Source organism: Lepisosteus platostomus, chromosome 15, assembly GCF_059453375.1.
Source record: "Lepisosteus platostomus isolate fLepPlt1 chromosome 15, fLepPlt1.hap1, whole genome shotgun sequence".
NCBI classification, from domain to species: Eukaryota; Metazoa; Chordata; class Actinopteri; order Semionotiformes; family Lepisosteidae; genus Lepisosteus; species Lepisosteus platostomus.
In genome coordinates this window covers 21,678,707-21,793,768 of record NC_142625.1, presented here as the reverse complement: position 1 = coordinate 21,793,768, position 115,062 = coordinate 21,678,707, and the positions used below count along the sequence as shown (strand labels likewise).

Below are 115,062 nucleotides of genomic sequence, written 5' to 3'. Positions count from 1 at the left end.
AACTAAAGTAAATAACAATTAAAAGTTCACGTATTCTGATGTAATTCATGTATTCGTGTAAATAGAAGGTAATGTATCTGAGTCCTTGCTAGCACATTTAGCATGTAATCTTTTATCACCATAGTATGCAGTCCTTTAATAAAACGTGAATAGTTTAAATAATGCATTAGGAAATTCCACATTTACAGCAAATAATCTCATTCACCTTTCAGCAACACACTACTAGATAAAACAACACCCAAGATACCTTCATGAACTTTATCTTCAGATAATCTAACATAAAATATACTGTATGATCATAAAAGAGATCACAACGAGGTCAGGTCATTCCCATCTTGCTTATTTGGTTGCTAGTAGCTAAGTGATTTCTATCTTTGACAACATGGCTTGACTGCTAGAGCATCATATCCCTTTGTGTTAAAAGTTCCTCCTGCCCTTAGTTGTAAATGAACTTCATTGCAATGCCTCTGAGGATTTGGCATATTTGAAAAAGATCTCCTCTACAACAAGTACAACAGTATGTACACGACCAAAACGATTCAGATCTTTAGGACTGGTAATTTGTCTAGTTGCTCTTTTCCAGAACAGAATAATCCTTTTTTGTAATAAAGACAACATTCTAAGTGAGGTCTTACTAATTATAATTATACTAGTGCAGCGGTATAATTTAATACGACATCCATTGATTTAAATTCTACACGTTTAACTATATAGCTAAATTAACATTCTTCTTATCTTTTTCATTGGCCCCCATTTTGTCTAGAAGGGCAAACATTAGCCAGTTCTCAATCCAAAGACAGGCACAATCCTCAACTGCCTGTTTCCTGCAATTTAAGGATTGATCTTAAAGCCATCAGTATTATTTAATGAATGTATTTAGCATAATTAAATAATAATTGAGTGTTGGATGAGAGCCCTCCCCGGTTCTTTTCCTCTGCTCTCAAACTGTCATTCCTTTTTCAGGTTACTCCATGTTTCCAGTTCTTCCTGTGACCCGTACTGGGATCAGTTATGTTGCTTTTTTACTTCACTGCTGTTCTATTCTTCTTCCAGTGTGCCTGGTTCATGACCATTTTTACCTCTTCACACTTTCAAAACTCCTGCAGATCTTTCTTTGTTCTACAATCCATTTGTTCTTCTGTTTCTTCTTGAGCATGCATCCTTCCAGACTTCATTATTTTATTTTTCTTTGTGGGATTTTTGCATTTAATTAAGTTTCATACACAACAGATACATTTTCCATTGCTCTAATCTTTTCCCTTATTCTTTATGTACTGTATAAATGCAACTCTATGGTTGACTGGAATTGTGTTCATTGTGTTTTACAATAACAGTTAATGCTGATAAATTAAAACGTAGTCTTTAGCTTCAATATAAAGAAACATGGTTTTAATGACCAGGACCACATAAGAATGAATTTGATTAAACTGAATGGGTGAATGTGATGAATCAATTCCTACAATTCTTGGCAGATATAGTTTGCCTTGTGTTGTTGTAAATCTTGTTGTTGTAAACCTTTCACAACAAAGGTTTGAAGGAGCTGGAGAATATGAATTAAAGGTTGTTAAATATTGAACGTGGTTTCCTTTCATACAAATTTAACTGTATTTATAACAACAAAAGTTTTTGCAATTAATCTTTGCACCTGAGTGTGTGTAAGATGTCTCAGATTTATGCACAGCAGTGGAAGTCAGTACTGGTTTGTATTAATCAATGACCTTTCTCTGGGGACATATGGGCAGATAAGTAGTATTTTGCTCACTGTCAAAGTGAATCTAGGTTTCAGATAAAGCTTTTAAGAATGTGCACTACTGAGTCCAACACAGTGGAAAGCATACAGTGAAGGTGAGAGCTAAGGCGGGAAGGTTGGCTGGAGAGGATATGGCACACAGGAATGAGGAGTTTTCTGAAGTTAATGTGAACGTGCGTGGTTTTCCTGTGCTTCTTGGGCTATCTATGAGAATATGAGCAGGACTATTTCAAGTAAAATAATCATATCTCTGTCAAAGGAAAATTATGGTAGGTGAAAATAAACAGAAGTAGAAGCATAGCTTCATTACATAACAAAAGAGCTTTGATCCGTAAATAAAACAAATATTGTATTAATAAGACAAGAGCAAAATGTTAAGTGAAACAACAATTCTTGCTACTATTAGAAGATACTAGTTGTGTTAATAGCCTACCATTTTTCCAGGATCACATTTCCTTGCCCACAATAAATGAAACTGCCTTCAGTGATTCTCCACATATCAGCAAATTCTTCACATATCAGCAAAGATAAGAAGGATTATATACAGTAACGCCTTGTTTATACTGAGAAGCAAAATTAATTGGTGGGCTTAAAAAATGTCATATTAGAAATTGTCACTGTTGGCAAACAGAAAGCTTACTTCCTGTGGGACAAGTGCAGGCAGTGGAGTGAGTCCCAAGGCAAAGTCAATATCCTTTAATTATTTATCTGAGTCGTAGAATTGCTTTGCACTAACTTTGCACTCAATAAAGACCAATGGCAGTGCACTTACCTACAGCTTATTTGTAATACACACCACATACAGAGTATAGTGTGTTCATGAATCCTTTCAACAAAAATGGACATTGATTGTTTCATTGTCTCATTAGATTCTTTACTTAATTCAGATGAAACATAAAAACACAGACTTTTTGCAGTATAAACTACAATGTAAACTATGCATTTTGTCATCTTCCTTGTGATTCACAACAGAAATAGGACCTCGATCACTTCTTATTTCTTTAATATAGAACGTGTTACACACACAGTGTCAGTGGTGAAAGAAGACCACAAGCATCACAAAAAGACCTTTATCTTCATTGCTGCCCCATATAGACTATTCTCGCTGGTTCCGAGCTAACCTTCTCATATATGTACTATAGCAGACTTGAAGTAATGTACAATACTGTATATCCCTTTACATATGGCAGCAGTATTGTTAGAATATTCCACAGAAATATAATATAATATCCCTCCAATATAAGATAGGGTGGGTGGGTGGAGACAGTAATTCCTGAGATTCTAGTTGGAACCAGATCAACAGGATACATCAGGACAGGAAGGGTTACTTACCTTGTCTTTAAACAAAAACTTAACATTTACATCAAATTGTGCATTAATTGCTTGCTAATTATCACTAACCAGCAGGAAAAAATAGGTTTGCATAAAAATAAAAAAATCTTATGCATTTTGTATTATTATTCTGTGGTTACCTAGGCCAGGGGTTCAAACAGAAGTGAGGGAAACATTAGGGAAAGTTTGGAAACCTTACAGGTGGAGTTCAAAGCAAAGATTGACAATTTTCGTAATGAGACTTTGAAGGGAAGGGACCAATCAGAATTAAATCAGTGGAAAATCAATGACAACAGCTTAGACTGGTTCTAAGATGAGGAAATTCATCCATTCAGGAAATAGAAGGATGGTTATAGTGTATTTTTCTTAAGGTCTTTTACAGTTCATTATGCCCCTCACTTCATTACATGTACAATTACCCTGCACCTTTAAAACACCTAAGAGCCTGGTGAGATGTGTTAAAATTACGCAATAAGTAGTAAATAAAATAAGAAAATTAATTAATTATCCAATAATAGTTATTGAATTAGATCAACTGTGTTTTCAGTAGTACTCTTTCAAAATCACTTACTGTATATGTGTCTATGAAAACAGGTTTCAATTGACTAGTACTGCAAGTTTGGAAGAAAAACCAGAAGACACCAGACCTTCCAGTTTAGACATTCATTCAAGTTGAGCTTAATGCTCAGTTAGGTTTAGCTAGCAGCATATATAAAATGTGAAAATATATGAATTGTTATGCTTTGTGAGTTTGAGGCACTGGAGCTACACATTCATTTGTTTCGAATCCGGCAGAGAGATAAGCTGAATGAAGACATAAAGACAAAATCAGGGAGGCAAAACAGCAAAGTAACTGAACTGGGTCGTTAATGTATGAAAGCAGTAAAATAACTCCGACCTTTGTTTATATTATTAAATGCCTTTCTTTCATCACTCTTAATTCACCACAACTTTCTGTAAGTTACCATCACATCACCAATACAAATACACGTCGTAGCATGTTGTTTTGCACATGTATTATCCAATGTGAATATGTTGTTTAGTATCTACAATACATCACCTAATACTTTGCAGGCAAAACATACTCTAAAGTGAAATACGAAAACACCCTATATTTAAACAGTCAACATTCGTCACAGTGTGGGTTAAAACGAAAAGACATCTTTCAAATATACTGTACTACAAATCCCAGAGAAAACCAGAGGGCCCCTATGAGCTCAGGTATGAACAATGCTCTCTGGGAATAGTAGTCCAAACGTATACATGTTTATCCTTTTTTTTTTACCCGTATCTTATTTCTCATCCCTTTCAATTAATGCATCCCTTATTTGTTGATACGATTTTAAGAGTATAAATAATAAACAACTGGAGGAAATATCTGTGTAACCACACGACAAGAAATTATTACTACAATTCCCGACAGGCACGCTGGAAATGCGGCTAAACAGGAAGTTGGAGTGGTGATGTGGTATATGCATAAGTGGGTATAAAATGGTTTCGGAGCCCGTTTTACAGTTAAAAAATGTATTTTAAATAAAAGCGTCAGCGATGCGTGTTGTAAAACAGTTGCGCCGTAAAGGGGCAACTTGCCTTTATTTGCTGCTGTCGGTATCTTGTCTGTCACACGGCTTAAACAGGCAAGATATATCTGTGCATGCTAGAGCTGAAGACGATACAAGGAATGGTGTTCGTAAAGCTGGTGATACGACAGGTGGTAATCAAAGAGGTGAAGAGAGGGATCCAGACAGAAATCAAAATGTGCAAGGAAAAGCGTCCCTGGAAGAGTCCATCAGGTAGCTTTATCTTCTCTTGTATTGCTGCTACCTTCATTTTCGTCTTGAGTTCAGTTTCACTTACTGTATACAGTATTTCAGATTGGTGTTGTGGGTAGACGTGGGGGGCTTATTGTCTTTAATTTACTGACTAGTCAATTAAACACTTAAACCCAATTATTGTCTTAAATATACGGCATTTAGCATTTTGTCTTAAGGTTGTTTGCAATTGATTTAAAACATTCACTTTCTTATTAATAAAGATACCTATGAAACACCTAAGACCCTGGTTAGAAGTATTACATTTATACAGTTAATTAAATAATTAAACCAGCTTTGTAAGTACTGTATATGCTCAGATGGACCAATAAACAGAAGACTTCAGGCTCTCCATGAACCGAGTGTGAGACACCTGTTGTGGACAGTGAATCAGTTTGGGCTGATACCCAGGCGCATACAGCTAATGACAGTTGAGCAGTTTTACAGTAATATGCAAAACAATTCTAAGTATTTGGTCATATATAATTTACTACAGCTCAATGAGGAAGTGTTCTCCACAATTTACATCTTAGTAGTTGTGTTTCAGGTTTACAGCTTCATACCCATGTTGAAGAACCTTGAAAGATGCCTCAACACAACTGATTGCAGTTGTTTTCCTTGGTTAATTGAAATGTTAACTGCTTCATTTGCAATAGTCATCTGAAAATCTGTTAAACTTTTGTTTTGTGCTTCTATCAATGGAATGAAACTTACAATATAGCCTATCAAACACAATTTTAAATCCGTAAGGATATGTTATATTTCATTGAAAATGTCATACAGTGAAAAGTCTGCATGAAAGAACTGTGTGAGAGCAAGTATATAATAAAGGATCTAGGTTCAGATTGGGGCAAAATACAGTCCCAGCATCTCATATTTAAAACTGACATTTGTGTAAAAATTCATCAAGATAATCACAACTGAAAGAGATAAAAAACGTCGCTATTATATTATTTTTAGGCATAATACCTCCATTACAAGTGAATAAGATCAGCATTACTTAGAACATATTTTGCAAATCCATCAAATCCAGCATCCAGCATGAATCATCATAACATTAACATGTCAATTAAGGATAGGTTAATTAGTCCCTAATCATCTAAGTGCAAACTCTGTCACAATTATAATTTATATGCAATAGGGAAAATTTACCTGAAGCATTAAATTTGTATAACAGACCCATATTCACTCAGATTTATCCAGTATATTCAGGTGCTCTTAAATCCATCTACAAACACATGCTGATTAAAATGGTTCTGTAATTCTTAAATTATACAATGCTATCAGACTTTGTGCTTACTTATGCTTATTGAGTCTTAGTAAATTATTTTAAAAATCTTGGTAATTGTATCTGTGTGATGCTTGGGTTGACAAATGGTCTATTTTTAAATAGAAAACAATGATGGGGTTTGATAATCAAATTCAAAATGATTGGAGTGTCTTAGTCAAGTTTCACTTCAGCGGGTTACAAACTTTAGTGGTTAACCTATGTCACAATTTCCTCCTTTGGTAAGGAAGAGTGTAAATAATGGAGTAAAAGGTGAAATCAAATAATTGAAAAGCAAAAAATTACACTATTCTATTGCTTCTTCTTTTAAGCATATAGTGTCATTATTACTATGCACCCACAAATTTGAACACTCTTATTATGTATTTTACATACTGTTTATAGATATTGAAATACAACATTCGTTGTGTGTAAGATTTACAAGTCAATTGGTTTAAAGTCATGTACAAACACGTTTCAAATGGTTTAAAAATTGTATTAATCCATGTTGCTCAAGGTTATAACCTACTAAGCACATTTATGTCAAACTGCTGTCCATTCAGACTGGAATCCACTCAGTCACATGGTCTTGCTGTGCACAACCACTTCAAAACTCTCACTTTTAAAGTGTGTGAAAGTCACAAATGTGAGTTTCTGAATGGCAATTGGCAGAAGTTTGTTTAGTGAGTCTTATACTAAAGACTAGTGAGAATTCAGTATTATCAATTGCACAGTACAGTACACTGTACATGAATGCAGGTTTGGAGCTAAATCCTGTAAATGGGTAAAAGAAACTTGAACACTTGGAATGAGTGACTGCTTCCCACAGTAGGTCCTTTACAGCATCATTGGCATTTTATCCCAGATGGGGGGGGGAAAATAAAAATAAGAAAGTTTAGAATTGTGTTCAAGATACGTTGTTATTTTTCCTCTGGTGTTTCCTTTGCAGGCTGAATGAAACAGAAAATGCTGGTAATGATTCAATTCATGCCACCACTGCTGTTGCCAAGACAACGACCCCAGTGCCTCCCACACCTCCAAAGCCCATCCTGCCAGTGCAGACAGGGGTCCAGGCCCAGGAGGAAGAGCAGTCCAGTGGGATGACCATTTTTTTCAGCCTGCTTGTGATTGGTGAGTCCCATAAGAGGGGTGGGGCAAGATCACATCAGTAAATCTGGACCACTAGAACATGGTCCACCAGATTAATACTGACTAGGAAAATAACCCCCAGAGTCTACACTGTAGAATTTAGGAATAGCATCACATAATTTAATGTAAGTACCCAATGAACAATTGTAATGCATACAGTATATGAAATTATATGTATGATATAGGCTGTATTTCTGTACTAGACTGTGGTTCTGTAGTTCATATTCCAGTCATTGATGTTCCAGCAGGCTATATTCATATACATTCTTTTGCTTGTCATGGGCTGGGCTCCTGTAACACCTCAATTTCCCTTCAGGATCAATAAAGCCTTATCTAGACTTGGGAGCCATTTCTGATAGCTGCAACACAATTTTCCTCAACTATTACAAACACAGGTAAAGGTAAACTATAGACGTTTGAAATGTTTCCCTCAGTCAAGTGTAAAATGTAACTCCCTGGAATCTGCAAGACTGTATTTACCCAGTACGTTTTAAAGTTCTGCTTGTGCACTCTTGACCAGTTAGTAAAATAAAAAAAAAGTAATGTACACAACTGGGAAAATAGCAGATAGTTCTAAAACTGTGCAAATTGAAAATCTAATTTCTATGTATGTTGTGTATTATAGAGGGCCCTATAATTGTGAATCTTATATAAAAGCATAATGATTTCTTTTAGAGTGTGTATTATTGTGTGTATTATTATTGAAAGTATTTTTGCATTCAACTGCAATATTTCTTGTAATATACATTAAGATGTATTGTCATATAATTTGAGCCTCAAAAATAAGCATTGTGAAGAGCCTGCATATATAAAAAGCGCACTTTGGAATCCTAAGCATGAACAGCAGGTACTGTATGTCTCTCAGGAGTCAGACTCAAGTGTTGTAATCTATTGTCATGTCTGGCGGTATAGGTGGGACTGCTTATAATTCATATGCCGAGCTTGGACTATTATAGTAGCCAATTATACACTTTCACATTTCAAACGGTTTTGACTCTACTCACTCCAGCTCAAAACATACAGAATCACTGAATTTGTTGTTTTATGTGCATGTTTATTCCTGCCTTTCACAGTTTCACTGTGCTTATACAGAATTGATTGTGTTAGCATGGCATAAAAATAAGTTACAAATTTGCCAAGTTCCTGGACTGATGGATGTTAAAATGTTAATAATTATGCTTACACTATTACCAGTGCTGAGTACTGACTAATCCATGTGTAAGTAATCTACTACAGTATTTTGCTTTAATATTAATGTGGAGATATGGTTTGTAATTTGGACAGGATCTCATTTTCCATGGACACCCTCTTGTTAGTTCACTTGCTTTCCATTCTCATTCACGTGTCCAGTTATTTAGTGCACACATGAGGTTTATTCCATGCTGTAAAGAGAAGACAAGAAACACAGTTCGTAAAGTATGAAGCAGTTTTACAATTAGGTGCAGGTAAGTTCTGTTAGTGATCTAAAACCCAAATGTTTGCTCACAGAATAAAATGCACATGGAGCGATTGATGTTTGTGTTGTTCTACCAATGTGTTTGACCATTTCTCTGCTCTTCAACTGAGTGAAATAATGAACTTTGATGACTGCACATGTCTTGACTATGGTACAGTATAGTAGGATTTTGAGAAGTAGGTGTTGTTCAGCGAGTTCTCTGTTTTACAGTTGTGGAATCTGTGGACTTGCTAACTTAAGTGGAAAAAGAAATGCTCTGTTGCCCAGTAGCAACTAAACTCTGTGTTTAGAACTGTTCTGCACTGATGCTAATTTTAACGTAATTTGAAGGGATAATAGTCCTAATTAATTGTAAAAGGTTTAACAGATGTGGCTTAGAAATAGACCTGTTTATGTGAGGAAAAATTACTTTATTTCTTTAATGTGAAAGCAGTGCAGTATATACTGTATAACATTTAATCGTCTTTTTCCTGGTTTGTATTTCTGTCTAAGATGGAGATAAAATAACCTGATTAATTATATGTCAGCTGTCTTCTAAAGAGAAGTGTATGGAGCAGTCATCCTGCCAAAAGCTCTCCCATAACCAACTGGAAAGTCATCAGGGAAGTTATAAACAAATACCAGAGTTACATCCAAGGAAGTGCATAACTGGCTAAAGTGAGTGCTTAGGACTCATCAGACAATGACTGAGCAAGACTGGAGTGCATGGAAGAATAACAAGGAGAACACCACTGGCCTCCAAAAGGAAAAACATGCCTGCTGCCTGCCTGAAGCTCACCAAAGAGCATATAGATGATCCACAGGGCTTCTTGAACAGTGTTCTCTGGACAGAACCCTTTGGCTTCAGTGAGAAATGTTATGTTTAGCAAAAACCAAGCACTGATTTTGAGCAGAAGACCCTCTGCCCAGCTGTCAAGTCTGCTTTGCAATGAATTCTGCATAGTAGCAAAAGATTCTAAAGGAGAATGTCAGCCCACTCATCCATGACCTGAAGCTGAACTGAAGGGGAGTCATGCAGCAAGAAGATATCCTTAAAAGAAGATCAGTTCTACATTGGAACAGCTGCAGAAGAAGAAATTCCCAGTTTTACAATGGCCCAGTCAGAGTCTGGACATAAAATGCATCGAAACGCTGGGGCAGGGCCTGAAGTGATCTGTCCGTGCAAGGCAGCCCTCAGGTGTCACCAGGCTAAAGACTTTTTTTGTAAGGAGGAAAAGCCAGACTTCCTCAATGGCAATGTGAGGGAGTTAATTGGTGGTTACAGGAAACAAATTGTTGAAATTCTTGCTGCACAAGAGAGAGTCACCAGTCACTGGACCTGAAAGTTCACATACTTTTTCACACCTGAATATTGATCTTGCATCATGTGAGGAAAATACATGTTGAAAGAGTATCAAGTTATGTGTCTTTTCGTGCATCAAGTTAACTTTATCTAGTGTTAGGCCTTAGATTGAGATCTCATAACATTTTTGGTTTTAAAATATGTGAAAAATCAATGGGGTTCACATATTTTTACTCAGGACTGTATGACTCATGGACACAAAAACATGGACCACAATTTTGAAGTTCTAAGGCTGAGCTAAACATATGCTAATATGTTTATTTTTATCAAGAGTTCAGGTGTTGATGAATGAGCATTTGGTATCCTTGTCTTAATGTTCCATTTCCTTTTGTCCTTTTAGGTATTTGCATCATATTGGTGCATCTTCTTATTAAGTATAAACTGCATTTCTTGCCAGAAAGTGTTGCAGTTGTTTCTCTTGGTAAGTGACAGAATTATTTTAATTGTACCTCTTTTGACAATGGTCTTCAGTGTAACTGATATTCAGATATTCATCCATGAATAACTCTTATGACATCTGATTGTGGTGTGTAGAGTACACCTCTTCAGGTACAGTAGGCGGTCAGTGAGGCTAACTCTGGCCCCTCTCCCATGTTAAACATCCTTCATTATGATATTGATTATGATTGTTTGCAAACAAGGGGGCACCTTATATCTCACGTAACATGATTACTTGATGATTGCTTTTTCGTAGCAAGATAACCTGAGGGTTTCATCCAGTTGTTTGTTAAAAAAAGTGATGCTTTGACTTCAACAACATAGCTCAGTAGACTCCCACCACCGTCTTTATGAAGTATTTCCTTCAGTTCTCCTTCCTAAATTGTGCTGACCTTGTTGTGAGAAATATGTGCTGACTACAATATACCAATTACTCTAAGGGGTCTCCAGCCCTGTTCCTGCAAAAGCGCAGTCCTGGCAGGCTGTATAGTTAAGCTTTGCTTCATTAATTTTTTAAAACTTGAACAATGTAATCGTGATCAATTAAGAAGGTAGTTCAATTAAGTTATGTGGAGATAAAACTTGGTACAAAAAATATGAATGTCATTCAGCCCTCAAGAACCAGCGTCCCCTTATTTGAACATGTTATTTACTTAATTTATCAAGTATTTTCAGTCTTTAGAAACAGGTGACTTAGGGAGACATTTAAGACATATACAAGATAGGAGCTGCCCAGGACCAAGACTGGAGATCTATTTTGTATGGAAAAAGGATGACAAGTAACACTGTAGTAATTTCCTTTTACTACTGGACAGCTCTTTCCTTTCTTTCCCCTTCAAAGTGTTTTTGTGTGTAATTTCAACTTTGGTCTGTTGATGACTCCAATGTGCATAGGCTTCCTTTGTATCTACAGATCGACTGAATGGAAGATCTATGCAGATAACTAAAGTTTTTGATTCTATTGAATTCAGTTTTTCTTCCTTCCTGCCCCTGCTCTGTGGCCTCTGGCTACCTACAGTACCCTGTCTTTCCACAGAAACTAATTAACTCTTTTCCCTGATGCTGAAAGCTGAAACTGTTGTTTTCTCCTTCCTGTCAGAAACAATTAGTCATTAAAATCCTGTTTAGGCTAAGATGCAATACAATCACTATAGATTTTATTATTGAAATAAGCAGTTATATGTATATTTTATTTGCAGTGCCATTGATGTTGAATCTGTATTTGTTTTTTAGGTGTGCAGATTACAGTGGTAGCTTAATTTGCTCTAGAGATTGCTTTTCATATTGAAAGCAACATCCTTTACTGGAAATGGAAAATTATTCTGTAGCAAGTACCTTCTACAGTGTATCTGAAAATATTTAACATCTCATCTTTGTGCCTCATCTGTGTATGTAGGCTATAAACCAGAATAGTCCCTGAAAATAATTTTAATAATGGTAATTTGTCTTATTACTGCGGACACTTTTGTAATCCCCTTTACTAATTTTTCATTTTGTTTCAGGTATCCTAATGGGTGCTTTCATAAAGATTATAGAATTCCAAGAGCTGGCAAATTGGAAGGTAGGTTTGTAGGTTAATTGTTTATAACAAAAAATGTATAAAGATTACTGGTTGCCACCCTGAAAAACTATTTGTTTGAAAGAAATTTACCTGTACAGGTCTGGCTTCAGTTTAGCTTGTATGCAAATTCAGAGTAAGTGGAGGATCTGTCTGCCATGACTTGTTTGCATTGGTGTGCAGTACTGCAAGGGGTGATGTTTCCTTTCAGTTTTGAAATTCAGTATCGGAGCAGGCAGTTAACACTGTGTGTTTGGGAGCAATCAGCACAGATAAACAGGAAAGTTCTCCAGTTATAAAGAGTACAGTGAACCACTGTACTTGCAGAAGGTGGTTCATTTTCATGGGTTGATTTGTGTGTCATTTAAATCATGCAGGAAGACATGTTTGAAAGCAAAAGGTGTTTGCTCTAGCAAAATGTTGTCAAAAAAGTCAAAACCATTTCATTGCAGACATCCAGAGTCATGATACTGTGAAACAGCTAGTTGACCTTGTTGGACAAGATTAAACTGGCAGCATGAGGACTGCTGTTGTTTAAATGAGGCCATGATTAGACTGCAAGGTTGGAGATATAACCTGGAGGTTACTGATTCGAGTCAAGACTTTGGGACTCGGCATCTTTAAGAGTGGCATTGTGTTGCATGAACGCTGGCAAGGTTTGGTGGAATGAAGTCAGCTGGGCAATTCTCTGTCAATGTGAACAACAGTTGTGTTGAGACTTTGATAACACAACTCTAGATTATATTATCATTAGCCGATCCATCATAAACCAACATTGGTACGGGGTTGGTAGAGGTTACATGGCTCAAGCTCTCCCTCTTGGGCTTCTAGTTTCCTAAACTGCGTTGCTGGTGCAGTTATTAGCAGTCAGTAATAATAATGTTGCCTTTATAAATCATTTTTTCTTTACTCTTAAATTAAATTTTTACTAAATTCTTAACGTAGAATAGAGCAAAATCTCTTGCAAAATGTTCCTTTGAAGAAGGCAGCTTTGTTAACTTCAACTTTGTGATAGTATTAATGAATTCTTAAATGCCATTCCTTATGGGGGAAAAAAGTTTGAAAGTTTTGTTAGTAGAAAATGAAATTGTAATGTTTATATACCCATCATTTCATAAGCATATTTACTGTGTATTTTCATCATTTCATTGCTTCATTCTGACAGCAAACAGTGTGCCTTCAGAGATTCATAACTGTCAAAAAGTGCTGTTGGCCTTCATCATATTGCAGAAAGCCTCATTTACCATCTGCCTCTTTTGCCTCCTTTTCCAATTATTTGAATACATCCACAGGCACTAATTAACATTCTCGAGCTTGCAGATCACTGATGCAGGGTCTCTCCTCATTATATTGAGAGAACAAACTATTGTTTGAAGCACTGAGCCCTGTGCTGAGTCACTGATTCCAGTAACTGCAAAAGCCCATTCACTAACAAGTTAGTTTTGTATATTTCCAGAGCAGGTCAGATTGAGTTTCTTTGAATAACACATTGAAATGACTTTCCCACCACCACAATTTCCTGAAGAAAACACAAATTGTGCAGAAAGCACCCAGTGCCACAATCAATACCATCTTGTATGCCGTATTTGTCTGTTTATGAGTGCTGAATACTGTCTGTTACATTCACAGTGGTTTATATATATATCTTTATATATACCTTTATATCTTTTAGCCAAAGAAAAGTGCAAATAAATAACATGTTCAGATTAGCAAGAGAGGGTTTGAAAGCAGCCAGCAGTAGTTGAAAGCACATAGTATATAACACACATTTATCAATTGAGCTTCACGAATTTATAATATGAGTTTATCTGTGCTTTGTGAGTAGGCTAAACCTGTTGATTTTGTTGAACAAAATCCTTTCCCTATGTGCAGAATATGAACTAGCTAAAAGTAATGCTGAATTTAATTTTTTTTTAGATTAACTAACTACTGCAATTTATTTGTGACTACTTTTGGCATCATTGGAGGTGATATTCAAAGTCAGCCTTGCTGTGTGCTACATTGACAAACCTAAAGACAGTGATGGTGAAAGTGACTTTTAAAGTGCAGTCCTTCACAGTTACAAGCTTGTGTAATTTTCAAGTTGAGTAAATTAAAAAAATATATAAAATATTCATAATACTTTTTAAAAGAAATTAGGATGGAAAATGAAGACCAATTTTCCCCAACATCTTATTCTTTGGGAAAAAAAATCCCTTCTTGCAACAAATTACTTTTTAAAAGTTACTTATCCCACCACTACATATATGTCCAAATAATAATTCTGGATGTTGTGCACACTTATTTCTTTTCCAGTACCTGCACAGTCACTGACCAATCAGCTAGGAACCTCCACCAAATACAATTTTAAACCTTTGTGATTAACAAGAACTAATTGAACAGAACAGGGCTGTATTCTTCAAGGTTTTGAAATAGCTGCAGCCCTGTTCTATTCCATTCTTCTTGCAGAACCACCATTGATTGAGATAGTAATGATGATAATGGTGTGTTGGTTTGAATTGGGTGTCTCGCATTCTCCACTAGTTTTAGACCTGATACAAAGGTTGTAATAGCCAGGATAGATGATGAACGTTTGTCTTGTGCTTCTCAAGACAACCATGCATTATCTGCCAAATAGAGGTTTTATGGATTTGACTTAAGATTCCTTATAATTTCAGTATTTCACTCTCACTGTGTAATTAGATTGTATCTTAAGGCGGCTCTGCAGTCATACCTCTCTTGCCAAATCCTTTGTGTCCTTGAATCCTTTTAATCTTATCTGATTCATTATGTCATTAAATCAATCTGCATTTCTGGTACTGCTCTTTGTGTATGCTTTTGTCGTGACATGTCCAGTAAGTCAGCCTCACGAATCTTTCAAGCAAAAAAGGATACAAAAGAAAGTAGATTAGTTTAAATATATCAGTGCCATTGTTTTCAAATTACACCAGTTCTCTATTGTCGGAAATATTTTAAATAACGCCAATGTGAAGTGCTATTAATAGATTCTTCAATATTTCCCAGAATTCAGCCTAAAATGAATGTCGTTAGATAATACATTTCATGGCACGGTAGCAGGGAATCCTTGCAGATTAGCTGTAAGACATTGTGCCCTGTGTATAGAATTCATCAGGTCTCTTAACTGGTAATTTATTCCTAGAAGTATGGACTATGGGAGTAGTAGAAGCAGGTTTGGGCTGGGTTTTTGGCTTCCTTGGCTCTTTGTGCTTCATAATTCTGCACATTGGGGGGGTTGGCTAAACAAGTAGTAAGGATGAGCCACCATTCCTCACTGGCAGAAGCTGATCTGATGTAGTGATGCATGTGAATAGCTTTCAGTAACAGGATATGTAGGTCAGGGAGGACAGCTATTGTCAGGTCACCTCCTATCTCTGCAGCTTGGGTGGAACTTGTGCGTGCTGATAAATCCTCTGATGTCACAGGCCATCATATATAATAACAGGGATTTGTAATGGGGCACTAGCTGGCAACTTGCATTACTACTGGAGCATCTATTAGCTAAAGGTGTAAATGTTTTGAGAAGCTGTTAGCACTGTTTTACAGTGTGCCACCAGTGATTAATTTGAAGGTGTGTCCACCTTCCCTGTGCTGTCTTCTTCCCTGACTCTTATAGTGCATGCAAAGTCTTAAGGATAAGGTTAGCAGAAGCCTAACCTAACCTTTTTTTTTCATTAATCAGTGTTTAGTTATTTTTTAAAAATGTTCTTTTAATTTAACTCCTACCTTGATTGATTCAAACCTGCCTTAAGTAAATGCCTCATTTTTGTTGTGACACTACTGCTCTTGAATAAAAGCTACATATAGAAACATTTTGTATAGAAAAAGATACATCTTGTAACATGCAAACATTCTGGTACTTTAAAAAAACTGATTAAACACTGTTAATGTCCCACCTGGAATTTTAGAATCTCAAATGTAATAGCCAGCCTTTGAATAAATGCCAAATTTACTTTAAAATGAATGCCATGATGTTGGTTCAAGGTAATGCACAACATTTTATCTTTTTTTTTAAATGTGTCTTTGCTACATAGGTTTTTCCTCTCAAGCACTACATGTATCTAGATTTTTTAAGAAGTCAATAATTTTTGTTACAAAGCAATATCTTTTAAATGAGCTCCTTAACAAGTGCTGATCAGTTGAATAGGTTCCGAGTTTAATTGAAGGCCCTAGTAAAAGTCTCACACATAATGACGTTTTTAATTCAGCTAAGGTAACTGTGGAGACCTGTGAGTTCTTAGTGACCTATGCCCAATACTGCAGATTTATGCTATAGGCTGTACATTTAAAGGAACTGAAAAGTAATGGAATTCTGTCTGTCTATTTGTAGGAAGAGGAGATGTTTCGACCAAACATGTTCTTTCTTCTGTTACTGCCACCGATTATATTTGAATCAGGATATTCACTCCATAAGGTAAAGAGGACAATTTGCATGAAGGATCTGAATATTTCACTTTTATCAGATGGTCCTTTGTGTGACATTTAGGTGATGCTTGCTGTGCCAGCTGGATGTTCCTTTGACAGACCTATTCTTGTACACTAAAAATAAAGCAACCCATGTTGAATTATTACTTATGGATTATTACATTATTCCTAATTCTTTTTGTTTCTTGTATTTTTTGGGACATATTTCCAAATCACATTTTGCGCTCACTTTCTTTCCAGGGGAACTTTTTTCAGAATATTGGCTCCATCACCCTTTTTGCTGTGATTGGCACAGCCATATCAGCCTTCATTGTGGGAGGAGGCATCTACTTCCTTGGACAGGTGCTGTCATTTAGAAATACTTTTATTTTAGTTTACTTTTCTGACGCGTCTCATAAATTCCTTGAACCTTGAACATGTTTGCTTTATTTTTACAGAGAACTGATATTTAGGTTTAGGCTTTCCAGTGAAGGCATTTTTAAAGAAAAATAAACTGGTTTTACCGGTTTCTCCATGTTACATTGTTTTAGCATTTATTGGTGGGCAACTATGCTATTTTTAACAGAACAGGCATCGATGCTACATCGAAAAGAAGTATTTTTTAATGCAAAAAAACTGCATTTGTTTTGTTCGAACTAGTAAGACTTAAGTGCTTTAACACCTGTATTATGTTTTGCATTAGTGATATCTACAGTCCCACACAGGAGAAGAGAAACCATTTCAAATAAAGTGTTGCAAATTCTATTTGAGTATATTGCCAGCTTCTTCACTTAGTTGTAACTCCAATCTCAGGAAAACTATTGTAATGCTAAATGCAAAAATGTTTCCCAATTCTTTTTCTTTCAAATTTACAGGCAGATGTTATTTACAAGATGACAATGACAGACAGGTAAGTGTGCTTTTTTGTGACCTTGTATACAAAAATAACTGTTACCATTACTTTCTTAAAGTTGCACTTTTGTTAATGCTTTGCTACCAAAGATTTACAGACCACAAAAATATTGACAGGCCTGCAGTTATATACTGTATCATTAAATAGCAGGACTTTTCCTTATGCAACAAACTTAATGCATTCGAAATTAATCTTTTGAATACTTTCCATTTAGTCGTGCAGTTTGTTTGTGATGTTTGTGAAATCTCTCTGCCTGTATTTCTTAATCTCTAGCTTCGCTTTTGGTTCTCTTATCTCTGCTGTGGATCCGGTGGCAACCATCGCCATCTTCAACGCTCTGAACGTGGACCCAGTGCTCAATATGCTGGTGTTTGGAGAGAGCATTCTAAATGATGCCGTTTCCATTGTACTGACCAAGTAAGCCTCTTTCCTGTGAACTAGAAAGACCTAACACTATCTTACATGTAATTTCTTGTAAACGGCTATATTTGCATTTGTTTTGTTTTCAAAGCTACAGTTTACTTAAAAAATCAGTATAGAAGTGTAATTATATTAAGTAAAGGTAACTACCAAAATAAAGGAAATGCCAACATATTTTTTTAATAGGGCGTTGGACTGTCACAAGCCCCCATAACAGCATCAGTGTGCTTGAGCATAGATTCTACAAGTCTCTGGAGCTCTGAGAGCCAAAACAGTGGGCAACGGGGCCTCTCCACCATTTGTTTATATGACACTAAGCATGATGGGATGATAATTGCTTAATTTGCTCAGGAACCACACCTGTCTGGAATACTTTGTATCCCTCATTTACTCATGTGTGTCCTTTATTTTGGCAGTTACCTGCACAATCTTAAAGTGATATTACTGTGTTCAGGTTTAACAAAGTTGTTTTCTTGAAATTTCCCAAGTTTTGTTGTACGAGTATATATAAAATCAAAATAGAAGAATTTGTTCATATTTAAAAAAAAAATTCATAGATGCATCTCATCTTTGTACCTATCATATATTTTCAACATTTGTTTCTGTTTGAAAGCAGATGATTCTTAATAATTAAATACTTTGTAAGAATACAGTTACCATTAACATTATTCATTTTCTTCACACCAAATTCCTGTGCAGTGCTTATCAATCTGCAGTAATTGCAGTCCATATTCAAGATTCACATATGTCTTTAAACTGCACGTGCTTGAATGGTCTAGTGCCTCAGCAGGTATGAAATTTACCTGGTGCAGGGCTTGCACACTTGTTCTTGCTTTTTGTTGTTGTTTTCCACAAAGAACTGTGGTCAGGGGCACGCACATCTCGGGTTTTACTTGGCTTCTGTTTTTTGATTCTGCAGATAGTGCTTTAAAATCCACAGTGTTTTTGTTTTTTAGATTTGCCGTTGAAATGGCAGTGCTCTGCCCATCTATTATCTGACTCATATAGGAAATGGCCATAGTTCTTTACCTGCTGGTTAGGAAGAATGTTTGCTAAGGGTCATTTTTTTATTATTTCTTAGGCACAGTATTGTACAGCTTGTATGCTTTATCCACTTTTACTGGCTTTTTCTTGGAATTGAAAAGAAGAAAATCTGTCAGCATGTCTCCTAAAAGGGCCTTTTCTTTTCTTGCTACTCTGGTCAGAAAATCTAACTGTGTATTTTGTGTGCATATGTGGGGAAGTTTGGGTTAAATGTGCCATATGACGATACCGAGGTATTTCTTGGTGGTTTGAGAATTTCCTGTATGCTCTACAATGTAAAGGAATAAGTTGAGGTTTTACTACTGACATTTAATGAATGTCTGAGGGGGTCCTGCGTCAGCACGCGTTGGCAGTAAAGGAACAAGTAAAGCTTATTTTCATAGTGAAAAATAGAAAGAAGAAACAACTTTTTGGCTTTTGAACTTTTTTCAGGTGTATGTATTCTTTTAACTCTTCAGTTGTTAAACTGAAGAGATTTAGCAGCAAACCAAAGTAAACCTTTTGGAACCAAAGCAAATGTGAAGAGCAGGAGAGCATGAGAGCAGTTTAAGGAATGTTACATACTGTAGCTTGAATGTATAAAAGAAATGGCAACAGGCACACCCTCATTTCTAATAAATAAGGTCAAATACAGCTAGATTCTTGCTGCTTAATTGCTGAAAAATATTTCCTTAGCAGTGCCGTTTTACTTCAGTAGATTTTGAAAATACTAGCTAAGCAAGTGGAAGTTTATAAATGGCATTTTATTCCTGCATTAATTGATGAAAAAGAACATACATTATTCAGCTGCTGCAGCTGCAGCTGTAAACAGATTTGAGCTGTCTGCTGGAACTCTGTGTCAGGATATGTGGTCTGAATGTTTTGCATAGTCCCATATCCTGATTTCTCTTTAATTTTGAAAATGTGAGTGAATCGCCATCACAAAGACAGACCCTTGCATACTGGACCAGCAGTGTTGAGGCATGCTCGACTGGCTCAGTAACTGTGCAGTACTACCAGGTTTGACACACAAGCAGCAGCATGCAAGTTGTGGTTAGGGTTCTGACACCAGAGATGAGGGAGATGGTTCAAATCGTGTATAGGACACTGCTGCACACCCTTGGTTTCTAGGTCATTACTGTAATAATGTATAGTACTACAACAATAAAAGTCTCTATATTCCACACAAGCTGATATTAATGACCTGTGCTGGTCTCTTTGACATCATCGGTCCAATTCAGAAATATGTGCATTAAATTACTAGTTCTAATTTTTTATTAGATTATATAATGCATAATTGTATATAATTATAATCGTATTGACCCTGTTAGTATCAGATTATACAATCGGTTGGGTGTTTAAGCAGTGCGTAAGGTACACAAAGTGAATCTATGCATTGCATTGCGCAAGGCTTGTGTCCACTTTAGGTATTTAATATTTAGGTAATTTAGGTAAAACTGTGTTTAGAATACTATTCTAGTAGAGTATATGCTAAAAGTTTGAAATTTCCTTGTGCAATGAATGTCTTGGAGAGAACAATATTGTTTCTCTTTTTGACATGCTGTAAGTATTGAGTGTGATGCAGTCCAATAGGAAAGCTGTACAACTGAACTACGGAAAGTTTGTGTTGTCCAATACATCAGTTAGGGTATTGCCATACAGTACTTAAATACATTGGTATATTGAAGCATTAGCGATTTCTTTTTATCACTGTAAAGGATTTATAGTAAAACCTGTCCCAGAAGTTTGCACCAAAGGAGCATATTGCAGCAAATGGTACCATGTGTATTTATACAAAAACATGGATTTTATGGACTGTTGTCTTGATTCTAAGGTACTTGGTAGTGCTCAGCTTCTACAGACCAAAGGCTGAATTAGCTCTGACTTGTAACTAATTTTTCTGCGAAGGCTTAGATGGTAAAGATGTTAGATGGTAAAGAAGAATAGACTCATGCACAGTAAAAAGAAAAAAAAGTAAAAGTACCCAAATACTCCCCGAAGGTTTATAAGTCCAAAATAAAAATGCAGAAAGTTTTATTCTTTTTGCAGTCATGCAATATGAATCTTGCCGCAGGGTGCCTTGATTTGAATACCAAAAAAAGTATAGACATCCTGTTAATATACAGTGACAAAAGGAGTTTGTATCTTGGGAGCAGAATAATTGACAGGAGCAAATTCAACTAAAGGGCAATCTGTCTCATCACGCTTTTGAACTTGGTTTTCCAGGAAGCCTCTCCATTTCCGTCTATTCCCAAGGTACCTCTGCATGTGTAAAAGCACAATTGCACTGCATGCAGATAAAATGTCACATATTTATTAAGAATGTAGATTTACCTGTTCTTAAAATAAAGAAATGAATATTAAACTTCATTTTTAGGTCTGATATTTTGCAGACGATGAATGCACTTCTGAAGTGGCAGTGACCTTTTACAGAGACTTGGAAGCTTAGTTCCTGTCTGCCGACACTTTTTATCCTCACAACGCTGGGCAGAGGATTATTGTCTTTTCTTGTGTAGCCAGAATTTTTCATCAGTTTTTCAGGCTTCCAAAACAACTGCAGCCAAATAAGTTTCAAGAGACCCCGCGTGAGGCAGGAAAGTGTCGCTGAAAGACGGTCAACATTAACAGTAATAACAACCAGCACAATAACAAAAGGCTTTCTTCAGGAGCTACTGTATGTTGTTTGGATTTCAATCATCCACTAGAAAGCATACCTGGCAATCTGGTATAATTTAAAACATTGTGAAGTGAGGCTTTGAAAGCCTTTGGAAAACACACTAGCAGGTTGGCGCTGTCGAGTGACAGAAAATTGTTCTGTTTGAAAAGACTTTTTAGCCTCCCCTTCATGCTCCGTGTCTCCTCCATGCGTTCTCCTCAAACCCTCTCGTTGCTGTGTTGCCTTTGCTTTATTCTCCCATCTCCCGACCCAGCACTGCCGAGGGCTTCGCTCGCTCGGAGAACGCCAACGTCACCGGCTGGCAGACCTTCCTGCAGGCCCTGGGCTACTTCCTCAAGATGTTCTTCGGCTCCGCAGCGCTCGGCACCCTCACCGGCCTCATCTCTGCTCTCGTACGCTTTTTTAAAAAATCTGCAATACTTAGTGCGTTCAGGTTTGGTCCGGTTTTCCACTAACACAGTCTTGCAATCCTAACAGAAAGGAACATAAGAGAAAACCAAGTAAAATCTTGGTCTGTCAATGTGCATCAGAAAGCTGGTTGTGCCCGTTTCATGCTTTGATCCTTCCTGTCTGTCGCCCTCTTAAATATTTCACAAAAAATATGTGATCTGTGTCAACTGATGTTTTTAGGAAAGAGAGATTTCCATGAATGTAGTCCTCTGGATGGGGTGGCGTGGTGGCACGGTGGCACAGTGCTTAGCATTGCTGCCTCGCGGCCCTGGGTTCAGTTCTGGAACTGGGGTGCTGTTTTTGTGGATTTTGTATGTTCTCCCCATGCTCATGTGGCATGTCTTCTGAAAGGAGGAAAGGCATTGTGGTTGGTTAACTGGCATCTGGGAAAATTGGTCCTGACGTGTGTGTGTGTGTGTGTGTGTGTGTGTGTGTGTGTGTGTGTGTGTGTGTGTGTGTGTGTGTGTGTGTGTGTGTGTGTGCCCTGTGGTGGATTGGTGTCCCCTCCATGGTGTATACCGCCTTGCGGCTTCAGACCCACCGCCACCCTGAATTGGATAAAGTGGTTAGAAAATGGATGGGTTCATTAATGTAGGCCTCTAGATTATATGAAGAATTTCATTTTTGGTGTGAAATAGCATTCTTGATAATGTATTGAGTTTCCATAGCACTGTCCATATTTAGGCCATTGAAAGGCAGTGTCATTAACATTAATTGTTTCATTGAGTATTAAATGAATGATCAACCAATTGCTGATTCCTTAATTACTTCTCTCTCCCAGTCATTGAAGCACTTTGATCTCAGGAAGACACCCTCTCTAGAATTTGGGATGATGATAATCTTTGCCTACCTCCCTTATGGACTTGCTGAGGGGATCAAGCTGTCTGGTGAGTCCAATGTATCTCTGAATCCCTTTGCTGCTGCTGTGCCATTTTTCTCACAGGTACTCTTATAAATACTGCTGTACAGTGTAAATATTGTACACCCTTCAGAATTGTTCTTTATTATTCATCCGTAATCCCTAGTCCACTTATTCCTGATTTGTTTACACCCTTATCCACACTGACTTTTAAAGCATTAAATTAAATAGCATAAGTAGTGCTTTGCTCTGCTAAGTGTTTAACAGCAGCTCCTGCTTCCTGGTGCAGCTGTCACAATCCCACATTCTTGGGTTTACTGCTGAAGAGAAGGTTTTAAAAGCCAACAGGTGTGGAAAGCAGAAAAAAGACATCGCTGTCAAAAGCCCATTAATTTACTCTCGTGCAAAGAATGTCTTTATTTACGTGTTTTCTACACGTAGTGGAGAGCAAAACACTAGTGTGAAAATATTTTTTTTTAAATGACTGAGCAAGAACATTTTTTTCCTTGTGGCTGAATTAGTGTGGCTTTCTGTACTGCAAGCTATGCTTTTGGGTACAGCTTCTCTGCAAACTGAGGCAAAGAAGCCTGCTATATCATTGAGGGGAAGTCTTTTTGGTGAATGATTGTTTCTCCCACTGTCTTGCTGTCTTGCCTCACTCCTTGCAGGGATTATGGCTATACTGTTCTCCGGGATTGTGATGTCTCACTACACTCACCACAACCTGTCTCCAGTGACCCAGATTCTCATGCAGCAGACTCTGCGCACTGTGGCTTTCATGTGTGGTACGTCCTACCCCAGCACAGTCACGTCTGTCTGCTGGCTCTCTTTGCTCTCACATGTCTTTCACACGCAATGTCTTTCTTCTGGCAATACAATTGGAACATTTATTTACAGAAGAAGAGGGTAATGCACTTACATGAAGGAAATGACTTCTGGTCTCAGTTGCACTGACCGTATAACCAAAAAAGGATGTTTTACAGAATTGCCCTCTGTTAAAATAGACTTGTAAAAGTGGAACTACCAAAATACTCAGATTTTTTGCTTTGCTTTCATTCCTTTACTATTTCCTTTAAACATTATTCCAAACTGCTTAGCAGCATAAAGACTTAAACAAAGTCTTTCCTATGGAGAAGCATAAACGGTAGCATAGGGAATCAACTAACAGTCTTTCTTAATTTTAACTTAATCAGTTTATTCTATGCAGTAATATTGGGTGTAAAATGTTTGTCATCTAAGTTAGATTGTATTGCTGTCAGTGGTCATTTTGTACAGTGAATTTGATTTTTAACTCTTCCATAGCACTTTATACAGACAAGTTTTTAATTGGATTTTTGAACTAGTAAAATACTGCAACTATTTGTGCAAGAATGTGTTACATTGAAAACTTTTGGTGTGACTCCAGTGATTTGTACCCCTGCAGAGACCTGTGTTTTTGCTTTTCTGGGAATGTCCGTATTCAGCTTCCCTCACAAGTTTGAAATCTCCTTTGTCATCTGGTGCATAGTAAGTAATGTTTTTGTGAGTCAAAGGCTTTCATACAGTATATATGCTTTAATGTGTAACTGTTTCATGTATAGTAGTGGTTGAGGTTTGATTCTGCATCACTTGATGAAAAATGTGATGGAACTGTGCAATTTTATGTTTTCAGTAGACTTTTATATTTAAAATATTTTTGAACAGATGAAAATCAGTAAATGTTTGTGTTCATAAAAATACCATAAGAACTTTCTATTAAATGCTCAAAGGAGAAAAAAAAATTGAAATCTGAGTAACCTGTAGAAAGGCTCTATAACATGGCTTTTTTAAAGGCGGTGACCTACAGCAGGAAAATCTGATTGATTTGTCATTTTTTAGGAAATGTCTTTGGTCTTAGAGGACAGTTAAATGGATGGAACTGGAGGTAGCTTATCAGGGTCCAGGTCCTGATTGTGATTTAGATTCCATTGCTCTTCTCTGACTGTATTTTCTGGGTAGGTGCTGGTGTTGGTGGGTCGAGCTGTCAATATCTTCCCCCTGTCCTTCCTTCTCAACTTCTTCAGGGATCATAAGATCACACCCAAAATGATGTTCATCATGTGGTTCAGTGGTAAGAGCTCACAAGACCTGCTCTTTGAGTGTTTGTAGCATGACGCAATCCAGCCTGTTGATAGCAGCATTACATGGACAGTATATAGAGTTTAACGGACTGTAACAAACTTTCAAACTGCAATACTTTTTATTAAACCTTAAAACCCTTTTATAAAATGCATCAGTAGTGGGGACATAATCTCTTCGTTAAAATCAAGGAGAAATGGGTAAAGATCTCAATGCAAATTTTGTGAAAGGGGGGGGACTTCCATTGCTGCTTAGCCAGACCCCAGTTCTCATGCCCTTGGCCTTGCAGGTCTGCGAGGGGCCATCCCTTATGCTCTGAGCCTCCATCTGGGTCTGGAACCAATTGAGAAACGGCAGCTCATTGGCACCACCACCATCATCATCGTGCTCTTCACCATCCTGCTGCTAGGGGGAGGAACAATGCCCCTCATTCGCCTGATCGACATCGAAGACAGCCAGAGTCACCGCAAGAACAAGAAAGATATCAATCTGAGCAAGACAGAAAAAATGGTAAAGAAAAAGACCCTATATCGTCTATCCCATTTCCACAAAAGTGGAAGTGCATTTAAATCTTTATCCAGAGTGTTGTGGGGATATGGAATAAGGTGAATAGCCATGTTATTCACACCGATACTCTCCTCTCATTTGTAACATTTCTTACGTCAACAAACTGAAGTTTCTAAATTCACTTTTATTGATGGGTGCTGTTTAAAGACGGCACCATTTTTTTGCGCCCAAAAGCTTTTGAAACACTGAGGTAATAGGTATGTAGAAAGTGCTGTTTGGTGAGATGAGCTTCATTTGTGGTATCTTGGAATGGTGATGGTTATCTCTCTTGACTCGAGGTTCAGTTCAAGTATGGCTTACATTCTGTGTCCATCTTAAAAGAACAGAGAAGCCACATACCCTTTATTATCTTGTGAGGCATTATTATGAGTAGATGAAGTTCCGAAACATCTTGTTCTCAGTTTTACTGGTGGAGAAAAGAAAGATCATCATCCCAGTTTCTGGGATTATATGGCTATTCCTTCAATGCAAACATTAGTCCGTTTTCTTTCTTAAAGATGCTCATTCCACTATGGATAGGAATGCAAACTTACAAAATGTATCAAACTTAAACTTAAAAAGATTTCACTTTAAAGTGTATTTTTTGTTTCAACTGTTAACTGATACAATTGAACAAAAGCTGCAGTGACCCATCCCTGTCAGGAAAGACTACAGTTTGAATGGTTTTAAACTTTTGTTTCGGCTTCATACTGTTGGCAAATACAAAGCCAGCAAAAACAGGCAGAGAGCTGATGTAGCAATGTACTGTAGGTTATCATAATTTTCTATATTGCGCACGCAGTTTATTTACTGAATCACTTCTCTTACTTTTGTATTACTTTTCTCTTACACATGTATGTATTGTAACTTAAAGACCAAAGACTAAAAGGAAAAAAAAGGAATCTAATCCCCAGCCTTATCGCTGAGAATTTGGGTAAATATTTACAATTGCATATTAAAACACCAGATATTTATTGCAGTTCAGCTCTATGTTTACATTGAAATGCTTCCAGCTTTTATGTATAAACGCATTCAGCTGAATGTGGTTCAACATTAAACATTTGTTGTTCACTTCCTTTTGATAAAATGCTTTAATTGTTCTTAAGCTATTCAAAATCACTGTGGAAGAATTATTTTGAGTTCTTGTAAGCATGACACAAACATATTATAGAGAAGTTTACTGCATTTATTACAAACTTTAGTTTCAAGATGTGCTGTTTGTTGTTTCATTGTAATATAGATTTGCAATGTACACAGAATGACTAAGATTGCTCTTAGTTTGGGTGGGTACTGAATAGAACTTTATGATGGAAGTGCTGAGCTTATGTAAAAATACTGTATTAGAAAAGTGCAAGAATTTAGAGAAACAAATACAAATGGAACTTGTGCTCAAGTGGAATTGCTCTCTTATTGGAGGTGTGTGTAATCATAAGAGCTCCACCTGGTGGCAGTAGCAGCGGGCTAAGACACAATTTCTTTCTCGCCCAAACAGTGGAACAGTGATGTACAGCAGAGCAATAGCAATACAAGCCAGTCTCTGTCAGTTCCCGGTATTGATGTACTATATGCGAATAGGTAGGGAGTGTCAAAAGCCACTCAATTTGTGGCTTATAGGCAGGTTTACATGTTATTTCAAATGAAATATTGAAAATATACTGTTTATTATTTTCTTACTTAACACAATTAACACAATAGGTAAAAATATAAACAATGATTACAAACATTCAGATCTTTTTGTTAAATTAAATAGCATTCATATGTTGTGAAAATAACATTATTGGTTTTTGGTGTTTCTTTAACAGATCAATGATAGGAAATGTATTTCTTGGCAGAGCAAGTTTGCTAAACGGGGGAGAGCTATTCACATTCCTTTATTTGTGGGGCACCAGTGTAAAAGCTGATGCTATTATATATACAGTTTATATCATACTTTTCTTGCTATGTGTTCAATTAAAAAAAAAATGTGTGAAAATGAATAAGAATATAATAAGATTGTAAAATGGCATTTTACCTGCATACATGTGCAGAAATTGAGACCATCATCTGAACCTTAAAATGCCATCTTGAGACCAAGGCAGTGTCTTGAGACTCCACTTTGGAGATGTGCTAATTAAATTGAATTGAATTGTGCATGCAGCCCAGAGTTTAAATAAGAAATTAACACTCTTTAAAACTCTTTATACTCATTTCACACACCATAAGTTTCATTGTATTCTGATGAAGAAACAGACATTTTTGGATAAAACGATTAGGAATAAAGTAAAATAGACCATTTGCTTTAGTGACCATAAAATAGGAAATGGTTTATAAGAAACTATCTTTCTAAATTTAAAATAAATTACCAAGAAGTAGAGCATAAACGATTTATTGACAGTAACAAAAGAACACTTTTTGTCACTTGATTGTTATTTATTATATTTTCCTGTGCTGCTTCTCAATGATGCAGTGTCTTCAAGTCACGAAACCAGCTTTACATGAATAATCAGAATTATACTGTACATTCTGAATTATACAGTATGAGCAGTTTCATACTGCATACATGAGACATGCATGTTTATTGTGCCAGGGTTCTTAAAGAGTTTGAAATTACTGTTAAAAGTTTTTAACCTATAACCTTTAAAACACACTTTAAAGTGTAATAAACACTGCAAAGTTCCTACCTACCTGTGTGCTATATGCATACTACAAGCACATACTGTATATTCATATATACACACCGAGACAATTCTGACTGTAAAAATTGAATAAAGCGTCTGATTGCGTCTAAGTGGAAAATTATTAATGTTATCTCTGTTGCTTTTCATATTGCTTGGGCAGATTTTTTTTCTAGTACATTTATGTATATATTTTTATTATGATTACTTCTTATGTACAGTTGATAGAGTGCACTACATTTAAAAATACAACATGTAAAACTAAATTTAAAGCAGAATGATCAACCAGATTTACCTTTTTTAGAAAAAAATATCAGTTGGGGGGGAAAAAAGAGATGAAAATGTTCTAAATAAATTGAATCATTTATGCATGAGAACATTTAGAACATTCAAGACAGGTACTGAGAACATCAGCATCAATTTACAAGTATTTGCAAGTAGAAGCACCTTTTGTTATCTTATATACATGTACTGTATGGAGGCAGCAATGGAGATGTTCCTAGAATATGTGGGAGTGTTTACCATATTTAGGTGTATTATGGATCATGATTTATTGTATCCGAGGACAGAATTTGGACCTAGATTAAACTATTCTGGATGAGTAAATATATGTGGCAAATAATGAATGGGTAAAAGATTGCAGACAATTAAAAAGGTCAGATTTACTGTATGTTGCATCTGATTACGCAATCTGAGGGTTGTGTTTTTGGTGTTTTTGTTTTTGACAATGTTGCAATGTGGCGATAGGATTAGACTTCTGGGTGAGATTTTGTAAGTACAGTAATTTAAAATGTTGCAAATTCAGGCCCCAGCCCTTCAGAGGTCTAAGAGATCTGTATTGTTGGCTGTGATGTTTTGGGTTAACTATGCTATATTGCCCTGCTTCCTAGGGATAGGCTTGGGGAAATGGCCATTAACTGCTATATCACAGCTCTTGATTTGAGTCTGAACTCTTTTGTGTGGAGTTTGCATGCTCTTCCTATGTTTGTATGTTTTTTTTTTAGGTGCACATGTTTCCTTCCAACATCACAAGACATGCTGACAACATTAATTGGTATCTCTAAATGATCAGTGTGTGCCCTGCAAGGGAAAGGCATTTTTTCCATGTTGTAACCCTGCCTTGTACCATATAATTCTGGTATATGCTCTGGGTTGCTTTCTGTTGCTATCAAGATGGATACCATTTGTGCTACGAGTGGAAAGCTCCATCCATGTGTGAGGCTGCAAAGAAACAAATAGAGGTTCATTCCACCTTGTGACCTTTTATGTTGTTTGTTTTGCATGTCTTTTTATTACTGAGGCTGGGCTGACCTTTTGGGACTGTCATGGAGCTGTATGGCTGTTTGTCAGCGAACATTGTTGAATCCTAACAAGTATTTTTGTGAGGCATATTTTCAGAGATGTCCCGGCTGTTTATGAGAAGGAGTGTAGCATTTTATTTGGTGGGTTTTCAAATTTTCTTAAACAAAAAATCAAAGGTTCAGCAATGTTTGCTCAGAGGTATACAAAGTTCCCGAAAGTTGAATCCCTGACTCCAAATGAAAGGCCAATCAAAATGAACAACACAAAAGGTATTGAACTGCCATATTAATCTCAGGAAGTCAGACAATATACCTAATCCAGAAATACACAGATGGTATTTCAGATGCCTATCTTTTTGTCTCATTGAGAGGCTGTGGTTGCAATTGGAAACTGGAAGAAATAAATCAGTCCAAAGTACAGTACATAGGACATATAGTAAAGCTCCAAGAAACCTCCTATTCATACTTACAGTATATTGACCTTTTTAGTATCTGCATTCTGTGAAGTAAATAGTCAGCTACTGTATGATGGAATGGCTTTTTGGGGAAAAAAAATCCCTGTTCACTGACTCACATTTGACATCACTAATTTCGGTTCAGATTTTAATAATGTCCTCACTGGTTAGTAACTAGGCCTCTGTGTGCTTTCTGCTTCCTGCTGCGGTACCATTTTGAACTCCGGTGTTATGTGGTTTCCAGGGTAACACAATTGAATCCGAGCACCTGTCAGAGCTGACAGAGGAGGAGTATGAGGCTCAGCTTGTCCAGAGGCAGGACCTGAAGGGTTTTATGTGGCTGGATGCCAGATACCTGAACCCTTTCTTCACTCGCAGACTCACACAGGAGGTGAATCTCTGTTCTACTGCTTCTTCCTGCTCCTCCTTCACGATTTCTGAATTCATTGCTTTTATATACTGTGTATATATGTCTGGTTTGAATTTTCATATTTTTAAAAAACATTTTTGGCAGATTAGGTCATTATCTGTCCTTTATAAAAACCTTTGACCTCCTACTTGTGTTTTATCCATCCATTTTCTTACTGCTTTATCCAGTACAGGATTGCAGAGGGCGCTAGAGTTTATCCTGGCAAGCCTGCTTTTTCATATCATTAATGTAGCTATGGCATCCTCATGTGTAGCTGAGGAATTCTCTCTCAAGTAAACTGATCATAAAAAACATCAGTGGGAAATGGGTGAGCATTTACTAAATACATATTATTGATTGTTTTGCAATTTGCAATGTAAGATAAGGTAACAAAATACTTCTAACAAGAATGTTTCTGTATTCTTCCACTTTATACATTGCTAATTAAACATTTGTATGAAGTGCTCTCTCATGAATACTGGAACACATGATAGATGGATATGCAGTACCAGTGCAACTGTGCACTTTCAAAGCATCACCTTCTTTGAGCTTGAATAAGAAATATCTGCATTGACACAGCCATGTTGAGTCGAAATTCTGATACATAGATTCCTTTTAGTTTCTTATGACTGAGGTGAAAATCTGTCCAGAATTGATTGCATGTTCCTGGAAACAGGCTAATATCTTCCTCTGTACATCCATCCATCCGTCTTCCCAGGACCTGCTTCATGGCCGGATCCAGATGAAGACACTAACTAACAAGTGGTATGAAGAGGTGAGACAGGGTCCATCAGGGTCTGAAGATGAGGACGACGAAACCGAACTGCTGTGAAGGGGCCTTGTCGGAGGCTGGGTCTTTTCCGCTGTGCTGAGCTACTGTGAAATCCATGTTCTATGCACTCTGCACAATTTACAAGTGCGAACCATTCTTTGCAAAACAGCCTAAAGACGTTTGCTCTTTCTGCAGAGTTTGTGCCCAAAGAACACAAGTGAAACAACATTTTACAGAGCACCAAAATGGTTAATATGGCAGATTGGAAGAGAATCCTTTTTAAAATGGATGCTTCTAAAAAGCAATATTTATGCACTTTCTGGGATCTAAATCCTTTTTTATTTATTTTCTTATTTTTGTTCAATCATTAGCAGTCCTTGACATTGATATGTCAGTGGAAATACTGGTGGAGGAGGTTAGAAGGTTTATTAGAAGGTTCTGTGTGCAAATGATTATTTATTGCTATTACTTATTGATTACTTGTAAGGAATAGAGAACAGGGTGTGTTTTCATTGGATAGTGCAGCTATTTGAATAATGAATGAATAATACAGAGTTACTGTAATTTGGAATTGTAGGAAGGAGCAAGGAGTTTGTTTGAAGTGTGCATGCACTCGCTGAGGATCTCTGCATCGCTGTATCTTCAGTGTGGTTGAGCTGCTGTTACCTGTTATTCTGGTCATAATAACCTGAGGTTATAATTAAAATGTTAGAATTTTTGTAGGATAGTTTGATTTTTCTTGACCACAGAAAGTGACTTTAATTTAGTACTGATAGTATGGAAGGTCAGGTTCTCTTCAAGCATCAGTAGTTTTTTAATAGGGGACAGGTCAGAAAGCCTGCAATTACATTTTGTCTTCACTAGATGGATCCGTTTTTCCACCTGTCCCCCTCAAACCCCCTGTCCTGACTGCAGGAAAACACTGATAAGATTAAATAAAAGGGCTCCTAAAAAACCTGGACTTAAACTATGAAAATTATATAAACTATGATTGAATTGCAGGCAGAGAAAAATATGTGTCAATTTCAATAGAGTAATGACGCTTAATCTTAGATTTTATTGCTTTCCAGATACGTGTTACTGATACTCTTGTATGATCTTATGGGGGGGAAAAAACTTTTATGAGCCTTGACCTATAAGCCTTGGATTTCTCTGTTTAAATAATATTTTTGGACTTGAGTGCTGAGCTCAAGATTATTAAGAATGCTTTCATTAAGTGCATTATTCTAGAAGGGTTAATTACTTGATTTTAGTTTCCACTGCAGGGACGTTATATTCTTACTTTAAGCAGATTTGTGGAGAGAACTACCAAATAGATTCATACATTTCCACCCATGTCCTGTGTTTTTATACAACCAGCCCAGAATTATTTCTGCTTTCTGTTGCTTACTGCTATACAAAAAAGGACTTACAGTAATTCACTTGTAGTACTGCATGAGCTCAGTATTTGATGTCCCTGTTTTTCATGTAAGAAGTTTCTGCAGGTATTTCAACACATTAGGCGCAGATTGGCTGGTGGAGTTTAAAAGCATGTTCTTGAAAGTGAATGCAGCTACAGTATCAAACCTTTCAGATCTCCCACTTCGGTATTTCCATCACACAGTCTTGTGGTAAGAAGGAAGGCAACACTGTGTAATGGAGCAGGGTCCAGTGGGACAACTTTATTTTGTTTCAGCAACAGTGGTGTCAGGCTTCCCCACTGGTAATGACTTAATTTCTTTTCAGGGTGCTTGAAGGATTGAAGGTTGTCACAACAGCCTTGTTGTCAATGCTATAAATGGCGCACTAACAACTTCCTTGAGATGAATTAACTTTTACATTTTGTAAATTGACACTCGAGCAATGGGGATCACACCTGAGTTCAGTGAAGCCCAATGTTGGGGAAAATGTGAAAAAATCAGCTGTGAAATTGTCCCAAGAATGAATGTAATGCTTGTTAAGTTGTGAACTTATTTCTTCTTTCTGGGGGGAGGGTGAGTGAAATTTTTTAAATTAGTAAGGCAATCAATTTTTAAATGTAAGATTTTTGTAACATATTTTATTTGTTAATAGTGGAGTTCCAAAACCTTTCTGAAGTGGACAATAAAATCTCAGCTGTCCTTCTAGCTGCACAGAGACAGTTTCATTTAGAATGTTTGCCAGTTGTTTTGATGAATATTACCTTTATACAGCTATGTACTAGAATTAAAATTAATATTGATATCCCATGTGTATAAAATAGAAATTCACACACTTGTATTCTGGTCTGCTGCTGAAAAAAATTAATTGGGTTTGATAATGTGACAAATTAGAGTGCTGTCCAACTGTGTTAACTTCGAGTCCACTTTCTTTTGCAGATTATGGTGGCTGGAAATTCCACTAATTTGTTAATTAATAATATTCAGACAGTTTAAGAAAATCGCATTGTTCTGACAATTTTAAAATGAATCCTGATTGTAACTTTTTTTTCATTCATAATTGATAGGTTCTTTTTTTTTGAATGAATGTAATACTACAAGTAAACACTGAATTATCAGACAAATAGCTGTGTTTTTTAGTAGGTTTCCTTTCCTTTCCTCATCAGCACAAAATGGGTTTTCTGAATTTGTTATTGTTTTGTTATCTGCTGTTTTTTTTAAAGCTTGTTAATCAGACAGGATCTCTGTGTAACATTTATCGCAAACATGAAGGTGGTTAAGGCCTGTTGTAAGGACCTATGGAATGGTGCAGGGAACAACACCTAGACATTTAGCTAGACCTAGACATGTTTTTAATTAAATGTATATAAAACAGTATGCTAAATATTAAAATAATATTAATAATAAATAAAGTAATAAAATAAATACACCTGCATAGTTTACACTGCAACATATAATGTATATAAATTATTGATGTCATAAATGCTTGCAGAGGAAGTAAAACCAATTAAACTAGAAGTGTTTTGAAATGAAACAATATGAATAAAAAATGCTGAAGGAAAACCTGAACAAAATGACTGTGTTGGTGAAAGTGTTTCATTAAAGAAAACTCATTACAGTATATAGTTTAGACTTGTACTGTCTGCACTGCAACTTACAATATGTGACCATAAGTCATTTTTTGAAAATTATACAGATTATTATTGGTCTTTTTTTGTTTGTTTTATGTACTTATTTGCTTTTAAATACAATACATTTTAAAGCCTCCGTGTACAGTATAATATATTTTTAACAATGAAAATCTACAATAAAATTATCTATTTTCTAATTACTATTTAGTTACTATTTATTTATATAATTACTAACACTTCTAAATATTGTATGTAATTCAAAAAAATCTGTTAGTCTAACTGTACAGTATGATTTGCACAGGAAAACACTAATGGGTTAATAAGTATTATATCATTAAAATAAGATTTTCAGCCACACACAGCTGCGGTACTTTCAGGGTTCACAGCACCACCTGGCAGTTTTACAGAGTAGTGCGGTCCTGCATCAGATTATTTGAAAAATGTATCCTAATTTATCCATACAACAGCATTGCAAATATAAAATGAAACTCCTCTGAGCACCACAAAAAAGCAATCAATCACTATGAACACTCTACAAACACTTAAACTAACACCTCTTCTTTATTGTGTTAACCCTTATTGCACAAATCCCACATACATTACATTTTAAAACATTAAAGGTTGTGCTTGATTTGGCAAAAAATACTCTGCTTTTTATGTACTTAAATGCAAAGTAATTAAAAGGGAAAAACTGGCAGGTTTGTGAACTAATATCTCCACTGTTTTATAATCAAAGTCTGATTTGTTTTTCATGAATTTAAGCACCAGCAGTTACTATATATGAGCTACAGTATATGAGGTGTGAGCCTGGTTAATAGCAGTACCTGGTAAGAAACTTACCCCAGTGTTCTGGCCTTTAATCATAGCCTCCTAATAATCCCCATCTATGAATTGGCTTGATCACTTTTTTTCTCCTCCCCACTGACAGCTGATGTGCAGTGAGTATACTTGGGCACTTTGCCTGCTGGCACATCATCCAGGTGGGTGCTACACATTGGTGGTGGTGGAGGGAATATCCATTACCTGTAGAGTATTTTGAGTGAATGTCCAGAAAATATAAGTGTAAGGAATCATTATTTTAAGTGCTTAGTAATCACTTACGATATTACTGGTCAGGATTATACTGTTATCTATATGTGTAATCATGAAAATCACTGTGGAAAATTTGAAAATGGTTGTATCTTTGCACATACGGCATCATTACGTGTTCTCTAATTTAAGCACAATTCATATTAAATTGTATATTCATCAGAAGACAACACAAAAGTACTGAAAATTCTTGAGTTCACAAGTGTTGGTCCAGATAATGTTTATGTCTCCGAAATTGCATTTAGGACTCTAAAATATCAAAGGCAAAGTATGTTGAATTTTTTTATGTGTCCAATTTGTAAAATCCAAATTTGGATGGTAATTTAATGGCTGGGAAGAAAAACATCACATATATATTATTTTTCTACCAGGGATATTTTGTGCAGTTTATCAGTAATGACTACTGATGTGTGGTTTTGGTTAAACACAGAGAGAGGAACACAGAAACACAGAGAGAGGGGATGTTATACATTTTATGACACGATCAAAGCATGTAATCTTAGTTTAAATCTTCAGATGTGGCTGAGATAATAAGAAGATAAGTGTAACATTGGTGTTTTTTTAACTTCTTAGCTGCCATAATTATTTTGTTCATACTGTACTGTATGTTCAATTGACTATAATAAAATGAAAGTAGTTGATTTCTGGTTTGTATACTTTATGGTTTCTCCTCCTTTTTGAAGTTTTTTTATTATGAAAAGCATATTCGCTGATATTATATTACAATGTTGTTTCATTAGTAGCTAGAGGCTGCGAATACTCTTGTACCAAGAGTAATGTCCCTGAGAGCTATGAATGATATTGTCTGTTCTATACATTTCTAAAATAAGTCTGAGGTATTTTATAGCTAAGGCTGCAAAGGCAGTTTTTTTACTGTTGACAGGTTTATTTTATAAGATGGAAGTTTAAAGGACTGCTGATGATAGAAGTTTTCCCCATGTTTATTTCAGTCCACATGAGAAAATAATTTAAACATTTTATTTTAGAAATCATCAGAATACAGTTATTTTAAAATTTTCAAATGTAAGAATTTAACAAAATTTAAGAATAAAACTAGCAACAGGGATATCTGCAAAATCAAACTTGCAATTAAAATATTAAAAGCCATTTTGTTACCCTTGCAGTTCTCCATTACCTTGAACTCACTAAATCCATTTTCATGATGAGTTAAACATGGACATTCTAGTTTGGCTCAAACCTGGTCCTTAAGCACAACTCTTCAGATCATTTTCTAGATCTCAAGAAGGGTTCAATTACACCAATGCACACCAATTTATTCCTCATGCAAAAGTTAGAATCTGTTTGGTCTGGAATATGATTTAAGGAGATGTACTGAACTATTACCCTCAAGGACAGAATTTGAGGAGTTCTTTGTTCCTAGAACTAGAACATAAGAACCAGATTTGCAAAACAGAATAAATCTGTTGTTTACTTCATTCATTGCCTTATTCAGGTAATCTGAGATGCTGAGCCAAAACCTTTGAGTTCATCCTGTCAATGATGAGCGAAAGAGTTAAAGTAGATGAAACTTTTTTTTTTTGCTGCAAATGAGAATGATGTGTTGCACCTCTGAGGGACTATTGCAAAGCACTATACTATAGTACTAAAGCTGATCAGGGTTGTCAGACTGTTGTAAGATCACCAATGTGAGAATAATACCTCTCTCAGCTTTGAAATCTAGCTAATTAGCAAGCTGTCCATAAGGTTGCTATGCCTCTGTGAGACATCCCTGTGATTTTATATGAATGTAACAACTGGTTGTTAGTGATATGCAGCTCAATAGATGAACAGAAGTCTTTTTAGTTCAATGTGATTTGTTTAAGTAAGGTTGAAGGCTGCCTCTTTATAGAAGTAATCCTGTTCATCCCATGCAGTCAGAGCATTAGAGCTGATGCATTATAGAGTAAGAAAAGAGAAGTCATCTGAGATGAGGTCATTTGGCCCACGGAAGATGTGTGGTTTCTAGTAACTCGACTCCAGCTGTCCTTTCTGTCTTCTTTAGGATTAAAAGAAGTCATAACTTTTGTAATTTTGCAAGTTTTAACTACTCTTGTATGAATATAGTAGATCATTCAATTTACTAATGTTTTCCATTCAATATCTCAACTGTTTGACTATAGGTCTTGTGAAGGCTGAGAAATAAGCAAAGCTGTGACTTTTTTAGTGAGGTCCAGTGACATCCAGACAGATCTTTTTCTCCACCACTTCGCAGATCCACCAAGGCAGGTTTAAAAGCTGTAATTTGTGTGGAACCTGTGAGATATATATTTTTAACCTTTCTTTGTCAGCTATTCACTTATTTTCAGTTACAAGTGTCAGGAGCAAGAATTTACATTGTTGTTCCAACCCAAGAGCAGACACCAGCTGTTCTAATTCCCCTCACTGGAATTCTCTGTGATGTGCTGTGACCAACATCTAGATGTATTTGTAGGTGAGATGCACTAAGCACTGAGAATCAAAAAAACTTGTTTGATGGTGATTCCCTCACATTGTTGAAGATGGTATTTTTTCATCAGGTAAGTGATATCAATTAGCTACCAGCAACTGAAGGGGCTAAATGGGTCAAATGCCCTCTATTAATTACTTTAACGCTTTTATGAAAGAATTATCTCTTAAATCCGTCATAATAAGTAACCTTTATTGTGTTATTAGAGATTAAATAAGAACAGGTTCCTTTTTAGATGCTTTGCTAATACACTCAGTCAAATGTATATCCATGTGTTCTGTAAATGTGGCCTGCCAGTTTTGCAGCTTTGCTACAAAACCATGTTAATAACAAATGAGCTTCCAAATAACTTAATGTTTCACTTATGCGTAACTTTATGATTTCAGTCAAGTACCAAGTTGTGTTTCTGTTCTGAATGCCAAAACAATAGCACTCTGTTTTTTTTTTTACATTTCCAGCCTAGATAAATCTGCTCTATATAATGTGGACACTTTGGAGGAAGAACATTTTACGGTAAATCAAGGTCAATGGTGAAGGACCTTCAGTGAGTGGTATTTATCGCACGAAATAGTGTAGGAAGCTATATTTCACAGGCTGGGTTCATTTCTAGTGAGAATGAAGCAGACTGATTTAGGAGATGAATCTGTCATACGAGTGTTTAAATGCTTCTGTTGGCAGAGCAAGTGAAATAAAGGAAGAAGCTTTTCAGTGAACACAAGCTATACTTGCCAACCTCATCATCAGCTAAGACAGCACCCTGTGACAGGGTCGCTGTGTCCAAGAGTGCACAGCTATTCATCAAAAGTGTCAGCCTGTCATCGGCATCTCAGACACGTGTGTCTCCACAAACGCAGAAGAGGGTTAAAGATTAGGTGAGGAAGGCAGTGATTCATGCTCACAGAGGAGTCAGAACCTGAGACTGTCAGACATAATGACAGGCAGTTTAGTTTAATGACCAGTGCTTGTTGTCTGAGGGTTAACTTTTCTCAATGCGTTAAAGCAATTATTTGGAGTGGAGGTACAGTAAGTGGGGTGAAAAAGTTAATAATCAGCAGTAATGTGCAGTAATGATTCTGTTGCAAATAGGGAAAATAAATTTGTATGACATCAAAACCAATCTCTCTTAAAAAATGTTTAAGGAAATCTCAGAATCAAAGTACTTTCAGCCTTTTTTTATTTCCTAAAATGCAATATAATAGCTTTTTTTAACATCTGTGGTTAATGAAGATACTGTATACCATTTTTCAGTGTACATGAAACGTACTTTCTCAGATGCAGAGAATGCAAAGTTGTTTATAAATAGGATTATCAAACCCAGTTACACAGTTTGTATCATCAAGACTTTTAATTGCACCTAACTGGAAAAAGACAAGTGCATACGGTTCTTTGAAATTAAACTATTACTGGTTAAATTAATATTGTTTTCTAGTCTAAAGAAAATACACGCTTCAATCCCATGGTCCATGATACATGTCTGTATCCTCCAGTACAAAAAAGAAAATAAGAATCTGACCATGATAACTGTCTGTCTTTAGTACTTCAGGTGTCTCCATACAGTACAGGATTCTGTCAATGTTATATTTGCATGGATGTTTTATATTTGTTTTTTTTTAATGGAATTTAAAGACCATTAAAGATAAAGCTCTCAATATTCCCTGTTTTCCAAAATTATAATACTCTGGAATGCTTCAAAAATTCACCATGACACTGCAAAACAAACAGTGCATGAAGACAAGGCAAGCTGTGATGTACTGAATGACTTGTTCTTCTCATGAAATTACTGTATATTCCCCCCTTTCAAAACTGGGGTAAAATGTGCATCCATCCTTCTTGTACATTGTCAGTTGCATGTACTGTATATCAGGTGGAAAAATCTGTTTTTGTCATATTATATGTAAAAAAGTATTTGTATAATACTGTATATATATTTAATATATAAGTCATTATGCATTCTGTATATAAAGTGTATCAAAAGAAACCTATCACTTATAATGCAACAAACTCAAAGTCATCAGAAAATGACTAAAATGTTTTTATAGAACAGTAGGTGCACTGACATTTCAACAAACACACATGATATTAATGCATTATGCTGATTAGCATTTGTGAACAACGGGGTTAGTATGAAAGTCTCATCTTAGTCATGTGTATGGCCACTGTAATATAAGTAATATAAGATGAACATCTGTGATGCATGTTTTGCACTACATTGCTTTTTCTCTTTTGTGCATTGGCCTGCTCACTGGCTTCTGAGCTCTTGTTGCCACATGTCATCCCATTTTATTCTACAGATGTTCAGTGGGGCTCAAGTCTGGCATTAAGGCTTCCACAGTATTACTGTCACAGTCTCATCTTGCAAGACATCCATAGTTACAAAATCTCCATGCTTCTTTTAAAAAACTTACATATCTCTTTAGAGAAATACATTTATTTTGGTGCTAAATATATACAAATATATCTCCTAAAATAAATCTTTTCTGGCCTGCTTAGACATCTAACCCCACTGGAAGATGACGTTAATCTCCTTTCACTTCTCTCATTCACTGCCCCATGGTGGTTGAGATAGAGGAGTGAGAGAATGCTGCAGTTTACTGAATCTGTTTATCTTTTTAGATAATCCAGGATAATCCCTGTTTTTGCACATAAATCACTGGATCCAATTTCCACTGTCTCTGTAGGTGTAAATCTCAAATACGATCTTAAGCAGTGGAAGAATCTTCTTTAAACATGCCTCTTAGAGGAATATGTGTCGAGTACTGTATGAAAAGAGTGATGGTGTGTTAGAATAAACCCTGCATTGACCTTGATTTCTTTACAATGCTGTACAGGTCACTGCAGGTGAAGAACATTGGCTTAAAAACAAGATAAATTCATAAAATATATACTGTACAGCTGTTTTTACAAAAAGAAGTGCTTTACATGTTTATAGTACAAGTTCATTTTTATAAGACCTGGCTGATCAAACATTCTGCTCTCTCACTGGGCTTGATTTCTGAGTAGAACTTACAGTCTGAATTGAAGGAGACTTTTTGAAGTCATGACTATTTAAACTATTTGGTCAAAGATTCATATGGAAAATACTTGTGTGTTTACTCTTTGAGGGCTTTTCAGATAGGCTAATATTTGTTTCACAAGAGATTTTTAGCCCAGCACTGCTTTGCAAGCTGTATTGTTTTACAGTATATTTTAAAGCATAGTAGTGTAGGCTGGCAAGGAGACACAAGCGCTGCTGCTTCACAATTCCATGGTCCTCAGTGTGATTCCTGCCCCAGGCACTCATCTGTGTGGAGTCTGTGTGTTCTCCCAGCTTTAATGAGTGTCTCCCAGGGTTCTTGCTGAGTGTTTCATTTCCTCACCATTTCAAAGATCTGACACTGGCTTGTTTTGATTGTTTATTCTGCATTCTCTCTTTTTCTATAGCTATACAACATATGGGTGACCTATCCTGTGACTATACAAGCATTTCTGTGCTCTCTTTCCTGCCTTCTGTTCTGACCTAGGATAAGTCACAGCTTGTTGCGATGGCCACCAGAATAAGTGGCTTTCTGGTGATGGATATACAGTATGATTATTTCACTATTTGAAATTCACCTTTGATATTTTAACATTGATTCCTACTCTACCCTAGTCCACTAAGCGTGGACATAAAAATTACCAATTTGTCTATTGTACAAATATACTATAAAAAGACAGTACTATAACGTATGTTTGCCTTCCCCATATTTATAGATGTTCATATAAAAAAGAAACCTTATATGTTTATACTGTGATGTAAAAGCTCACTTCTGAGTATCTGTAGGCTAATTTGATTTCCTTTAGGTATGAAAATGCTTAGCTGAAATCTTTGTAAATCTGTCTCCAAGTTAATTTGAGGCCATCTCTTGTGTTTTTACAGGATAAAACAATGTAATTACACATCTTGTTGTCACAAGGGAGTAAAGGAATTTAAGAGTCTGTTTCAGTAATGACACTGCAAATTACTACACTAAACGGACCGTTTACAGACTCTCTGACATGGTCTTGAGGACTTGAACAAGTCTAGCAATTTATTCTTTATATTTGTTGCTACAAACAAAATTAACAGTGGCAATTTTAAAGTTACTTGAATGTTTGAAAAAAATACTGCAACAAGTCTTAATGCTTACAGCTGTGATGTTTCTTTAAAAGAGCAATGTTAATTTGCTAAGCACTTGCATACTTTGGATGGTTAGGAGAAAAATAAGGTGTCTTATTAATATATTTTGTGCTCAGCAAAATTATAAACTTCAGATAAAACCAAGCATAATTATTGTTGAACACTTTGGCACTCTACAACAAGGCGGAATACAGTATAGTATTGAACTAGACTTTGTTCTGTTCGGCGGTTTACAAAAAATGACTTGGGTGTTGATTTGAATATTCTCTTTAAAAAAGTATTGCCAGGCATATTGGGGGCTATTGTTGTGAAAAAAAAGTGAATTATTCAGTTCATCTGTATTGTTTGCTATAGTTGCTGAACAGCATGAAAAGCATTTAGCCATGTGTAAAAGAAACTGAAAGTTACTAATATGATCTTTTCGATCTCTATTTTTCCATTTCGTAAAGCTGGATTAAGCTTGTCTGCTTAAAACTAAGCTGATATTCTTGTGTTTCGTGAGGTGTGCAGTGTGAATTTATTTTTATTGGAGATAAGAATGATAGTGTTTTCTGCGGGCAGAGAGATAGGAAAAGGGAAAACTGGAGGAAAAAGTCAAGAAAATGAAAATTGTGTGGATGTGATTGTGGATGTGGTGGAAAGTTTTCATTAACATAAAAAGGCATTTTACCCCATGAAATACAGTACTTGATTCGTGTGCTTTGCTTCCCTGGCTATATTCTGCTACACTTCCCTGAAGGTATTTTCTTTTTTTTTCAGTTAAGGATGTACAGCAATTCTCCAGCCCTCCAGAGAAAGAGGGAGACATTTAGCCCATATAATTTGTGTTTATGAGTAGCTAATGGATCTAAACTATCCTATGCATTGCATTATTAACATTCTTTTTATAGCACTGTAGATGTAAAGTGTTTAAAAAAATCTTAATTATGTAGAAGATTGTGGAAGTGGAGCAGAGGTTCATTTTTAAGGAAGGCAGGTAAAGAGGACATTGGCACAAGGTTATAGCAGGCTTTTAAGGAACAAAAAAACACTGAACTATTTTTACATTATTCACTCCTATTGAGCTGGGGCTAATTGTTTTTAAACTACTAGAAACAAACCTCTGGCACATCTGTGGAAATATGTGGTGGATATATCCATCTAGATGCACCAGGCATTCATCCATATCCCATCCCCATCCAGACTTGCCATTAAGGGACCTTAATGCCATCTGGAGCATCTGAATCTTCATCAGAACATCTGGAATACCTCGCTGAATATCTGTGCAGTTGCTGTACACATGTACCCAGATCCCTCTTTTTAAAAACTGCATTGAATTCATTGGCTTTAGAGAAAACTGTAACAAGTTTTAATTGCTTGCCCTTAATTGGATAATTAAATGAAGTTCTGTCTCCATGAAGCTGTCTGACACGAGAATGTAGCTAAGTGCTTCTTTCTCAATGCTTGGCTAAATAGTTAATCAGGTATTTTGTTGTAGCCTTCTGCCTTGTAGTGCTGACACCTTGGGTTCACTTCTGTACCCGAAGTACTACTTGTATGAAACTTGTACTGCATGTTCTCGCTGTGTTCATGTGGGTTTTCACTGGGTGCTTGGGTCTCTTCCCAAAGTCCACAGACATAATGTTAGATTAATTGGCTTCTGGGGAAATTGGCCCTGGTTTGAGTGAGTGCATGTCTGTGTGGCCTGCAACGGACTTGTATCCTGTCCAGAGTGAACAAGGCATTGTGCCCATTGCTTGCAGGGACACGATCTGGTTCCCCTGTGACTGTGAATTGTAAGAAGCAGTTCAAAAATGGATGGATGATCCTGGTTACTCAGTTGTTGTCTTATTTCTGTTTTATGGTCTTTGTATTCTGATGTTTTTGAAAAGCTTTCGTGCTTTCTTTAAGTGGTCAGTATCCATTTAATTTGATGTAATTGGATAAAACTGTGTTTTTCCTCACCGGACATGACACTGCAGCATATTCTGAGTCCAACAATGGTAACTCTGTCATAAGGTTCTCATTAAAGGAGTTTAATTTATCCACTATGAATGTACAGTACAACATGGTTTAACTTAAAGCATTATGCACACTATAAACATCTTGATTCAATTTATTTTTAGACAGTTTGTTCCCATCATTGAATATTTAATAAATGCCCTTTAAGAGCAATTATTATTGGGTCTACTTGAGCTGGAAATGATGCACAAATGTACTGTAGTTGGCACAGGTTTATGTACAGTACATCAGTGGGAATTTGCTTTTGTCATGACGCTAAAAATCAGACATTTTCTGCAAAATCTGTACCTAGCCAGAGCAGGTGTTTTGAAAGACTGTACAGTGGCAGATACTGTAGAATATGCACTATTATAAATGCCAGTACAAAGGAATATGTAAGAGGCATGAGTGGAAAACAGTGTGATTCCTACTCCCTCCCCTAGTCCTTATGTTTGGACATAAACATTACCAAGTACAGGTATGTGTTGATAATGTAATACAACAGTCTTTTCTGAATGAAACATTTCTGTCTGTTTCTTTTGTTTTCTTTGTGATTTTCTTGTGATATTTGTTGTATTTAGCTGTAAAGATTTGTTGATTTTTTTTATATGTTTTTCACCTCATGAACAATATTCTTGAGATTGTTCCATTATAGCAGTCTGAGCGGGATAACATGAAATTCTAGTTGATAGAACAGCTGTAAGGTTAGAACAACTTTGCTGTCAATTAGTAGCACCTTAGATATGGTCCCATGTGAAAAAGAGTGAAAAATACTATGCAGTTGCATACAATATACAGTAATTACTGCTTTTATGGGTTTAAAATAGAAACATATGAAGACATTTAGACTAGTGTATGGTTCTGATTTTATTTGACTTTCACCTAGAGGCAGTACATATCTTTAGAATTATTCAGTTATTACAAGAGAACATTTAATTTCACCTACAGTATGTGCCCAACATGATCATCTTAATGCATAAGAATTCACATTGGAGCATGGATATGTATCTGAACATATGATGAAACATCAGGATAGCTGTTGATTTTTTCATCTGAAATTTACAGATGGAACTAATTCTGCAAAGGGCATTAAAACACCATAAATGTCAATGATAAACCCTGGAATAAAGAAGCTGATAAAAGTGACAGTGATTTTGTATTTATCTATTAAGCCCTTATCAAGAATGTCACTGTTGTCTGTGTTAAGGGAGCCTAAAAAGTTAGGAAAACAGGGAAATACATGATATTTATATCTTATTCAACACTTTTCGACACAGTGGAATTTTTCTGCACTGTGGAAAAATTAAACTCCAGAAATAAAGCTCTTTATGGAGTTCTGCCCCTTGCCTGCTCAGACACGTGTCTACTCTAGGCACAGTTAGACTGCGCTATAAATAATGCTTTTTAATAAGGTCTTTCATCCTTTCTAATCCACAGCATTGCAGAACTTTGAAAAATACCATATTCTTATTTACTTCCTTTGAACAAGATACATTTAGTTTTATAGGAGCTGTCATGACAATTATCTACTGAATAGAAGTGGGGTGACTGGGGTGAATTTTTAAAATTAGGAGCAATCTTTAGTAATCTAAGAGATTATCTATAAATAAAACTTCTTACAAAGTTAAGGAGATGAATGATATCTATCCAACAGCCTGGAGTAAATTTATGGAAAATAATTCCTTGTTATCTGGTCCATGTTTGTATCAGTGTTTGCAATATTACAATAGTAATATCAAGAATAAAATGATTAAATAAAGGAAAGTACAGTATGTATGCATTGTTAACCATTCTCAAAGTCATTATTACTTGCTAGTCCAATACAGTGGATTCTAGGAGGAAAACGCAAATATAACCATATAATTTAAAACTAGTGGTGATGAAAATAAATGTGATTGCGACTCATACATACAAGTAACAGTAACTGACGTTATTAAACAGCTGTTGTTTGTCCATAAAGTATGCATGATAAATGAGATTTTGCATTTTTACTGATAGTATACATTTGAAAATTAGCAAAGAGCCCACGGGGGACTCATTTCCAATTCTTCACTTTACCAAAAGACTGAAACATCTGCTAATAAGTGAACTATAATGGGTGTAAACCAAAATGATGTTGCTTGTAGTAGCAATGTTGCTTGTAGTAGTGATGCACATTTTTATTAATATCATCCTTTTCACCATTGATTGACATCCTCTTTTTTCATGGTGACTTATGTGAGAACATTACAACAGTTACAAATGATAGATGAGGCCGTTAGCACCTCTATTAATTAGTAGCAAATTGATCCAAGACGCCAGGACACGGACTTCGACAAAATGGCAGCTTGTTGCATGCTCCCACAACCCTTTGGGTGTTAGGCTTCCTAAGACATATTAATACTGTTGCTCTGCTTTTTCTATCATGTAGAATGACCTGCATTGATATAGGATCCATTCTACAAATGTAAATGTAAAATACAAAACCAAAAAAGTAGGTTATAAGAGTGTCACAAATTATTTTATATATGTATAAATATTTTTAAATATATTTATACAAAACTACATTTATTACATTTAATTGACCTTTAGCCGATGAACTTGGGTCTTGAATTGTTTCTTACTGGATTATGTCATGTTAATTTAAACAAGATATCTAAAGCATTTGGCAGTCTTTCTTAACAGTGTTGTCAGTCAGTCTTTTGAAATGGTGCTTGTCAAAAACAGTATTCTGATGGATCTGTGTCTTGTACATTAATTAGAAAGCCAGTGCCTGGAAGATGTTTCATATTCATGTTGGAGATTATAAAAATGTATGATAAGGACAGTTAACTTTTTAAGCAGTTACAGTATTTGCTTAGTAATGTATGAATACATTGTCTTACCCTGTTCCATGAAGATGGAGATGATGTACAGTAAGTCCTGTTTTGGTGTGATCAATCTAGGTAAATTTACCTTCACCCAGAAGTGAAAAGAAAACATTTTATTTCTTCATATATAAGGAATAAGTGCTTCTCAAATATTATTAAAAGTACTTAATTTAAAAGTATTGCTTTGACTCTCCTAGATCATTAACTCTGATCAGCTGTTCACTCAAAGCAGTGGTTAAAATTAAAAGAGTAGTTATTAGTTTATTATGCAGCAACTTATAGAAATGCAAACAGTGTCACTGGCTGATAAAACCAGATAGGAATATAGTATTAACAGGAATAAGAATGAATACTTGCATTTGTATAGCTGTAGTTGTCCCAGATAGGAATATAGTATTAACAGAAATAAAAATTAATACTTACTTGCATTTATATAGCATTTATATAGCTGTAGTTGTCCCAGATGTTACCAAAGTACTTGACATATGGAAGGGGATCCACTTCAGCGCTCACTGAAGTGCAGTACCCAACAGAATGTCAATTGACACTACGGTCTAGGTCTGGCTGTTAATGGGCAACTGTGACTGGGATTCCACAGTAAACTTGACTTGGCTCGTTAGGAGCATGTAAATTAAAGTGATGGATGAGAGCTGTGCTTGTCCTCTCCCCCTGTGCAGCTCTTGTGCAGGTGCAGCAGAATTGCCGTGTGGTTAAGAGACAGATGGCCTGACAAGTGTCTCAGAGGACAGCCATACAGCCTTCACCTCTCCGGCAGGAGCTGCTGCAGTGAGCGGGGCAGGTGAGGGAATGGTGATTCTACAATTGGAGGGACATAAGAAAATAATAATTGATGCTTCTAGCTGTGTGCAAAACAACAACAAGAATGTATCGCTTGACAGAATACCTTGATGTACCTGCAATGATGCCTATACCGTATGGTTAGTTCCAAACCACTTCACGCACTCAGAAAAAGAGAATTATGTTGTATTATGCAGAAACTCAAGGGTCTTTAAGTTTTCAATTTAACTCTCTGCTCACCACTTTCCCTTTTCTCATGATAGATTGTCACTATGTTGGATGGGAATCGTAAATTAATGAAAACAAACAAAATGTGTAAATGAGGTCAAATCTGTGAGAATTAATGTCCTGTAGCTGTCATAAAAGATGCAGGTAAAAAGATGTTTTAACATTCTCATTCTGCTTTTAAGCCACAGGCCTGTTGGGAAAATACCACATACAGTATACTGTGTAATCGTAATGGCTAATTATTGAAAAACTGGATCCTTATCAGTATGTTTTTGTTTGTAAACTGAGTAGTCATACTCATATAACATATAAAGGGAGATGCATAAATAAGAAAGAATCATTGAAGTACTCATTACACCCTGTCTAGAAAAATAAGACATTATTTCACTCAACACATTTCTCATATTATAAAGAAATACCTAGTACAACTGTGGTAGTTTAGTACATTACCAGTTCTTTTAGGTTTATACTGTATATTTGGTGCATTTACAGACCACTATGATTAAAGAGTTAGCTTTTTGCTTTCGATGTACTGCATATTTTAAAAATACTCTAATAAATAGCAGATATTTTGTAAGGATGCAGCTTTCTAGACATTAATATATAATTCCTTTTTTAATACAGTAGGCATTTTACTTCTGATGATCAAGCCACAGTATCTAAAACTTAATCTTAACAGGGATCCCAATGTTGAGTGCTTGCCTTTAATGTTGCCCTTATTTAAAGGATATTTAAACCTTATTAATTGTAGCCACATTGAGAAGGTAATTCTCAAGCTTTTTAGGTAAGAAATTGTTTGCCATGTGCGTAAGCAGTTAATGGAGGCATTAATGTACCATCTTCTCAAAGAGCATAAAACTGACTTTGACTTAGGGCTTTCATTACTGTACATGTGAGATAGTATTCTGATTGCAAATGACTAACTTGGAAGTGATGAACTGGACAAGAGGCTGATCAGTTCTCTAAAGGTACAGAGGCTGACGGTGCTTCTTCATGTCTCTGAAAAAGAAAGGGGATTGTCTTATCGGGATCACTGTGGGACCTCACACTGTATGTGATCACCTTCACAAATTTGCTTATTCTCAATTCGGTCTGGCTGATTGGGTCTTGGATGGAAGAGAAGCACAGCAGGATGAAATCAAGCTGAAGGCTGTTAACCTCAACTTTTAAATTAGCAGTACGCCAGCTTAGGGTCATGAGCCGAATCTAACTAGTGAGTGAGCATCTCCTGCCCCCCTGCCACTGTTTCCACTACACAGCATCTGCATCTCAATGTGATCTTGATTTTATATTGTAATGAAAGCTCCAGGTTCTGTGTCAGCAGTGCGGGGAATGACAGGCTGGAAATGACTCACTGACAGTCTAAATTCATTAGTACTTTAATTATCACATAAGGGCGCGTTACTTACCGTGTCTTTTACACAAACATACTCATATTCTGTAATAAAAAGCATATGTAACTATGTACTATTGTGCATATATGTATATTGTAAATGCATATGTAAATGTGTAGGGGTGGACTTGGTTATATGTGCATTTGACAGTTCTCTGATCCAAACCTTCATGAATGTTAAGACCTTACTGTACAGTGATTAGCAGTGAGGTGTTTTTTTTTATAGCTCTCGGATTTTATTTTTTCTTGTGAATTTACTCAAACCATGGTCAGCCAGAGAAAATCTGATGTGAAAAGTGATACTGGCACAGTGAAGAAGCTGCATAAAATGATTGGGCTAGAAACAAAAATGGATATATTAAATAGATATGAAAAGGGTGATTCATTATCATTACATGTGAGCTCAGATGGAAGTTATCCATGGTGAATACCATTGTGAAAGACAAGGAGCATATAGTGGAATATTCTAAAAGATATGCCCCCATGAAATCACTAATTATAACTAAGCAGAGAAGACGTTATTGAGGAAATGGAAAAAAATTGTCACAGTACACAGTACATTTTCATGCATAAACAAAGTCTTTTAAAAACATCCACTGTATAAATTGCCCCCAGTCCTGTGATCTGTGGCTTGTGTAACATGGGGCGTTCTCTGAATGAGTCTGAAATGTCAGATTACACCTGTGACGTCTGTCAAAATATCCATCCGTCCTTGATATCGTGTATGCAGCTTGAAATAGAGTATGTGCACTGAAGAAAGCTGCATAAGAACTTAAGAAAGGTATAAAAACAAGAGGAGGGCATTTAGCTCAGTAAGCTTTCTTATCAGCTCAAGGTTATAGAGGAAGTGTTAAATGCCACATTTCCTCCTAGTCATCAGAGCACCAACACAGAAAATAGAAGGGATCCTTTCCCCGGTTGTCTGTGCAGTCTATTATTTGTGGCACATCTGAGGGCAGGGTGCAGTAACTGGCTCTTTGAATAGGTGGGGCTCAGAGAAACCGACACACTGCTGAACTCTGTACATAGAAAAATACAGTATTGTGCTCCTTTATTTACTCAATATTCAAAACAGAACACAAACCTTAATCTCCTCTTACTTCCTGAAGTCCCTCCCTTATAATAGTCAGGTAGATAATCTTCTTACTGGCAGCTAAACATATGTATCTCTCATGAAACCATTCTAAAAACATTTTTAATTAACAACTCTCAAATGTTTCTGAAAACATTTTCCAAAAATGTTTTCCCAAAACTCACGCAGCTGTACAAGTCCAATGTTACACAGTGAGTAGGATGTTTCCTTCTCTCCCTCCCTCTAGGGAAGGCACATAACAGAGGATGTCCTCTTTAAAGACATCTGATATTGATTGTCACTGGAAGACTGCTTCCTGGTTTTTAATCTCACCCGACCAATCATCTTCCTTCAGAAGTTTAAATGACAGAGGATGGCAGGTCATTCCTATTACTCTCTGGGGAGTTTGCTCCACTCCATGACCTGGAATCAAGACTGTCAAGCCTTCAGACTTCAAGACAAGACAATTTTTCTTTAGCAAAATTACTTTGTAACAGCTGCAATGTGGGATTTGCCCCAGATAGGACACCAGTCCATTGCAGGGCGCAAACAGATAAATAGAAACCCACACACACTCACGCCAGTGCCAGTGCCAATTTTCCCAGAAGCCTACTAATACTGTATGTCTTCGGCCTGTTGGAAGAAACCCAAGCACCTGACACAAATCCATGCAAACATACAAATTCCATGCAGATAGCACCCTAGGTCTGAAATTACACCCCATTCCAATCAATGTGTACAGTATGCATAGATAGACTACATACTGTAGATTTAGCTATACAGTATGTGGCATACTGTACAGTACTGTATGTGCTTACAGTGTCAGAGTAAGAGTGTCAAACTCCTGCTCTTTATTATACCAGATATACAGTAGTTTCTTCTTTTTTGAAAAATTGGTCAGGTACTGAGAAATGAGAACAAAAGCCCTGTCTTTCTTTGATTGTCACTGAAAATATCCAAGGCCAATGCAATCAGCATGGCAAGCCAATCTGGCCAAGCAGAGTGTGACAGCTCTGCAGGCTCCCAGTGCTGGGGTGCAGATTGGGCTCCCCTCACAGAGACTCAGGTGGAAGCACTGAAACATGTCTAGAATCACAATCCTCCCCTTCAGACAGCGCTGCTTAATTCACCACGACTCCTATCCATCCTCTTCATGTTCTGCTTCCCTTTCAGTCTCTCCAAGACTTTCAGTTTTTACCTTTGTTTTTCAGGTGCTATTCCCAGGGCATCCTTTCTGACCGGATCATCAGTTGTCCACACTGATCCCAATTGCTCTGTGGTCAGGCTGCTTTAAAAGGTGAGACATTTGTGTCCGGAAGAACCACATTAAACGTGGACCATCCCATTAGCTGTAGCACAGGTTCAGTCAGAAGATACACACCCCAGCAACACAATAGCAGTAAAGCAGGAAATGTTTTTTTTTCCTGAAAAAAATACCTAAGCTCTTTTATTTTAGTGGTTGACTGCCTGATAAGGAAGTCAGAACACCCAGGTAATGATGGGGAAAAAGGGAAGTTTTACACACATCAGGAAATAATTATATAAAGATGCTTATTTACAGTAAGTATACTCTGAAAAGCTGGTATCTCCTTTTCATTGTATTGCAGAGCATAGCAGTCTAATACATTGGCATGGATCACTCAAAAGAGTTCTTCTTTTGATCACTTCCATCTCTTACCAAAACATATCAGTGGCGGATATAGTAGCTGGGTTAAGTGTATTCATAAGATCATAGCAAGAAAGCTCTCTGTGGTTACTGCTTCACATTTAAATGTGATGGTAAACTGTATTTACATTTAAAGGTAAAAGGTACAGTAGCTAGCCTTTGTATTCCTTTGGCAGAGCATACTGCATTTTCAGGTGTGTCAGTGAACAGTTCATTTTAAAAGCTAGGTTCAAGAGTAGTGTGAGACACTGCAGAAACTTAAAACGGAGCCTAGCTTGTTAAAGCACATTACAGTATAATCTTTGAGACAAAACAGGACACTGCTTGATTATTGTCATGGGAAATATTTTTAACAAAACATTAACTACAGTGCTTCCAATTGGCTAAATATCACGGGTTGTAAAGCTTTCTTTTATGTCTTTTTCTTCTGTAACTGCCCCAGTAATTTATTAAACATTAAAACATGACAAATGCATATTATAACCAATAGCATGTGTTAATTCCCCTAGTGAAGTGCTACCTAGAGCCCCAGTCAAGGGCTCTAACCTTCACAAGGTCAGACTTCACAAATTTTCCTAATTGCTCACAGGTGAGCAACACTCTCCCTGGCTGTAAATGCTATGTTTAGCATCATAATTCACACAGACAAGTTGAGACAATACCTGGGACCATACAGAGAGGCGAGCCTTTGAGAGGGCGGGTGAGAGCTCATCCCGGTTTGGAGAGAAAGAAGCCCACAGCAAAAGCTGGAGACACACTCATACCCTCAGCTTCACACACGCAAAATGCTGGAAACTGCACCATTCCCTGAAAATGCTGATTCCCTGAAAAAGAGCTTAGAAGCAGAATATTAATCCTAGAGGGGGTTATTCAGAGCCGGCAAGGCTGTTTTAGTGTGGGTAGGTCCCCGAGCTGTTCTTCCCAGAGCTTGGGATCTGCCACGGTATATTTTAGGAAATTCCTTTTTAGGTCACCGGAAATCTGTTGGATAAAAGAGAAAGAAAGAAATGTATGCAAGTGAATGGTGCTTGCTTCATTGAAGATGTGCAGTTCTCCATTAGATCCACATAGGAGGTTTTTTAATCTATACAATACCCTTAAAAATTAATTTCTTGGGGGACTGTTAATTTGAGCCATTTAATGTGACTATACTTTCCATTCTCAAGATATGTGTGACAATGCTAGCTCTTAGCCTATCATGATGTCATGGCTTGTGACCTTCTTGGTGGTTTAAGTGGCCTGATGCTATGCTGTGACTAGAGGCTGGACCCCTCGGGGATGATACTGTAGATCATTTGTTGCTCCTCTTACGTTGAAGGGCGAACAGAACCCTTCCTTCTTCAGATCTTCCTCGTTTCTCTGTTACTCTTTCCCTCAGGATGTTCTCTCACACAGGCAGGACTCGTTTCCCTCTCAGTTCTTCTTTACTCACACTATTTTCTCTCAGTCTTCACACAGTGTTTTTCCTGATTCACATTGTGAGACACTTTTTCAAAATCTTCCACTGCCTATCTCAGCCAGTGCGCGTGTGTCTACGGCTGCTGTGACTGATTATGCATTATAATTTACGGTTATCATTTTATCTAAGCTATTAACACTCTCAGTGGGCAGGTGTGCTGCTCCCACTCTTAGCAATGGTCTTGCATGGAAAATGAAGCCCCCTGTCCGGTACCTGTGGTGTGTCCTGATGAACAGTATTTTCCCCATCTACCAGCATAGTCTGTTAGCTGGCCAGATCATGTCTTTAAGGAGAAAGCCTCACTCTAGCAGCTGGGATTAATTCTATGTAAAAATAATGCGGGATTCTCTGCTCGGCCCTTGCCAGGGTTCAATCGAGATCATTTACGGGCTCTGAGTTTACACAGACAGCGGCGAACTCCACTGTGCCAAAAGACGCACACTGCCACTGCCTCGGCAGAATTCCACGTTGTCTAGGTTTAACTTATGTGGCATTCTCACTGCAATGAGTCCTCTTCCACTCTTTCCCTCTAAATTCCTCCCTCTCGTCTGCAGCAACTTCAGTGGCTGATGGATATTAGCCTGTGAAATCCGGTTCGTGGCACCACTGAAAAGTGCGCAGTTTTGCTCTGCCCGTGCTAGGACTGGATCGTGGTTGCTCATGGGCTCAGAGCAGACGCAGAGCCACTTCCCAGAGAACGGCGCATTTTATGGAACCAAATGATGGATTCTCTGCCGTGACTGAATTCTAAGCTGTCAAGCTTTTAAAGTCAGCGATGTCACCTCCATAAATTGCTTACTGCATTCAGACCTGCCAAGTTGTGAAGGAATAAACTTCCAAATGTGCAAGGAGCCAATTTACTCTGATGAATTGAAATCCTTTGCAAACCTGTTTACCCATGCAGCCATTGTATCTCAGAGAACAATCTCAGAATACTATTAAATCTGAAACACAAAAGAGGACTTTCATATCTTTTTTTAATTTTCTTACGTTATTGAAACGTCACATTAAAATCCTTTTCTTGCTACAGTGCTGTGCCATCAGATTTGGAATTTTCAGATTGGTTTGGGATTTTGTCATTTCACTTCAGAGGAAGAGAACTTCATTGCTTGAACAGAATCATCATGAAAAGTGGGCAAAAACAATACATAAATACCTCTGGTTGTATTGCAGAGTGGACAAGACCAGAATTGCAATGAATAGCGAGTCAAGATGGTAAGGGTTTTCCCTATGGATGACACCTCACCTACAGAACTGAAAAGATATGGTCAAAGTCACAGTGTATCATAACACTTTTGTTTGTGCTTTGCCAGTATATAGTGACTTTAAAAGTACAGATTTTTTTGTATTAAACAAATACAACTGAATGATAAGGCACAGTGCTAATAATTCTCTTCCCTCCCTGTCTTGCTGAAAATTGAACATGACTGTTAAACCACAGTCAGGAAAGATGTGGACCTGTAGAAAACTGGAATGTGAATGGAATGCAAGGTAAGCAACCCTGTCCATTAAGCTTTTCTTTTTGTTGCAATTGTTTAAAAATATTTTTTTGAAAGCTGTACTACTGTAAAGCTGTAAGGGATGCAGGGTCATCAACGCAATGGAGAGCTGTTGAAAGATTCAAATACACATTTCATTTGACATGAAGCAGGTACTGTATTGTGCAGTGTGCTTCAAAATAAGTGAATTAATACTCGAGGGAGAATGTTACACTAAAGGAGGATGGTGGTGGTTCTATGTGATTTTGATGGCGAGAAAGGAACTGTGCAGTTTTGGCCTGAATATATTTTTGATATAATTCAGACAATCAGAATTGTTCTTAGTTCAGGATTCTGGGTATAATAAGTTCTAGAGATATTTTGATAAGTTTTGCAAACTATGATGTAGGTATGGATTACAGATGTTTTGTTTTTTTCCCATAACTGTAGGAATTTAAAAAATCTGTTTGACCTTTAGATCTGTCTCCTGTACTGGTCGTTTTTTAACCATTCTTAGTTTAAAAAATGTAATTTAAAAACCCTTTTAAAGATTGTTTTCAAACCCCTTGTTGTGTCTTGACTCTTATCATTGCATTTGGGAGCTTCCTTGACTGCACAGTTGTGGATCAAAACATTCAAATAGACTATGAACATAGGGACCAAATCTAAAAAGCCAAGCTGCTTATTTGTGATACGTTTGGAAGATCCACAGCTCCTTGACAGATTATATCGCACAACCCAGTTTTGTTAGCCATGCATCATGTGGTTACTGTATGCTCTGCTGTTTGCCTGACCTGTTTCTCAGTTTGGAAAAGGGCTTCTGGCTCTTAGCTTGTCTCCAGTAGTTTTGACAGGCTTGTCGCTTGTGCTGATGTCAGTTTGTAACTCTGACTGGCAACATTGCTTGCTCTGTAGCATTGTTCTGTGCATGTTCAACTATTTCTGCAATCTTCTACAGATCTCCACAACCTTAATGCATTTTGCTTGGCCTCGACACAGTTAATGAACTTTTTTGTTTTCACTAATTACCATGCACTTACTTGTGCTTTGTCTGTTTTACACCTTGAGTTTCCTTGCATTTCCAACAGCTACTGTATTTGTTTCATTAGTTGTTTTTGGTAAAAGCGTTCTTGTTTAACCAGAATGTAAAGCCCTTGGAACTAACAGGGCTCCAGAGATCTAGGACTGTTCCTGGTTTTATGTTTCAAGTACAAAAATAATAAAACATATAATAGGTTTTAACCCTTGTCCTGCAAGTTTTACAAGCAGTGACGTCCTCTCGGCAAAAGCAAACTCCTTTCTGACTGGGATTAAAAAATATGAAAATGTTATTAAATCTGGCATTTGTTAAGGCTTTCCTGGTAGTAGCTTCTTTCAGTTATTTCAGTTAGAATTGATGTTTGTTCAAAACAAGAAACAACAAAACACAGATCTAAGCCAACAGAAGGCCAATAGGGTGTGTACTGTATCTTTATTTACAGTATTATGGAAGATATTTACATCACATTGGTGTAGTAATAGTCATGTCTAGAATGGGTAACAGCACTGGGTTTACTTGTGCAATATATAGAATGTGGATATATATCCAGGATAGTAACAAGAATAATTAATGAGACATTACTTAGTGATTCATTCCTTAAATAGCTGAGTGTTGCCCAGCTGCTAGAGAAGATGTCGAAATAATTAAAGCATTTATTGTTTTATTTATTCAGCACTTTTCATTCAGTTTGTAATAATGCCAGATACTAGAGCACAGAAATGCATTAGTATTGTATTCATTAGTATATGCATGAGATGAAACTTGTTCTTGGAAAAGTGTGTGCTATATCAATGGAATACTGTACATGTTACCCAGAAAAGCAGGAGGTCACGAGCTGAATGTGTATGCTTAGCCCTTGCAAATTGGTGTCACTTGGAATAAGTTGTTTTTTTAAAAAACGAATCTTAATGAAAAAATATTTTTGTTGGATTTAAGTTCAACAAAAATCCATAATCTTATATATATGCATATATTTGAAGTAATGAGAAGAAACCAAACTGAACAGGACTACAATATAAGTAGAGTTTTGTCTAATCCCTTCTGACTGGAAGCCTTGTCTCGTCCTGCCTCTGGGCATCATAAACAAGAGATGATTGAAGTGTTACTGTATGTTTCCCTATTTTTAGAATTGCACTCTACAGTTTCTCATAGTCTTGTAAATTTCCATACTATGTTCTTTTCCTTGCGTTCACACCAAATGTTTTTTTAACAGGTTAAGTTGAAAGCAGGCAACACATATGACTGTTGCCTTACCTTTCACACATTTCAAATATTCTAGGCCATAGATTTCAGGTAAGTTGCTTTTTAATCAAATATACTACACTTTTGCTAAGAGAAAATAGGGAGAAAACAAGAGAAAAGCAGGTTTCCTGCAGTGGGACGTACAGTATGGGTTTTCCGAGTCTTTACTATGACTGTAATTCTACTGTATGTCTGTAATTCCCCTCTTTTAAGAAAGGCTTCCTCATTCTGCACAGTAAATACTCTCACGATTCCCTTTCTGTATGAGTATATATACTCATTAGGTATACATACTGTACCACAGTAAATGCATCATGGATGAAATGGGCTTCATGTTGTTCACCAGTCATAATTTTCACCTAGGCTGGGATAAGAATCAGATTGCTTTAACCCTAACCAGGACCAGGCTTTTAGATAACTTATGACCATCTGAGTGTTAATTTAAACTGAAATGGTGGTGTTCATCTTTCTGACCATCTAAAAAAGGTATTACTGAATAAATCTTCATCAAAAGAAACCTATCTAAAATAAGTATATCAATGTACAGAGAGATGATATGTGCAGTGTTGATTTTTCTACTTAAAAGTTAACATTTAAAGTAAATATAGGGCATTTACAGTACATAATTTGAAGTGCTTTTGCATAATGTATTCTTGGCAGTCTTTCTGGTGCTTGGAAACAGTAGACTATTCATTTTGATCAAATAAAATATCAGAGTTTTCAGAAAAAAACAAAAGCATTGCTGGCAGAATTTGGTGTTTGCAATGGTCATCACGAGTAGCATGTGAGTCACAGAAATGTATATGCTTCTTTCAACAAGAACAGCAAGCACAGAGCTTGAGGATATTTGTAACAATAGAGCAAAAGCAGATTTATATGAGGAAAATGAACACTGATTCACTCACCGGTGAGACTGTGGAATATACTGTTTCTCTAAAATTTGGAACTCTTCAACAAAGATTTTTCTACTAATCAAAGCAAAATAAGTTGAACAAAATACGCCCATATGAATGTTTTTCTTCAGAAACAATTTCTTTAAGCATTTTTGGGATTGCTCAGTGTACAATATCGAGAGATATTTTTAAAATTGCTTGGATACAAACTTGTGATTAGTAGAATACTGTATGAATCATCATTCATTGCATTTACTGCATTAACAGTATAAATAATCTTGATGGATCCTAAAGCACTTCACATATAGAAGGGGACCCATCTCCTCCACAACTGAAGCACAACACTTAGCATGATCAAAGGCTACCATTATGAGCCAGCAGTCCCACTGCACAGTTGATCATGTGTAGAAGTGAGCAGCCTGAACCAAGGCACAATTCTAGGAAGGCCAGATTGTACAAACCACAACAGGAATTTAGCCAAGACTCGTGGGTTAACACTGTACTCTTTAATAACCAAGTAGTCAGGACTCAAAGGACGGCACCTACTATATCACAATTCCAAATGAACCATCAGCTTTTAAGAGGATCCAACATTTCATGAAGACAAATTCATAAGTTTCCCTCTAGGCAACATGTATTAAACCATGAAGAAAACCAACAAAACACTATTATACAAAACAATAACAGTAGATGCATAACCAATCAGTTCTAAATGATTAACTCCAAAAAGCATTACTCTAATTTAACTAAATTATTAAATTTGGGTGTTTTTCTGAAGTATGACTAAAAGTTAAATCTCATTTATTACAATTATCTAAGCAATGTCAGATGAGTTTTGGGGCATACTGCAAATTAATTACTGCATAAGTTTGCATATAAATAAGAACAAATGTTGCACTGACATTATTGGGGCACATCTTGAAAATATAGAATGATCCACAGCTGTAAGACTGGTCATAAAGTTTAAGTTGTAAAAATAGTTTTACTATTCTTTATGAAGTAGCTTGTCCAATTGTTCTGGCTACAGGGCAAAAATAGCCATGAAATATTAAAGAATTAAAGGAAAAATGCCCTTGTTTTTAAAGCAGGATGCCAAGCCAACATGTACAGTAGTACACAAGGCATGCTAAAATGCATGCACGCTTTATGATTTTAGCATACGTTTCTTTGGTTAAAAAACAAAATTCAGTTAAACAATATTTCTGCATGTTACTAGCCATAATGTAACATACTGTTTATAAGCTGGCCTTGTCCCAGGATTGCATTACACACCTGTATAATGTTCTTTGTGAAACCTTGGGAGTGCTGGTCACCACAGCTGGGCTCTTTCTAGCTTATCCTCTATTGGATGAGTTCATGCTTTGCTAGTGCAAAGGTTTTCCTCACCACTAAAGATTTTCAAAAACTTCCAACTATGCATTACTCCTCCTGCTACGAACAGAAATTTGTTTGAAGTAAAGACCAAATCACTCAACCTTCAGTACAACTTTATCCCATTTTACATAATCTTTTGTTATTAAAGAACATGTGGGAATTGTGACTCTAAGATTTTAACCAACACACATACATGTTTGTTTACACTTGTGTGCTACATGATAGCCCGAGCGCACATACAGTACTTCTTGGAGTTCTAGTGCAGTAGTGTATGATTGCATCACCTAATTTTCTAAAATAAGATGTCAAACATCACAAAGTAGTATATTAATGTATTTTATTGGTACTAGTTCTCTCATTGACTTCAAGTGTTGAATTGATTTATGAATTAATGAAAAATAGGAAACCAGTAAAATTATGATGTTGCTTGCTGGAGAGCATTGCCCTTGAGAATTTTTGTCTCTTGTAATGGAATATGTCTGGAGATGTCTAGATTTACACCAGTAAAAGTTCCAGCCATTCTGAAATATGCTCCCAGAGTTTGAGAGGATAAGAGGGCATAATATAAAAGAGCACATTCTGAAACATGTTTGTTTGCAGTTACATCACAAAATATACTGGAATGTGTCCTCTTCACGTTTCATTTTAGAAAGCTGTCATTTCTGCAGCATGTCTCGTTTGAATCCTTCACTGCTGAGAGCACTTTCCGGTTTTCCTCATCTGTTCCACTTCAATAAGATGCAACCTGAAGTAATTCACATGTAACAATCTAAAGTTCAAAGGCATAATTACTGCATATCAACAGTAAAACGTGTTTAGAATGAATGACGACAGGCTTCTCCTTGACCCTCCTGAATGGAACATTCAAGATAAAATACAGAAATAAAGTAAACCTATTCTGATGCAGAACTCTTCTTTCGGTTTTGGGTTTTATAATGGCAGATGGAATTTTAATTGCATAAAAAATATTTATGATGTTTGGTTTCTTTTTATTTTTTTTATTGCTGTAATTTATGTAGAGTAAAAATTGCTTTTAATTCCAATGATTAAGTATCTCTTAAGACAGAATTTTTATTTTGTAACATTTTACAAATTGCAGATAATCACATTACACTCTTAATGCTACTTACCAAACAGGACATTAGTATTGCTTTTGTAATCTGATGGTATCTCAACCCAAGATAAAGCTTCCTTTTAAGAGTTCAACAACAGTGTTGAAATATAAAAAAAATGAAAGAGATCCTTCATGTAAAACAATGCGTTTTGGTTTTGTCTGAGAATGAGATTCTGTACTTTCCACATCAATTCAAATCAAAAAACTTTTTTGGGGTCAAAACAAATATTGTACTGAGGTTTTCCAAAGCTGTACCTTTCATGGTGTTTCTACAAAGAGGACTTTGTAGAATAATAGATAATGAGGTGTGCAAAGTTCCCTGTGTCGTAAGCAAAGTGCTCAGCTAGAACCCTTGTGACATACAGCACAGGCAGCCCTGCTGGCATGTTATTAATGTGTTTTTAATGTCCAACACCACCATGGAAACATGACAGCTGAAATGTTGTGTTTCGCTGAATAAATCTGCCTTTCACATTCAGTTCTCATTTAGAAAAGCTATTGAAAAACACTCCTGCTCTGAATAAGTGGACGTTTTTATGGTGAGAGGAAAAATGAGAGAATGTTTTGTTGTTAGAGTACTGTCTGAGAACTCATATGTGAAAAGATATAGTCCATACCAGAGGTACAGCTCATCCTGTTTTCTGTAGTAGAGACACTAGAGAGTCCATGACTTGCTTCCTGGATGAAATGCCAGTCCATCCTCCCGGAAATGCTGGTCCACACTTAAACAGCTGGGCCAACTCTGGCACCTGGGATAAAATACTTGATCAAGGCACAACCGCAATGTCAATAGCACTCGGATATGAGTGCAGACGCTAACCTAGTATGTTACTCGCCCCCTCCTCCAAAAGAACACATTCTTTGTGGCATAAATCTGTAAAATAGAGGAAGATCAAATTGCCTACTGTCTTCACTTTACTTTCATTAATTTCTGTTAATTACACCACTCAGTTTTTCACATGCAGTTACAGTATGTACAAATACTATGCTCCTGGTCATGATATAATAGAATAGAATAAATAATTCATAGAAGGATGCAGTAAATGTGGCCACAGAGCAACCCCACAGCAATTCATGTCTGATTTGTATTTGTCATAAGAATGTTGGGTTTAGCGTACTGATGCTTCTGCTAAGGCTTTGCTTGCACTGGCAGGAATGTGTTATGCTCTGCATTGCTGCCTCGCAGTGCAGGGACCTGGAGTGTTATCTGCATGGAGTTTGTATGTTCTCCCTGTGTTCACATGAGTTTCCTCCGGGTGATCCGGTTTCCTCCTTCAGTTCATAGCCTTACTTCTAAGTTAACCCCGGCTTCTGGTGTGAGTGTGTGCGTGTCGGTGTCTGTGTGTGACCTGCTAAGGACTGGCGTCCTGTCCAGGGTGTACCCTGCCTTGTGCTTGTTTGTACTTGCAGGGATGGGCTCCTGATCATCCCCAACCCTGACTAGAGGTGTTCCTTTTTTAAAAAAAAAAAGTCTGTTGGATACCTTCCATATAGTGTATGTGCTCTCCTACAGTATGTCTTCCATTGCTTTTAGAAAACTGCCCTCTAAACAGCTCTTTTCAGCACATCCTTGTGCCTTGGATTACAATGCAGACACAGAGTCAGGGTATTGTTTGGGTGTGCACTATTTTACCATTGCATTGTAACAGCTACTGTAACTAGCTCTTTTAAGGAATGATATCCGGAACGTGAAATGATAAGACACGGGCTTCCTTCACATTTACATGTAAATTGGATTTAACACATCTGTCTCTGGGGATGGTTTTCTGTTTTGTGAAATTCTGTGAGCATTCTCTTAAGCCGTTTTCCCTATCACGTAGCACTTTGTCTCTTCAGATGGGAATGACATGGTAACTGGTCTGTGATGTTCTGGAGATGTGCGCATCATCCAGCTGTTTTCCAGTTTGGTGTAGCAGCTGCACTTAATGACTTGAGTAATGACCATTCAGTTCAACACACACACCCTTGTCATAAGGGTGGAAGCATTAAAATGATAACAGAAAATTTTATTTTTCTTTTTTAGCATCCCTACATTCTTTACAGGCTTTGAGATTTAAAAAATGGTTAGGAAAGAAGGTTAGATGAATTATTTTATTTACTCTTAGTGTCCTGTGGTATAAATAGGAATATGATTAAATCAACTTAAAAAAAGGAGAAGCCAGTGTATTTGCTCTTTTGTGTTGGTTGCTTGGTTGTGCTTCAGTCTAGTGAATGTTTCTGTTTTCTGGGATATGTAACAGTGGAAACTGCTGTAACAAACACTTTGTTACAGCACTGAATGTTATCTTCTGCAGATGTACTGTACAGTCTGGAAGCACTGGACTCAAGATGGGACTGCAAACATGAGGTGTCAGCCCATCAGAGGTGTGATTTGGAGACACAGCTGTAGCCAGCATGACATTAGAAACTGAAACACCTGGAGAAAACCCACATAGACGCAGTGAGAGCATGAAAACCACACAGGACACTCACCAGACTGGAATCAAACCCAGGAACCTAAAGGTGTGAGCCAACATTGATAATAGACACTACACCATTCCACACATGTTGAAATACGCACACACTGTATTTGTTTAAGAGTAATAATTACATTGTACAGTACAATCATATTCTTATCATCTGCTTTGTTAATAAAACATTTTGCATATCAAAAAAAGCTCCTTTAAAAAGCTCCTTTCCAATTAGTGTTTTACTTCATCGGCATCCACTGAAGATAGATGTCATCCATTATACTGTAAGAGCATTGAAGCACCCTGGCTATACCAATCCCTTACATTGATACATTAATTCTAAATAGTATTCAAGACATGCAGCAATACTTAATTGTTATTCAGTCCACTTTATACTGTGTATCATTCATTCTCTGCTCTGTACGGTGACAGCATTCATGTTGCAATGTGTATTTCATGCATTGTCTCACACCCACTGCCTCCTGTCCTACAGACTTAGTAGAGAGGTACAGTAACTCAATAAATGTCAGCCTACAACGTGGTTACTGTATCTCCCCAGCAGAAAGATTCTGTGCTATTTTATTAAGTAGTTTTTTGTAAAAGGTTGCAATGCTTCAGAGAATGGTGACTGTATACGTGGTTTTGTGACAGATATTCTTTAATTTCTTCTTTTTTTGCATGTACTGTAACGCACCCACACCAAGGACACGCTGGTAATGTGGCAAACATTGAACAAAGGAACAAGTAGAGGTTAATTCCACTGAAAAGTTAAAAAACAGAGGCAATAAACATTCTGGCTGTGGAGACGTACACTAGAAAAAGACTTTGTGAAACAGTGCTTTTTCACTTTTTGGTGGAGACAACCTCTCCATATTCCTTTGCACCTCAGACCTGAGACACGCCTAAAATCAAACATTATGACATCATCCTCCACATCGCTCATAAATGGTAACATATATGTCAATAACACAATTTACCAACAGTACAATACCATAATACAAAGTAACATTCAACGACAGCACTCAATCACAACCCTTCCAGTAACATATGATTAAAAAACAGACAATTTGTTTGCTTGTAAATAGCCTAAAAACAAGAAGAAGCAGATCCCTACCTGCAAACAACTTTTTCATTGTTCACCAGCTGAATGGTTTTAGATGTGAAGGAAGTACTGTAAATGCTCTCTTTTTCCTACAGGGAATCTGGTACATCCTCCCAGAGAAGAATATATCACTCCTTTAGCTATATTTTGAGTCTAAGGATGCACCAATGCTGATCACTTTGTTCAACTTAATTTTGTTCTGCAAGGACAAACACCTCTCCAGCTCTGAATACAAAAGGTTAGAATGCTCTGAATAAAAATAATATAAAAAAAGTGTCGACATTGTACTTTCTAGATTAAAATGTCTTGAACATCCTTAAAACATATAACCTATAGTGTGGCTCATATTGGCAATTCAAGTCAATTTACAATCGATAATAGTGCCAAGGTACTCAATATTCACTTACTGTTTCTATATGAGTTCCATTAACACAGAGGAATAGAACTTTCTAAAATCAATCCAATCATTTCCTTAGTTTTCTTTGTGTTTAAAAACAGTGAATTATCCTGACACCGATTATAAAAAAGATCTATCTCCTGTCTGTAAATGTTATTTTTCGTAATTACCATCATTGAAAAGTCCAATCAAGGCAACATCATCTGCAAGCTTAACAATTAAACAGTTGTCATTAATATACAATGTGAAAAGCAATGGGGACAGCACACAGCCTTGGGGTACTGATTGTAAGATATTTCCCCGAGCTCACTTGCACGTATTGTTGTCAATCAGTAAAAAAAAACAATTATATCCACTGACTAAGTGTATGATGTACAGTACTCCCATATCCAAAAGCTTCCTTACCAGCCTGTTTGCCTGAATAGTGCTAAATGCTGATGAAAAGTCAGCAAAAAGAATGTGCACATACTGTATGCTGATGGACTTTCATATCAGTGTTAAAGCCATCATATTTATATCCCAGGACATCCAAGGTGCGCTTTGGAATAAAGTTTCCAAGCTGTTGCTGCTGTTTTTCACAGCAGGAAGTTTTTTTTTGTCAGTTGTAATTATGAGCCATGATATAAATGTTGGAAGGTCAAAAAACAAAATGAGCAATCCCGTGTTCTCTGATGAAGGTGGCTTAATCACCTGCTTGTCTCTGACTGTAAGGATGCAAGGATCGTACCTGTTCATTTTCTTGCTCACATTAAAATGTTGAAAGGTGAACTGACACTCATTGATCCAAATGCCATAGTGATGATACAGACCCATCCATTTTCAGAAAACTGCTGATTCCAATTTAGGATAACCTGGAGCCTATCCCAAAAGCACAGATATTATGACAGGACTACATCCTTAATGCTATTCCATTCCAGGAATGGGCTAACATACAGCACAGATTAGAGAACCAATTAACTCAGCCTGCATGTTTGGAAGGTGAAAAGAAAGTGGAACACCCAGTGAAAATCTGCACAAACACCAGAAGAACATTTTCCACACAGATGGCACTTCAGCCCAGAAATTAACCCACGATCCAAGAACCTTCATGCAACAGTGCTAACAGTTTCTTTATGATTTTAAGTAATATTTAATGGGCACATATGGTCTTAGCCTGCAAATGGGTTTCAATAAAGACAGGAAAACAACAGCACAAAAATGGCACTCCTTCACTGGATTTGTATGTGTGGAATCTGTGGTAGAAAATGTTTTTTTAAGGACCGGCATCTTTGAGAGAGAAATCAAAATCGGAATCTGTGGCGAGACCTGTTTTTCATCTGAAAATCTTTTTTCTTCATCTTGTCACGAGAAGGAAAGTTGAGGCAAGTAAAGTGAGCTGTGATACACATCAAATCACATTTATTATGTCCTCCAGTTGCATGGATATCAAAAGAAACCCTGTGTCAGCAAAAAACCCAACACAATAGAAAATCTACAGTATGTGAATATGCCCTAAAACTTTAGGAAGGGTATAACATGTAGATTAGATGAGGTTCAATTTCCTTTCTGTGAAAATTGTTCATCAGAAAACTGTAGACATTTTATGTCTTCCCTTTCAGCTGTGACTAATGCATCATCATTTTCTATAATTTTGAAATATGTGCAAAATGTTCACAACTGCTTCGTTCTACATTTTTGTATTGCATTTCCTCCAGTGAACCCAAAACACTCAAGTCTTTGAAAGATTTTCCCATAAATAGGAAGATGATTATTCGGACACATCAAGACTGTGCCTGTCTCTGACTGGTTGTCTCTTCAACACACAGAGGTTCAGATTCTATTATCTATCCCTGGATTTGCTACAATATCTCTATTTCACAATGTTTTACTGTGTAAAAGGGCAATGTACAGTAATAGGCTGATACAATATAACAGAAGACAGAGAGCTACAGTAGTCATAATAATCTCAGCTGTTTTTACTTTACAATATGCACAGTCAAGTCTGTAATTCAGTGTGTGAATTTGTACATCAAAGGAATTGTTTTGAACGTGTGATGTAGTGGATAAAGGCATCAGCAAGCTTATTATTTTTATTCAAAATAGCAATTCATATTGCAGTTTGCCAAAAGATACAAGCATTACCCCCATAGTGGTAGATGCAGATTTTCATTTTATGTTCAACACAGAAATATAAAAAAACATCACTATAATTACATTGGTGAGAGTGCTGTACTGTACTGTATATGTTAGCGTATTTCACTTTACTTCCCTCTACCCTCTGATACCCTGATGGACTAGCTACTAGGCTAACCAACACTGACACGACTCAGTCTCACTTTAAAAATTTAACCCAGAAATAAATACATCTCCGACTCTCCCACCTCCCAGCCAGCACCTTACTCTTCCTTTTGTCCTAACCGTTTCTCACTTTTATTGTTTCTTTGTATTTTCTACAAAGGATAATGGAACAATAAGAACACAAGAGCGACGAGATAAAGGAAACTCCTTGGTCTTTTGCTAAGGACATACCTGTCACCTCTGGAGCTGAGGCAGGATTGCCTGCTGGCTGAGGAGGTTAAAGGGTTAATGTACCTCAGGCTGGACCATGTCGTGCCATTCTTGTCAGATGATGCAGGAGCACACAGTGAGAGAGAACGTGCGAGAGACAGGCACAGAGAGCGAGCGAGAGAGGGAGGCAGAGGGAACAGAGCAGCAGATCTGCAGACTGACTAGTGCATCTTCGCCTTTGGATTGTGACTTTGCGTTCGGCTGATCTCTGGCTGTACTACCCCAGGAAGAGCCAGCAGCCGGCCACAGGGACCAATGGCAGTACAATGACAGCGTGACTCTTCTTTTCTGTTTCTCTTTCATGAGAAGATCATTCTTCTACCTTTGGTGACACCACATAAGTTCTGGACACTGCTTGTCATCCATGAGTTTATATGAGGACTGGCGTCTTTTCCCAGTAAGGTAGGAAAACTGCTGTTTTGATGGACACTCAAAAACCCGTTCTAAAATCTAGACATGCATATTGCTACACCTTTCTTCTCCTTTGTGAGAATGAGCTCTAAGAGAAAGCTGACACCTTGTACTTTTCTCAAATCCGTCTCCTCACCTTTCTTCAAGTTCACCGCTATTTTTAAGTCACACATCTGACTAATATTAAAAACTTCCCAAATGTATTTGCTCCAGCCCGTCACTTTAATAAACTGCTGGAATACTGACCTAAAGCCTCTTTGACTTTAGATTTTATTACAAGAAAGCTTTTTTCAATAGGCATTTTTAAGCAAATTTAACAGTAGCGTACAGTTGTGTGAAAAATGCATAGACACTAAATTATATAAAATGTTGAATATTATAATTGTCATGGAATATTGTTCTAAAACACCAGCTTTTAATTTTTGTATCACATGAGTTTCTTAAAATTATTTCAAAACATCAAATCAAATCTCTCAGAGTTTACTGTAAGCTAGGGTTGTATAAGAGATAGGTCGAACTATGTGTGGCATGTGATAGAGACCTTATACTCAAGTGTCAATTAGTTAGATTACAGAAATCCAAAAGAAACATAACCCTACTGTAACAAATTGCATACCGTAGTAATGTCATTGCATTGTGATACAGTATATGTGCTGTCTGCAGATAGCATTGCATTTGCCATAAAGTGTTACTTGCTTCATACTGCTCACTTTAAAACCAGCTGTCTTTTTCTTCCACTTTTCCTCTGTTTGACCAGGTGGTTGAAACATGCTTGCTGTAGGGTATCACAATTTTGTAAAGGTAAATATGAACACCTTCTAAACTTCGGCTCAGTAAAGTGGCAGCTTAAGGCATCATTAGTTTTCCTCTGTCTAAATTATATTTCCATGAGTGACAGTTTAAGGGTTATGCTCAGAATTTCATGCTCTTCCTTGTGTCGATAGCTATTTTTCCAACGGAGCATGGTAGTGTAAAGAATGTGTAAATATAATGCCAGCCTCGTTTAGGCTGATACAGTATAACAGAGGACAGAGAGCTAGTTGATTATGCTATACACCCATTACAGAGGACACCATATGCAGTATAGCTGTCACCTAATGTTGAAATATGAGATTGTATTTGGTGTGAAAAATCAGTCTACACTGTGGTATCTCCTTTCCTTTACAGTAACAGCAGGCAACAGTGTAGAATGATATTGGTGCTCTTTCCAGTCTTAAAATATTGAAATGCAAATAACATATTGTAGCTCTTGATGATGTACAGTAGGTGGAAAGGACATTGTGTTTTCAGTCCAATTTACACTGCAGGAGACAAGACCTTTGTGCAAGAGGAAGTGAGTGTTACATTTTCTAACGCATTAAAGGGAAATCAAGAAAAAAAATAGTTTCATGAAATATGAAAATCCAGTTATTGTTATTCCCATTGCATCTAATGGTTTTCTCCCTAAAAAGAACGGCTTTTCCTGAGCTAGGTGACAGCACTTCAGAGGCAGATGAACTTCCACAATTGTTACCCAGCCACATCATGCTGTAAAGTACTCTTGCTCTGTGTTGATCGTTATCCTTCACAGAAGTCTGATCTTTCTATCTAAGGATATGCAAATCTGAACACTGCTTCTGTGTGAAATGTCTGAATAGTTTTAAGTGTTATTGGTATAGTTTGTAAATCTGATCAAATACAAAATACTGTGTTAACAAATACTATGTCAGATCAATTTTCAATTTGAAATTGAATCAAACAATTAATAAAGAAAAAAAAACCCTGTCTCTGAACTTCAGATCAGATCAGATTAAGCAAAGATGCAGCATCCCATTTCTAAACAGCTTCAGACAGAAATACCTACAACAGGAATATACCAGTGATTCTTTTTTTGTTGTCATAGTTATTGTATTAGAATAAAAACAAAAATATTCATAGAGTTTTGTGTATTTACCATGCCTGAAGGCCTGCCATTGTTTGAAATAAGTGAATTTATCACAGTATAATAATACAAATTGAATTAAAAGAGCACATTCTATTATCCTTGGGAGCTTTTCCTTACTGGGTAAATCACACAAGGAAGGCAAACTTTGGCACAGAAGCTGAAAAGAAATTAAACTTAATTTGTAATATAACCTCCACTGGTGACACCTGCTAGGTAAGGTCTCTTAACAGCTTAGACTCGTCTTTGACCTGCTCGAACGGCTTGCATTGACACATGATCCTGTTTTTTGTTTTCATTTTTTACCAAAGCGCATTCTGACACCAGCTATGAAAAGCAATTTAGTTAAGTGCTTGCTAGTTAAACACTTCACATTTTATTGGGTCTGCAGCTTGTCCTGTGAATGAACTACTCTTTGTGCAGTCTTAAGCCTTGCTGTTCGTTTCCAGTAATGTATTTTTAAGAGTTGCAAACAAACGTAAAAACAACCGGTGCATTTCCTATGTACTACTTATTACAAGAATATTTTTCCCCACCATACTGTCACCAAGGAAAATGTCATCATCTCATCGCAGAGACTGAAAACCAGTCATGTGACCCATGTTAAGGTCTTTCTAAATTTGAGCAAAGCAGCTGCCATCTTCTTACGCCCAAGGCTGCTAGGGAGAAGAGGCCAAGATGCAAGACAGCTTGTTTAAACTCACATTCAAATGTAAAGCACTTCTTGTCTCATAACAATTTCCTAAACATGGAGCCAGTCTTTTAAAGTGACAGGATAGATTTGGGGTTTAAAGATAGAGTTGGGGTTTAAACATGAGCTTTTTAACTTCCAATTGATCTGCAATTAGAATTTAACATGATGTTTATAGTGTCAAATGTGAATATCCTGAATTAAAAGAACATAAGAAATGAGAGGATGATATCTGGTCCATTCTTGGACTTCAACAACATGGCTGGGTTTGTTTCATGTTCCAACGATGCTTAAGAGGTTTATCTGTTTGTTAAATTTAAATTTTTCAAATAAATAACTCTAATCTTCAAGGCTGGTAGTACAGTGGTGCAGTGGTTTACATTGCTGCTTCGCAGTGCTGGGGCCATGAGTTCAGTTCTGGATCTGGGGTGCTATCTGCGTAGAGTTTGTATGTTCCCCCCATTATCATGTGGTTTTCCACTGGGTGCTCTGGTCTCTTCCCTCAGTCCAAAGACATACTGGTAGGTTAATCAGCTTTTGGGAACATTGGCCCTTGTGTGAGTGTGTGCATGTTTATGTGTCTGTCCTGTGATGTACTGGCATCCTGTCCAGAATGTACCCTGCCTCGTGACCATTGCTTGCTGGTATAGACTCTGGTTCCTCTGCAACCTTTCTCTAAATGTAAGAAGCATTTAGAAAATGGATGAATGCTTCAAGTCTTTCATTAAAACATGCCACAAGCTAACCCAAATGAACAAGTGCTTCCTTAGTCGGATGGCTTGAGTCTTCCTGAATATGTTCTGCTTCTAGGGCAAAGCAGCTGCAAGCTTATAGCATAGGCAATAAAGTTAAATCACTCCTCCAGTCAATTCACTGTATGGCATTGTGGAGATAAAGTAAGGCAAATGACAAACAGATCTATGCTGGCCTGTGTCTCCTTTGCATATGCAAAAGTCTGAGTGAGGAACTAGCTCTTCATGAGAGGGTGTGTACAAATCCCAATCTTTCTGTAAAAAACCTGAAACAAAATGAAGGATTCTATAATAGCTAATTTAGCAGTTGCTCTGAATTTCTGAAACAGGGCTTGTTTGCACTGCTAAGCTAACACAAAGTCATGGCCTCATTTCCATAATTTTCATCAAAGGCACACAAGCAATTTTGTTTCCTGCAAGGATGACTTTATCTTTAGGACACACCGATACTTTGAATAACGATCCAATAATTGCTCACTTCTTGGTTCTTAAACTTATATTGATTAGCATTGCAAATGTCATTTATTGTAAATCTTGCTCCACATTTAACAGTGACCTGAGTACCAGCGAAGAAAAGTATGGGTGAACATTTAAAAATAGTTTAAAACCATGTATTACCTGCACCCATACAGCAATGTAATGACAAATTCAAAGACGATACGGGTTAAAGACTTTAAGGTTTCGCAAAAATTAAAAATTTAAAATACTATAATGCTCTAATGTAAGATGGTAAAGTGCTACCCAATTAATATTAATAACACAATGAAAATAATAATACTTTAATTAAAGTTTAAATTAATCCAAATGTCTCAAAAAGATGATAATGTTCAGTACTTCATATCCAAATGTTATGGAAATGTATGTTGAGCATTTTAAGAATAAAAGTGATTTAACCTAAATGTTTAAATTGTGTATTAAAATTATTAAAATGTGTTGGCTCGGCCATTAGAAATTTTAGAATTAATTAATCATAGTTTTAATAATAATTATAATAGTTTTTGTGATTCTAACAGGATACAACAGTAGCCTACCTTTCATCTTTATTTTTCCTAATACTAAAATATGTCTTACACTAAGCAAATTCAATGTGATGAAAGCAATTATGTTTTTTCTTTGCATTTAATTACCAAGTAATTGAATATCATATATCACAATGACCTCTATCTATCCTTGACATACTCTACATATTTATATGTTAATCTCCAGTCCCTTGCTTTCACAATCCAATATCTTGCAAACACATAACAACATACTGTATACAGTTCACCAATTGTTATTAAGATTGCTAAGATTTTTGTTTTTGTGATTGGCTGGCTAATGTGTACAGATTTTCACTTAAAAGGATGTTTAAGGTGGAAGGATATAGTTCATGACACATGGCACATGGTCTGTATTTCAGTGGAGTGCTTTGACAAGTGCTTTGCTTGTGTTTCATGCTCAGCCTTTCCCAAGCTTTATTATGGCCCTTTGCTTCAAGCTGCTTATCTAATATAATACTGCCTCCAGATGTTCGATACAGTAGCCTGTCATTTAACAGTTCATGATGATCCCAGTTATAGATGAAAATGAGATTTTAAAGTGCAGACGTTTGGCCGAAAAAGCTTAGAAAATCTATTCATGCATTTTCTGACCACTTTATTCAATACAGGGCTGCAGTGGAGCTGGAGCCTTTCCTGGCAAGCAATGAGTTGAAGGCAGGGTACGCTCTGGATGGGACGCCAGTCACCAGTGAATTGCAGGACACACACAGACATGCACTCACTCACACCTATGCAAAGTTTTCCCAGAAGCTTATTAACCTACAGTACCAGTACTGGTATGTCTTTGGACTGTGGGAAGAAACAGAATCACTGGAGAAAACCCATGCAAACAAACAGAGAACATGCAAACTCCACAACACCCCAGAAAACAAACCCAGGACCCCAGCACTGTGATACAGCAATCCTAAATGCTGTGCCATTGAGCTGCCCAGCAGATTATGACATACTAAAGAAAAATGAAGATCTACTCTTTAATTGAGAAAAGTCTGGTAATTCTAATTTGTATATAGGGGTAGGGCTCGACCCAACATATAAGATAATTTCCTACTTGCAATGTGCACAATGACTTGCATTCAGCACTTTGTATATTAGATTAATTGCCATATTTAACCCTCTTCGTTCTCTGTTTATGAAATGTAATTCCTAGTCTCTGGTATTAAAGAGCAACACCTTAAACTTACTTCAATTTTAATGTGGAACTCAACTTTCTAATACCCTATTCCATCAAGAATTTAAGAGGATATAAAGAAAACATGACAGGCTCTTTGTACAGACTCTATCTTGCTAGGGTGTCCATGTAATTAGGTCACTGCTATTACCCTGCTGCATTTCATTCTAAAACAGCAATCTGTTACTGCATTGTACAATGGAGGCAATTACACAAGCCAATCATACAGTACCAAAAATATCTAAGAAGGTTTATAATTAAATATAACAATATGCACAGACATTAAATGGCATGCTTTCCTAGCAATCATTATTCACCTAAAGTTGACTGTACATAATTGCTCCATAATAATTATTGACATGCCGATTTTCAAATGCTGCGATTGTATACATTAAAATGGATAAAAGGTGGCAAAACATTAGCTAGCTGATTGCTGTTGTGATGAATGTGATAATTCTACTGTAGTTTCCCCCTTTATATGCAGGAATACATTAGCTTTATAATACAACTTTTGGAATTTTGCAGTGAGAACATTTTTCCTGGTTTGATACACTGCACATCCATTTGATCTCTATTAAATCTGAATGGAACTGGATTGGATTCATAAACCAAAAACAATTAGAATGATTACTACAGGGATTCTAGTATTAATGCTTCTTCTACATGTTAAAATGACCATTGATCATATATGTTAAATTCTCTCTTTGGTGTTTATTAAATAATTTGCTGTTTCAATATAAATTAAGTCCCAAAAATATATATTTTTAAAGTATTTATAGTACATGAGGTATTTAGATTAGTATTTAACTTACACCAGTACTTTACCAATCAGCCAATTTCAATAAAATCAGCAATTGTACTGTAATGTTATGAAAATAAATATCTGTCAATCTTTTAAAAGTACGATGTGGCATTGCAGCTTCCCCTACATTCTGCATTAAACCTTTGCAGCTAAAAGTCTTTAATAAAGAAGGAGCCAAGATCCTGACTTGTTCAATTAAAGTACTGCCCCCTCCCCCCTCACACTTAAGTAATAAGTCAACTTAAGTGCTCCTTTTGGCATTCTCCTTTAAGAACAGGGAATGTATTACCTTTACATGATGACTCTAACAAAAATATAAAAAAGAGGATTAGTGAGAGAAAAGAAAAAAAAGAAAGGTCACTTCTATCATCCATCCATTATACGAAAGACATGTTTCTCGTAGGGCTCGAAGGAGTCATACTCCAACAGAAATCATCACTTGACTTTCATGTCAAGAGACAGGAATACTACACAATGGCTCATGGAACGTTATCAGACCAACACAATATTACAGGAATAGTATAGGTCTGAGCAGCTTTACTGAACCTGTTTAGCTGAGAACAGAGAAGATTGTGAGAGGACATGATATATTTATTGAAAAGACACAAGGGCGCTGACAAAGTCAACACAGCAGACTTTCTTATGTCCTTCCCATGGACTAATGGTGTATTACTACAGCTGCTCAGTATAATCAGAATATTCCAAGATATGCTGTGGTCAATTGTCACATTAACTTGATATGAAGCAAATGGCTATTGCAAAACAATCATTGAATTCATGAGGAATCATAGACATTTAATGTAAGTTTTAAACCTGTCCTACTAGTAATTACTCAGTGTAGTTCTATAGAGCTGGTATACCAGTGCTTTGCTTTCAGGACAGGTTTATTAACATAAAAATATTTTAGGACTTTTAATATGGATTGCATTATCATAGGATAAATACCTCAGAAAAGTTATCTGAGGAGCAGTACTGCAGGAGTAATAAACTCTTGTCATACATAGTAAACGTAAACAGTAAGTCCTCTGTTATAATGTCTCAAAATACCACAAATGAGGTAAATATGCTGTATCTTCTTCCATTAGTAACACAGGACATTTTCATAAGGGGGACAGAAGTGAGGTTACATATAAAATGCAGTTTCCAAGCAGAAATGTCAGTTTTCCTTATTATTTAGAAAGACTTCTGACAGCTTCGCACAATTTGTTTGGATGTGACACTTCATTGGTTACATATAGATGACATGAGCTGTGATGAACATAGGCAGTGACCCATAATAAGCTGCATCCTGAATATATTGCAGATAATTGATCATTTAATGAAAATTTTCTGAGATTTTCCTGCTCTATTTAAATTCATATTCAGTCCATTGAGACCAGCTATATAGGAAGATGCAACAGTAATTTGAAAATGGAAATGATCTACTGTATGTGTTATGGATGAAATGTACAGTAAAAAGGTCAAAGCAGATCAGATAGAAATGTGAAGATAAGGATTAAATGCCCCCCTCTTAAACCAGAATTTTGCAGAATTGCTGGCAGGAACAGCGTAGTAACAAACATTAAATTTGGAGCTACTAAAGATACCTTAGGAAGTGGAAACCTGTTTTTGTAGGCATGATATCTAATAATATCCACAAAGACTGCACGCTATACATTTTTTAGGACAGAAGAATAAATTTAGACTTTGTATGCATTTTGCGGTGTAGCAACATAATGAAATCATGTGAATTAAATAACTAAATATTTACTTTTTGTCCACACTAGTGTGTAGAGAATCCGAAGGTGGTCTTTCTGCTCTTAAAATGTGGCTAAAGTTACTGATGGGAACATGGGCTGGTGGACTGACAGAACAGGACCTGTCATTGAATTAACTTCCACCTTCATACAGCTGCCAACTAACTCTTAGCCATCACAAGTGAGAGCAAAGGAGCACAGTAGTGTGGGATTGCGTACAGCTGTATCAGAAGTCAAACAATGGTGACACCTGCTTCCATAATTGGACAGCTGGCATGGAAGTCTTTTTAAAGGACAGAATAATTAACGCATTGGCCAATTACACAAACAACGTCACCACAATCTGGTTTAAGAACATTTCACATATATGAACGTGACACCCCTGACAAAACAATTCACTGTGCACATCAAATTCCCCATCCTTTCTTTTCCCCATCCAAAACGAATGTTTGGACTGTATTTGCTTTGCTCTTCTGCCTAATGAACTTGTCTAGACTAACCCTCTCCTTTATAAAAATTCTTCCTTTGTTCTGAAGAAAAAGGGTAAAAGGTTACTGTGAGTATCAGATTTCATATACAGTACTATATACTACTGTGTAAATACCCACCCCTGACCAACCTTCTTTAATTGTCACCTTAATTAATGTCTTACCAAGCTCTTATGTGCAATATGAAGAGCAAAGCATTTCTCTATGGTGCTGTATGTGACAGTGAGGACAGTTCTTTGAACCCTGAGTCCACGATGATTTAAGTTTAATTTACTGTATATAAAATGAACAAAAAGAGCAGATGAGAAACCAAAACCAGAGAAAAAGTTGAATGAAAGAAACTATCATTTCAGCCAGTTAAATATGAAAAGGGCAGAACAAAGCTGTCTTTCTTGAAAATGATTATAATGTAGCTTCACAATGGTCACTACTGGAAGCATGGAATTTACAGAGAAAGCTTACACATGCACAAGACTATTTTCTTTCTTTTTTTCAGAATCCTCTCAGAATCCTAACACTTTATTTTAACACTTATTGTCACGGATATCACTATGAAAATTAGCTTTGTACTTTCAGGGAAACTGTCTGGGGCTTCAGAGATTTAGGTTAAATAATTCATTTCTCTGTGTACGTATAACATAAACCTTCACCATGCATATATTTAACTGAGAGATTATTTCCTGACAGGTAACCAATTTTGTCAGGGAACATTTCTGCCATTGCTGCCAGATCACTGAGACAGAGGGAAAAGAATGATGAAAAAGAAGTTTAAGTTTAAGGAAAGGTAGAAACATGGATATTGTCTGTATCCTAGCTTGCTGATGTAAGTGACTGTACCAATGACTGCAAAAATGTAGTTTCTTGTTCACTGCAAGTTAAAGTACCTTGAAAAAGATACTGTAGTAGCAATCAAACGCTTACCCTTGGAAATGTAGTTTCCATTAAAGCGTATAGACCTTCAAAAAGAAGGTGGGAAGGTGAGCCAGTACAAAACAATACTTGAAAGGAAGCACACCTAAAAAAGGCAAAATGAAAGTTAGCTTCAGTAATAATAGGTTTATACATGATTTATCCATTTGGATATATTTTGTCCTCGACCACAGGTTAAACAATAAATATCCAACTGATAGTAGGCACACCTTTGGTAATGGTTTCTGGAAAAGAGAAATGTTACCCTTTCTATGGGTAAAATGGGTAAAAACAACTCCAAGAGAAATATCGGACAGAGGAAGATCCATCTAACACTTGCTCCTTATATACAGTGACTTAAAAAAGTAAAGAGATTGTTTATGAAAAAAAAAAACACGGAAATGCATCACAATATGGCATTCTCAGAAACTCAGATACAAGAAACAGAATATCACATTGAGACTGATAGGTCTCATTTACTAATTAATAATAGTGATAGATGAACAAGTTTGGATTTTATAGTGGCTTATAGGAGGCAGTGATTGAAGAAAACTGTTCTGATCATATTAATTAGGACTCCACCTAATATGTTTGCCCTTAAGAAGGCCTACAGTATAACTGATGCTTTTTCTTTTCATCCCCAGATATTTTCTTTAAATATTTATGTCCACGTAGCAAGGATGTGAAAGTATTAATGACAGCCCGTGAATTGCTTTAAAGGATTACTGCTGTATGATATAGAGGGGATTGCATTAACTAGGTTTTCTGTACTTTGAAATTTCAACAAATAAACACAGCAGACAGGTTTTATATGATTAAAAGAGCTGTTTTTTAAAAATATCTTTAAATGCTACAGAGAACATACTGTACTGCGGTTCATTTAAATCTGATTCCTACTGGAAGTGCACTAAAAAGTCTGCTTAGATCCAGAACCATCCAACTGTATCCTAGTTTTCTGCCACTACAAGTGTAACAAAGACATTTATCTTTATGAAAGGTTGACAAGATGGTGTCACTGTGTCCTAACTACAGTAATTTCTACAATCATTTTGAAAGGTTTCAATGTTACGTGTGTCTGGTTAGTAATTAATTATATCAGTTTGACATCTTGATTCTGTGATGACTTGTTGGGAGGATGTCGTGCTGAAAGCTGGGGAAAAAAATAATTATACTGAAACACTTTTTTTGTGTGGAGTAGTTGTGAAGTATAAAGACAGATAAATTGATATCCCTTTACCTGACATATTGCTCTGCCAGGAACTGAAAATTGAAGTAATTAATTCACATAAAAAAGTACAGTTTTGTGGAGCCACAATAATAACCCAATTGGAAGTTGTTTGTTGTTTAAACTAAACTGTGTTTTTCATCAGCTAGTTCATTGAAAATTTAAAAAGTTGCAAAATAATATTTTTCAAATGAAAATATTTTAAAATTTACATTTCTTTCTGTCTGATGTTGCTGTCCAAGTTCCTGTGCACAATGATTTCTGTTTAATGATTCCCGGAGAAGAGCGAACACTACAACGTCCTGACATTTGCCTCCAGGGATCTGTTAAACCCTGTGTATTGCATAGAATTATTTATCAGTGGCTGCACACTATGAGATAAAACTTTCAAAATGATTGCAGAATCATGGCATGAAAAAGGATCCAAATTTTTCAGATTTCAGTCACAGGTTTTCAATTTCTTTAAACAAGGAAACAAATAATAATTTAAACAGCAGTTGCAACAGTGCTAAAAGTGTGGATTCAGTGTTACCAGCATGTTAGCAGGTATTAAGTCAATTCAATTCAAGCCTCATTATCTTCTAGGGGAAATTTGTTTAATGGTGCAGTTTAATACAAAAACAAACATTACCAACAGAGAAACCAGAACACTAGTATACATAGGAGATAAGAGAATTAGTTTACATGGTTTGAGAGAGATATTGTAGTGGAGATGAAAGATGGGAGTAGTGAAAATTCACAATGTATGGGGTGATACACACACTCCATATCACTGGCCTTCTTCACAACCTTTTCTTTGTAGAGGATATTTAAGTTGGTGTGATTTGCCCCAATTATTTTGCTAATTTTCAGTAATTTCCCCCAGCATATTACAATTAACAGAGCTGATGCTGCCAAGCCAACAAGTGAGACGGTATATTTTAATAAGAAAGACAACAAATAAGACACTTTTAATAAATGATTTACAGAACTGTTCAAAAAGTTCTACCTTGAAATAGCTGAGCTGCCTAAGAAAAAAGTGTCTCAATTGGCCTTTTTATAAATTGTGTCACAACATTTGTCCCATCTTATGTTTTTGTCTATGACCATTCTCCAGTCTCCAGGTGACTTTAGGTAACAATCCATCAACATATAGTACAGTACGAACGTATGAATAGTTCATTCATTTGGTGTATTACCACATTGAAAACTGTAGTGTCATTGTCAAATGATCAAGTCTCTTTGGTACTTTTTGTTTTATACAAATCCAATTAGGAATCACCAATTACTTCTTTTTCCTATGGGCTAGCAGCAACTACTCCTAAAGTGAGAGAAAGAGGAAGGGCAGACAATGCCCTCTAATTTGCTCACCTTGCTCAAGTTGTGCAGTGTTGTTGGAGGGAACCAGGCCATATGTGGCTAATGACTAGGTGAAAAAAAACTTATTGTAAAATTATATACAGAACAGAATATGTATTGAACAATAAAACAAAGGAATGTTAAAAACTGACTTTATAAGTGAAATTGTAGTTGGTTTATTTTTCATTTATATAACCGATACATTTGCCCAATGCCTTATGTTTTCAAAGTCTTCACCTAGAGTACAGGATGAGTGTTACAACCTGAATATTTCAAGTTCAAATCCAAGCTTCTGAAAAGCTGTCCTTGGGTTTCTGTGACCCTCATTGCAGCTTATGTGCAATTATATCACTGGAAACCTGCAGCCTTTACATAAGCTTTTCGTGAGCTGGTGTTATAAATTATGGTTATCCCAAATTGGTACCAAATCATATTTCATATGATTTATATGTAGTAAAACTGGTATGGGCAAAATGATAATTAAAAATAAGTGTTCTGAATTCATTAAGGAAAACATATAAGACATTATTGTTATGATGTACTGAAGCACAGAAATCAATATTAACATCCATCTAAACTCTTTTGGTAAGCCAGCAGTCACAATATGTTTTTGATTTGCAAGATCTACTGTGACATTTAGGGCTAGTGTTCTGAAAGAGCTTCACATTGAAGCCAGTTAATTTGTTGGCAGAGGCCCAACTCCTACTCTCTATTACCAGTACTTAGTGTGCAAGACCTCAGTATAACCCTATAAATAATGGGAGATTACAGAAAAAAATGCACAAAAGGGGTCTAATTAATAGAGTACTGAATATGAGAAACGGTATCTGACTACATTATCACAGTCGCTACATGACCAAAATGTGATCTACTTCTTTCCTTTAACATAAATTATTCTATGGACACAATCAAGATTCAAGAGTTTAAGGGTATCTCCACCACTAAACCTTATAAAACAGATCTTTTTGACTCTATACAGAAGATAAATGGCAACTTGAGAGCTGTCATTTGGAAGGACCAGTCAAAAGGTCACCTGCACAGTTAATAGCAGTCACATTGAAAGCAGTGGAATGGTTTGTGTTACATGACACTCTGCAAAACATTTGTAGGGAGGTACTGGGTACACTATGGATACACAGACATATTTTGGGGCAAAATAGATCAGCTGGAATGCTGATGTAACAAACTCTGTAATTGGAGCCACTTTGGAGGCAATTATAGAAGTGACTTCACCCCTGTTTGAAATCTAGACAGTGTCAAATATAGCCGCAGTGGAGGATCCAGTCCATTGCCATGGTGGAGTTGTCTGCGGTCTAGAAAGTGGCGCTATGTCTCTCAGAGCCAGTGAGCAACCAGAATCGAATCAAGGCTGGGGCGGGGAAGAATCAGCCTTTTAAAAAGAATGTTTACTTGGGATGATGTGGAATGAAGTGACACATACAGTACTGTATCTCTCCATGCTCTTGGAAAATGCTTCCGAAAAGATTTTTATATTTGAGCTTAATAGTGCTAACAGTATAGTCAGAAACTCAGATTGCCTATGACTTTACTGAGGTTAGTTTTGTATGTGTAAGCATTCTGTGATCTTGACCAAAGCTCCTGGAGATTGCAGAGGTGTAGAGATGAGGGCAAAAGTCTTGGAAAACTTTATAACTCTGCTGAGTATTAATGAGTAAAACATGATTATTCTCTTTGTTGGCATCAGTGGAGGCTAGTTGCTCGTTTTCTTGCAGATGTTAAACAGAGATCCTGACTACTTGGCCACTAAACATCCCAGGACACTGTGTGTGGGTATGGGTGTCCTAAAACTATGTCTTCGGCAGCGGCTACATTCTGCTCTTTTTCAAACCTGGCCTTCTGAAATGTCTTTCTTCATTCAATATGCATAACAAGCCGTCACTTTTCCTCTCATTCACCTGTCACTCAATGCTGGTTACCATGAAAACATGTGCCAACAGGAAATCTTCATCACCTGCCAGCAATTTACATCCACACCCCTAATAGGTGGTACAGAACATTTACTGTAAGGACGGCTCTGACACTGCTCTGGGCTCTGTCAATGAATTCCCTTTCAGAGCCTCTCTAGTCCTTGTTCCTCTTTTCTCGTGTTGCCTTGTCTGGATTCCTAACTTCTGCTCTGTTTTCTACTACCTACTTGGCTTTTCTATTCTTGGCAAGCAGATTCCCTGCTTGCTTTAACATCATTGTCTTCGGGATTTGCCCAGGCTAGGAACTGTGTTTTACCAAGTTTTCTGGATCTGACCCTTGCTTCAGCCCGACCAAGCGCCTTTGTTTGTGTCTCTTCCACTCATTCACCGGCTTAGCATTTAAATCATTTCCAATGACAGAGGCAGAAGGAAGCAAAAGAGACGTATAGTACTTGTGAAGAGAGGTCTAGTGCTGGAATAATAGAAGACAGTGAAAGAACGGGTCAACATGAGTACAGTACATGCTATATATTTATGACAAATGAATTACCATCATTTAACAGACGCAAGCTTTAGTATCACTGCTAAAACCATAGGCAGTAGTATTTATTGTCTTGTCAACTTTTACAAGAGACCCCTTTGTTTTATTCAGCACACAAGGAAAACCAATGACTTTACAGTACTTATTTTGAAGACTGTAAACATCAGCAGACTTGAGTTGGGTCCCCCGAAGTAAAGGGATTTGAATGTCCTTACAGTGTAATAAAATCGCAGCATTCAGTTCTTTTGATGGGTGAATTCAAGTCACACATTCCAGGGTATATTGTATTATTAGTTGGCATTCACAGAAAAACTTGAAAAACACAGCAATGAAGGATAACCCGCTCCTTAGGAGGAGATGAAATAGAAGTAAAAAATGTTAAGTCACTCCACAAGAATATATTGTAGACACATAACCACAATTTATAATCCCATTCTTCAGATGTGGGAAAGAACAAGAATAGACACTTTCATACAGTATAACATAAGGGATGACTGTGGAAGCATGTACTGTACAGTATCTATAAATGTTTTTTTAAATAAAAAACTTTCACACCCGAAGAAAGCTCCACAGCTGAAAAGTTATGTTTCCTTTCTTCTCTTTTCAGCATGGAATAAACCTTTACTTATTCCTTTGCAGCCTATGCATGCTGATGCAGCTCCCTACTTAATCTATAAAAGTTGCCATCTTGGTAGGGAGTCACTGGAAGTCCATCTAATTTAAACCTTCTTAAATTATTCAACATTGTCATTGTTTAATATATCAGTGCAGGCTGAATGAAATTCAAAAACGTGCTCTAATATCCCTTAGACTGGAAATGTCAGACTTTCAAAGTCTGCCCTTAGGAACTACCTGATGCTACAAAATACAATATGTAAAACCATTGCAGGAAATCTGCTTATTTCCCCTTTCCTGCCATACAGTTTTTATGAAAAATCAGATCAGAACAGCTGTGGTCATTAAAAATTAATATTTTAAAAGTAATACCTAATTCATATATCTTTCTTTTCTGCCTATTACTGTATAATGCTTAAATTGCCTTTGATGTGAAGTGTGTTAATTGGCATGCAATTTAGACTTGTGATTTCCGCGTTTAATAAGCATAATCTAATCCAGTGAAACAAGGACCCATAGAAAGAGGGTTAAAAAATGGTTTTCTTGAAGATTTCTGATGTTCTATTGCTAAATTATGTGTAGAACTTAAATGGCTGCACAGACAGTTACATTGTTTGCAAACAGTTGAAGTTATACAGTTATAACCTGATGAGTTAAATGTACTACAATGCTCATTTTATGCATCTGTACTTTTAAGTAGAACAAAAATCCCTGGTGCATGTGTCAGAGGAGCACATCAGCTATGATTTCATACTGCATTTAGACATAAAAGCAAATCAACACCCTACAGCCATAAGCTTGCCACCTCATGCATTCTGGATTTGATCCTAGGACATCTTTTTCTTAATTAATTAGTGTATCACAATGTTTAAAAGATTTAAATGAAGGTTAAATAGAAAAGAAGTACAAAAAATAAAAGTTACAGTAACCTTTCAGTTCAGCCACACTTTCAAACTTGAAAATTAAATACATTATGAATAAATATGAATATAGTGCATTTGCTTACTATTTGAGATAAAGATCACTCTGTAGAATACAGCAATACCAATTTATTATTTCAATGTTATTTCCAAAACAGAAATCCATGATTTCCAAGGTGGTGGAAACAATTTTATCCTCTTAATAAAATTCAGGCCTTTTCTTCAATGTTCCGTGCTTTCAGAAAAAAAGATGGCGTTGATGTCCTTACATGAGACTTGATTGCTATATCTCTGGAACTCCACTAATGGCAACAGCATACCTGGCTAATTGGTCAACCTCAAGAACATCAGTACATTACTAGGATTTACAGTACCACTCTGAGGAAAATCTTCCAAGAGCAGGGGAGATAGTCAAGACAATAGCCTTGTACTAAGATCTTTAATTACACAACTCAGTTATAACTATTTAATGATCTGGAAATAAATATTATTTTCAGTGCAAAACATATAGCCAGTAAAGCCTCATTGTTTGAATACCCCTTTAGTTTTGAAGCTGCCATTTTGAATTTAGTTCCTTGCTAGACCTTCTCTGTTTGTTTGCTTTGTTACAAGCTCACCGAGCTATATGAAATAATTTGGTAACCTGCTCCATTCATTTCCGTCTAATTGCTGCTTTACTGCCCTTGCTCCAATGTATTGCAAAAAGCGTCTGTATTTTTTCTGGTATACAGTACATCTGATTTCCCCAGCCTGAGGTTGAGGTTTCACATCTTTCTCTCTTCATCCCTTATCAGTGGTTAAATGCACCATGTGTGTTCTTGACAGGGCCCTGTTGCTGTGGCTGTCAGTTATACAGTATGTAGGTAGGCTACATTCTGGCAGAGCAGCAAAACAACAAGTAGTATGTGGGCAGAAACTGCCTGTGATTTGATCAATTTGACTATCTTCAGAATGAGCCTTTGTTGTTTATGTGCCAACAGAGTCATTTGTTGGTGTCAAAAATACCCCCAGGGACAAGGATTAGATGAATTAATTGAGATGCGAGTTTGTTGCCGTAAAGAGACACATTCACACAGGGACTCATTTTGATGGTGTATTTTAGTGCTCAAATACCAAGACCATGAATGAGAGTGTAGGTTTGAGAATGTGCTTGGAATAATTCCAGTATTTTTTGTCAGGGACTCTAATGAATGCAAATGCATTGCAAAAACATACTAATCCCTCTCATACTCAGCTGTAGTTATCTGCAGTATATATTTATTACCTTACTGGCAACATTTTAAAATCAGTTTTTTATCTATATTCAGCATATTTTCTGAAGAAATTTAGTTCCTAATTCAGTTTACTCTGATCCTACAGTGTGTGTATAATTTTCTTGATATTTTCTGCATTACAATATTCAATGTTACAACCCTGTCTATATCCAGTAGAGAAAAGGCTTTGAGCTTGCTCAGTTGGATGAACTGAATTGGTTTGAATCTGGATGTTAGGTTACTGCTCTTAGCACTTTGCCTCAGGAACAACAGGGGCTGATGCCCAAACTTCGCAGCATGTACTGTATTCTGAAATGGTGTAATGCTTAAATCTAAAGTGTTTTTTGTAGGTTATCTAGTACGTGAGGTAAGGGTCTGATACAATAAGGGTGACTCATTCCTGCCTTTGGCTCTATAAACTCAGGTCGTCATGATCTAAGTTCCTGTACAGTACATTATTAGTAACTGCACTGTTACAGTAATTGTAGAATGTGATGAAACATTGTCATTGTCAATGAATTACACATTAATGATTTAATTTTCATTACTTGTGTTCCCAGTTATCTGGATTGGGTTTTGATAGTGTTGCTCATTGTATGTGAAAAACTGCTTTCATAATTATTTCTGAATGGCTTTTTTTTCTGCTCCAGTTAGGGCAGATTTCTTTCCTTTACAAACTCAATGTGAATTTTAGATCTCTGTTCCTTTGTTTATTTGATTCTAAGTACAAGTTAAAAACATACAAAAGTCATGCTCACAATTGAATGTAGCTGTATAATTAATAAAATGAATTAGAGCATTGGCAGTCAGTATAAACACACTTCTTGATGGTGGAAGAGTCATTCATATAATTTGTATTGTGGAGTCTTGAAATGTTCCTATTCTTGTTAATTACTCACTTTAGAGGCATGATTGAAACCTCTGAAGTTTCAGACCAATGCAGTGTCTCTTGCTTGAGTGTCAGAGGCTATTAAGAAGGACGTGCCTTTGTCCTTCCAAAATCAGTACAAAGTCTAGGGAACTGTACTATAAACAATCGAAGAATGGTCTTGAAGTGCAATAATTGATGAGTCTTATGTTTTCGTGGTGAAGGTGAACTGCTACAGTGTAGTGTAATGGAAAGGGGACTCCCAGGAATGCATAAACAGATTAGAATAGGAAAGTGAGAGAGGTCATAAATTTGTGAAGGTACTTGGACCTGTCCTTTTTATCAGCTAGTTGGTAACCTAATTAATCCCCATCAACACTATGCTTAAGTGATCCATTAACACGCCTTTACCAGAATCTTTTAGCACTCTGTTCCTTCATACTCTTTTTATTCTTGCAGGCTAAAAATAAATCTTGTCATCTTTTCTTATGCGACTTATTTAGTACTCCAGGTATTATTCTTAATGTCAAGCTTCAGTGGTGAAATATCCTTTTATACTTTAAATATTCTAGATGCCATTGTATGAGTTCACTGTACACTGCTCAGCTTGAACAATTTTACTGTTGTTCCAAACATTCTGCTACTGTGCTGTATGTATCTTGTCACTCCACACTGCCTGGCTACATTTACTGATGAATCAGCTAGAATACCTACATCAGTCCTTTTTCATAGGTTAACCATTCTACCTATTAGACATTCCTTCTCACTTTCATGTAACTCTTTGCGGAATGATGTTAAATCTATTTTAGCAGTTTGTCTCCTCTCCTGTTCAAAATACGTTTTCATTAATTCGACTATTTAGTTGTAAGCTTTCACTCTCAATTTTCTGTCAGCCAAACTTTACCAGCTTATGAAGTTGGATCGTTTGCAAAGGAAGAGCAATGGTTCTAATGCTTCCAGCCAAATTGTGATTAAAGTTGTGCCTTATTAACAAATCAATTTATTTTCGCATCAAACGTATTCATAACACAGAATCATTTTTCTCAAAGGGATGACTGGCCTCTGTATTCTAAATAGCACATGCAGCATGTCCTCAGAAATGACTTTCAGGATTTGTCTTCTCTTTCGGAGTCTTGTCCTATTTCCTTCTTTCTTTCCTTCTGGTACACTGCTGCTTGGTTTCAATAAATCGGTTTCATCGAGATTTTAAAGGATGAACGAACATGACACTTATTCTTATGTGAAGTTTGCAGTGTCACTGTTCTGACTGAGGGCTTTTTATCTTTCTGTTTCCATTCCACAAGGCCCTGTTGAGACATTGTGGGGTTACCTTAGAAACAGGAATACGTACTAATGTGAAACCCAGCATAAACTGTAAGGCATGAAGGAAGAGATAGGAATTGCAGCATTAAATAAGAAGCAATTGGGAAACTGGATGGACAGATATTTCTATGCGTGGGACTTTCCAAAGCTCACCCATGTACAAGAGCTGGGATTCATAATCCCCATACTTTGAAATCGCCCTCTGTTGAATCATTTAATTTAAAAGCCTCTGCAATGGAGAAAAATCAAGGCATGTTGCAGGGAGGTCTCATTATAGAGGCCTAGAAGATCTACTGTATATATCCTACACCCAGTTTTCTGGTGCACAATGTCCGAAAAGATCAGGGAGCACAATGAGAGATACCCAGATACCATCTTGACACATTCTGCTTTTGCTTTTTTCTCTGTTCTATGAATACATCCCAGCCAGAACTATTGGTATTGTGATGGTAATGCAACCAAGCACATTGTGTTTCTCACAGATGACTTTTGATATCTTACTGACTTTCTGATATCTACAAACAAACAGAATTCTAGAAATTACCTGGTTATTTCAAATCTCCAAACAGGAGTTGACTTGTATGTGAAGAACAGTTGTAGCGTTTTTTTACCATAGTGTGCTGTATTTGCTCTTCAAGCACAAACGCTGTAGAAGACACTGCAGTCCCTAAGGAATGTAAAACAGTGCAGACAGAGATCATGAACCCACCCATGTTTCTGTTCAAGGGTCATTTTTCATCCCAGTGTCGAATGTTTTGGTCTTTTCTCCTTGTGATGTGTGTAGTGCATGGTCTTTCTGGCCCTCAGAAATGTCAAGTAATTCCTGCAACCCGCTTAATTTACACACCATTTAATCCAGCAAGCATTTCACTGTCTTCGCACTGTATTGGACTCCAAGCATTTCAGAACCTCAGGACTCAGCCCACTGTGGTATTATATTTGTTCAAGTGCTGTGTCATCAATCCCTCTGGCTTGTGTGCTTGGACTCTGTAAAATTATGATGATCTCCCTCTGGGTGTTGTAAGAAAAAAGGAAAAATGCAGAAAAAGAAAAGTGGCTTCTGGAACCGTACCAATAATAAAAATATGGATTTATCGCATTGGCCGACAAGGCTGCTCTTAAGGGAAATAAATATAATTCTGTCAAGTGGCTGGCTCCAAGGATGTTTTGTGCTCCTGTGTGGAGAGCTGACTTGGTGTAAATTTCATAGTTGAGGTCCACACACACAACAATAACAGAAATAAGGGGACAGCTCAGCCTTCCTGCAGTTACCCTTGAGAGGAAGTATCAAAGGTTTTTTCTTAGGCTGATTGTTTCTGCTTTCTTGGTCAGCATGATTGTCACATTTTAAAGTTTTGTTTCTGAAACTAGGCACACAGTAGGTCCTTTTTGAATGATTTTCTCTTTTTTTAACCCACTCTCATTGTTGACCCAAGATATCAAATAGAAATCACTGGCTACTAATTCCCTGCACTAGCACACATTTAATTTGGATTATTCTTGTTTTCAGCAATGACAATTAATTTGTTTTACCGGGGAGGAAATAAGCCATAAAGACCACAGACTGCTAGAAGTCACACAAACAAAAAGGAATACATCCTCCTTCTTAGGATTTTAATGAGTTTAAAACATCCAGTAAGATGACTGCCTTAACGTATTGTACTTCCTTAAGAAACCCAATTGCCACTATTGCAGTTTTTCACATGTGCTGCTTTTTTATTTGTGTCTCCTTCGGATTTTCTCTTGCAATATCCTTTCTATTCATCACAGATCAGTACATTTTATAGTTGCATATCTCGACAGTGCAGGCTCAGTCTGGGAATATGCTGTTCTTCAATTTTTCTTGAATTAAAGATTTGAGGACAAATGCCATTGGGGTGGGAGACTGCGTTCCACGTCTGTGATAATTTTAGGTGGTTTTTCTAGAGGGGTGTACTCAAAATTCTAGTTCATGTCTTGTTATTTATATTGCATTATTTTTTACATATAGCTTTCATCCTATACCATTTTGGACCAATACACAACAGAGATTGAATTCGCCCATCAGGAAACACATGAACCATTCTTAATTGACCTTCCACCACTTATACAAATACAGTGGAATGTTGTTTTCTTCAGATATGCAACACTATTTTTTATTGCATCCATCAAGGAAATGGAAAATGCTGAAAATAAATACCTGGGACAATAGAGGGATTTTTGTAAACTGGAACACAAATAGAATTGAAAAATTATAAACTCATTATTTGCTTAGAAGCCTGAGTCCATTTAACTGTATGATTTTGTTCTGACAATATTTCCAGTAATCCCACTCCGGTTGCTTGACTAAAAACTTTCAATCCAACAAATATAAGCATTTTGATCATCAGAATTTTGCTGCTGTGGTTTTGTTGAAGGCTGATCCTGGTTTAATGATGTCTGTTTCATTGTTTATCTTGGTCTGTTTAGAAAGGATATGAAATCATTGAAAGAGTAACTGAGTCATTGTGGTTCCAAAATGAAACAAAGAGCTTAAACATAAAGACACTGACTGCCTCCTCTTCCTACCTCTCCATTTCTTTCTTGTGTGTTTAGATGGGAAATGCCTCCGAAACAGCTTTGTTCATTTCCACTGTCTCCAAGGAGAATGATGTCCTCATGGGATTGCTTTATTCCGTATTTGGTAAGTTGTTACCTACTGTAGTTTGATTCAGGGAAAGCTCTAGTCTTCAACTTTTCCTAGATACAAATTGTCCAAATTTAGAAGTAGCACTTGGCAGATAGCAAAAATAAACCAATAAATAAGACTAAATAAATCTCTCTTGTGTTCCGTGGAGATTTTGCTGTTGGTGGAGACATTTGTTCCGAGGAACTTATAAATGATATAAATGTAGTTACAGTATATACATGTACTGTATTTCTTCTCAATTTTAATACTGAAAAACAAAGCACAAGCTCCCTTTGGCCATGGATGCTGTTGGCTGATCATGAACAAAGGATCATGGTCCTTCTTCTGATAATTAGTGCCATTTTGCATGAAACCTTAAATAATAAAAAATGTATGCATATAACAGGTTTGGATTGCCTTTCTCTGGTTTTAAATTCGGAGAACATCAGAATGTAACCAAGATACAGTTGTGGTGACCCATGGGTCCTGCATTTAAAAATTGCTTGTTTCTAATTGTTCGATTGTTCTGCTTCTCTCCTCAGGTGTTCTCTCTCTATTGGGAAACTGTATCTTGCTGTTTGTTGCCTATCGCAAAAAATCTTCCCTGAAGCCAGCTGAGTTCTTCATCATCAACCTATCCATAAGTGACCTAGGAATGACAGTGACACTCTTCCCTCTGGCAATACCATCCGCTTTTGCACACAAGTAGGGCCCCAAAGTACCTCTCATTTTACAGAGCATTTGCTGGAAAAAGAAATGTGGGTATTGGATGGAATGCCTTCATTAATTCATGTGAAACATACTTGAGTATTTTAGTGATAAGAATTTGTGCAAATTTATAATTCATATAATTCATTACAGGATTTCATTGTCTTTGTCTGCCCAGAAGAAAATATGTATACTTTCTTAAACGCTTTGCAAACCAGTTCTACAATCAGACTCCTTGCTGTTCTTTCTTAATTAAGCCTTGGAGATTAGAAGTCATTGACTAAAAAGCTATTATAGATTTGCATCTAATCACTTGAGCTGCAGGGAAGAATATTGCAGCCTGGTAAAGGCAAGAGACAATCTTGCAGGTCTTGCACCATCAATTGATCTTTCCTCCCTTCTATGCTTTACAACTGGGGGGAAAAGATTTAACCCATTACACGATCTAAATGGATTTGTGATGATTACTGCAGGGTGCTCACTGTAACTCACACTGTTCTCTTCTGTCTGTGCAGGTGGCTGTTTGACGAGATCACCTGCCTGTATTATGCTTTCTGTGGGGTTCTGTTTGGGCTATGCAGCCTCACCAACCTCACAGTTCTCTCCTCAGTCTGCTGTCTAAAAGTTTGCTACCCCACCTATGGTAGGTTTCTGAAAAAAAAATCAAAAACTGGTGAGATAGCATAAACCTTCTTTATTTCTACAGGTTATTAAAATATCCACCACATACTCTGAAAATGGAGGTATTTGTTCCATTTGTGAATGAAAAACATGGTTCACAATGATACTTCAGCACCTTGCCCACCATTATTAAATTGCAGACTGTAATATAGTAAATGGTACCATCTCTGTGACAGACTGGCTTCCATTGAGGCACAGTCCTGCTTTCCACCAGATTGTCACGGCCTGTGACAAATGAGCAATGAACTCATTTCTGAATATGGATACATGGAAACTACCATATGTATGTTCAACTAGAATGAAGAAATACTTAGGTGAAAGATATAGTTAGAATGAACCAAAATATCTTTGGTTTAGACCAAAGGTAAGACCTTTTGGCTTTAAAAGAGCACAGGCAAGGCTTCTGTTTGTTTTGAAAAAGATTGGATACCTGCAAAAATGATAGTTGGGGTAAATCTGAAAAGCCCTATTTTATACAGTACCTTAATAAATCAAAGAAAGATTTTTGGATTCACATTATGTTTTCAGATCTGTATTGATTTAGTAAAAGCGTATACCTTTTTACATTAAATGTCCTTATGATGCTGTTTTAGTAACTGAACAGGATGAAGCACTGAAGTCTTGAAAGGGACACATAACTATGGTATTGTGAACAAGCTCACCTTCATCCTCCAGGTTTTATTCACTACTCACCCCCAGAAGCACAATAGAAAAGTGTTAAAAGATTTTATTTGCTAGATTAGGGCTAAAATGAACTTAAATTCTTCTATTATTTCAGAGATATTTAAGGATATAAAATAAATATTCCAAGAACAAAATGCTTTAATGAGCTTGAACATTTATGTGAAGGTGAGCAACAAATTAGACTAGATCCTGTATCAGGCACCCTCTGATTTAAACACAATAAAAAAATACATATTAAACTTAAATCATAATGCCCTTTCATAATTTTCGAAGTCATTAAAAGACAGATATTTATTTTTAAACTACAACTATAACCAATTATCATACAGCACAAGTGATTGATTAATCATCTTGCCAAAGCCCCAGAACATAACCTAATGGATTAATTACAGTACTAGTAGATTTACTATATTAAAATTCAAAGAGAAGCTATTGGAAATATTATGGAAAGATTTTATTGGTATTTACTATGTAATCATACGTGACATTACATATAATTTTTTCTAGTTCATATCGAATGTTCATAAATTCAGCTTGTATTCGTAACTCCATGTATGACTATGATTTCCCTTGTGAAAAAACACATTTACTGTCAGTGAAACCAATATTCTATTGACTAGTTTAAAGAACTATTTTGAACCAACGTGTCTGAAGCACATAAAATGCATTCAGACTTTAAATGTATGCTTTTGCTGCTCAAATGAGCACACAAACTATTAACTTGCCATGTTTATAATTCACAATATTATGAGCTTGTACTTCAGAAGCAACCCACACCTTGAGCCCATGATAATGAAAAATCTGTAAATATTTTAGATGTTTTAATAAAAATCGAATGTGTGCTTCCATGCTGTAATTGCTTGTGTTAATTTGATTCACACATTTATAAATTAATGAAACTGAGATAATTAACATTATCTTTTCAAGGCAGTGTACATATTTTTTAAGATAACACTTTACTTTAGATCAGCTTTCTTTATCTACAATTAATTAAGCATATAGAGTCATAATTACAGTAATTTACTTAAATTGTACATTTAATGCAATTCTCCCTCAAGAAATATCAGATTGAAACAGATGAAACCTACAAAAGACCATGAAGTGTAGTCTAGTCCTTAGTCTAGTATCTTTGAATAGAACGCATCTTAACCGGAAGAAACTAAGGACAAAACATTGTATTATGCCATTTTAAAGTAAGCATTTGTTGGTCTAATTGGCTCAGCCAGTACAGGCTAACGTTTGCAGTCCTGATTTCAGACCTCACTTGACTAGTTCAGGTCTGGGCTATGCTACTGGTCATTAGCAAAAGGGATTCACAGAGCAATGGAGCATAATTTGATATGTGATTGGGGTTACAGGGGTTTGAGGTAATTTAACAGAGCAGCAGGATCTATAGTCGATATATGGGGTTAAGACAGCAGAAGACAGCATAGAGATACTCCAGAGACCAAGAGAAAGGATTAAGTCAGGGTTTACATTCTTCACAAGAGTATTAGAGAAATCAGCTTTATCTGTCAGCAAGCGGATTTCTCCCTTTAAAAGAGGATAGCTCACAAGCAAGGCCGTCTAATCCAAAAGCTGGGCTAGATCAGTAAAGTCTCATGGTGAGAGCGCCTTTACACCTATGGGTTTTGAAGTGAAACTCAAAGTTCCGTTCAAGCTATGAAAAGTAGCTCTGTATACCAACTGTTGCTGTGTCAGGGGGCAGACATACCTCTGGTTGGATAACTATCCCTGGCCAAACAGGATCAGCTGGACAAATTAGGTCAGCAGAAAAATGGGCAGTAGAATGGCCAACAAATTGAGGACCAAATCAGGGTGGAGAGGCTCAAAACATAAGGGCTTGTCCATTCTCGGACAATAAACGTATTTTCCCCTGCGAGAACATGGGTATTTGTCTCTCGGACCACGCTCAACCTGTTTAAACTATCTACTACAGGTGGCCAGCTGTGTAATAGCATCCCTAATAACTCATGAGATCTATATCTGTTCCTCTGCAAACAAGAGAATTTGTCTTAAATGCATTGTAACTTTATTTTGAGACAATGTGAACCTTTTCTCTCAATTTTTCTTGCCTATGCCATTTCATAAACCCGAAAAGGAAGATTAAATCCAGCAGAATAATAAAGAACAAGATCATTGGAAGTCTCCACAGGAACAACATCTCTCCTCTGATCAATGCGTACTGCCCAACGGGCACTGGACTGGCAGTACAGCAGATACAGTAGTTATCTATACAGTACTGTAGGTCAAGTGTGTGTTGTAGTGGAACATCCACATTTTTTCATTACCCTCTGTTGATGAAAGGGCTGTAGAGCTTTTTTTCAAGTTGTTCTACAATTAGTGATTCCGAGTTAGAAAGGGGATAAAAAGAAAAATTCTGATTCCATATTTGAAATTTGTTTGGAAAACAGTTATAGTTTTTCAAGATAATAATTCTCTATTTAACCTCTCTTTTACATTTTTCTGTCACAAATACAAAACACAGTGTAGAGAGTGAGAGCTCATAAGTGCTAAGCAGCTGAGAAGGAATTTGTGACGTAAAAGACAGAATTAGGTGTCCCGTTTTCCTTCACCTAAGAATTAATTCATGGTGAGTATACATATGAAAAATGGGGTAGATTGCCTTTTCTGCAGCTTTTCAAGCACAATAGCTTTAACTGCCTGCTCTAATATGTTACAAGCACAAAGTGATGACTGATGTTTCTTCTGTCTTTAAAGAAAAGGCTTTCTTGTTCACAAGATGTCTATCTTTCCATTATTCAACACCTTCATTGGCAACCTTTCACCTCAATTAATTTAAAAAAATGGAAATTACTAGTCTCTGATTAAAGTCTCCCTACCCAGTCACACTACCCAGTGGGCTTTCCTTTGGTCTTTTGATATTGATATAGAGAAATTCAATCCAGAATCTGAATCTTTTGAATCCTTTTTAACAAAAACAATAACAAAGCATTGTAATGAGTAACAGTGTCCATCAGCCACCAACCAGCCTAACACAACGTTCAAGGACGCAATGACTAGACTGAAAAATATGAGGTTCAGATTTCAATACAGAACTGACAATAGGTTTGGCATTTAAATGAACTAATTCAGCCAATAGTACCCCGCAGGCACATCAAAATCAAATACTAATTCCATCAGGAAGCATTTAGAAGAACCAAAATGTACTATTTATGAAGATAATTTTACTGTTTGTCTACAAATATTTATTTCCATATGTTAGCTATTTCCCTATCACAAGGACATTTTAAAAACAATCCAGGCTTCACAGAATGCAAAACAGAGATTACGTATTAGTGTATTTATTCATTATTGACAGCATTTTTATCAACTGATGCAGGATGTATGTGGCAGATGTTGAAATGTGTGTTTATCTGCCAAGAGTGAACCCAGGCTGTGTCACTAAGAGAGAGTTCCTTCCACTTTGTGGTATAAACCATTATTTTCTTTGAAGCACCAGGTTAACAATCACTAGTAGAAACACAGCTGGCTGGGCTGTGACAATGGGTGTCTGGCAGACAACAGAATCCCTTTGATACAGGTTTTGCTTTTTGGAATCAGTCCACCTTGTAAGTGTTTATCAGTAACACCTAATCTGCACATGTGAGCACTGCTCTGAAGTGTAGCAGGCTGTCACTCTATGGCCCAAGTCACAGGGCAGACCGAACAAACACTATTAAAATGTACTTCCTATCTCTTACCAGCCATCACTCCACAACAGGAGCTCCATCCTTTCTAGTTGTATTTTCAACTCAGAGCTGAGATAGCGTTCATGGAAACTTCAGACTGATTAAGCAAATTGGGATAGGCAATGAATCAGGCAGCAATCAAATCATTTTGTGTAACAAAAACAGACTATTTTACAGTGCAGCCCTGGATGGATATACAGTACTGTACTAAGTTATGAATTTTGAGCAAGAGCAGACAATATAAAACAGGATGATATATTATGGAAGGACATACAGAGCTGAGTTTAAAATCATTAATATTTAAAAAAACTCTAAAGCAGCCATTTCAAGTAACCAATTAATTGGGTTCACATTTTAATAGATTTAAAGGTTCATTTTTCATTTCTTCTAATGCTTTTCATCCAACCTGATAATGATTATTTCTCTAATAAAACCTAACTATTTTAATGAGGGTGACACACAACAGCTTAAAAAGTGGTTTTATGCATTTGCTGGCAGTAGCATATTAAATCATATTAGCTTGATTACAGCCCAACTGAGTACCACATAAAAATGTAAGGGATCCTTAAGGATGCCTTATACTGTAAATGTGAGCATAAAACTAAAAAGAAATGTACTTGTATGCTTTTGTACATTGCTGTCAAGGAATTACCTCTTTCTTTTAAATGACCGTGAAGCTTCCTCTTAATTTTGCCCTCCATTCTCTATCCGGTAGGTAGCAAGTTTTCGTCATCCCACGCCTGTCTCTTGGTGGTGGGGTCATGGATTTATGCCTTGATCTTTGCCATAGCACCGCTTGCCAAATGGGGAAATTATGGCCCAGAACCCTACGGCACAGCCTGCTGCATCGACTGGAAAGCGCCCAACCGAGAACTGTCCGCCATGACATACATCATTTTCCTCTTCGTTTTCTGCTATGTGGTGCCCTGCACCATCATTTTCACCTCCTACACCTTCATCCTGCTCACCGTACGGGGCTCCCGGCAGGCTGTGCAGCAGCATGTGTCCCCACAGAACAAGACCAGCACTGCACACAACCTCATCATTAAGGTGAGTATGAGTGGTGTAGTGAGGTGGGTGAGGGAAGTTAAACCCTTTGGGTACATATGAAAATACAATTTAAATCATGTTGCTAATGGTAATGATCAATGCTTAAAATCAGAGATCTACTTGAGAAGTCATTAACCTGGATCTTTTTTGTTCTCTCTGGTCAGCTCTCCATCGCTGTGTGTATTGGTTTCCTGACAGCCTGGAGCCCATACGCTGTGGTGGCAATGTGGGCTGCCTTTGGCGATGCCCATGTGGTGCCGCCCATGGCCTTTGCCCTCTCTGCGATCTTTGCCAAGTCCTCCACCATCTACAACCCTGTGGTCTATCTGCTGTTCAAACCGAACTTCCGCAAATTTCTGTGTCGGGACGCAGCCCAGTGTCGTCGGCGTCTGTGTACCTGCACATGCAGCTGTGAGGAGAGGCCAGTCCAGAAGGAGGCACAACGTAACAAGGATGTTAGCAATTCTACCCGACTCTCAAACGGGCTGCTAGAGAGCCACCTGGCTTGCCGGCAGTGCCCTGATACAGGAATCCCCACAGGGCAGCTGGTGCTGCACAGGACTGCCCGAGTAATGGCAGGCTCTAGTCACAGTGAGGTCCCCATCAGCCAACTGACCTATAACCTCCAGAAAGAGATCCTCTAATATGTTCTTGTAATGAGGCTGGGATGTCTTTGTTAATCTGAGGAGCCAGGCCATCACCGAACCAGAGACAAACATATGGACATGGGTCCTTGATACTGCCAAAAAATACCCAGAGCATGGGTGCCACATACCTTTGATCAGACCGTTATCCCAGCGAGAAAATGTCATACATGGACTTCATGTTTTGTCTCATACTGTATGAAACCATTTGTCTTGGTAAAAGGAGCAAACAAAAGTGCAATTAATATGTCAGGAACTAGAAGAGGTTTAATTATGTTATGATATTTATGACATGTTGAACTGTAATGGTGAAAAGATAGGATCAATTAATTAAAAAAACTTTTATTGCAATGAACAACTAAATTAAATTAAATTAATGAATTAAACTAAATATATTAGGTATCTTCTTTCTTCAATTGTGAGGCTGTATATTTCAGAAGGAACATGAATCATTAGAGCTGAGTGTCAAAGGATTGATTACAAAACATACTGTAGCTGTTTAACATGCAACTATGATTACCGGTTCTGGTAATCCAAATTTCCAAACAAAATCATCCTTGCTTGAAGGCAGAGCACGAGAAATACCCAGAATTTTGTCTATAAACAAATAAAACAGGAAATCCAGGCAGAGAAGACACTGCATTCAAGACAAAAACAAATCTGTTTTTTAATCAAAATGAGTGGAACCATAAATTAATTTAGGAAACCTATGTTAAGGTTGGGACATTTTAAGCAATGTTATTGTGTTCAAGTGTATTAATAAATGCACTCAATAAAGTCTTGGCTTTAGCTCAATCTATTTTAGAAATGTAACATTTCTTTCAACGGAAATAATTAAGTCTTTCCATCTGCTGTATGAATACCAAGTCTATTGGCATAAGCACGCAAATAGCCCTTTATTTTATTGGGAATAAATATAATTGACCCTTAGAAACAGATTCAATTGAAGCAATTGATCGATGTGCTGAAGTCCGTTCAGGATTAAGTAGCTTGATTAATTTGTTCCTATTATGATTGTATTGTAGACTTCAAGGACATACTGTACTGTATGTAATTAAGGTAAGTATGAATGAGCAGGGCTTCCAGTGACTGGGAAAGTAGGTCCAGTAATCAGACAAATACAGGGTTTTGTCCTAGACCTAAGTCACTGTACCAAGATTAATTTTTCCTTCTGTTATCCCCTAAAAGGCAAGGCAATGCACTTAAATTTGTGTAAATCAGTGTGTCTGCTAAGCAATTATTATCAATTGCACTACTGCAGAATATATTTTCTTAGCACTTTAAATGCTAAGAGTAGAAAGTATTAGTACTATTTTTAGTTATATTTACCTCATCTTCTTCCTAGGTTTCCTTCAAATGTTGGGGATGAGAATAATTTCTCTTGCACAGTGTGCACCCACATATTTGCTAACATTATTAAAAATCTCTGAATTAATTTCATTTCATACATTTTTCTCATTAAGTCAAATACCTATTTTGTTACATACCTACTGTATATACCATATATGTAAGTAAAATAACTCAGGAGTAATTTAAAGAGATACAGATTACAGAGATGCAAGCATTTACAGTAATTCTGCTTCATTTCAATGCATGCAATATACAGTACACTAAGAAAAGAGGTTTTTAACAAGTCACACGTGACCATGACATACTGAATGCTGTCCATTTATAACATCCTACATGTCTCATTTGCTGTGTCAAAAGTAATGTTGAATTAAATGAACTGTTACCTAACAATGTGTACAAATCTAAAACGTGTTCCTAGATACTGTTAAATAATGTTTTCTTTAAGGTGTATAACTCAAAGTTTGTACAAGATGTACAGGTAAGACTAATGTTCTAGCACTTAAAACACAATGTATAGAGATATTGTAGTTATCACAGTTGTCATTACAACTAAAATGATTAAAATTAAAAATTATTTAGTTATCAATTTTAAGGTATAGTTAGAGATACTTAGCTGGCAAACTACTGTACATTAATGACTATTCAGTAATAAAGACCTAATACATGCTTTTTAATGTACATCTATAATGAATAGTTAGCTTTTTTTCTTCCAGGACCTTCAGGTTGTATGTTGTAATCCCAAACTTGTGTTTGACTGTTTTTCACAATTCGGGGAAAACATTTTGATTTTGTTATGTTCTCTTCCTTTATCGTGCATTGCCTTCTTTTTGGGATGATTTCCTTGTGTGGTTATAAAAGATATTATGAATTTGTGAAACCGATAAACTCTTTTGAAACTGTTTTTATTTGGTTTTTATTGGTTTCTTTCTCATAACAGATCACAATGGTATACAAGTGTTATGTGCTTTAAAAAAAAGCTTTTCTGGCAGCCACTTAAAACATGAGTAGTATCTTTTTCATTTAAAACCACTATTTTAGCAAACAGCCAGAAACAGTGCAACAGAATTGAAACAAATAATAGACCAATAAGTTTTATTTAATTTCTGTTCAATGTAAGGTAATGAAAAAGGCAATCAAAGGATTTTTCATCCTTTTAGAAAAGGTAAGTTTGGTGTAACTACCCTCTTGGAGTTCTCTGAACAAGAAACAGCAGTAATGGTTACAAACCAAGCAAATTGTATAACATATTTAGATTTTCAACGGCTTTTGATAAAGTTCCTCATTCAAGATTAATAATTCAAATTCAGAGCATATACATTTAACATGATGTGTATTTGGATTAAGAATTGTTTAATATTGAAAACAGTGGACACGAATCAGGACTGATTGCTGTAACTGGGGTGATGTAATTAGTGGAGTACCACAAGGATCAGTTCCAGGACCACTTGTCTTTCTAATTCATATTAGTGATCTAGATTCTGGTATAGTTGGTAAATTAGTTGAGGTCATGAATCAGGTGTATGGAAGGTGAATACACTATAAAAACCAAAAAGTAATGTTGACAATTTAGACAAAAGTCAAGATTGGACAAACACATGGCAGACGAGATTTAATGTAGACAAGCATAGTGTGTTACTGTATATTCATGCAGCAAAACCAAACTTTAAATGTAATTGGGAAATACCAAGCATGGGGATGTTGCACTCAAGTGTTTATTTTGACATATCACTTATTTCTGTAAGAAAAAATTGGCGACACAATAAAATCTACACTACCAAAACATCTCATTTGTACATCCACAGATGTTTTCAGAACCCACCTCTGACTTTTGTGAACTGGGACTCGCTGTACCCCAGGAGCTGGGTAAATGGCTGCCACACTGGTACCTTTCTTAGTTTCCTGTTCCAGATTTGCTTATAAAATATTGGAAACTGGTCATCTTCTTTGTGCTTACTCATTACTAAAGATTTTGAAAATCTTCTGCACAAACCTAAATTTGGATTTTGGCAAAGAAAAAAAACAATCCATGTTTTGCCACATGCTGAAATCATTCCTTTGTGTAGTAATATTAACATGTCTTAGCAAATCATCTTGCACGCGTTATATTAGCATTGAAATGGTATGTTTTGAGAGTCATACTGTACTCTGTTCCAATCAGCTGGTGTGTTGTGTGCAGTTTTATAAGCTTAGACTGTCTGTGCAGATTGTAATGCATTACTGTGAATCTTCTTGCCTTGGTCCTCGATGGTATGTTAATGCTAAACGTTCATTTTGTAAACATCTTTACGTCCTATTGATCAAGGTATTTTTGATTACATGCAAAGCTTACATTCTTAGCAACTCTATTTGTAAGATAATACACACATCTGATTGTTCAGGATGTAAAGTACTGTACATATAACTATCAACAAAGTTTGAACAAACTTTGCATTTGTATTATTTTTGCGCTCTCAAATACACTGTGACGAACTGTTTACAAAACTTCTGAAAAAATAAAAATGCATTTATAAAAAATGATTATCTTTATTTTTCCGTCTATATTTTCTTCTGCCCACCCTGTCATTCTTATATCTGTGCATCTTGTTATGTTTATCAATAGTTATTTCTATTATTTCAAATAGTTGAAATGATAACTATTTCAAAGAGTTGGTGTGGGGGAAATTTTACAGATATTTTGTGGCCATAAACAGTCATAAGGTCACGACATGAGGTTCCCTGAGAGAGGACAGGAAGAGAGGCTTATCAAAGCTGCGGATATCCAATACTGTTCATGATGTGACTGGTTGAAATACAGTATTCTACTGTAATTAATGCTTTGATAATCTATGGTAATCTCATTATTAACGTATCAATCACACAACCTATTGAATAAAAAAAATTAAATAAGGTGACATACTGTACACACGATAGTTATCCATGCAGACAAATATTTAAGTCATTCCAGGTTATAAAAAAAGGTTATGGTTTTATGGTTGATCTGTATTCCCCAGCTTTAATGAACAATGCAAATCATGTCCATATATTTTAGGCAGATCTGTAGAAAGCTATCATGATATGTGATTATAACATTTCTGACTGAGAAAGTAAGTTGAGATGTCAGGCTTAAGGCCTCTTAAACTGTTGTTTGTTAGACTAATTAGAATAGGTATGAGTTAAATTATAACTTATAATACTTACTCATTAAATTATATAATATGACAAGGTTTCTAGGCAAATGAATTATTTCATGGTGAATAAAGATAGCCAATGAGACGATGCAAATGGGAATATTTACAGAGAAATTAAGCATGAAAACCTTTGGCTGAAGAAATCGGACTAGGAGGTTAAGACCCCCAAGCAGAGGGAAGTTAACAGGTGGAGACGAGCTGGAAAAGAGATGCGGAAAGATAAATGCAAGGAATAGAGAGAGGCTCACTGGTATTGATAGCTTTTCTGGAAGTCATGTCATGGAAGATTCCGAGTTAAACTTGGTTGCCATCATCCCTCCCCAATTTTCTTTATTTCTTTATTCGTTATGATCTTATGGTATGCATAGAGTTTTTGAGATGCTTTTTTCAACTAAACTGTTGAACATACACCATTAATCCTGAAATTACAGTGTGTTAAATGAGAAGGCGCACAAGTCATTGACACAATTGTAACCTGTAGAAATGAACCATGCCTACCTTGGAACGTCACAAAGTTAATCAATTATCTCAGGGCTTTTCGCTCATTATGAGCTATTATCAGTTCGCAGCATAAATGATTTGAAATGATAGCAGAATGGATGTTTAATATTATGCCCAGCTATAGAACACAGCTGAATGCTTTGTAGTTTTTTTTTTTTGTCGTGGTGAATGCCTGTTCTGTTACTAGCTTATTTAGATCTTGACTGTAGTGTCAAGTCTCAAACTTTCTTTTGAAGTGAAAAGCTGCAACATCATTCTCTTTAATGTAAAAAGAAAATCAAATCAAAAGCATTTTTTCTTACTCATTATTAGACACTGAGATATGTTGTTGTTTGCAATGATGTACATCCCCAGAAACCAGAAAAATTTGAAGTCATTCATTACATTAATAATATGTTTCACACTTGGCTACAATTATTTTGCAGATTTTGCTTGATTTATGACAAATTTGCAGACAGCCGGAGCTCATCTCCTTGCTCACCTTCAGAGAGCTTCCAGGCAGTTTGCATCACCTGTCAGTCCTAAAGATGAAAAGAAAACACTCCACTCTAAGCAGATAAATTGAACATTAGATCTCATAAACAATCTGGAGTTCTTCCAACCCTGAAGATCAGAAAAATAAATTCTTATTTCACCTGACATGTCTACTTGATTTGATTAAACAATGTTGCAGCTTACATTCAACGGTGCTTTGAATGCTAAACATACTAGCTTAACTAATGTATGTAAGTAAAAAATAAGTACAGATACATGACAAAACTGGACAAAGTCAGTTATGCAGGGAAGGACATTTTTGCTTGAGCAGCAACTAGCAAAGCCCTGTTCAATGTAATAACCAGAGCAGTAAATGTTATGTTTTAATGACTCTCTATGATAGCCATTGAACCTTATACTGCTTCAGGAATGAGAGCTTGTCCTTGTGAAAAACAGGACTCTTTTGTGTAAAAAACAGACTTGATGTTAGATCTCAGCTATCGTAAATAATCATAATTATTCTTGCATTTTTATAGTACTGCAAAGTAAAGTCACAAACTCATAATATTAAAATGATCACAGGAGCATTTAATAGAGTTTTAATTTCAAGTTTAGTCTAATCTTTTTCTTTGAACTTCTAGACTCATTTCACCATTTATGAAAGCAATGCTGATAATATCTAAAATTATAGCTGATTTCAAAAGACTTAATGGGACTTTATTATTGGCTTATTTGGGTCTGTTCTACAAGAATGGGAAATTTCATGAAAAATTTAATTGGCTTTGACATACAGTACAGTACATAGACCAGTATATACTGTACAAACGTTGATGAATGTGCATGTAAAACAAAGAGACAAAATTAAGAAGGGTGGCATTTCTGTGGATCCTTGGGTTCAATTCCAGACTTGGGGTGTTACAGTATCTGCATGGAATTTTTATGTTCATGTGGGTTTCCTCCCACAGACCAAAGACACGCTGCTAGATTAATTTACTTCTTGGGAACCTGGTGGGTGGTGTCTGTGTGTGTACCTTGTGGTGGACTGGTGTCCTATCCAGGGTGTACCCTGCCTTGTACCTGTTGCTTGCAAAAAAAATCTGTCAACATTCTGAAGCGTTGTGTGAAAAAGTATGTGCTGCCATACCAGTTAAGAGGGTAATTAGATTCAGTTACTGCTAAACAAACGACATGATTAATTGATTATCAGGAAGTGCTTCCACCTGTATACAAAATCAGAATCTGTCAGTATGTTAGGCTACTGAATGTTGACTGATTTGTTTGTTTAATAATGACAAAGTAAAATTTCTGTATCTATCACATGAGGTTAAATGTATCTACTGTTAGGATGGTGAGGACTGAATATGATGAGGGTCAGACATGTTTTAATATGCAATACCATAGAATTGTAATTGTACTCTCTTCCTCACATCACTGTGTATAAAATATACCGTCAATAAAATTTCACTAGATAAACCTATTACAGAAGATTCAATTAAGAAGGCAATCAATTATTAACAGACCCCAAGGGATGTTTCCTAAGACAGTTTTAAAAAAATGGATATGCTGTAGATCCTCTGTTTCCTAATTTAAATGAGCACCTTCTGAGTCATCTTGTAGAAACCAGCACACATGCGACACAACCAGTGCTAGTCTCTTTGATTCCCAAAGGTCCCAGCCTGGGTGTAGAGAAATTTAAAATTTTAAATCTTGATTCTCTTCAGATTGAGGAGAGGCTGCTGAATGCTTTGTTTTTAAGCACCTAAAAACATCTAATTAACCTAACCTTTAACTAACCTGACTTCCCCAAAATGGGAGACCTTCCATTAATTCACAAAACAATGTTAGTTAAACTATATTAAATCCAATTAGATCACAAGAACCAGCGATCTTGTTTGCCATCTGCAGCATGTGCTGCTAGGTTCTTTTTGGTATTTGCATTGAGGGGTTAATCTTCTTTTCACAAATTTGACCATCCCACAGTGGCTCACTTTCCAAGCCACTGAAAAGGAGGCCCACAAGTGAGACTAAACCTTAAACTGTAATGCAAACAGGCTTGCATTTTGTTTAGGGAAGAGTGTAAAATATGCGATAACAGCAGACTGTCTTCTCAATACATCTGATGATGTTTTGAATAAATTGGCACCATCTCTTTTAATGCAATTTCTCTTCAGCGGCACAAATGCGTAAATGAGTCCTTAGTGGTTTCAGCTTTGTTTTCACTGAAACATTTGCATCGGTTCCTGAGACAATAGGCTGATTTTATAAGGAATGTTTGTGTGTCTGAGGCTTGGCATTCATCTCCTGCATTATAGAATATGCATGTTTGTCTTGCTTTAGTGATATTTCTTTATGCTTTCATGTCTGCATGAATTTGACTTCTTAGTGTAGTTGTGAATATTGTTACTCTTTCTGACAATGTTCTGAAGCTGTTAGATTTTTCCACTTTTGTTTGTTTACTTGCTCGTGCCTCCAAAATCTGAATGTAAAAAGAACATTTTTGTAAGAACGAGATGCAAACTTTGATGGTATGTCTCACTTCAAGTGTACAGTACTTTGTCATCTTATTAGCATATGAAAAAAATCAAGGAGAAATGACATGCCAGTTGTGTAAGCTTGAGAAACGTTTTAGTGCTAAATACATCCGTCTGCCCTTCTGCTATAACTAGGAGTCAATGGTGCTCTTGGTTGTATGCTATCATACATATAGAATGTTTATAAGTTTACTTGACTCCTTCAAACAATTACACTGTAAAATGGGAGCTGTGGAGCAAAGTCAGTGGTTTGACTACAGATATGACAAAGGAGACCCATTCTCATGTAGCACCTACAACAGGAGGCATTAACCAGGGTGCACAGTATACTCCTAGGGTATTAGATCTGATCGATACAGAAGTTCAAAGGGACAACAGTACCACCAGAACATCTTCCATCTAGCCTCAATTGTATGATCACCAAACCTCATTGCTCCACAATGTAGTTTGTCACATAAATCTATGACACACCCTTTCAAATATCAATGCATTATTTTTATCAACCGTTCTTTCAAGCAGATTTAAATAAAGACATTGCACCACACATCATACAACTCATACAGTGGTGTTTATTTTCATTATTAATGATCACCAAGAGCGTACTGCAGATACTGTGAAACCCACTGATGGACCATCTTACTCACAAGGTTGTTGGCAGTTTGATCCAAGGACCTAACCCAGCCTTTTCTTTGAGGATAGAAGAAAACCTGCTTCAACAATGTATCTGGCTTGCTTATTCCAGGTAGCAACACCTCTTCGTGTACAGAAAGGACTTTCAGTCCTAACTGTAATAAAATGCTCACAAGTTCACTATGTCCTGTGTTTTGACTTTGTCAATACTTTTCTGTTTTGTCCTTATGTTAAATCCCCTTAAAATCTCCTTTGATCAAGAGCCTGTCTGTGTGTGGTATCCTTTTCAAGGCCAGGCATTAGGTTTGATGCCCCTTCTTTGGACTGATTCCAGTGTAGCAATATTTTCTTCAGAGCTGATGAAAACCTACAGTAAATGGTTTGAACTAAAATGTTGTTTTAATGATATTCTTGTTCTAAAAGTAAACTTTATGCCCTTCTGTTTAAACATGTCTTATGGCACCATCTAATACAACATGGGAAAATACTTTCAGCTTTTAAATCATTTTAGGATTTCATAGTGTTTAAAATTTTATGCATGGAGATTCTCTCAGCTGGCCTGTCATTAAGAAGCTTGATCTATCATTCTCCATCTATTGCAAGTGAAATGTCTCATTATAGCTGCACAGACAGAAGATTCTATGTCGATTGTGCCAAAGGTATGAGTGAGGTTTAATGAACGTGGCAAATCCCTGTGCTTTATAATGTGACAATTTTCAAAAACAATAGATTTTAATATGCAAAAAGTATTGGAGCAACCCATACTGTATGTTACATAGGAATTTTCCCAGGAAGTAAGACAAAAACTCAAGTGACAGGTGTTCAATGTAATTTTGATTGAACTGAAGTAAAGTCTTCAAAAGGTCAGTAAAAAGTGTGAAGAATTACACCCCATATACATATAGAAAACACGATCCTGAGAGAAATGCAAGAGTAATTGGCTGAACGGATTGCATAAATATTTGCAAGATGCACATAAAGAGATGTCTTTTTTGTTTGAAAAGGCAGCAGGTCTAGAGGTCTCACATCAAGACAACTTAACTAAAATCCTTAATAGGTACAAGAAGAATACGTCCCCACCCTTCTCGTTTTTGTAAGTAATTTTGTAAGTAATGATAAGCTGTATAGATTTTTTTGTATTTTTATTGCATAACTAACAGCAGTTGTGCAAAATCACATCTGAAGTATTTTTGTGATATACAGTATATGTTTTTATAGCAACTTTTTATCTGTAACTGCAGTCCAACAACAGCAAATCAACTATCACACATCATTGCTGAAGCAAGGGCCTACTCCATCCCTTCATAAGAATGGCGTATGGCCTTAGTTCTTGCTCACTGAGAGCCCATTCTATGGCACAACCCCCTTCTGTAACACTTTTTTTTTTTGAACGAGGCTAACAAAACAGTGTCAGAACTCCTTCATTAACACTACACAATTTTGACAAAATAATATGCATCATCCTTTACAACCATCAAATTTTAAATAATTGTCTTGACCTTTCCTGAATGTCCTTGAAGACTCATTGTTAATCAAGGGTATCCGCAAGGTAAGAAACATCTCTGGATTCTTCTTTATGGTTTTCGGCTCACTCCCCTGTGCAGGGCATTCGGCAAATATATAAACATCGGGTGTAGATCTTCATCATCATTATTCTTTCTCTATCTCTTTGGCTGTCAAGGCTTTTTAAAATGTAAGGAATCATTCCCTCCTGTATATAGAAAACTAGCTTCAGCTACAATGGAGGTAGAAAATTGTATTTATCCTCTTTTTGAAAAAGTGGAAAAGTGCCTGCTTCCATCTGTGGCGTATTTTCTTTTAACCTCCACAGGAAGGTGTTTGTTACTTGTTATATAATCAAAAAAACTGGCAGTCCTTTGGAAAACACTGCAGTTCACTTCTGGGATCAGTCTGGGATCTTTTAAATGGGCTGTAACTCATTCAAGCCATCCACTCCTCAATATTCCAAAAAATCTGGTAAAATGTGGCCTTGCAGTTTTTTATGAATCCAAAAACAAAGAGATCAAACTTGTTCACATATTTCTGTTGATAAAGATAGCATTGAGGTTTTGTTAAAAGAGAATGATGTTAAATAAACTCCAGCTGCTTTATAATTTTATTTTTGTATTGTTTTTTGTTGAAGAGAGTAAGTTCACTTGAGATGTTCTTTATAAAAATTGTGTACACATCAACTTGATCAGATGAGGATGACTTACTGCCATTTTGTCAAGTATCTTTATCTTATCTTTGCCTCTCTACAGTGTAATGAACATTTTTTGTACAATACAATTGACGCCAGTTCATATATACTATATTTGCTTAAATTTTTAATTGCAGGGTATTCTTTAAAGGTATCCATTTTCGATTTGTGTGCTCAGATGTTTTATAGAGGAGTCTACAGGCTAGCAGGGAGTGGGTATGAGTCAGCTGAAGTACAAGAAGCATTCACAGTGACATCCCCCAGCTCACACAAAGCATGACCCAGGCATGCTTTGTGCTAGTGTTCATGCTTTGGCGTTTCAGTTATTAATCAATTTGCTCTTGAACGGTCTCCTTTCATACTATGAGTTGATCTGTAACCACACTAGTTCTTATGTACTGTAGTACCAATTACAGATACAAATGCCTCTTCCTTTTCTGTATTCATTTATTCACACTGAATGCCCTTGTAATAAATATTTTCTTTCTGCTTCTTCAGTACTTGAAGCTCAATTATTTCTGCAGATTGTGGTCCTCTGTTTTCATCACAGTTAGAAACATCCAACTCTCCCTTCTCTATTCCAGTTTTACTGATATATGTGTAAAGCTCTCTGCATTTCATTATAAGAGTTTATAAAATACTGTACAAACACAAAACAGTACAGATCAAGAGGAAACAGTTAAAACAAAGCTAGCATATACAATTTACCAGTAAAACTAAGATTAAAAATGAAAACTTAATGTCTAGTCTCTCGAAGTCTTGTTCTTGATGCACATTCTACAGTCATGTAGCTGCACTACAAAATGTTCTGTCACCCAAAGAGCCACATGTTGATGTGATATAAGACACTCAAGCTAGGTGCTAATGATGGTGCTATCAACAGAATATTAAAACAATCTTCCGCAGCAATAGTTCAACACCAATTAGTGTGACCTCTGATATGTCACTGATTAAAAGAGGTGTAGCTGCTACAGTCTGTTCCTAAATAACCTGCGGAAATTGAGCCAACATCAGTAGGCTCAATGTAAATTTCCTCAGTGGTACAGCGCTTGCCCAACACTGCAGACCAATTTACCATCTCCAACTTGCAACAGGCAATCAAAGAACTTCTTATATAGATAAAACATCACTCACAGCTTTTAGCTCCTCTGCAGATTAACTCTCAAATATTTTCTTTTCTTTTCTTCAAATCACCTGTACAATAAACTGTTCTTAAAGATATTAACATCTAAATAAATAGATATGAAAAAAAGACTGACTTAGTTGCCATTTTTGCTGAAAACCAAAAGTGTATAAGATTGGTCAGGAAGGAACCAGAGCTGTCGTAGCTCAGACAGCTAGGGCGTCTAGCTTCTGACCGGAAGGTCCCAGGCTCAACCCCAGGTAGGGTGCAAGTGATGTAGCTTGCTCTAATTCCTTCCAGACAGCTCTCAGGGCCACTCCAAATGACATCACCTCCACTACCAGTGTCAGATGGTTGAGGAAAAATGGTGGCCCATTTTTTTATGGCTTGAAAAAGGGACCTAACCTACCTACCTACCTACAGTATCTACCAGGAATGAACCATCCCTGGGACAACAGCAGCTCAAGAATCACAACCTACTTAGGGACAATGCTTGCTGGTTACCTTGGTTCAGAAGTTAAGACTGATGGCAAATTGTGGGTCATCTCAAGAAGATGATGATGGGATGGATTGATAAAAAAATACATACTTTATACGTACAGTACTAGATACTAAATTACAGTAGTTCCAGGTCAGAACTCCAGGTTCCACGCTTTGTGTAAATGAGACATTGGATTTACAGTTGCCAAAGGAAACCAATTGTTTATTAGACTAATATGACCTATACAAACAGGTGTAAATGACAGATTAAACCTATAGAATTTCCCAGGCATTCCAACAAATTTAATTAAAACAACCTTTCAGAAGTCCTAAAGAGGTCTCTCTTCAGATCAGATCATAAGGTACCTTGTAGGCAAATATCCCTACAATTAATATGAAACCACTTGTTCCAGACTTTCTACAGACAAAGCTAAGTGGATAATTGTCATAACTTACTACACTCTGGAGCTGCAGCACATTATAAAGCAGAGGATATAATCCCAGATTTTAAAGATTCATTAATAACATTTCAAAAATAGATCTACATGCTACATTTGTTGGGAAATCAAAAGCATTAAACAGCTATTGATATTTCTCAATTCATATTGATAAATATTCTCTGTAGAAATGAGTCATCTTTAAAAAGGTTAATTACATTTATACTGTGTATACAGAATAATACATTGTAGAACTAGGTTTTAACTTTTCAATATTGATGGGGAAAATAATGATACTCTGCAGTCCCTGTAAGTGCTGTTCTAGTTGCAAAAAGAACAAAGTTGTATTTTTAGCTGACTGAGCTAAAAGATCAAAATATAGCCCATGAAAAATTCTCACTGAATTAAGGAGCTGAAAAGAGTATGTGTTAAAAATTCATTTGAATAACTAGTAAGACTCATTTACAGCATTTGAACTCTAGCCCACTGGATTCGGTCATTTAAGGAAAACATTATCCTCACCTTCAAAGACAAGACTAGTATTTTAAGGGGAACAGAAGAAAATGTTTCTCTCCTTTTGTTTGTCAAGCAAGAACAGGAGGGGAGAAGGAAGAGGCGAAAAGATCATTCTTCAAATCAAAAGACTGAACATCAGCAAATGTGATAAGTTATAAAACTGCAAAAAACATAATCTTTTCCACATCACACTGACCTATCATTAATAATACAGATGGGGTTTGAAAGCAAAGCTCTGCACTGCTGTGATGAACACTCTCTGCTTTTGTTTCCCCACAGCAGAAGCCCAGGGGAGTGGTAAGAGCATTGTTTGAGTACATGCGAGCCCCTCTCTAGTGGGAGAAAGACAAAACCAAGAAACTGCATTTCAGGACAGAGTCAGAAGGGAAGAACAGTATCTTAAGTGTGGTCAGCTCCCAAAAGATTCAGACCCATTGTTTTTCTCAATGAGCATAAGAAGTACAATTTCAAGCTAAAGCACTTAATTTAGAAGCCACAGTACTGTATATAATACTATTCAACAACAGTCTAGAAATGTTCAGGAGATGTATATCTCTAAGTAGTTTAGTGAGTAAAAATTTGCATTTCTTTGTTTTGGAAGCCAAAAGCTTTAGCATTTCCATTCTAGTTATGTTTCCTTTCTAGAACAAAGCAAAAAAAGCATCAGCAATGAGTCTGGAGGCCTAATGACATGAACCCTTACAGATTGGAACACAACACAATTGAGCTGATGAAAATGATTATAGCTAAAACATAGCGAGAGGATCTTCAAGGAACTTTTAACAGAAAATGAACAATAGCTATGTTTTACCTTGCTTTGCATTATGCATCATCTTTGCAATTTAAACAAAAAACTAAAAAGAATAAAAAACTTAAATATAAGTGCATTTTAGGACGAGGTTTGAGAGTACTGTTTTAAAACTCACTTTTACACTCTAGCTTTTATTTACAATTCACTCTCGACATTCTTGATAAATACTTAGTCCAATAAGAATCAAAGATGTCCTGTTAATTAATTAAATTATCCACTAATTTCCATTGAGAAGTTCTATTTAATATCCCTCTGGTAGGATAACACAAGAACATAAGAAAGGTTACTAATGAAAATCAGCCAATCAACTCATCTGATAATTAAGCCAGCTAAACTGATCTCATCTGGCCATTTTTTTTCAATAAAACAGGGTTCAGGTTTTACAAGTTGGCTAGGTAGTTGTGTAAGAGAATAGATGTGTGGAGTGTGCAACACTGTGCACACTGCTTCCTGTCAGAGTACTAGAGCACTGGTTGGAAAAATCTTCCTTTAAAGCAACATTGACATTTTCTGGCCCACCAACACCACTTCCAGCTGGAACCTGATATTCCTTTGATGCCTGCACTCCCTATATTACTCTCTATCTGCCTCTTAGGCAACTAACCATCCCCCATAACTTGAAGGCTCTCTGCTCCAGTACTCTTGTATAGTCTAATACATTGTGTTGGCTCTGCCCTTGGATTTATATAACGTGCAGTTATGCAAGATACATTACAAAACAGCTTCACATAGAATACTGTACTTGTACAGCACATATGTCTTCCTTGTCAATTTTATCAATTTTAGTGAATACCAGACATAATCCTCTCTTTTTGTTACATAGAGGTACCAAACACAATATATGACAGAATTTCAGGTGCGTACTGGTTTATATGAAGATTTGTGTAACAATTCAAATGATGTAGAAACCCCACAGTAACCTGGTTTCCTGACCCAGTATTTGCCTTCGGCAAACAAAGCTGCTAAGCTCATATGTTACAGAATGTCGACTGATTACTGAAGGGTAAGCTTTGTACACTGCTAATAGAAATGTGCACAGTGGTCATTTTACTAGAACAATTACATCACTTCTTTCCTAACTTAGAATTGTACAGGAAGAGTTCCTTCAAAGGGGCTGCAATTAAAAAAATGAAACAAAACTGAAAACTGCAATTCTAACTAGCCTTGAATACAGTTAGTTTCACCGTTCATCAAAACTTCAATCACTCTGTCTCAACACTGGGGCACTGTTATGCTGCATCTTTATAGAGCTGTAACCTTACAGTTCTTAAACAGAGCACTGTATTTCAATACTACATTCCCAGGGCTCACTAGTGGTTACCCAGTATAGGCCCTTGCTGAAGAGTGCAGTTTGGGCCCAACTGTCCTGATGCCATTGATTTAATTTGTGGCCTGTGGCTGCTGCAAAAAGCTTTTGCTCCTGAGGGTGAAACATGGGTCTGATACACGTGAAGGAGAGAGACCCATGAAATGTCTGGAAATACTGAAACTTGTTTGGAACCATTGCTTGGATAATGCATGAGTTTATTGCTGTACTGGTACCCCTTTTGAATTTCAGTATGGAGAAAATTGTGCTTTAGTGTTGTCATAAATAGCAAGATAAAGTAAGGGAATGCATAATGAGCACAGGCAATAAAAATGGCTTCCCTTCACATAATGTTAGTGTTTGTAAGCCTGTTCATCGTTGCCCCTAGGTGACAACAGCAGCACACTCGGCACCAAATGACAGACACTGCCAGTGAGTCATCTTTTGTTTTAAATGCTTTACCCTTGACCCCTCTAGGATCCTAGATTTAACATGTTTGTCTCCTCTCAAGGAAGATTGCTTCCTTCTTGATTGTTTTTTCACTCCATTCCACTGACAAAAGTGTTTTCCTATTCACCCTATTTCTCAAGTGTGGCATAACTCTTAATACTTGGTTAAAAGCAACTTTAATAAACACTGCATCACAACTCTTGTATATCACTTTTCACCCAGCACCAAAATAATTAGTTTTCCCCTATCACTAACTTCCAGCTGATCCTGTTTGGCCAGGGACAGACTAAATACAGACTGAAATCCTTTTCATCCCAGTAGATTTTATAATCCTCTTAATTAGCCCAGAGGTGTGGCTAATTCTATGTAGAGCCTATGACACCAGCTCTTTCACTCCACATGGAATTTGGCTCCATCTGTATACTGATTACTCATTCAGAATAGCTGATTTTAATTTTTCAACTAATTCTAATTTTACAGGTGCTTTCAATTAACAGATGGCCATCCTGACACCTTCATTTACTATTGGGTTTTAATTACTAGAGAATGTGCTTCATTGATAATTGCAACCAGTTATAAGATTACTTTAGTGGTAAGAAGATGCATATAGGCTATTTTTTTAAACTTCCAATACACTCACATTGCACCATTATGATGAGCATGACAATGAGTTATTGTCTATCCTCAATCACTGTCACTTTGCATCTTAAAAAGCAAAGCATTATTGGTAAATCTCAAATACAGCTCTCTGAACAGTGAGTACTTTTTTACTGTACAGTTTTACTGTCTGCCACAAAGTGAATATTGTATTGCTGCTGATAACAATTTAGTACTCTCTGACACACTCAGGATGGTTCTGTTTGTCTGGATCCTAGTCTCACTATGAAAGTCTTTCAGTCCCCAACACTGTCAGCTAGCACATTATTGAGCTTCTCATATTCTGAATGATGGCACAGAGAGAAATGATAAATTAATTCCCTGATTTTCTACACAAGACCAGCAATAATCCCATCGACTGAAAACAGATAAAATGCCCACAACACTGCCCAGAACTAAACTGATTAAAATTCATAGTGACTCCAACAGATGCTCCAGAGTGAAATCAGCCCTCCAGAGGAAATAAGTGCATCAGGCATAACGCTGAACATCTCCAGTGCAGACACTGGTTACATGCAGTATGCATTGTGATTTTTTTTTTGGTTGAAAAAAGACTAGTGAGTAATTTTCAGTCTTACAAAAGGTGCCATATTGGAAGTGACAAGTGTCCCTCTAATTACCCAGAAGGAAAATGGGTAAACAAGAAGAGAGCATAATATTTTGCACACATTTCTACAGAGTTTAGATCCAATGTGCCTGGGAGGTACAGTACCACAGACCAAAGTCTTGACAACACAGCTCTGCATCTCCTCCCATCTAATCTCTGCAATGGGAAAAAGAAAGTGTCCCTTGGTCCACGATGAAAGATGCTCAACTAAATTACTTTTTAATTAGTCTTGTAAATGACTAATTGCAACCCTGGAGCCCTGTGTTCAGTTCCTGGGGTGTTACCTGCATTGAGTTTTCATATTCTCCCTGTGTTAGCCTGGGTTTCCTCTGGGTGCGCCGGTTTCTTCCCACAGTCCAAAGACACACTGGTAGGTTAACTGGAGAGCAGTTAGAAAATGAATGGATGGAGAGCAGGATTAATAATAATACAAATATTCATTTATTAAAGCTTTGGCAGAATAAATGAACAGGCTTCCCTCCCCACCCCCCATGGAAACTCAGAGTCTGGCGTTGGAGGCTTTGTGCCAATAGTGGGATGAAGCTGCACCAGAGGCAGTTAATTTAGCATCAGTGTTTGTCTAGGCAAGCACAACATCCCTGCCTTGCAAGGTCACCAGCAGCATTTGTTGTATAACAATGCTGCAAAACTTATCCATGAAGAAAACAGGAGCTATGAGGATCACTGAGCTAAAAAACCTGATTCTACACTCCCCACTAATACAATTACTCCCGAGTCTGTCAGAGTCGATGATGTTGGTTGGCATGTGCTCACAATTTGTTATAGAAACATTTTTGTTTCTCTTGTAAGAGTTGCTTCCTCTTAAGAACTAGATTTTTGCATTAATTTCACAGTAACTGATGGCATACAACACTTAAGTCTGCATTGGAAAAACACCTCCACAAGCTCCCCAGAAATATAGTTGCTT

At 36.6% G+C, this 115,062-nt stretch overlaps 2 protein-coding genes across 4 annotated transcripts; both read left to right on the top strand.

The window, feature by feature from the left end:
• The first annotated feature begins 4,520 nt into the window (after positions 1 to 4,520).
• Positions 4,521 to 35,838, top strand: slc9a8 (solute carrier family 9 member 8). 2 transcript variants are annotated; one of them, XR_015926649.1, is made up of 17 exons: positions 4,521 to 4,875; positions 7,110 to 7,291; positions 10,448 to 10,528; positions 12,048 to 12,106; positions 16,431 to 16,514; positions 16,766 to 16,867; positions 17,380 to 17,414; positions 17,691 to 17,834; positions 21,791 to 21,929; positions 22,769 to 22,874; positions 23,515 to 23,631; positions 24,270 to 24,352; positions 24,824 to 24,935; positions 25,233 to 25,453; positions 30,144 to 30,290; positions 31,027 to 33,131; positions 33,175 to 35,838. XR_015926649.1 is itself a non-coding variant. In XM_088607604.1 (16 exons), exons 1-16 carry the CDS (start codon positions 4,631 to 4,633, stop codon positions 31,138 to 31,140), a joined length of 1,971 nt encoding a protein of 656 aa, XP_088463730.1. In that variant the 5' UTR covers positions 4,521 to 4,630; the 3' UTR covers positions 31,141 to 35,838. The 2 variants fall into 2 exon arrangements, 1 of the variants encoding a protein (XP_088463730.1); XM_088607604.1 differs by having other exon boundaries at positions 31,027 to 35,838.
• A 30,902-nt stretch (positions 35,839 to 66,740) lies between these two features.
• Positions 66,741 to 100,761, top strand: LOC148648232 (opsin-5-like). Of its 2 annotated transcripts, XM_088608211.1 has the most exons (7): positions 66,741 to 67,261; positions 68,028 to 68,071; positions 89,363 to 89,450; positions 89,978 to 90,140; positions 90,659 to 90,790; positions 95,920 to 96,250; positions 96,415 to 100,761. In XM_088608211.1, the coding sequence occupies exons 2-7, from the start codon at positions 68,039 to 68,041 to the stop codon at positions 96,892 to 96,894; spliced, it is 1,227 nt and encodes a 408-aa protein (XP_088464337.1). In that variant the 5' UTR covers positions 66,741 to 67,261; positions 68,028 to 68,038; the 3' UTR covers positions 96,895 to 100,761. The 2 variants fall into 2 exon arrangements, with proteins under 2 accessions (XP_088464337.1, XP_088464338.1); XM_088608212.1 differs by lacking the exon at positions 68,028 to 68,071.
• The last annotated feature ends 14,301 nt before the right edge of the window (positions 100,762 to 115,062 follow it).

Excerpts from the sequence above, each read along its gene's own strand:
- LOC148648232 (XM_088608211.1), top strand. The coding sequence starts at position 68,039 with ATGCTTGCTGTAGGGTATCACAATTTTGTAAAG. Across the intron at positions 89,451-89,977 it reads ATTGCTTTATTCCGTATTTG|GTGTTCTCTCTCTATTGGGA; the intron begins GTAAGTTGTTAC and ends TTCTCTCCTCAG. Across the intron at positions 90,141-90,658 it reads CCATCCGCTTTTGCACACAA|GTGGCTGTTTGACGAGATCA; the intron begins GTAGGGCCCCAA and ends CTGTCTGTGCAG.
- slc9a8 (XM_088607604.1), top strand. The coding sequence starts at position 4,631 with ATGCGTGTTGTAAAACAGTTGCGCCGTAAAGGGGCAACTTGCCTTTAT. Across the intron at positions 16,868-17,379 it reads GCATCTACTTCCTTGGACAG|GCAGATGTTATTTACAAGAT; the intron begins GTGCTGTCATTT and ends TCAAATTTACAG. Across the intron at positions 17,415-17,690 it reads AAGATGACAATGACAGACAG|CTTCGCTTTTGGTTCTCTTA; the intron begins GTAAGTGTGCTT and ends CTTAATCTCTAG.